General features: G+C 35.6%; 2 protein-coding genes across 2 annotated transcripts; one reads left to right on the plus strand and one right to left on the minus strand.

The window, feature by feature from the left end:
- Positions 1-10,974: 10,974 nt before the first annotated feature.
- On the minus strand, positions 10,975-104,716 carry LOC306884637 (lysosomal cobalamin transport escort protein LMBD1). The gene is made up of 16 exons (XM_079440693.1): positions 104,617-104,716; positions 102,846-103,022; positions 95,449-95,512; positions 70,677-70,774; positions 69,046-69,113; positions 63,014-63,102; positions 56,608-56,681; positions 50,312-50,437; positions 49,152-49,304; positions 42,726-42,790; positions 42,274-42,376; positions 39,701-39,805; positions 39,324-39,473; positions 36,717-36,798; positions 12,053-12,144; positions 10,975-11,937 (listed from the first exon to the last, which is right to left on the minus strand). Exons 1-16 carry the CDS (start codon positions 104,683-104,685, stop codon positions 11,827-11,829), a joined length of 1,626 nt encoding a protein of 541 aa, XP_079296819.1. The 5' UTR covers positions 104,686-104,716; the 3' UTR covers positions 10,975-11,826.
- Positions 80,615-86,386, plus strand: LOC306883820 (uncharacterized protein; the record flags this gene model as incomplete). The annotated part of the gene is made up of 5 exons (XM_079439311.1): positions 80,615-80,731; positions 82,535-82,600; positions 83,003-83,158; positions 85,101-85,193; positions 85,663-86,386. 5 exons carry the CDS (start codon positions 80,615-80,617, stop codon positions 85,987-85,989), a joined length of 759 nt encoding a protein of 252 aa, XP_079295437.1. The 3' UTR covers positions 85,990-86,386.
- Positions 104,717-108,254: the final 3,538 nt, after the last annotated feature.

Raw genomic sequence — 108,254 nt, forward strand, 5'->3', positions numbered from 1 at the left:
ATGGACAAAGAAGTGTAGTAATAGGAGTACTAATTGACAAGATTTTCATAATAATATATAATATTTCATAGAATATTGAAATATAATTTCTTTCCCTATTCATTTGTTATGTCTCCCAAAATGCGTAATAAACATGCTTTTAGTCCCGGTGTCCTCATATGAAGACATGAAATCAACATCCTGTTTCGTAACAGAAAGTTATATTTTGATTTGAAACCTCATAACATTTTGCTGATATATTATATTTATTTTAATTTTTGTATTTATTTTTAATTATTATTATTATCAACAACAATGTTGAAAATATTTGCTGCTTGATATTTTGTGGAAAAGGTGGTACAATACCATTCAAAAGTTTGGGGTAAGAATGACTGAAGACAGAAAAAAGAAAACAAAAAGAAATGAATGCTTTTATTTATCAAGGATGCATTCATTTGATCAAAAGTGGCAGTAAAGAAAGACAATGTTACAAAAAAATATAGAGAATATAAAATATCCGGGGGAAAAAAATGTATCACAGTTTTCACGAAAACATTAGCACTTTGGTTTTTTTTTTCCAAAATTGATAATAGTAATAACCATTATTAATAATTGTACACCGGATAATCAATCAGAATGATTTCTGAAGGATCATGTGACACTGAAAACTGGAGTAATGGCTGCTGAAAATAGTTATTTTAAATTGCAATAATATTTCACAATTTTTCTGGTTTTACTGTATTTTTTTGTTCAAATAAATGCACCCTTTTAAAAACATAAAAAAATCTTAATTTTTCCAAACTTTTAGCCACCAGTGTAAATATGACAAAACAAAAAGACAGAAAACAGAACTTTGCAAAGTTGAGATGACTCACTCAGGAATGTATTTAAAGTAATTAAGAATCAATTTGTCAGTTGTCTGAACACAGTAGATAACGTGAAAAACAACTTGACGTGCTCATGTAAAGCGAATGTTAGTTTAACTTTGGAGACGATTGCAAACTAATGATGGATATTAACAGACAAAGCATTCATTAGTGCACAAATGTTGACCTCCGAGGTCAGCAAACGCAGTAATGAGATGTGGAGGAAGAGGCGGGTAGTACTGACATTGACTGGAGATGTCACCATATTAAAAATAATATAAAAAATAAGTGCATGAGACAAGCCCATTATGACAGCGACCAAACACAATGACACACATGCAACAGATCCCAGGCCCTGTTTCTCATTCTCCGCAGCTCGAATTGAAAATACATTTGTCCTCCTCTGTTCTTCAATGTGCAAATCAAAATGTCAAATCCATCACATTACAGGCCGGCGGGAAATCACGGCAAATGAAATTCAGCATGCGCACAGTGAGCGGGCCCTGGTGGGTGCTTGTGAGTCCAGCAGGGGACACATGGAGAGGTGGATCAGACTCATCTCTGACAGACATGCAGGAGAGGGAATTGAAGCGTGTCAACACAGACTCTGTATTCTCACTGGTGCTCCGATTACAACTTCCATTTATGATCAGAGGGGACCGCTGTCAGTGTGAACACGCAAAACTATGTCCAATGGAGCATTTGATGCTATTTTATATCTGTTGTGTTGTCTCACATTCCAGAATCCAGATTATTTTAATGGAAAGCTAGGAAATTAGCTCTTATGCTTAGCCATACTTTAAGACTTCATGTATAATGCATTATAAAGGTATTCATAACGTATGTTGTAATGCATTATATATTGTAACCATTATCCTGCTAATATTGTTTTGTAGTATTGTATTGTAACCCCCCCAGGGGTTTGTTTGTTTGTTTGTTTTTTGTATATGTGCAGATCTCGGGCTCTGTTGTAAAACGATTAATAAAAAATGTTTAATAAATAAAGAATAAATATATATATATATATATATATATATATATATATATATATATATATATATATATATATATATATAAATAATTGTAACCAAGATTAAAAATCATAATATTTGGAGTTTCCTTGTTATAAATGAAATTGGCTGTTTGGCATGCGTTTTATTTTTAAAGGAACACTCCACTTTTTTTGGAAATAGGCTCATTTTACAACAGTTGAGTTTTACCGTTTTTGAATACATCCAGCCGATCTCTAAACTAAAAGTGCTACCGCCAGACCCGGAGATTGGCTTGAATGGATTCAAAAACGGTAAAACTCAACTGTTGTAAAATGAGCCTATTTCCAAAAAAGTGGAGTGTTCCTTTAAAAAAAGTGATAAGAATTTCTTGTAACTGCTTACAATTAATAATTAAATCATACTATGACTTATATGGTGCATTATAAGACATTATCAAAATCTGTTTGTAATGCATTACATATAAAGGCTTCAAATAAAATCTAAATAATATTCGAATCAAAGTCGAAATCATCTGTAATTGTGTCTAAACATAAAGTGTGTGTGCGTATATATACATACACACATGTAATTTATTAAATATATATAGTAAACTTTGTAAAAGGGTTTGAAATTATGAATGAATTCATTCATCTACACTGTGTGTAAAAACTGAACGATGAAAAATGAAAGGATCCAAATTATGTTACTTCCTTATTATTATTGTGACGACAGACATTTGATGCATTTAAACCACACTTTGCTAAATTAATCATATGCAAGATTAAGTTTATCTAAGGAAATTGCACCTTATTCAGGGAAAGTGATGTTAACAAGCATAGTTCAATAAACAGCTCATTTGTTTTAATATATTTAAAAATAGTTTATGTGACCCTGGAGCACAAAACCAGTCTTAAGTCGCTGGGGTATATTTGTAGCAATAGCCAAAAATACATTTTATGGGTCAAAATTATTAATTTTTCTTTTATGCCAAAAATCATTAGGACATTAAGTAAAGATCATGTTCCGTGAAGATATTTTGTAAATTTCCTACTGTAAATATATCAAAACTTCATTTTTGTTTAGTAATATGCATTGCTAAGAACTTCATTTAGACAACTTTAAAGGTGATTTTCTCAATATTTAGATTTTTTTTTTTGCACGCTCAGATTCCAGATTTTCAAATAGTTGTATCTCAGCCAAATATTGTCCGATCCTAACAAACCATACATCAATGGAAAGCTTATTTATTCCGCTTTCATATTTTGTGTAAATCTCAATTTCGAAAAATTGACCCTTATGACTGGTTTTGTATCCAGAGAAATATTTTATTATATATTGTTAAATATTTGTTTTAATATATTAAAAATAGCATAGTTATTTTTTAAGAAAACAATTATAATTTTTAAAAATATTGTATATATGAATATTCTATGTAGTATACATTTTATCTTAGTGTAATATTTGGGTAGCTGTCCTGCTGTAAGGGAATGTGGCTGGGGTTTCAGCACCATGGACAGCAGCCTGTTGGGTACAGATGCATACAAAGTGATCCCAAACATATTTAGACGTGTAATTGTTCAGATGTATTAATGTCATTGCATAGATAAAGTATTTATTTTGAAGAAATTAAGCACAAAATTTAGTCTGACATGAATACATTTTGGGTTACTGTATATGAAAATCAATGGCAAATTGAATAGTGTCATACGTATAAATCTTACATCAAGAATAGCTTGAACACTTGTGCTTTTGCTTTCTCTTTAGGAGTCAAATTCTGTAATGCGTGAAGAACAAACTTTAGCCTGATCAGGAATGAAGAATTACCAGAGCCAATTATCCCATGGAGAATAAACTGCAGTGTCGTCTAGTCTGCAGGCCATGGTATATTCAGCTGATACAACTCAAGCTATTTTTGCTAGTGAAGTTTAAATCTGAGATGCTATTAAAGCATCCTTCTTTCATAAGCCACTGATTCAGGCGTCCTATCAAACAGTCTTGCTATGAGGCCATAAACATTCATTACTCTACTGAAGTACATACTGTAGTTAGGGGACATTCAATTATTTCAATAAACACTGCAAGTCCCAAGACGTTCTCTAATTGCTTTGAAGTAGAGGCTTCTGCTAATGGCTCCCTGTAGGATGAGCTTGTGTTTTACTCAGCTGTACGACTCCCCAGCTGCCAGCAGCTCCTTATGGACACAGTTTAACAGCGCTCATAATGGCACAGGACATCACACAGCAACTACCAGTTTCTATTCTTTGACCTCTGGCTAAGTAATTATCATCCCCACAAGGATGGCCTTTTCTGCTCCAGATGGGCTGCTGCTATTTCAGGAAATGGTCGGTGAATAGCTCAGGATTTCATGAGACTCATGATGACAATGGGGACAATTACACCCTATTAGACTATCTTAGAGTGTATATGTTAATTATTCATACTTCCTGTTAGAACTGCATGATATTAGAAAAAAAGACATATTGCAATAAGAAAAAAATACTGGAATTTTATCAAATCTTTTTTTTTTTTTTAATTACATTATAACTTAAAATAGCTTAAAGATATTTTGAATGAATGAATCATTCTAGAATGATAAAATGAACAAAATTATTTTATGCCTGGGGGGTTAAATGAACAATTTATAGGTATTTTCTTTATAAATCAACTGAAACCTGTTTTTAGTAACTATAAAGCAAAAATAAAAAAATGTCATACAACACATTCCCACTGTTTTTGATCCATCCAGTATGATTTTAAATGATGTATTATTATTATTTTTAATTATTATTATTATTATTATTAATTCTGTTGTGATTGTTATTAAATGAAATAATTAAACAAAAATAAAAATTATAGTGTATGATATTGCACTGTAAAAAATAAAACAATTTAAATATTTTTTTATATTATTCAAAAGTACTTTTAATAAAATATGTAAAAATAATATGAAATATTTTATTAAAATAATTTAAAAAAATTATATAGCACACCTGTAAAATTACAATATAATATTTAAGCTTTAGCGTCTTTATTTTCAAAGCATCAAGCTTTTATTTTGTCAGATTGTCGGAGAATAAATATATGTGCTGTGGCTTTCTGAGTGAAGCGTGGCACTGTGTTCATTTACACACATGCAGCTCATGATATATTTTTTAGCAATCAGATCAGTTTGCGAGTATCTTTGAGTAAGTTCACAGTAAATAAACCAAGCCACTATGAGATGCTTATATACAGTATCGTGAGCTGCATGTGTGTGAATAAAGTGCCACGTTTCCTCTGGAAACCCACAGCTCACATATTTTAAATAAATTGCAGTTTTAGTCATTTGATAATCATACTAAGCCATATCACAATATCAATTTTTCAGTGACGTCTCCAAAAGCAGTTGTCACTGATACACTTTGAAACGAAAGAAACTTGTGTGGTTTTGGAATAGCATTAGGCTAAGTGCAGATAACTTTACCCTCTTCTAAATAAACATATATTTCTCTTGATTTCAACCTCGTACTGATTGAAATTGTGTCTGGGCTTGAGCCTAATACAGCATACAAGTGCCTTCTATGTTCCAAATTATATTTATTTCCTCATCCATCAAGTCTATTATTTAAAAAGCTGGTGGAGGAGTGCATCTCTCTCTTTAACATTTCAGAGCAGGTCTATCATTCAGAGTTTTTTTTGAGTTGGAAGTTTACCAGCACTAGAGTGCAGATATGACAGTGGATTTTTGTCATTTATGGACCAGAGGGTGTATACAGCCTATCACACACTTGATACAAACAAATATTTAACCGTAAAGTCTGAGCCTTCCTATGAGACTTCCAGCATCCATAAAAGAGAAAGAGCAGAGCAGAGATGTTAGAGGGAAGTCCCTTTGTAACTATCAGTTAGTGCTGAAACAGATCATGTTAACAGCTCGACCAGACAGACCCAAATGTTTTTCAATGGGAGCGTTTGTGGAGACTCCCATTGGAAAAAGGGCAAGAGGTTAACATGCTGAGAGAGCCAAGAGCAGAGCACAAGAACAAACAAGCACTAACACACACACAGGCATATTACTGCAGCGCTGACTGCCTACTTCCAGACTCCTTGAGGACTGGTCTCCATTAAACCACATGTCTAAACAAGCTCTTATGATACACTATTTCCTCTGTGCAGTAACATCTACGCGAACTGTGTAAAACAACACCTAGAATCAGTCATTTAAGGACTACACTGATATTGCTATCTTTGTGTAAGTAGGTTATATTCACTACCTTTCAAAAGTGTGGGGTCAGTAAAAAAATTTTTAACATCATTGAATATCTCTTATGGTCACTAAGGCTATAATTTGATTTAAAAAATTGTAAAAAAAAAATATAATAAAATGATAAAACATATTTAAAATGTAATTTATTTTTTTGTTGGCAAAGCTGAATTTTCAGCATCATTACTCCAGTCTTCAGTGTCACATGATCCTTCAGAAATCATTCCAATATACTGATTTGGTGCAGATGAAACATTTATTTATTGTTCTTATCAATTTTAATATTTATATTTATGTTTTTTTTCAGGATTTTTTGATTAATAGAAACCTAAAACCAGCATTTATTTTAAATTAATCTCTTTCTATTTATATTTTTATTAATAGACAAACATATGTAAACTAGATGTGTCACGGGGGATGATAAAATCCCTTATTTTTACATATTTTAATTTTGTGCAATATGCATTATTCAAATATTCATTATATTACATTATATTATTTTTTTTTAATTGACACTCTAGCACTAGCACTCTCTATTCTACTGTATTTCTATTCTATCTACTTATAACCTGACCCTTAACAATAGCTATTATATTTAAAAAAAAAAAATTTTTTAGCTTTTATATTAAAATAATAAATAAATAAATGAATTAATGAATAAAAATGAAAATCTTGCTAAAAGTACTGTTAGACTATCTCAAAAGAAAGAGTCGACTCTGAATAAATGAAAGCCGTTTTATGTTGAGGTCAACATGAGATATTAGCATATTGCCCGCCCACTCGCGCGCACAGACTCAGGAAAACTTGATTTTCGCGTTGGTCTGAATGAAAATGCAAATTCATTTTTTGCCACTTTAAAATCTCACAAACACTGCTTTAAATGAAATCGACCAATCACCGCTTCGCAGCCCGTCACAAGGAGGGGTTTGGAAAAAATGAATCGTTGAGCAAATAAGGGAAAACTAAATGCATATTATAAGAAAATGAAAGTGTTTTTTGACCTTGCATGCATGTCAACCTGTTGTTGGGGACTCCCAAAACCAAAATATGAACCTTTCATATCCCATAATAGGGGCACTTTAAATATTTATACAGTCCTCCTAATTACCAGAATGCTTACTATTTACTAGAATACTAAAAATAAACTAAAAAGCAGTACAAATAATATTTCCAAACCATAAACTCTCATCCATCAGGCTTGAAAACTATTGTATAAAGAACTAAAACACATAAAACCAAAAGGTATTTTACAAACTGAACAATTCTCAGTGTAAATGATTGATATTAAAATGAAAAGCCAGAGGGAAATGGTCAAAAGTCTGTCTTTCAGTGTTATGTACATTTCTGTCTGTCTTGCGATGTTCAGCAGGATGAGACTCCTCAGAGCCGCTGACAGTGATGCCTTCTGATGTCTGTTAAAGGAACCATCACCTAATGTGCTTTCAGTGACAAAGGAAATCCTCCTTACTGCCACAAAATGATGGGTGTACAATTTTGGCAGACATTTAAAGAACCCTGTATTTAGAAATGTATATAACTCTTTAAAGCACAGCATTTATTTAAGTTATCTTGACTATATTTATATGCAAAGTGCAAGATGACGAAAAAGTGTGATGTCTCCAGATGAACAAAATGAATGAATTTCATTTTTAATAATGTAATTCGATCTCCTCAAATCAATATAGCTTTATGCAGCCACTTTGTATGAACGCAAGGCAAACAGGCACTCCAGTGGGAGTGTGTGATTGTGAACTTTACCTTCTATCTAACAGCACTCTCTCTGTGAGTCACTGATTTCAACAGTAAATCAGTCAGAGGCTGAATATCTACTTTTAAAGTATTGTTTGGAAAATCCCCTTGACCCAGAAGACTGCCTTATATCTTGGGTCTTAAACACCCCGGTGCATGAGAAAGAGCTTTTTTTTCTGCCTTTGGGAAGAAGAGTATATATTGCATTTAAAGATGAATGAAGAGAATGGATAAGAAAAGATGCCTGTCTTATCGCTTCCTGCATTTTTAAAGTCCACTGTGTGTTTCAAAGAGAATGTGGCTTTAACATCATTTTATAACAGAAAAAGATAATTTCAAGATTTTAAAAGAGAGATTTCTCATGATCTTAAAGCCCCCTCCTCCTCTCTCTCCCTCTAATATTGTAAAAGTGTCAATTAAATGAGTGCTGGCAACTGATCAATTTTGTTGAACAGTATAACCTGTAGAGAATTGTTTACAAGGCAATTAACCAATGTTAATTATCTTAAAATTATATAATTAAGAAACTTGCCATAAACTACTCATAAAAGTACTAAATAAAATAACATACAACTTTTTTTATGATCCATCTTATTTTGTGTTATTATAATTTATAATTAACATCTTGCGTATATACTCTTGGCTGCCAATACTGTATGTATTTTTGAATGCTCACTAGCATTGCATTTATTTGATTAAAATAGTGTATAAACAGTAATATTGTGAAATGTTATCCAATTTAAAAGAAATGTTTCCTAGTTAAAATTGTTATAAATTTTAATAAATTAACATTTAATATTTTGTAATATATATATGTGTGTGTGTGTGAAGAGTTCAGATGCAAAAGCCTCTAAGAAAGCATCTAAGCCTCTGAAATTTTCTTCTATAATGAACATTTTTATCAGGCTCCTATATTTATGTTCAGTTATTTCACTTTAACTGCATAGAAAAACACCTATACATTGCCATTAGAGTAAAATTACTGAACCTACACGTAGCTATTTATGAACAAAAAAATTAAATAAAAATACAAAAATACATTTCTAATATTGCACTGCTAGTTGGCTGCAAACTGTGCTGTCACCAACCCATTTTTTTTGGTCGATCATATAAGCATGCTCAAGAAAATCAGTTGTTTTCTTACCAAAGACTGCGCCATCTGTTAGGAGAGTCTTCGTGGGCCATGAATCATATGAACATCTGGTCCAGATGAGAACATGATAAGCACACAAACACAGTCACAAGTGCAAACTCACTGTCGACTCTGAACAGCACAGTCTGCTTTGCTCTTCGGTTTGCACAATAAAGTCTTATTCCGAACTGTGAGAATGTCAGTGAGGGTAAACACAGCTGATCTACAAACACTTTTACACAGTTGTTTGCATTTTCATCCATTCCAGGAATACTGGAATAAGTAAGTGTTTCTGACCTGAAGTGTGGCATTTTTAGGGGTCTTCAGTGGCAGGTGAATGATGTTGTTTAGGCCGAATTGTACGGGGCACAACTCTCTTTAAATTATTAATTTGGGGTTTGATTATTGACAGCGGCTATTTGCAAACAGCTACAGATTCCATTTACACTGTTAAAATTGCAAGATTGCAAGAAGACAGGGGTGCACATAAGTGGTCTGCAGGTCCGCATGCGCAACCAAAATTAAAAATGCGCATAAGTTCTGACAGCGCATTTGGACATGGATGATAGCTGTTACCATTTTAGATCGACAAACTGTACTGTATAAGATTTCTATTCAAACTGAAAGCATAATCTAGGCTAGCCGCTGCAGTTTTCAAAGCAAAACTGTAACATTTCATTCACTGACGCTCTTCCATCAGCAGCGCTAGACCCGGAAGCCAAAAGAAAAACTTGCTGATTTTACATTTAGAAATGATGAACATATTAGCATTTTATTTTTAAGTTTACTATAAAATAATTGTATTTGTATGTAATACTCCCATTTTATTTTAAAAAATTGTATTATCACACTTGATTATTTAGTTTATTATTATTAAAAAAATGCAATAATATTATCATCACTATTATTATTATTTTTTTATAGTTATATTTTATTGGTCACACTCCATGCCGTGGCCCGTGTGAGGACCAAACCAAATCTCCAGGTACTCATATGAGAACCAGGCTGAAAAACTTATGTGCACCCCTGATTATAGAACAGTACGCAATAATAACGTATTGAGTGTAAATTATAGTTTTAATTCAAATTATTAAATGGATGCCACCTTATTGGGTCAATAAAGCCCTCCCTGCATCTACCAGATACTTTATTTTCAACGTTTTGATTATTTCCTTATTTTTTATTGAAAATAAATACCTTTCCGATGCGATATAAGATTTGAAAAGGGAGATAAAAAGTTTGGCAAAAGGTGGGTTTGAACTCAATCGCATCAAAGAGCACACACTTTACCATCTACTCCACTGAAACTGATATTTAACAGGTCTTTTTTCAGTGGCCCAATCACACGTTAGTGGGCGGAGTTACTGTAAATAGCCTCTGCCAACAAGACGGGCTATTTGCACAGTGTAAATTGACACTCCGTTGATTATTTCATTTCTTCGGTTGGTTTAGAATCGTTGAAGAACCAAAGTTTAGCTAGCGAATTAACTCTTTCTCAAAAAATTGATTTATTTTAGTCATTCAGTTTGTTTGAACCGGACCAAAAATAAACGATTCTGTGTGGTATTCTGAGAATTCGACTCTTGTGAATCCGATTCTAATGAATGATTCGTTTTAATAAAAACATCAGTACATAATAATAAACGAATTTGTGGAGAAATGACAGATTTTACTGTATTTTTTTAACTCTGATTTACGAGCTCGTTGGAGTGGTTTCTTGCAAAGCAGCAGACATCATTAGTTCGCAGCTTATTTCGAATCAAATAATCGTTGATTTGAGAGTCATTCGACTGCTTTAACCTTTTAAGTAGGATGTGGAGAACCGGTTAGAGTTATTAATTATCTGGCATCATTGTGAGCTGCTTGTCTGACTATAAATGCTGATGTTTTTCACTTTTTGTCGCTTAAGCTTCCTCAGTATTGTAAAGGCTATAGGTGCAAAGCTAGATTTAAAAAGCTCACTGCAGAATCAAATCGTTCCTTTGAACCAGTTCTACACAAACTTATTTTTTTGCTCAAAATATATTTAAGCAATATCATACAACCTCTGGAATGACCATTAGGTCAATTCAGTTTGTCAAAACAGTTCTACAAAAAATAATGCCATTATATATAAAAGATTAACATACGTGGAATTACGTAAGCATAAGCAACATAAGCATAATTACATAAGCAACTGTATCCATTTTAAAACCAGAGAAACTGTTGTAGGCTTTATTAATGACTCAAAACTGCATTATAACAGAAGCATCTTGCAAAAGAAATGTTAATTTTGGGAAACAGCAAAACAGGCCAATACTGTATGATAAATACATTTTTACACAATCTTAACCATCATTTAAAGAAATTTCCAAAATCAAAACTTGTGTTGCAGTATGATAGCAATTCAACCTCAGAGATTAAAGTAACACACATCAGAAACACTGGAGCATTACTAGACAAAAAATACAGATATGCACAGCTTAACAAACCAAAAAAAACTTTAATAATAAATAAATCAGCAGAAGGATCTCAATTTATATTCATATTAACAAAAATATTTGAACCTTTTAAACTAATTTCAAACTAAATTTGGTCATGTTTAGAGAAAAAAAGGTTTTTGATTTATTTTAGACAGCAATGCAAAATGACATGCATATACACCCTTCATTAGAAGTAAGGGTCAGTAGTAAAGACAGGTTAGCATATCAGACTACTACTATCAGTTAAACATGATAATGCCTAGTGACACAGAATCTATTTGGCATCATAACACATTCAATCAAATCTTATAGAATGACAATATTTCTCTCTCTGAATGATGAACAGAGTATTTTACTCTGACTAGTAACCAAACCAAGTAAAAACAGGACTTTTAGTACAAAGTTAATGCACATATTCATCATCACTGACATCTGAATCATCTGCATCAACTTCCCCTTCGATCACAGATTTCTTCCCTTTACAGCATGAAATAACCAAACCAATGAGAAAGACCTGCAACACAACAAAAGACTTATTAGGCCTATAGAATAATAATAATTATTACATTTTCATGTGTTCATCCATGCAATTTCCTCTAAAAAAGGAACATTTTAAGAAAATGCATTACCACAAGGAAAGCCCAGTTGCCAAAATAGTAGATGGTGCTGAAGAACCAAAATCTGTGCAGGAACAGGTATGATCTTGTTACTGTGCACTGGTCTGGAAAACAAAATGTGAACAAAATTTGACTTTTAATTTTGTATTCCGTTTTGGAAGTAAAATATTTTAATGTATTTTGAAGAAAATGCGAGTTTTGCCTTCTCATGCATTGTCTATATGGTTGCTCTATGATATTCTGGTCCCTTGATACAGCCCTGCTTTAAAGTAATAGGAATAAGCAAATGTGTTTGTAGAGTCAGAAGGTCAGTAGGTTAGTCTTCACCTCGCACATGCACAACAGTACATGTTCTCATTAAAGAGCATGACACAGTAATTGCCGACACACAGCCTTGTGTAATTGCACCAGCCACGCTTTACAGGTTTGTGCTAACAACACGCTGCCTTTCACTTAAACGCATGAGAGGACTTCTTAGCTAGACTCCGCCTCAAGCTATCCTGCCACGCTCACCAGAAAACTGGCAACGAGCTGATGCCCATGTCACAGAAAATAAAGAGGGATCCAGGGAAAGCAATGACACATTTGGATAAAAATGACAAACAAATATTTAGATGCTTCTTGGCAAACCAAAATAACCCAGATTTGGACAAATGCAGAGAAGAAAAATATTTATTAGTGAAATTACAAATAAATAGGACTGCGTGATTTGGAGAAAAATATTTTTTCCTAATAAAAACTGTAATTGGGATTTAAATGGGATTTTAAAAAACCCAGGTTTGCTGTGCTTGTTTGTAGGGCTTTTGTGATTATACATCAATAGGGCTATAAAACAATGACAATGATAATAATAACAATAATATTTATTATTATTATTACTATTTAGGATTATTATTTGTAATTACTATTATTAATAATAAATAAAAATATACAAATTCCTAAATAAAAATAAAATAAGAGATATTACTATTGTATTCATATTAATAATTGCACTACAAATAAATTACCATTTTTTGTTTTGTCAATTGTTTTTTTCCCAGACATATTAATTACTGTTTGAAGCTTCAGTATATTTGAAGTGAGGTTTATTTATAATACTCTGAACACAGGATCTCGTCTTAAAGCATATTTACCATGTGATGCCTGAATCCTTAATTGAACAACACAAAGAAAACAGTGAATATTAGACATCTAATAGGTTTGATCTGCTTTAAAAATAGCCTGACAGCATCATCAGCCACATTGATGAACAGTCCAGGACTCGTGTTGTTTAGTTTGAGGTTTAGAAGTCTGCTGGTCTGATAGTTGTACTATACAATCAAATGGGTAGCAAACAATTTAATGTACGGAGAAGTTCATCTGGGCTCATGGATCAAACCAGGTGAGTGTCACTACAGCAGGAGGCTTGTAATCAGTTCAATCTGTCGAGCTGCTTGTGAAGATGCGGCCCTACAGAGTGCTGTCCACAGAGGGAAGGGAGGAGAAGCAGAGAGAGAGATCTGATGGTGTTTATTGAGATAATTAGCTGCTCCAGGCGTGCAACAGGAGGACGGCTGAGGCATGAAGACCTGCTTAAAAGAGAAGTGAAGGAAAACCCACATTAAAAAACATGAGCAGCACCAGAGGTCACTGAACTCACCCTGTGTTAGACATCCTATCATCTCATGCACATGTACTCAAAGGCCCCGCTTGCACTCAACATTAACCTCTGTCCAAAGTGACCCCGTCACAAGTGATCAGCCAGAACCAGGATTGCTGTTCAAATCTAGTATTAACATGAGTCCTAAATGTCTACATCCATCGCTTACTACATCAACAGGTGGATATCAGGCAAAGGATGCTTTGTGACGCCCTGTGCATGTATTGACTTTCCTAAATGTTCCATCTGATGAAAGCTTTCTTAAAATAATTATAATAATAAAAAAATAAAATAACAGTGCATATCTGTAATAACAGTTTAGGACCACCAAATGAGGTCTGAGAAATCAGATAATTTATCTGTATTTTTAGGATTAAGCACCATTCGGAATTGCATTGCAGTTTGAATATGAATGCAAGGAAGTAGAATTAAAATGAGTTGATTTCAAGAAAATTCTGCTTATTTTGGTCCCACTTTATATTAGGTGGCCTTAACTACTATGTAATTACATAATAAAAATAAGTACAATGTACTTATTGTGGTCATATTGTATTGAAAAACACTTTTGCTGCTATTGAGGTTGGATACGGGTAAGGTTAGGGACAGGTTTGGTGGTATAGGCAGGTTTAAGGGTGGGTTAAGGTGTAAGGGATGGGTCAACAGTGTAATTATAAATGTAATTACAGAAATTAATTACAGATGTAATTACATATAGGTATTTTTAAAAATGTAAGTACAATGTAAAAACATATGTACACAATAATTGCATTGTACCAAATTATTAATTTAAATGTAAGTACATAGTAGTTAAGGCCACCTAATATAAAGTGGGGCCAGAAAGATGGATGGAAAGAGATAGATAGATGAAAAATCAGATGTTGCTGCATCTTTTAATTAAGTTGTCCTGCTAATACTGACCGATTTAATTGACCAAAATCAATTTAAGTAACTTTAAAGGAACATTTTTTTTTTTGGAAATAGGCTCATTTTACAACTCCCTAAGAGTTAAACAGTTGAGTTTTACCGTTTTTGAATCCATTCAGCCGATCTCCGGGTCTGGCGGTAGCACTTTTAGTTTAGCTTAGCATATATCATTGAATCGGATTAGACCATTAGCATATTTCTATCAGCCTAGAAACTCGCAACTTTTCATTTTCCGTCAGTCTTAGTGCATGATGTTACTACAGAAGAGTTAAGTTTTAAAGAGGAAAATTATTTAAACTCTTTAGTCATTTTTGATAACCAAATGCTAATGTTCTAATCCGATTCAATGATCTATGCTAAACTAAGCTAAAAGTGCTACCGCCAGACCCGGAGATCGTCTGAATGGATTCAAAAACAGTAAAACTCAACTGTTTATCTCTAGGGGAGTTGTAAAATTAAAAGTGGAGTGTTCCTTTAAAGTACAATCAGAAGCAAACAAACATTTTTGAAGTTAATCCAATACTAAAACAGATGGAGTTCCTAGTTTTGGCCAAATCAGAAAGTTCTACACAAGGCATTTTTCTTTCACTTGAAACTTTGTAAGTTTCCAAGACTCCTGCCAGAAACAGGCTAACACAATGCTGTGCATGGCAAGCTTGTGGCATCTCGGTGCACAAAGAATATCTTTAAAGGACAGTTACAACAGGCTCCGCGCAGTAGCACTGGTCCTCTGGTTCTGGCTCAGGAGAAACTGGACTTGTTTGAGAGCAGGCATCGTCCTCCCCTCCTGCACTTTTCCTGCCATCTGCAGCTCAGCAGATGCTCACCTGAATTACAGGGCAGATGGTTCTCAACAGTGCTCTGGCTAAACAAATCATCGTGTACATCACTGACCCGGTTCACCTTCAGATCGCAGTCTCTGCTGATGGAGAATGCCTGCCAGAGACCACAGTTATTCAGACCAGCAGTCTGTCCACTCGCTCTGCTTGTGTGCCATTGTGTTGTTATGGAGGCTTTGGGCACTGACTCTTAAAGGGATAGTTCACCCAAATGTGAAAATTTGCATCTATTCACCTTTAGGTTTTCCAAAGCCGTATGCTGTTCCATTGTCTGTGAAATGCAGAAGTCAACATTTCTGAAGAACCATTACACAGCTAGTGCCAGGAGGAAAGAAAGAAGGAAAAGTAGCCCATATACTACTCATGCATTTTATTCCAAATCTTTAAGCCATATGTACGCATGTACACAAAGTGTTATCCAACTTAAATGGTTTAATAATTGTTAATATTATAAAACTAACAATTTTACAAAAATTAGAGAATAATGTTAAAACACTAATAAGAGTATAATAATAAAAATATTTATTTTAAAAGGAATTCTAAATCTTATAATGCAATAACTGACTGTTATATTTATTAGGTTTACTGTAAGTATATAAATGATATATAAAAATATTTAATGACTTTGGTCATTAAATTTAAAAAAAAGAATACAATCATTTTAAAGGGAATTCTAATAAATCTAATAATGTTAATGTCATATAATGTCATTATAATAATGGGATAATACCATTATAATTATATAATTATAACTAATTATAATGCAATAGAAAACAAAGGATTTGCTTACAGTATATAATGTATATATAAAAATAGTACTATTACTAATATATGGCTCAAAGATAAAAAGGGGGTTTTCAAGCATCAAAACAAAAGTTTAATACAGCTTTAAATGTTGTTTATTTTATATCTTTACCAATCTTTGTCAGCAAGAGGTTTGTAATGATTTAAAATATAATAAAATTTAGTATGGTCACTTTTTCTTTTATATATTTGAATAAGTAGGTTGTTTCCTTTTTATATAAATATATGTTTTGTACTAAATGACGACAAAAAAAAATTTCACCCACATTTTGTGAAACATTCAAGCAGACATTTTTAATATAATTTCTATGTTCTATGTAAAATCACTTTTGAAAATTTATTTTGATGCAGACACCAAAACGGGACGTCTCGTCTTTGACACACATACCCAATATAAAATGATGCTTCACTATTATTAATGTCAAAATGACATTGGTAACGCAACAATTTTGGACACAGATGCATGCTAAACAGGTTCTTTGGGGGAGGGCAAGATTATTTGCGAATAATCATTTCAATTTGTATCTTTTCCTCACATAAAGAGTTTGAATGTAGTGCCATCAGGATCACTTTTATAGTGCTTCTCTTTTTTTTGTAACTTGTCAGCCCTCGGTCACTGTGAACTATATATATATTTTTATTTTATATATATATATATATATATATAATGATGATGATAATGGTAAGAGCTGATAAACAATTCTTCACAGTTTTCACATTTCTGAGAAAAATATAACAGCATTTGGGTTTGGAACAAGATGAGGGTGAGTTTTCATTTCTGAGTAAATTATCCCTTTAACAGAGGGAAGCTCGTGGCGTAGTGTGAGTTCAGTGTGTGGTCAGTGCAGCGGGGCAGCCCTCTCTGAAAACATGCGTTATTAATCATGACTCATTTGTTTCTGGGTATACACCGAATAAGAACAGGATGGAAATAGAGGAAAAGTGCTCTCTCCCTATGAGAAGAATATTCTCTCAACCTCTCCGTTTGATTTGGGGTTTTTGTTTGTCTTGCTCTTTTTTCTACACTGTTTTTCTAAAAGCACTCTGCACATTTCACTATGTACCTGAGTTTTCCAGGCTCGCTGAACCTTGGAGCAGTGCTCTCGATGGGAAGCTGCCTGGCTCTACTCAATCTGAGTGGACCCTCGAGATGGATGTTGGAAACCACCCTACCCTCTTCACCCGCCTGCAAACTTTCTGCCATGGACAAAGACCTCCACCTACAGACTCATGTTGGAGAGCAATTGTACAACTGCCTTGAGGTCTGGATATGATGTCTTTCAGATACCACCTACCAGAAACACAACAGCCTTCTGGTTCCAGATGATAATGAACCCACTGTGAGTTATAAAATCTCCTCATTATGAATGCTGTACTCAATCAAAATCCATCTGAATCTCATCATATATATGCTGATTATTGTAACCTTTACTTAAAAATAATTATCATCAACAAAAACTAAATAAAAACACAATCATTAATTGAAATAAACATAAAAACTGCAACTAACATTCTGTTGAAGCATGTGTGTGTGTGTGTGTGTGTGTGTAAGTTTGAGAGCAGTAAAAAAGAAAAAAAAACTTTTATTCAGCATTGGCTTTTATATTGTTATTGTGTATTTCAAATAATTTCTGTCCTTTTGAACTGTCTATTCATCCAAAAATGAAAAAAAACAAAAAAAAAACAGTTTGGACAAAAATTTCTGAAGGAGTCTGGAGTAATGGCTTCTCAGAAATTCAGCTTTGCCATCACAGCAATAAATTAAATTTTAAAACGTTTTTTAAATTGTAATAATATTTCATATCATCAAATAAACGCCACATTGGGAAGCAAAAGAGACTTCTTTCAAAAACATTTCATAGTATATTGCAAGTATAGAAAATGATGATATCTATCTACAAAATATTTAAATACATACAGCGGGTAAAATAATTATTGAACATGTCACCATTTTTCTCAGTAAATATGTCTTAAGTTGCTGTTGACATGAAATTTTCACCAGATGTTGGTAACAATCCAAGTAATCCATACATACAAAGAAAACAAAACAAATAAGTTCAGAAATTAATTAATATAGACGCCTCCTGTATGAAGAAACTAGTCGCATGCATTGCTCAGGTGTGATTTTGGCCCATTCTTCCACACAGTCTTCAAATATTGAAGGTTCTGTGGGCCTCTTCTATGAACTCTGATCTTTAGTTCTTATTTTCTATTGGATTCAAGTCAGGTGATTGGCTGGGCCATTCTAGCAGCTTTATTTTCTTTCTCTTGAAACCAATTGAGAGTTTTCTTGGCTGTGTTTGGGATCATTGTTCATCCTTGTTTCATCTTCATCATCCTGGTACTGTAGGTGTTGGTCAATTTCCACTGACAAGGGGCAGAATTGCTTTCTAATTACTGACAGATTTCAGCTGGTGTCTTGGCTGTCCATGCCTTTTTGCACCTCCCTTTCTTCATGTGTTCAATACTTTTTCCCTGTGTCATTCAATTTTATTACACATAACTTAATTTCTGAACTTATTTGTTTTGTTTATTTGTATGTATGGATTACTTGGGTTGTTACCGACATCAGGTGAAAATTTCAAGTCAACAGTGTCAGGATGATGGACTGTTTTGTGTGTGTTTTTGTCCCCATGTGTTCCCTGTGACCCAGTTTCTCCCCAGTCTGATTGTGTTAATTTGCTCCAGGTGTGTCTTGTTTTCCCCTGATTTCCCTGTCTTTAAAAGCCCCAGTCCTTTCAGTTAGTGTTTGTCGGGTCTACAAGTGATGTACGTGTGTCTTCCTCCTGTTCCCTGTGGGATATTACCCTCTGTGTTGGTCTGTATTAAATACGATTCCGATTATCCACGGCTCCGTGTTCCTTCTGGCAGCGTAACGTGACAAACAGCACCTTTAGAAATATATTTACTTGAAATATATGTGTTCAATACTTATTTTGCCCACTGTAAAATAACTGCAAAAATTTTGCCTATTGTAAATTCTGAAACTAGAAGTTTAAAAATTAAACTAAACTGACTTAAAAGTATGTTTAAAATTAATACTATAAAACTACAATTAGTTAAAACTGTGAGAAAAATGGTTGCATTTGTCCCAGATAATGCCGCAGGTCATAACTTTTATGAATATCAACAGCATAAGCTGACACGCATGCTTCCTATTAGAATACTGATGGAAAGTCTTCTTTTGAACAGAACTCTATAGTCACACTACCAGATGTTAAAAAAAGCTAATATTTATATGCAAATGTCTCAACTCGAACTTAACTGTAACTGAAGTTTAAAGACCCACTGTACTAATACACAGGCACAAATCATTTATGGTTCAGTCATCCTCAACTATGATACTGCAGTACATACTATTTTAGGGTGTGCCATAAACAAAAAATCTTTTTTTTTTCATTACTAGCATTATTAATGTATATAAAAAAACAAAAAAAACAATGCAGGTCTGTTATATCAATGATTATTTACAGTATGTGCAATGAATGCTATTGTAGCTGTTTGGAGTCTCAGTAAAAGCATGTGTCTGTGAACTATGTGCACTGGGTCTGAATCAGCGTAAATGAGACTGCATTAAGATGCATTAGATTCTCTCTATGTACCATTGGTCCAAATCTACCACTAAAGTAACACCATGGGGTGCACATGGCGGCATGGACCCGCGCCAGGCTGTGCCTGACGTGGCTATTAATTAAAGTGTTCCTTAATTATCTGCTATGTTTTAGTGCTTAGCTGAGTAATTATAGCCAGCTCTCTATGCGCCAGACCGGGGGTGAATTCAGACAGACTAAGAAAGCCACAAAGGGAGGAAAACAAGCGATCGATGGTTTAAAGCAATAGTTCAACCAATAAAAGAGAATTCTGTCATAATTTACTCTCATGTCATTCAAAACCTGAATTACTTTCTTCAGTGGAGAACAAAAGCAGGATTTTGAATTGCACAGGTCACTCTTTTCATTGCATTTGAGAGAATAAATTATACAGCTGATTGTTCTTACCATTTTCTTATTTGCTTTTATTTTTGTGTTGTTTTGGTTGTGACTTTTCAGTAGACTGTTTTGTGATGTTCAGAGTTGAACCAATTTTTTTATTTGTTATACAAAAAATATAATATAATTATATATTTATAATATAAAATAAAATATAATTTTTGTTTATTTGTTATACAATTTTTTTTTTATTTGTTATACAAAAAGTATACAAAAAATTATATTTTTTGTATAATTTTTGATTGTCACCAATTTTGAGATTCATACACTGATTGTTGATGCCTGTGTGTGTTTAAGTTCTGCTGTAGTTCAATACATTTATTTGTGCATATTGTGCTTAGAACCGTTTCACAACATTTGATAGCTGTTGTATCAGCGGTGCAATTTAAGTGTATTAACATATCACATATTTAATAACAGATTAAACATTGGGAAAGATCAGTGAACTAGACTAGACGATGGCTTTGACATCACAAACATCAGTCTCATCTGATCATAGATTATTTTGGCTTTTCTTGCTTTAAAAACTGTACTTAAACACAGTTAAAGCAACCAAATAAAAACTAACTTTAAAAAGTCAAGGTTCAAGAGCCCAAATAAAGCAAACACTGATCGCCAATATGGTGACTTCAAATGAAAGCACAACACCTAAAAGAGTTTTTGTACACATGACAGAAATAAAGTCAAAGTGATTTGTAATATGAAGCTGGTGATGCTGTTTGTGGAGTTATTTAATCACTCTCTTCTGAGATCTTGAGAGATTTAATGTGTTTTATTTCAGTTGATTTAATCTTTGGCTGTAAGTTTTGTTTCTCTGCTCTTGTTTCTCTTTCCTTCGGTGATTCTACTTGTTAACAGCAGGTGTTCACATCACTAAAGCTCAATCCTCATTTAATTAGTCACTTAATTCTCTCATTAACTTCAGTGTTACTTCAACACTCTGTAGTGTGGACATATAAGTGCTCTTTAAAACCGAGCATTTTGCTGTGCTGTGTTAAATGTGTGAGATGAAAAAAATAAATAAATACACAAATGTAATTTTAACAGAAATACACCGTAAATAAAAAAAAAACAGTAGATTACTGGCAACCACAGCTGCCGGTATTTTACCGTAAAATCAAGAAAAAAAAACAGAACAATAGTGTAAAACTTAACAGTCAACTTCCTGTTCTGTTTTGTGGGCCATCATTGTGCTGGAAAGTAGAGCCTGTGCTTAAGTCAAGGACGGACAGAGAAACACTGATATTTTGCTGCATGTTGCTTTGTTTAAAGGCAGTAAATGTGTAGTTACTGATGCAGTGAGAATCTCTTCGTAAATTTTAAATCACACATGTATGTGTGCTGCTGTTATCTGCAAGAGATTTGAGTTGAACTGATGCTTTTAATGACTTTTTAATGAGTAGGTTTTTCTTCATGTACTGAAGCAAAATAATTCTCAATACCCTTAATTATAAACAAATGGCAGTTGAACAATTTAAGTGCAGTCGGTTTCTGCAAATAAAATTAGTTAATTGAAAAGTTTGTATATTAACATTGTATCAGTTAATGAAATACGTTATTTCACTGTTTTAAAATTTAAACAGTTCTGTAAATCCTAAAATGTTGCTACCGTATTTTTCACAGTAAAATTCTGGCAACCACAGCTGCCGGTATTTTACCGTAAATTTAACAGATTTTTTTTACAGTGCAGGTGACAAAAAGCAATAGTAACGCAATAGTAACATAATGGATTACTTTCCATAAAAGTAATGCAATTAGTTACTTTTTATGGAGTAATGCAATATTGCTTTTAAAAGTAACTTTCCCAAACACTGATCTTGACACAATTTTCATTCTTTTCAAAGGTGTATCCTCATTTGTAATAATGTGTTCTATGGGAGAAATAAAATCATATGGGTTTAGGTTTAACATGAAGGTGAGTAAATGACAAAACTTTCATTTTTGGATAAACTATTCATGTAGTGAGGACTATAATCACAAATCATCTGCTATGCCTAAAACGGATAGAAATAGTTTAGATATCAGTCACTATATTGGAAGTAAATGCACTTTTCACTTCTGTTTGTTTTCTTCCCTCTGTCTTTCAATCTGCCTTTTTTTAAGCCAACAGATGCCTAAATTGGGCACCGATTTCTCAAAAGGCTTTAACTGGAGCATTTGCTAATCTTTATCACAAAGCAATAAAAGTGAGAGCCAAAAACAGGCAGCTAGAAGGCAAGGGTTTTTCAGAACGACCTCAAGGGGAAAAGATGATGCAGCAAAAGAGGTGAGTGTAATGCTCACATTGAGGAAACTGCAGAAAGGGAGGGCGTCAGATCAAGTGCGAAATTGTATACAATCAAAGGGTGGCACATTTCACTACAAATAATCCTTTGGGGTTAGAATGAAATCAGATTGAAAAAGGAGTGGAGGAGTGCAGCAGTAGAGCATGAGTGATATCAGAGCTGCTGTCTCACCTGTTACCAATCCTCATATTTATAGCAGCAATATAACAGACAGACTCACGTGACTCATGATTCACACTAGTCATCCATAGCACCTCTCTGTGTAAATGTGCATGGAGAAAGAAAATAGAACCAGTGCATACTTCACATCTTTAAAATACCTCAAGAAATGGCAGTGGATCTGAATACAGCTCTGGATTTAAACACATAAAACATATTTAAAATTATATATAAAATACTATTCATGTTTGCAGTCAGTAAGGTTAAAAAAAAAACAGTAATTGATACTTTTATTCAGCAAGTATGCATTAAACTGATCAACAGTGAGAGTGAAGACTTTTACATGGTTAAAAACTATTTTAAATAAATGATGTTCTTTTGAACTTTATATTCATAGTAGAATCTGAAAAATCAGCAGCATAATTGTTTTTAACATTAATAATGTTTCTTGAACATTAAATAGGCATATCAGAATAATTTCTGATGGATCATGCGACACTGAAGACTGAAAATTCAGTTTGGGAACATCACAAGAATAAATTACATTTTAAAGTATTAAAAGAGGAAAAAGTTATTTTAAATTGTAATAATATTTAACAATATTACTGTTTTTACTGTATTTCTGATTAACTAAACAGCCTTACTGAGCATAAGAGACTTCTTTCAAAAACATAAAAAAAATCTTTCAAAACCCAAACGTTTGAACAGTAGCATGTATTAATACATTTATAAGTGGAAATGAGTTTAACACATGGAATGAAGAGTTTCCATACGAACAACAAGAAATACATTTATTATTTAATTAATTAGTCTCATAATTTTAATAAGACATGAATTCCTCAATACTGAGGTTCACCAGATAGTTTGGGATTTTGTATATTAAATATCAAACATTGAAATGAAAAAAGCTATCAAATCTCATTCAAATCTAACGTAATTGATGTCAAACCTTTACATTTAAAATTCACTTTGTTCCTCACTAAAAAAAGACAATCACACGGTTTCATAAGACTCAGAATTCAGTGCATGAGTCATATGGACTGCTTTTCTGCTGCTTTTTATACATTTTCCGAGCTTGACTGCTCCGGACCCCATTTATTCTATTCTATATATGGAAGGACATAATAGCAAGTAAATGATGAACAATTTTCTCTTTAAAAGTTAGAAAGTGTATTGTTGGTCATTAAGTTTATTCCATGTTAGATGACACTGTTTTGAACATTGTTAATATTTCCAGGTAAATGTTCTTCAGAAGATACTCCTCTATAATATACTATGCTATAAACATATTTCAGTGAAACGACTGTGGCCTTCGCCTATTCTGAAAAACACATTTCCTGTATTGCATTCAACAAGCACCCTTGATAGAACTCTATCATAAAACAACTTATTTCTGTTCTGTCCTTCAAAAAATTCATCAATCACTGACATTTGTATAATATCTTCCTGTCTCTTCATTACAGCAGCATCTGAAGCTACAGGAGCACACAATGTGGTGAAGAACCGCAGGTTTAGGAAAAAACAATGACTGGCATCTGCTGACCTCTGTGAGAACAAGGCCGAATTCATCTAGATACTGACTTAACAATGATTTGTGTTTTGAAGAAATTGTATTGTAAAAAATGAGCAGAAGTATCTGCCATATTTGAGCACATCAAACATCGTTCTTTCCTGAACATCCCTGATACTGTTGCTAGGGAACAGTCCTGACAATGAGGTGAACACTTGATTTCTTCAGCATTAAAATGTGTGTCCTGCCTTCCCATGTTAGACTTATGACCCTTATCGAATCACATTTTCTAAGCACCGTTCAACTAAAACAAAGTTTATTAGTGTTTTATTGTCTACGATTACATCATATGGCAATACTATGATATTTAGATATGTGAGTAAATGATTCAAAAACTACCTTGTACTTAAAAAAAAATAAAATAAAGATAAGCTAAAAGGTAAAGCAGGTAGTTCCATGGAACTTGGACAAAAAAAGCAGCACCGTGAATCATTTTGGCGCTTTTTTAATGTGTTATGGACATTCCCTCAAATAAATGTGCTGAAATATGAAAACGTTTGAGATTTAAGTGCCAATTTTGTTCCCTTCAGTCAAACTAAGGCCTGAGCAGATTTTGAATGTACACCAGTGAGACGGTGAAAGAGAATTAAAACAGTGGATTAGAGATTCTCAGAGTTCCTTAAAGTTCTGAGAGGTTTATGAGAAAACAAATGAATGCTGAGAAATGACATTAAAGTTAATCAGGTAAAGCTGATCACAACTATGTGAATAGGATTTCCTTTTAACTCTGTAAATGTTAGAAATTTACAAGTATATGAGATGTGAGGGCAGAAGGGAATATTATCAGTTCACTATGCATTATATATATATATATATATATATAAAAACAAAAAATAAAATAAATAAAAATAAAAAAAACATGTAAATGATGACCATATTTAATTTGAGGGAGAATATCCCTTTAAGAGTGAAGCCAAAACATTTTAAAATTACTTAATCACCCCGAACTGATTATTCTGTCATTATTTATTTACTCACTCACTCATGTCATTCCAAAACCCTAATAGTCATGTTTTTTTCCAAGAAAAAACATTTAGATATTTTAAACTTCTATACTATATTCCAAGCCTCCTGGAGCCTAAAGTCAACTTTAGGCTCTATATATAATGCACACATCATATGGATTAATATTATGGTGCATTCTCAGAGCATGACAGACCTACTAATCAACATATTCAACATTGTTTGAAAAAGGGCAATATTAACATTTAGTTAACATCTCCATTTCTATTCCATGGGGGGGGGGGTCAAACGGTTTGAATTAACACAAGGATGAGTAAATAATGACTTTTTTTGTCATTTTAAAGAGAACTAATCCTGTTCACAGTAAAACTAAATTATTTTAATCTGCTTTTGAGTTTTTGAAAATGCCTAATAATTTAACAGAGGAATAAATATTTAAATCTTTATTATTTATTTTCTTACTCGATTCAACAGCGCTCGGAGCTCTTATGATCAGTGCCGTAAAAATCAACAGGATACATTTTTCCAAACAAACCACATTTGTGCATTTGCTAAGAGCCAGACGAGCATCATGCGTTCATTAGACCATGGTTAGAAATCAATCTGACAGGATGAGGAAATTTATGCCTGGCCGACTGGAGGGGAGAGCAGAACATAAGTTTCATTTTAATTTGTGGCTCCTGAATCTATTGGCACACCAAGTGACTTGGTGGATGGTAGCCATGGCAACAACATTTGATCCTCCAGATACACTGCATATATCTGAACTAAAATGAACAGATATAATATCATTAAATGAATGCAGAGAGCAAGACAGGAGGAGAGACATGCAGGAGCTAAAATAAATCTGAAAAACAAAGGATTGTGAAAATAGGAAAACGATAATGTTGAATGCATAAAAAAAGCACATAAAGACACGAGCGGTGCCTTTTGTCAAATGAACTCCACAGCGGTGCGTTCAGCAGTTCAGATGACTTCAGCAGCGGTTTGAACTCAAATTCTGCATGCATAGCAAGATCCCATGAATCCCAGCTCCTGTTTAATTGACACTAAGGGTGGGTGGTATGACCGAAATCTTTTATCACAACATGACTAATCTTCTATAACTGCATCAGTATGTATGTGTTTTCTGCTGCTCTTATGTAACTTGAGTTAAAAACACAATAAAAAAGCTACATTATTACAAAATAAATGAATAGATATTATTATAAAATAATAACTTAAAATAAAAAGTGATTTATTATCAATATTGGAAACCGTTTTTGCTACTTAATATTTTTTTGGAACCTGTGATACTTTTATCAGGATTTTTGATGAATAAAAAGTAAAAAAGAACAGCATATATAAAAAAAAAAAAAAAAAGAAATCTTTTGTAATAATATATACAACCGTTCAAATGTTTTGGGTCGGTAATTTTATTTTTTTTTGGAAATATTTTTTTTTTTTTCAGCAAGGATGTGTTAAATGAATAAAAAGTGATGGTAAAGACTTATATTGTTAGAAAATATTTCTATTTCGAATAAATACTGTTCTTTTTAACTTTTTATTCATCAAAGAATCCTGAAAAAAAATTACCACGGGTTCCAAAAAAATATTAAGCAGCAAAAACATCTTTAAGCAGCTTTCCAACATTGATAAGTCAGTATACTGTTAATAAATCAGAATGATTTCTGAAGGATCATGTGACACTGAAGACTGGAGAAATGGATGATGAAAATTCAGCTTTGCATCACATAAATAAATTATATTTTACAGTATATTCAAATAGAATTCAGATGTAATAATATTTCACAATATTATTGATTTTTTCCCCCGGTATTTTTAATATTTGAGAAGTCTTTACATAACATTAGAAATCTTACTGATCCCAAACTTTTTAACTTTTGATATATATTAAATTAAATTATTTTAAAATAATATTTTATTATTTTATAATTTATTTATTAAATTATAAAATATCATATATACTGAAAATAAGAACATTATATAGATTTTATATATTTAATTATAAAGTGTGTCAGTTTTATAAAAGTAAAGTGTTTTTTAAGATTTATTTTCAGCATTTTTGCCTTTATTGTAATAGAAAAGTGAGTAGACGGGAAGTAAAGTGGGAGAGAGGGGGATGTGACCAGGAAAGGTCCAAGAGCCAGAACTCAAACTCAGGATGCTTGAAGCTCAACGATGCAATACATTACATAGTTTTAAATGTAAAGTTATATAAATATGCAGAACTGCACATATACAACAAATACAGACATTAAACTCTCATGGAACGCCAAATTCAAAGCCATAAAATAGTCAAAATGCATACATCTGTGATTGCACATTAACTGAAGTCTATATAAATGTGTGAAGATAAAATGTTGCCTGGCAACCATGCACAACTAAACTCTCAACACAACACCCCATAATAACTAGTTCTGCCACATTTTGACTTGTGTAGAATATGTCATGCTCAGTATTTTCACATTTATCCGTATTTCCCTCTCAAGTGAAAATAACGTAAAGCCGTCCTGCACACAACTAGCAACGCAAATATATCTTCCTCCATACAGTACAATCTCATCCAGATGACACATGTCTGCCGTCGCACGGTATATCCCATCTAATTGACACTCTCCATCACTCAAACCCAAAGCACTTCCTCCAGGAGCTTGAAGGACAACCCAACCCTGGCATTATTGCCAATCCAAGCTGTGCTCTGAGAAGCAGGACTCGCCTCTTGCTCTGTGGACTTGAAGTGTGAGAGTGGCGGGGTTCGAGAGCATGGGTCGGGCCCTGCGGGGAGAGATGCCCTCGGTTGGATACCACGCCCTGCCTGTCGCATGTGTTCTCCCTGCTTGACACTTCCTCCCACTCACGCCTGGTTGTGCAACGGCTGTTACGCAAGACAGAGCAGCTTCCAGAGTGATGAGAAAGCTTTGCCGCACAAGAGGGAAAGATCTGGCAGAGTGAGAGGACTGCAGATGAAAAACGGCAACAAAAGGAGAGCGAGAGGGAAAAAGTCGATATTATTCAATTCTTTCATCTACAGGCCAGCTGGCAGGGCGGGATTGTGCTGCAGGTCAACAGGTACGAGAGGACGAGAACATGTTGGGGCCAGGAAACTCAGCTTCTCATCAAAGGTCTCAAAGTGACAGTCAATATGCTGAGAGTAGAGTCTGGAGAGAATTGAGGAAAGGGCTGAATAGGCTGAATACTCATTCAATTACAATAATTAAGCGGCTACTTGAGGCACTCCGTCTTAACATGCCTTTTGTCATTTATTACTCTTTAAAAGAGGAAACGATAATTCATTTCTCTTCAAGACAAAAAAAGAGCTCAACAAGGGACACTTTTGTGTTCATGAGCATCATATTAATCACTACAACCATCAGCATCCAAACCACTGGGGAAAAATGAGCTGAATTTTGTGGCCAGCACACAAAAAGAGCCTGAAACTATTAAAGATGAAATGTGATGCTCAGCCTTTAAGGGCAGTCGTGGCCTAATGGATAGAGAGTTGGACTTGTAACCCGAAGGTCGCAGGTTCGAGTCTCAGGTCCGGCAGGGATTGTAGGTGGGGGGAGTGAATAAGCAACACTCTCTCCACCCTCAATACCACGACTGAGGTGAGACCCTTGAGCAAGGCACCGAACCCCCAACTGCTCCCCGGGCGCAGCAGCATAAATGGCTGCCCACTGCTCCGGGTGTATGCTCACTACAGTGTGTACACTTGGATGGGTTAAATGCAGAGCACAAATTCCGAGTATGGGTCACCATACTTGGCCACACACCACTTCCCTCCCTCCCTCCCCTCCCCTTTAGGCAAAATTACACATTGTAGGTAATGCAATTTCTAGATTACTTTCATATTTTTACATTTGATATAAAAAATGTATTCCATTCTTTGTTTTTAACAACAAAGTGCATTACACATTACATAGCAGCAGGGTTTTGCAAACTGGAACTGTGTGTGTGTGTATGGGGGGGTAAGTTGATAAAGCTAATAATGAAATCTTAAAATGTTAAATAAAGTGAAATTAATACTATAAATATAAAAACTATTTAAAATAAAATACTAAGAAAGATTAAATCTTTTATTTGTTAATGCTCTGCGGCCCCTTTTTTATGAATAACTTGCTGCAATTTTGGGAATATTATGTAATCATGTAATCAATGAAAAAGTAACTATAGTCTGATTATGAATATTTTAAAGTGTAATATCACATTATTAAAAGTATTTAATTTTTGGAATCTGATTATGTAATCTGGACTACATCAAATCAGTTGGATAAGACACATTGAAAGCAAAAATTGTCAACATATATTATAATATCATATCATATCATATCATAATACAATGAAGTCAACTAAATTAAGTAAAACTTAAATATTTCATACATTTGTAAAATTCATGTAGAAGTATATTAAATCTTTTGATTTAAATATTTGTCCCAATAAGTGCCAACCATCTTATGTATATGATAATATGAACTTGATGAACACTTCATATGGTAGCCCAAATATCAAGCGGACTTCATTTGTTAAAGCTTGACTATCTTTCATCTGAGTGGCTGCTGAATGATGGTTATATGAATGACCTCTGTGGGACATTATACAGCCATAAATCATGTCAACAATAACAAGTGTTTACACTGACTTCCTAAACAAATGCTGACCAGCTCTCTTTTTGTAAAATAAACCGTTAGCCTGTTCCTATTATCCAGAACAAAAACAAACTTCACTGCAACGATCTGAGAAATCATTCGGGGTGAAAAACAGCTGCCTCTCAGCTACAGCGACTCCAATCACAGAAATCAAACCCTGATAACGAGGCGAGAGTCACAATATCAGAGGCAACCACAGGAACAGTCAAATATTTGTTGCGATACGCCATCTGGAGAAGGATGAAGACAGATGATTCAGAAATGTAAAAAAAGAAACCTAAATAATAAGCATTTTTGTCGATTAAGTCGTACCACAAACAAACTGCTGAGAGCTTTTAATTCCTCTCAGCATGCCTAATGGATTCAAACCGGAAACTTTGTTAAGATAAAATGAGCTAATATTGAGGAAAATTTCAAATGCTTCCAGATTGATGTAGATTGTCAAAAACCTTTTAATGCACCATTTTTTTTTTTCTGCCCATTTTGACAAAAGCTGTATTATACTGATAGTGAACAGTAATTGTAATAAAAGCAAATGGAAATCACATCTCCCACTGTGAAGCGACGGAGAGTCTCGTGCTAATGGACGGTGTACAGCTTGTCTTGCGCTGTTCTATCTGAAAACAGTAATGAGGCATTTTGCTGATGACGGGTAGGTGGCAGAAACACAATGACTGGGCTCTGCTGACCGACCACAGATGGGAAAAGGCCAAAGCCCACACAAACAGATTGGGAGGCTGTGCTGGTTGGCAAGCAGACGGCTTAAAACTACGCTGGTTCTAAAGTGCGAGTCAACTGGAGATGGATCAATTTCGGGTGACCCGCAGAGCAACTTCTGTTGCACAGATTTATCCTCCATTGTGCGAGACAGCGCCTCATTTTGGCTTTGAGAGACTTAATTGGTTTATGATACAGAGCATTGTTTGAAGGAGGCATATGGGGAAGCTTTCACACAGGCACAGACAAATGCAACGCGACTTTCTACAGTTTTTTTTCTGCTTTTCTGTCATCTTATCATTAAAGGTATTTGTTAAGGAAAACATCACGATTACTGTTGCTCATAGCGAATGTTAGGAATTTGAACAGCGTGTACAACTCACAGCGTTTGTGCTACGAACTTGAATGATACTTCAAATCATGCAGCTTGTTGAGATGTGCTATTAGTGTTCAGCGCAATCTGACTTTTTCTTTACACCTGGCAGGCGATAAAATGACATTTACTTACACTGAAGGGACCCAAGCCATAACAGTTCAGAAACATGCTAAAAAAACAAATGACCTTAGCAGCCGCCTAAAACATCCTAGTAACAGAATAATCATGCCAAAAACCATTCACCTTAACCACCTAGAACACACTAGGTGTAGAAACATTCCAAAAACAATTTAACTTAGCAACCACCTAGAACACCCTAGCAACCGCACAGAAACATGCTAAAAAACAACTGACTTTAGCAGCCACCTAGAACACGCTAACAACAGAATAATCATGGTGAAATCCATTTGCCTTAGTAACCACCTAGAACTCCCTAGCAACAGTGTAGAAACATTCCAAAAGCAATTTAGTTTAGCAACAACCTACAGCACCCTGGCAACAGCACAGAAACATGCCAAAACATTTCACATTAGATACCTCCTAGAATACCCTAGCAAAAGCACCCCTAAACAATTCACCTTAGCAACCACCTAGAAAACCCTAGCAACAGTGTAGAATTATTTCACCTTAGAAACCACTTAACACCCTAGCAACAGCACAGTAACATGCTAAAAACAACTGACCTTAGCAACTGCCTAGAATACCATTGCAACAGAATAAACATGCTAAAATCCATTCACCTTAGTAACTGCTTAGAACACCCAAACAACAGTGTAGAAACATGCCAAAAACATTTCACCTTAGAAACCACCTAGAACATCCTATAACAGCACAGAAACATCCCCAAAACAATTCACTTTAGCAACCACCTAGAAACCCCTTGCAACAGCACAGAATCATTTCACCTTAGCAACAGTCTAGAACACCCTAGCAACAGCATAAAAACATTCCAAAAACAATTCACCTTATCAACCAACTAGAACACCCTAGCAAAAGCGTATAAACATTTCACCTTAGAAACCACCTAGAACACCCTAGCAACAGAATGCCAAAAAAAAAACATTCAAAACCCCTTGGCAATTACCTAGAAAACCCTAGCAACAGCATAGAAACATGCCAAAAACAATTCACCTTAGCAACCACTTTGAACACCCTTGCAACAGCACAGAAACATAAAAACATTTGCAACACCTCAGCAGCTGCATAGCAACAACCCTAGCAGCCACCTATAACACCCTAGCAGCAACCCCAAATAAAATATGCCAAAAAATATTCAGAACATCTTAGCAACCACCTAGTACACCCTAGCAACAGCATAGAAACGTGCCAAAAACAATTCACCTTAGCAACCACTTAGAACACCCTAGCAACAGCACAAAAACATAAAAACATTCGGAACACCTCAGCAGCTGCATAGCAACAACCCTAGCAGCCACCTACAACAACCTAGCAGCAACCACATATAAAATATGCGAAAAAACATTCAGAATACCTTAGCAACCACCTAGAACACCCTAACAACAGCATATAAATATGCTGCCAGCACTGTGAGAGTGAGTTTTGAGCATTTTCTTCAGAAAATGTAAACTATCTAGCTAATACGATCACTTTGCGGCTGAAGTCAGCTCTAACATGACCTGAATTTTTAATAGCAGCTGATAAAAATGGAGAGCAGAAGAATTTCTTAGCCTGTCCATCTGATATTTTGGCACAATCCGGGGACCTGAAGTGAGTGAGAAGCAATTAGCAGGTGGAATCTAGCCCAGCATAGAGAGGTGTATTTTAAGAAAGGTTACAGCTGATGGGGGACACGTCTTAAGGACATTAAGGAAGATTGGCCACTTCTTCTTGGTTCACTGATCCAATTGCATATTAATATCTTTGATTTCATTATTATTCCAATATCCTCCAATGGGATTGGAATGTAATATCGGAGTGCCCTCCTCTGGATGGAAAACAGTATCATGGCTGCACTCTCAGGCTGGATGGCAGTATATCAAACCATAACCAATCCGATCTGAATCCACCATGACATTGAGGAATAACTTATAGCTCCATTTCCCAGGTTTTGAAGTTGATCTCATAAAAAAATGTGTCAAAAATACACTAAGAGACAGACCTGGTATTAAATTAACTAGATGTTAAAGAGCTTAAAGTCACACATCACAATGTAGAGCACGATATCGTGCTGTTAAAACACTAAATCAAAGCTTTTACAGTAAATCCCAGCATCGTTCGGTATTTTAAGCCACCTTTTTCCTCTTCTGCCATGGTGAGAATAAAATCTCTGAGTGCAGTGTCTATAATATGTTGAACTAGATTCTGCCTCGTGTGCTGCACACTCAAAACACAGGGATCCATCTGCAATTAACCACAAATATATGGTGGCAATTAACCTTATAGATCGTAATTAACACTTTTGCTGGTTTAAGCCACCAATTTTACAGCATTTTAATTAATGTAGATCTCGCTGTGACAGACTGTTATTTGCCATCTCACCCTTCCTTAATGAACACAGAGACAAGCTGCAAGGGTCACGTTCTGCAGGCGCGACATCTAACTTTACGTATTTGTATTATCAAGACTATTTACAGTCTTTTCTCATTGGCTGAGCACACAAAACCAAACACTTGGATACATTCAGATACAGCAGTAAAAAAAAGCAATGGTCCGTCACACCTGAAGCAATTTTGTCTCATGCTGGTTTACGATTTCATCTCACATCTAGCGTCATTAATACTACTGCTGCTTCTTCATGCTGTCTTCTGCAAAATCTATTTCGTTCTATTTACTGAGTACTCTGCTCATCTCTTCATAACTGACGTAAATAAATATTTAGGACTGTTTGGACCAGAGAGCGACTGATATGCAGTCAAACTTGTATCTGGATGGCCAACATTGTAATCAAGAAAACAAGCAGTTCAGAAAAGAACAAGTAAATATCAGTTTTTTGCATATATAATAGGTGAAAACAGAGCACTACAGTAGGATTCCAGAAGTAAAAATCTAATCTTTCTCTATAGAGAAACTGATGCTGAACAATAATAACAAATAAACCTTTCAAAACAGACCTACTATGAGCTCTGAGGTTGTTAATGGGTGATATATGCGCCTGTAAGTGTGAGTTCAGTTGAGTTTAATTGCAAAATTCCCAGTGAAGAACTAAACTAGCCATAATTCTGAATACACCAGTTGCTGTTACCATGAATACATGAATCAGGGCAAAAGAGATTCACTCCCATGAAGCACTGAGAATGACTATTTTGCAATAAACCAACCAATAAAATATTGCTTTTATATTTATATATTTTTAGTTTTATCTTGCACCATCAGTTTTGATTCAGTTGCATATTTCAAAATGTTTCATGGGATAAGTAGATAACACAGTACACAGTCATACAGTGTCTATAAAAAAAATATTCATACCCCGTTTTATGTTGCAGCCTTATGTTAAACTGCTTTAAAAAAAAAATCAGTTTACATTCTACAGCAGTCTACATTCCATACACCATAAAGACAAAGCAAAAGCAAAAAAATAAATAATTGTGACAACTTTAAAAGAAAGGTTACAGAAATGTATTATAATTAGAAAACTGAAATAAGTATATTGCATAAGTATTCATACCCTTAACTCAGTACTTAGCTAAAGTACCTTTACAGCCTCAAGTCTTTTTGGGTATGATGCGACAAGATCTGCACATGAGCATTTGGCAATTATCTGCCATTCTTCTCCTCACCTCTTCTCCTCTCAAGCTCTGTCAGCTTGGATGGGCACTGGCAGACATTTTCAGGTTTCTCCAGAAATGTTTGATTGGGTTAAGCCCAGGCTTTGGCTGGGCCACTTGTTACGCCCCCGTCTAGGGGTAAAGGCGCAACATGAAAGATTACAAGGACACAGAGGAGTTTTATGAGAACAATGATTTAAACAGTACAATTGGGGTATTTTAGCCTCAGGAGCCAGCAATGCCAAAATAACAAACAAAAACCAACTAATTTATCCCTCTAAATTGCATAGTTCACAAAAGAAAATGACATTTTCTAACTCCCTTTTCAAAAACAATCAATAAAAAAGGTTCCAACAAAAATGGCGTCAGTCTCCCTACCTCCCCAAAGTTACTATATACAATTATTTACAGTGGTTAGCAAACGAATCCATGCAGGGGCAATCCAGAATCAAGGTCAAAGAACAGGCGGTAATCAGTAATACGAACAAATGCCAAAACGAACTAACAGACAATATGGATAATGGAGGTTGCATGCTTCTGTGAACCTTCAGTGCAGCAGATTTTTTTTTTCTGAACTCTTCCCCAGATCTGTGCATTGACACAATCCTGTTTCTGAGCTCTACAGGCAGGGTTTTTTTTTTTTGGGGGGGGGGGGGGGGGGGTTGCTCTGATATGCATTTTCAGCTGTTAGACCTTTTATTGAGAGGTGTGTGCCTTTCTCAATCATACTCATTTAAATGAATACGCCAGCGGTTAACTCCACTCGAAGTGTAGTAACATCAAGCAATATGAATGCTCTTGAGCTAAATTTCAAGTGTCCCAGAAAAGTGTATGAGTACTTATTCAATGGAATCATTTCAGTTTTTTTATTTCTAATAAATTTGCAAAGTTGTTACAAACCTGTATTTTGCTTTGTCTTTATGGTGTATGGAGATCGATGTGGGGAAAAAGTTATTTAAAGCAGTTTAACAAAAGGCTGTAATATAACAAAACGTGAAAAAAATTAAGGGGTATGAATAGTTTTTATAGGCAGTACTGTTCAAAAGTTTGGGGTCAGTAAGATTTTTTAAAGTCTCTTATGCTATTTATTAAATAAAAAACACATTAAAAACACTAATATTGTGAAATAATTTTGTTTTTTATTATTTTATTTGAATATATTTTAAAGTTTATTTTGAACTCCCATTTTGAAATTTTTAATCAATCTATTTTAATTTATTTTTGTGATGGCAATCTACTCCAGTTTTCAGTGCCATTCTTCAGAAATCATTATAATATGTTAATATTTTTATGAAAACTGATACTTTTTTTCATGATTTTTTTCAACAGGATTTATCTGAAATAGAAATTTTGAAATATAAAGATATATAAGCGTTTACTATCACTTTTGAACAGTTTAATCTGTTCTTGTTAATAAAAGTATTAATTTCTTTCAATAAAGACCACAAACTTTTGAACCTTACTGACCCAAACTTTTGAACAGTAGTATCTTTTGTCCTTTTCAGGTTTGTACTGTGGTGGTCATTCATCTCAGAGTTGGTTGGTTTAGCTCATGGCTTAGAAATCTTTACTGATTTTTTTTTTCTTAAATCACAATGAAGAAAATGAATGGGAACAATATGAACCAAGTGTGAAAAATGTGGGCAGTCACAGTTGTACTCCACAGCCACAGACTCTTTAAATGGCCAATACACTACATTTTTTCCCTGCAGTCCACTTACTGTATAATGTTAGTCAAGATTTCTTGCACACACAACAACAAAAACGCATTTCAGACCCTTAGAATTTAACTAAATGTTTTTGCTACTGTACATTTAACACCTCCATATGTAAATGATCTCTTCTGTTATTACTGGCTTTTTGCAGGAAAAAAAAAAATCTTCAAATAGGCACACACACACAAAAAAACACTTTCCATGATATATTTTCCATGATATAACCTCTTTAAAACTCCACACCAACAATCCCTTATGGTATGGTGAAACATTATCCACAGAAGTCGGTCACTCTGTGGGTGATAAAGAATGACAGTCTTACCTTCAGGAGCGTCTGCGTCACATATCTTAGTGATGGCAGCAGAGTGATTGCTTTGTGATTGGTCTGCTGTGGGCAGTGGGGTCTGGGGATAAAAAACAAACAAACAAACAAACAAAAAATCAGTAAGCCCAATCTGATATATGGAACAGGACTCTAAATGCATGCAAGTTAAACATAAGGAATATGATTTAGCTTTTTATGTAAGCAAGTTCACCTAATAACTAACTTAACAAATTTACAAAGCAGTTTTGTGCATATTATTTCAGTTTAAAAATATTATTCACTAACCATTCACAATCGAGTTTAACCAGCTACTAAACATTAAAATAGCCATGCTGTATTTAAATTGTCGTTGTCATTCTTTTCAGTGCCTGCGTTCCATTTAAATTAGACTCATTATACTGCATATTAACAAAACTCTGCTATGTGCATGAAGAGTTAGCACTAAAAATAAAGCCACAGTAAATGTCATTTTATAAAAAAAAAAAAGAAAAAAAAAGATGTTTACATTGATCATGACAGTTTAGTCATTTTAAAGACTTGTTTCATAATTGAACCTAATTCACGTAATTCCTTCAGTAAACTAGTGCTAAAACAACACAGACTACAGTGAGTATAAACAACACTTACACTTCTAGAACCCTCCTTACAAGAATATTGATAACAAAGAAAAGCAAAAAAAAAAAGCTGACTGACTCATTCTGCATAATTGCATTTGACACATACTAATTATAAGATTAAAACTGACTCATAAGCTTTTTGGGTTATTACATTATGGGAATGTGTTCAGAAATACAATTACAGTTTCAATTACACATCCCATGTGCTTAGAGATAATGCATTGCTGTTTATGCAGGATGATGAAATGAGTAAACCTCATTGGTTAAAAGTAAATATATGAACTATCTGGGTGTAATTATGAGTCAAAAAGTATTTTTATAAATAAAAGTCTACAATATTTCACCATTTAATATCTCAAATTTAAAAGTGACCCTATTAACTTTCTTAATACGCAGTCCTCGTCTTAGTATGCAGGATTATTTATTTAGTATATTAATATACTTATATACGTTTTATTACATTGCAGACGTTTCACCAGTGACTATATTTTTTCTTTAAGGACTCTTATGACAGTAAATTAGACTTTCCCAAGATGTTTTATTTTCTCACAGTTTCTGCCAAAATTGAAATAAAATAAAAATAATAAAAATAAAAATAAAATATTAAAATAATCTAAATAATATGATAAATATTTATTTAAAAAATAAACATTTAATACATAAACATTTATCATCAAATTAAATAATACATATTTAACATTAACTAAAATAATAATTTATTTTTCATCACAAACCTAAATCCAATGCAAACTACTGTTCACATTTTTTGCTACTAAAATGAACTATTAGTTATATGAATTTCTTGGAATTGTGTTTAGGTAAATTACTCTTCTTACCATTCCAATTTAAATTCCAATTCTGTATCCTGTTTGCTACATCAATTCCAATTCAGGAATTTAATTGGAATTTAAAAATCATCCTCAATTCAATTCTGCATGGCATACAACCCTGCAAGACACGTATTTTGTTAGGCTTATTTCAATATTTACATCTGACGCTGCAGAGGGGCAAAGGACGGATGTAATTGGTCAGATTTCAACACATGCTGTAATGTTTACCAAGTAGAACAGGTTCGATCTTGCCGCGAGCTGTTCTTCCTTCTCTGTCCTCGGCAGACGATTTGCCCCATCAGCTTTCTGACAGCTTGTCAGCCTCACAGCAAATTACTCCTCATTTGAGCTTGTATTTACGCAAAGGCAGCATAACTTTTGGAAGTAATCAAATGGGATAACATGCACCACTGGATAGATGCAGAATGACTGCTAGCGTTCCAGGAAGTGAAGAGAAATCCGATTTGATTGATGAAGAGTTTGTCAGTTTCAGCCACTGTCTCCCATGGATCGTTCACAGTCTGTTCTGTGACCACCTGATGCATTGTGCGCATAAAAATGGCAAGTGCTGATTGAAACTGCCATGTCAACCTAGATGTGCTGGGTTTATCTAACTTCCTGACGAGTTTTTTTCCATGATATTCCATTACCGTGGTATAGTTAGTACATAAATAACAAAGAAAGTGTATTCAAAGGCGTCACATCAAGGTCTGAAGGTCTCTTCCTGTTTAAGTGGGTGGTTCTTGGCAAGAATAACCTGACCAGATTTTGCGCCAAAAGTCGATCAGCAGTTGCTAGGCTACATATAGCAAGATGTATAGATTCACAGCAATGAAAACGCGGGCAAGTTTTCACACTTAACATGATCAGGTCAAAGACTTTGGGTAGTTTTTAACCTCATATGAATGTACAGACCTTTGAAGAAGCAAAAATAAATAAATAACAGATGCAGGAAAGCCTTTAATGGCTTTTGAAGAGAGTCGGGAAAGACGGTTTTGAAAGGCTTTCAAACACTTGCTTTGTAAAGGGTTGATTATTACATACTTATGTCACCGGCGTGGGCCCTGTTTGCTCAGAATACGACAGCTGTAATCCTGTAATCCTGATGCCGTGCAGCACAGGGGATTGACTGTTAAACACAAAAACCGACATCTCACCTGCAGCAGGTATTTCTGGCTGCCGTACATGACGTATTGCGGGGCCAGACTGTAGATCATGTAGCTGGTGTGGAGGACGATGAGGAGGAGGATCATGCAGAGGAAGAGGAGGGCCTGCGGTCGGGTTCTCTGAGGCCTGATCTTATACAGCTGCACAAAACGAAACAAAAAACATCATTATATTACTCATATGACCGAGTACTCGAGTGTACAGTGCTCTGAACTGCAGAATTGCACTACACAAATAATGTTACACTAAGAGCAACAAAAACAAGGATAGATACAGCAGAGCTCCAATAATGGATACTTTAAAGGTGTCATGAACTGCCTTTGTTTTACATTAGTGTCATTACATTAATTTTACTGTAGTGTCTTACCCGTATCCAGAAGAACCAAATCCCCATGTTACGGATCCCGGCCATGGAGGTGAAGACAAAGTACATGGTGATGATGGTGATCAGAACATAGTCCAGTGGAAAAACCTGAAGAAAGAAGAGAAAAAAAAAATCAACCAGTTTTGGACAACAACTCTACAAATACAGAAGGCCCTGATCTATTTCAGGCATACACCAGGGCTACAATGTAGTTCTATTCATCTACACACAACACACACTTTTCAAGCCTAAGTGTCAACTAAAAGAACCATTTCCCTGACAATGAAGATGGCTGGAAGACCATGGCAGTGGTGTCAATTTTAACATCTTTTTTCTTTGTGTACCAGAGTGGTTTTCAGAGTAAGTGATGTATGTTTCACAAAGCACACAATGCTGGAGGCACAAAGGATATATATACACTCGCACTCTCAGCGGTGGCCTAAAATACTGTCACTCCTGTGCTAGAGATGTATCGCTCCACAACTCTGAGGTGATCTTTCAGCAACAGGAAGTACATGGCAGAACTGTTTGAAAGTCAAGCTAAAAATGATCCGCCTTTTCCTGGAAGAGCTGTTGGCTCGTAGAAACAGCAATGCCTCTTCCGTTGGCAGCTTGTCCTCCATAACTCCACTGGAGCTGAAATGAGCTAAACACACACTGACCTTACCTGTTGCCCTCATATCGCAGATGGAATATGGTCAGTGACATCATGAAGTGCAAATTAGAAATGTTTCTGGAAGCATGAGCAATAACTCTCTGGCCTGCGTGTCTTATCCTTTTGCAAATTACTTTTCTTTTTCCCTTTTCACATGGCCTAATTGCAGAAATCAATGGTCTGGATTCCTGAACAATTTGGTTTAATCAAGCCATCTTAAGTAGCGAGTGAAACGAGTGATCATATTTTATTCAGGCACATGGAAACTGATCACCGTGTTACTTGAAGATTGAAGGATTTAAAATCACTTCCAAAAGCACCAAATGATGAAAGGCGCACTTATTTCTGATTCATAAATAGCGCTTAATTCAGAGGTCATTACATCTTTTTATGCAGAAAGCAGCCACAGACTACGGACAGGGTTATAAACTGTTCAGGGTCTTTTATTTCATTTCAAAGATTTGGACATTGTCGGACTTGCAGATTGTAGTTCAGTGTCACCACATATCCTGGTTAGTATTTTGAGCAGCTACGATACATAAATGCAAATGAACTTGAAACTACAATTGTCCAGCATTATGAATCTAAGACACACAGCCTTGAGTTTAAAATCTGATTGAGGTGAATGTATTCAGACCCAGTGTAATGCATATCTAAATGCTGCTGATTTCTTTGGGGTAGCACAAAAACTTGGGGGTACGGTCACAATTTGAACCTGTCTCACAACACAAAAAATAAGTGAGTGAAAACAAATATGCTGAAAAATGATGTTGGGCTTTAATGTCCAAATCAATACTAGATTCAGATCTACCCACTACTAATTTATTCTTTGAGAATGTTTTACACTCAAGCAATACTGCGTAGTTAGAGGAAGTTAACCCGCTATTGATGATGAACACTACCTGCCAAAAATGTTTGGACACATTTGAGTAAATTTATGTTTTTCAGGATGGTGAAAACCTTTTGATCTGCCAAAATACAAATTGTCCTGACAAGCACTATCATTCAAAAGATTAATTTTTTTTTAAAGAAACTAATACTTTTCTTCAGCAAGGATGTGTTAAATGAATCAATTTGTAACATTACAAAAGATTTGTTTGTTGTTCTTTTGAACTTTGTATTCGTTAAAGAATGCATCACAGTTTCCACAAAAATATTGATTTTAAACAATGATAAAAATAAATGTTTCTTGAGCATCAAATCAGCACATTAGAATTATTTCTGAAGGATCACGCGACACCGAAACCAAAAAAAGGAGTAATGGCTGCTGTAACTTCAGCTTTGCATCACAGGAATAATTTACACTTCAAAAATATTAAAATAGAAAACAATCATTTTAAATTGTAATAATGTTTCACTTATTAGTATAGTAACAGCTTATCAAAAACATTAAAAATATTATTAAGTCAAAACTTTTGAACAATAGGTTAGGGATGAATTAAAAAAAATATATATATTTTTTGTTGGAAAAATGAGTTATTATTAAATATTACAAAGTTGAAGAAGAAAAGCAGCCAAGAAGGGCACATGAAACTCTCCAATACTGCTTTAAAAGCTTCACATGATGCCCTTCATCAGTTTATTTAACATTTATTGGCCACTACATAAATATCAGACTTTTCATTCAAATATTAAGAAACAAACAAACAAAAAACAAAAAAAAAATATGAAGGAAATAGCAATAAGGAAAGAGTAGGTGTGTCCAAACTTTTGATTGACAGTGTGCACTTGCCAATTACAGAATAATGCTGTTTGTCTTGGCAAAAATTGTCTGCGGTGAGCAGATCGTATTCTTCACATCTCTTGCAACAGGCACAAGCAAGTGCTGTTCTGCTGATAAGTTTCGTAGTAAAACCAAAGCGAACCATGCTTTCCATTTCTGGTAGCTTCTGAGACAAAAGAAAAAGAGAAGGCTGCTCACCGGTTGAAGCGCCAGCAGTAGCTCATTAAGAGGGTTGGTTAGGTTGGTCCCAAAGATGATAAATCCAGTGCTGATACCAGCTGAATGTAAAGCTTTATCCAGACTGCAACAAGACAAACACATTTAACAACATCATCACATAAGAGACTGAATTAAAAAACATCATTAACTACTGTTCTCCGTGGTCTGCTATAGAATGATGGTGCATAATTGTAAGTGTGAGCTCATTTAGAGTGCTGCAGGTGTTGATGAATGTGTGTGTACAATAACAACAGATTTATGGTAGCTCCAGTACTGAATCAAATGCACTGCGCTCTGAGGGGACGTCATTCTTCCAGTGGCTTTTCAGTGGGGTGAGTCATTTGTTGGTAACGTGTGAATGTAAGAAAACAGTTTAAATGGGGTAGAGTCTGCTATCAGAGTGACATTTCGTACAGGTTAATGGAACTTACTTGGAAATAAACAAGGTCACGAAAAACAAAAGGGCCACCAGGATGAAGAAGACCCCGAGCAAGATCTGACAAGACCAAAAAGAGACAGTTACAAATGTGTTGGACAATTTACTTTAAAAGTTTAGTAACTTTATTTTAGAAACTATCCTTAAAAATATAATTGAAATATCACAAAATCACAAAACACAACCACAGAAAATACACAAAAATACATGACAGAGTAAAAAACAAAATGTGCTGCTTAGTATTTTTGTGGAAACCTTGATACATTTTTTCAGGATTTTTTTTAAATAAATAGAAAGAACAAAATAAAAAAAGTTTATTAAATATTTTGTAACAATGTAAAAGTCTTTAATGTTACTTCTGATTAATCGAATGTGTTCTTGATTAATAAAAGTATACATTTCTTCCAAAAAAGAAAATACCTTAGAAATATGCAAAGATTAAAAAATAAAAGTTTCATTATAAAACTAACATTTTTCCTATTATTTATTTAAAACAGCAGACATCAACTTTTATCAAGGGTCATTAATCAAATAAATTATTTGAAAATAACATGACAAACAGACATTCATAACTAAACATTCATTATGCTGTAAAATAAGTGAGACAAAAAAAATTACTGATCTATTCTAAACCCATATGACTTTTTTCTTCCACTATGAATAATGAATAATTCACTGGTTGCCCGTTTCTATGCAATTATCCTGAATAGGAAAAGAGCAGAAAAATGGAAAAGCTTCACAAAAGGCATAAAAGTACCATAAAACTAGTCCACGTGACTTATGCACTATATTGCAAGCCTTCTGAAGTCATATGAAGATATAGGATAGTTCTTCACACAACGTATTGTATAGCTTTAGAAGACTTGAAATATAGTGCATGAGTCATATGGATGACTTTTATGATACTTTTATTGTGTTTTTTGTCATTGTGGAGCTTGACAGCCCCAGTCCTTATTTACTCTCATAATACTGAAAGCAGTTGCCTGGATGTTCTTCACAAATTCGGAATAAAAGAAAATCATGTGGGTTCGGTGCAAAATGAGGGTGAGTAAATGATGCCAAAATTTTCGTTTTAGAGGGAACTATCCCTTTTAATGAATTAGTGAATTGATTCTTTTGAAGCGAATCATCTGAAAAAACTGATTCATTACATTTCTACTACTTAGTTACTCCTCAAAGCTAATTTACAAACACGCATATACTAGTATGAAAAAATACACACTTCATCTCCAAAAGTTTGTGCAAAGGACTGAAACTCCCTATTGGTCCATCGTGTCTACCCCAGAGGTCGTGTCATTTTTTACACGTGGCCATATGGTGCGACCCACCTCAGAGTGACACAGTCACCAAGAGTAATATAGACGACATGGTCACAAGCTCTCTAAATAAGGAACAGACTGAACTGTAGAGGAATGAGTAAATGAACAAAGACGGAGACACAAACACTCACAACCCACAAAGCAAAACAAAACCATTATGCCAGATTGAACGGCTGCCTTTGACTGGCCTCCCGGAGCTCACGTCTGCTTGACTTGACTTGAGGGAGTAAACAAAACCCTGACGTGTGCAGTAATCACTCCAGATTTTCACAAAACAAAGGAAAAGAGGTGGCAAAAAGGAAAAAGAAGAAGAAACTAATTTCGAACAAGCAGAAAATACTTTATAGAGAGAGACATAAAAGTTGGGCATATCTATCTATCTGTCTGTCCGCCTGTCTCTAATTTTGAGAGAAGCTCCTCTGTAATAATACAGAATATATATTTCACGTTTATGCTAACATTGTTTTATGTAATAATTACATTACAGGGAATGGTTAGACCAAACAATGCTAATACCAATTCTGACTCCTAACGAATATTCGCAAAAGCAAGTGATATTTGCATTGAACACACATTTCCCTCAAGAACAATATGACAGATTGTGAACTGTAGCGAGAACATAGATTTGTGAATGAGTGTGAATCCGCCTTCAAGTCATAATCTATAACTAATTCAAACGAATGACTGAAAGTTATTAGTGATGCTAGAATTACGCTTTGTGGTTAAAAACACAGCTGGAGCTATTCTAAGCGTATATTAGGAATTTATGTCTCAAGCTGTTGCCGTAATATCAATAATAAACACTTGCAGTTATAGCTGTAATAACCGTGACAGCCAGCGCTTTAACTTTACAGAAAGGAGTACATTAATAATAACAAAAGTTACAGCATCAGGCAATTCATTCTTCATGCCTTCAGCTACACAACAAAACAGCAGCTTTCAATATAGAGCATAAACACAGCTACCTAAACTCACGTTTGACTGTTTTAAGTCCCTTTAGGAAGGTACCTACATGAGGTTACATATCAACATGATTGAAATGATTTCCTGTGTTATTGTTCCCCTTAGAAAAGACATTTCCACAAGCTTCTACTCAAACATCATGCCCATAAAAACAGAAAAAAGAAATAAAGAGGCCATTTTTGGAGGCAAAATTATGCCAAATTTGTCGGCGTTGATAGCCTCGTAGGCAGAGCGCCGACTTGTATCGCTGTTGTGCTTCAGGCGTCCCAAGTTCAAGTCCTAGCTCATGGACTTTTCCCGATTCCCGATGAATAAAGCCGCTAGCTGTCACATGCGCAAGCCGTTTCGGGCAGATGATGTAGGATGTATGCGTAGCACATGCGCTGATGAGAATATGTTAGTCTTGTGAGAACCAACCTTTGCTTACAGAAGCAAAGTTTCCATACTTTAGCAAAGGGAAACCAGTCTCCTCTTGGCTTAAATCCTCTGATATTTTTCTTTAAAAATTCTCGTTTTGTACTTCTAATTCATGACTTTTTTTTTTTGCTATAAGCATGCGCTACGCATAAGTCTTACGTCATCTGTCGGAAAGGTACTTTTTCGTGAATGCGTGCACGTCAGTTAGCGGAAAGATATTTTTTAATATAACTCGGATTGAATTTATGACGGTGAGTAAATCATGTGCTTATTTTGATTTTTGGTTGAACTAACCCTTTAAATTAATTTACACAGCAATTACAACTGTATACATTAATACTAGGGGCTGAGGTGGGTCTGAGCAAGCATAATTTAGTCTTTGATAAAGCATTGGGTCTTCACACTGACTTTTGAGCGGGCACAGAGCAACCTTAAACTGGCTGTGTAAAGGGGCCTTTAAGTGCAAAAAGAGTAAAATAGAACATAATGTTCCACAAAATAGAACACAACCTCCAAAATACCAATGAACTATACAACCTTGAGGAAGGCACATAAACAGTTAAGTTTCTCATTGCTTTGTTTATTTCACATTGTGCACACATTCAAGCTCTGTTTGTTATCTATATCAATTTTACATCTGCAGCGGCTTGTTTCCCCATGTTTGGCCATAACGGACCGCTCGAGGCCCCTGGCAGCCAGATGCCCCTGGTCACATTGGCCCAGTCCATAATCGTCCTTGCTCCAAGCTCTGCCAAGGGCTGCGTTATCAGTGCACTGTCTGAAAGTGCATTACAAGAGAGGTTTTTTTAATATCCTTTGAATGATAATGAAAGCCTCTATAGGTATCACACTCGCACAGGCTTCATAAACAGGTTTATTTCATTTTATAATTGGACTTGCGACCACCTGCCACTGCCGTCATTCCGAGGGCCTGCTGGGTTCTAATGTGCGAACCTCTTGACACACGTGCACTTCTACTACAGCTCTACGGTTAGAAGCAAACCACCATGGCGACTATACGTATAGCGTGCTCGTTACTTGTCGCAAGGGGAGGAAATATGTGCAATTTGAATGGTAAGTGTTGCGTTTCATCTTCTCAGGGCTCATTAAAATACCTAAGTACCTCCAATACACCACTTTCAATTTTCCGAACTAATTTCCGCCGCAGATGAAACGGTAAACACGATAATTAAAATCAATCAAACTTAATCAATCAAACTGATACAGAATTTAGGTCAATTAACCTGCTCTCTTAATGGAATCAATCACATCTGCTGGGTCCACATTAAAGGGTAATAGAAGTGTGCGCTCATGTGTTCATCTACCTCGTGATCTATTAGTCTGTGCTGACAGCTGAATTTATCTAAACTCATCAGCAGGGACTCACACGTATCAAATCGCCCCATTGGACCACCCATGCAACAGTTAACAAACCACCCACTGGGCCTCACTTTCTACAGCCACGTAACTATTACGTAAGGCCATTGGCTCTCACAGCAAAGCGCATGTTGTGTTAGCGACAACAAAGTACATGTGAGACTTCGCAGCAGGGAGCGCGAATCAAGCCTGAAAATGGCCCTTGGAGAATATGAAGAGGAGATGCTGACCTTTGCACTAAATCGTTAAATTTGCACTGTAAATCAAAGACATACGCTAAGCTAAAACAAGCGCATCATGGCGACGTAAACAAGGCGCAGTGGCTTATGGAGAGATCTGTTTGGCAGACAGATTCCTCTCAGTATGCATTTCCCCTGAAGCTCTTATGAGAAAATTGGTAAATCTCAAGCCTAGTTTAGGTATAAATAGAGGCTGGAGTCTATCATTAGAGTGCCATGTTCATGTCTGCTGCTAGTGTGCCGCTTAAGATGGAAATGAGGAACCCCTCTGGTGCAGAGAATGCTGGGAGAAGAAACGATGCAAAGAATAACAGCAAGTGAATGAACGACGGCAAACATCTTAAAGATAGGCTACAGGAGTGCAGAAGGTTTGTGACAATCACAGCGATTTTGTGCATCACTACATGTATATTTAAAGGGACAGTTCTCTGAAAATAGAAATTCTGTCATCATTTACTCAACCACATTTAGCTATTTTCAAGCTTAATAGCCTCAGTTTATGTGAATCGTCAGGATATTATTTAAACATTACTTTTTGTGTCCCACAGGAGAAAGTAAGTCATACAGCCAAGGTCATTCCCAGTGAGCACACGTATCGAAAAAGAGCTGCCAAATAAATAAATAGAGATATTATATATTCAATAAAAAATGGCTTCATTAGCTGGACAAAAGCACAGTAATAAGGTGAAATAATGCATCTAGCAAAGTGGTTGCTCAGTTTGGCCAATCTGTGCCAAGGTGATAAAACCCAAAGGTTTTTTGATATTCTTGGGAAAATGTGTTGGCATTCAAATTAAGTCGTAATGTATGTGTTACATCAACGTCACAAGGAAAATGCATTTCCTTCACACCTCCCCCTTGATAGACTGTGCAAGATAGTGACATAATGGAACAATTAATTAGGAACAAGATGACAAAAATGCTTGAAAAAAACATCAAAAGGGAAAAAAGAATATAAATGATAAGTGTTATAGTATATATAAGTCTAAGCTTATATAAAACATGTAAATCATACTTTATGCAACTGATCTGATGATATTATTGCAAAATCAATTGAATTTTTTAAGAAAACCTGAAATGGCATCTGCAACATATTTTACTTCCATAACGTCATGGATTCACAAGTGAAACAGAAAATTCAAACAGTCCTGAATGAGAGTTTGCAGATGGCATTTAAATTTATTTACTATTATTGCAGTAACTTTCATTAAATTAATTGTAATAGCTATTTGTCTATTAGTTAACCTTAACCAAAAAAAAAACCAAAACAAAAAAAACACACTGACAGAATAAAGAAAGAACAGTTATTTCAGATGCAGAAAAACATTCTGATAAAGACCAGGAAGAAAATAGGGATAATTTTGACTTCATGACTTTTGTGAAAATACAACCTATTTGAATGACTTCTGATAAAATGTGGTGCAACAGGGTGAGGATTGCAGTTCACAAAGAGCTGAACTCGATCTGGCATCATTTGACTCGTTAAAATCTCTTACGAATGCCACTTTTATTCCATCAGAGAGAACTGTCACCTCTGGATATTCAGTTGTGTCAGTGTGTGGGAAGACAGCCGTTTATGATTTGAAGTATTTACTGTTTGATCCAAAGTATGAGTTAAAGAAATTATATTCTTTCAAAACTGATACTGAACAACTGCAAAGTCTATTCAAGTTTATTTGAAGTCATCAGCTTTTTATTTTTTGAAGAGATTTTGTCATAATTTAGGCTGACCATAAGAATTAAAATAATTTTGTGCCACCTTGTTAAAATAAATGTGGCTGCTCATATGATTTCAGTTGTAAGACAGTTGTACACATTCAGAACCAAGCCATTTTTTTCATCTTAGTTTCAATAGATGGTTTCTTTGAGTTTTTTTTAAATCTTGTTTTGAGAGTACACGGACCGAAAAAAAAAAAAAAAAAAGTAATTTCAAAAAGATCATAAAAAATTGGAATTCTTTTTGCATGACCTCTGTGATTCAAAGCCAAACATGCAACACTTGTTACAAACAGAACCACTTCAATGTGAGCAATCATGAGTAGTTGAAACTGCAAAAAGCACATGTACAAAGTCAATAAAATTTATCTGAGGTTAAACTCAACATACCTTCATGGGACGGAGAGCAGAGCCCACTTTATTGCAGCAGTTCCTCTCTGCGATCTCCAGGTGATGGCCTCGCCGATGCAGCAACTGTAGCTTGGCTTCAAGATCCTGGAGGTTCCTCCGGTCTCTCATAGAGAGAGGACGCCCATCAGCACACTGAAGAGAAAGGTACAAAATTGCTTATTGTATAAAAAATACATCATACTGGTATTTATATTGTATTTGATTTCAAATTTAAAAAAAATATGTTTCATTTTCTCAGCAGCCAATTAGTTACCACAAAAAGTTGAAGTTGGTATAAACCATTACTTATCCATGTTTACATTTATGCATTTGTCGATTCCATTAAATGATCTACTGCTACAGCTACAGTTTTGTTTGTAAACCGATATTTACTGTTGTCTAGGTCATATTTTCCTTTAGTTTTTGCTATTCTGTTCATGGTTTATACAGACAAGGGATGTCATACTAACCATGTTGGTCTCTACCTAATTTGTGTAGTTTCAACCAAATCACAGATTATTTATTGCCAAAACACTGTACAACCTTTGACACCAACATAGAGAAAGATATGGGAAGTGTTTCTTCTTCTTTTTAAGCTTTTTTATTTTACTTAAATACACTTCCGTCCAAATGTTTGGTTGTCAGTAAGATGTTTTTGAAAGAAGACTCTTACACTCACCCAGGCTGCAATTATTAGATCAAAAATAGAGTATGATTCATAACATTGTAAAAAATACTGTTATAATTCAAAATAACTATTTTCTACTTAAACATTCTTCTATTTTAACATATATAGTGTTTATTCGTGTAATGGCAAAGCTGAATTTTCTGCAGCCATTACTCTAGTCTTCAGTCACACGATCCTTCAGAAATTATTCTAATGCTGATTTGCTGCTCAAAAACATTATCTTCATCAATGTAATTTTTTATCAGTTTAATGCAGCTTTGCTGAATATTAGTGTTAAAACTATCCCAAACTTTTGAACTGTAGTATTCAAATTGCATTCATTATTTGCATCTGTTGACAGCCCTCAGACCAATTTTGGGTCGAGACCCACCAGTTGAGACTCACTGACCTCAAGGACAGCAACAGACAAGCAGTTCATCCTAAATAAAGTGAGCAGAGCTCTGATCAGAATTCAGTTCACACACACAGAGACCTTGGATTTGAGCTTGTCTATCTGGTGCTCCACCTCCTCCATGTCTTCAGTGTTCTCCAGCCGCTCGTACAGGATGCTGCGCGTGCCCTTAATCAGGTTCAGCGGCAAGACGGACATCCCGTATGCCTGACATGGAGAAAGAATGAGCATTAATGACCAATTACACACCATTCACAGTCATCAGGCAGAGTGCCACACCAATTTCACGAAGAGTCCCGCTGAACGCCTCGAAGTACCACTACGCAGGGGAACTAAATCCATACAATACGGTACTTGATAATAAAAGAGCACTTTCTAAATGGTGTTATTCAGAAGCCCACTGAATCCATGTATGTGTTTTCTGTGCAACGAGGGTGAAGAGGATGAGATGAAAAGAGTGTGAGAGTGTGTGTTTGCATGCAGCGACCATTTTGAGATGTACGGCTTGATTTCCAGCAATGCACAGCCTAACAGTGCCCCCATGTGACGGCACGAAGTGCACTTTCACACACACAAAGTGCATAAGAGAAGAAATATCTGAGCTCATGTAGGGAAATATGATAAAACCCTGCAGTTTCTGGGGGCTGTAAATCAGAGGTTATTTCAACGCCCTGAGCTCATCGATGTTTTTTTCCCCCATCTTGGCATTAGGAAGCGCAGGTCTTATGCAGTGAGGCTTGGGTCAGAAGCCTGCTAGCCTTCTCAATATGGGCTTTGTGAACTTTAATTAAAAATAAAGACCATCTTCAATACTCTCCTGGTGGCAAATCAATACAGGCAGAGAATAAAAGAGACAAGGTTGTGCGTACACACACCTCAAGAAGAAAAACCCTCATGCACCCACATTCGTGCTGTTCTGCCATTTTCAAAAGCTTTCATATCAAAATCCTGACAAAAGTCAGCGGCACAATTAGATCTTCAGAAGGCAGCTAAAACACTGGTGACCTTTTTATCTTCTCTGCCAAAGATGCTTTTAAAGCAGGAAAAGTGATGTGCTCTGTAAAACTCGTCATCGCAAGAGTCAGGCCATGTGCGTCCGTCCGTCGCCACAGGCCGTGACACCCTCTGCTATGAGTCACGAGGGCTCTAAAGGCCGGACCATGTCCCGAATACCAAGCGGTCCTCATAAAAGAGGAATCTGTCCTGCAACCCCAGTGAGACGTCTCCTCCTCCTTCGCCTCCTCCTTCCCATTCTTTCCTGCCCTCCTTGCCCCTGCAGTCCGTCAAGCGTGAGAAAAATAAAAGAGACACTCCAAACAAAAACAGGTGTGTTCTGTGCTGATTGGAAAAGGAGACCTGAGGCAAGAGACAGACAGAGAGTATGATATTTTGACGAAGAGAGAGAGAACGAGAGAGAAAGAGGAGAGGTGGAGAGATGGAAGATGAAGGGGTTGCGGTTGTCAGCTGGGAGATCGGAGAAGAGAGGGATGAAAGTGGGGATCGGAGAGAGAGAGAGTGAGGAAAAAGTGGAGGCGTACACCCCCTTACACAAGGATGCTTTTGTTCAACAGCCTGCATGGGAAAAGTGTGCGCTGCCACAAAACTATGAATTTCTTCTGACTTTCTTTACATTTTCAATGTGGCAGATTTTGCAGAAAAATACAATAATGTGCATACAATAATTCTTCCAAGCATATACCTACCATATACCTCAAGACTCTTTAGCAGGGTTTCCTCACTTTTTGACCAATAAATGTAGGGCTTTTTTTGTTTGTACCAATAGCCTCGTGGGCAGCATGCCGACATGTAGTGCCGTCGCACTTCAGGTGTCCCGAGTTCAAGCCCCAACTTGCGGACCTTTTCCGATCCCGTCCCCCCTCTCTCTCTTTTCCGATCCCGTCCCCCTCTCTCTCTCTTGCTATGAAAAAAAAAATCTGGATTTTCCACGACCAAGAAGCTGTTTGATTATTTTGAGTAATCAATTCTTTAAACTCTTTAACTTTGTGTTTGAGGTCATTTAAATTAACATCCAAATCATGTTTTCAGTGTCAATGGAGCATACTGTAATTATGCAAATAATTTCACAAAAGTATCTTTACTGATGGAGGAGGAAACGGATGTAAAATAATGCCAATCTGTTTTCAACAACAATAAAACAACAATAATCAGTACATCCACTAAAATTACATGCAACATTAAACCATCAAAAGGCCATCTCGTGTTACTATACTAAAACCCTCTCTACCTTGTTCATGCCATAATGAAGACACAGAGAGTGAATAAAACTGTCAAAAAAACAAACAGATGTATAGAGAGTTCAGCATGCAACAAGTAATGGTCTTCTGCCAGATGGTGTTTCAGTGTTTCTTCTGTCCCTTTTGTAGTCTGTAAATTAAATACAAACGTGTTACACTGCTGGAAATGAGAGGCTAATTCGATTTGATGTTGCTTTGTAAATATAACACTGTCAATTTACACTGTCCATGCAGGTGTGGAGTACATTGTGAGAGAAACACATCTGTGTCACTTGTCATGGTGAAAACTAAATTAATATGATATCTAAAATGTTTTATAAAACGCATACTGCAGCTCTGGTTCTGGGTGCTGATTGGCCAATACAGTGTTTCAGCTAAAATGTTAAAACACAGTATAGTTAGTGTGCAACTATTCCCTACCACTGTCAGCCGTCAACAAGCAACTTCCTTAAAGAAAGAAAGAAAGAAAGAAAGAAAGTTGAAGCAGCCACAGTATAATCATATTCCTAAAACTAACCAACCATCGAATAACAACAAGCAAACTAAATAATTTACCTAATTAAAAAGACAGATGGAAAAAAAAAAAAACATTTTCTGTCTCAAGAATCCAATGAATAGGTCTGAAATATGGAAAAAGAAACTCTGCATATAAGCGGAGACCTGAGAAAATTAAAATTGTGGCATTTGTTGTTGAAGTGGCTCCTCAGATGCACCCGAGACGGTGAGGAGGAGGAAGAGGCTCTCTTGCCAGTCGCAGGTCATTTTTGCAGCACTATGATTAAATCAGTGGAAATTAATGCGGTCACCCACTCGTTGGGAATCAGCATCTTTGGGCTGCAGATTTAAGAGGGAGAGGAACCCTCCAGGGCTGAACGTCAGCACACCAGCCAGACTTTTAAATCACCACTCTGTGTCACGCAGCACAGGGACTGAGACGGCCCACGGTCAAGCGGACAGATCAAAGAGCCGTGATATACGCTCATATGCATATGCAAATATTACATGCACATTAAAAAGTCATCGGGTCAATAATTTTCAATGTAACGTCACACCAGCAGTAAAATGAGCTTGATAGAAGACCTCAGCATCTATATTACCCAATGAAGGACGTTAAATGGGTTCAAATTGATAATGCAAGCAGCGTTTTTGAAGCACAGCAACCGGTTTAGACTTTGTGATGTCAGGAACTGCTTTGAGCAGAACTGGGCTCAATCAAGCATAAAACACACTTTTGCACCTCATAACATTGAGGGTGATAAAGGCTTCTTGAAACGGCATCTTGGACAAAGGAGGGTCTACGAGTACATAAAGGTGTCAAAAAAGGAGAGCACGGATAAACACGGATGAGGTGACGATGAGTTCAAGGTGATTGGTGATCACTAATGGGAAAAGTTTAGAATAAAGTGGCAAGAACTGACACATACTGTACACAACAGTGACTGCCATTTTAAACCTGTCGGTAGAAGGTTTAAGAGACGTGTGCAAATGCTTGAATTCACTCTTCTGAGGATTAAAACAAAATATGAGCCATCGTGCAGGAAGTAAAAAAAGGCGTTTCAAGTGCAAAACAGCAAACCCCAAACAGCCTGAAATAACCAAACTTTTGCAACTTCATGCTGTTTCAGTTAAAAAGCACGATTCAAACTCCCAGCATGATTGTTTTCAAGAGCTGGCCATCCAAGCATTGGATAGGTAAGTTAGCTTCACCCGCCCTGACCATATGGCACTTCAGAGGGTTATTAACAAGCCGAGGCTCCTGTTTGTATGTGCTTAGGTTGAATATTAATTTCCCAGTAGCTCAGCAAAGTGTGATGCTGGCCAAAAACAGCAAGTGCTGAAGGTTTGAAATGCTTGCTTTAGTGTTTAGTTGAAACGCAGCCGGCCGTGGTGTTGTCATTACGGCTTTACATCTCGGCCAGTGGTTTGAATTAAGAGCAAGTGGCCACCTTGGCTCAAAGTGCAGTGATAAATTAACCTGCACACCCTGGACAACACTGCGGCTGCATACGGCGCCCATCACTTAGATTCCATTAGGTTAATCATGCATAATAATAACACATAGGCCGGTATGATAAATCACCCACCGCTTTGGAAACTTGGATTAGGGAGGGTGATTCGAGTTCTTTGGTGTAGAAAGGGAGGAGGAGGGCTGAGAAAAGCAACAACAGGAAAGACAAAATGCAATAAGAACAGCCCGAGTGAGTGAACCCTGGTTTTTGACAAGGAATCTTTGATTGGTTCTGAATTTCTGTACCACAGCCGAGAAGATCAAAAACAACCGCGCACTAGGAGTATTTCTTTCTCCATAAGCCACTCTCTGAGATTCTGACAACAGGAGGTCAGAAAGGAGAACATTACCATCCTCAGAGCTTTCTGAAAATTGTCAAAACTTTAATAAACACCTGTATTCAATAGCTTGAACGTCTCTGTTATGTACAATTACATGAAAAGCAGCAACATAAAAGTGACTTAATAGACTTAATAGCAGCAGTAACTCAATTAACTTCTTACTGAAATTTTAGAATTGATATGCAAAACTAAATGTGTGAATTTTAATGTGTTGTTAAAGATTGGGATCAGGAAGATTATATATATATATATATATATATATATATATATATATATATATATATATATATATATATAAGCTGTCAAACTGTCAAATTATTTAATTATCAAAGTAAAAGTTTTTGTGTGCATAATATGCTGTATGTGTGTGTACTGTGTATATACACATTCATTCAGTATATATTTTGAAAATATTTCCATGTATTTCCATGTATATATTTATATTTACATAATTTATATTATATATACATATAATTAATATACAAATATATATAATTTACTTATTTATTGAACTATAAAAACTCTTTTATAAGAATACAAGTCATTACTATTATTTTTTTATGAATGTAATATCCTTGGTAAATAAAATGATTAATTTCTTAAAAAAAAGAAAAGATTTGACCACAAACTTTTGAACAATAGTGTATACAGTTACATTTCTATTTTGAATAAATGCATTTTTTTCAACATTTTATTCATCATAGAATCCTGAAAAAAATATTAAAATATTATACATATATTATTATACACACAAATACCAGTTCACAATTCATGATACCAATTTCTTTATCACTGCAAAAATGATTATGGTACTAAATATGCTTCTTCATTTAAAATTAAATATGTAATTATTTAAAAATAGTGTGCCACAGTGAAACATATTCCTCCTCATTCTCTTCAATCCCTGGTAAAGCAGAGATTCTCATAGCCTAGTTACTCATGATGTTGGCGATGAAAAATGGATGACATTAACAAGTGTTACAGTACAATCAATTTATCTTATCCGAACAGAACAGCTACAGTATGCTGAAGGAATCAGAATACGAGCATTTATTAATGGCCTTCAGGCTCAGATATATAAATAGGAGAGAGATAACAGGGCATATACATCACGCCGGCATCTCAGGCACACGTCCACACACATCGGTGAGAAATGACAGTGTGTCATTTTGAGCGATTGTAGGCCAAAACGCAAGAATCACAAAACATTTCTACCGTTGAGGGGCTGCTTCATCATTCAGGATGACTACAATCAAAGACTGTTTCCATACAGGCGGCTTTTGTGGCATATGAGAAACCTACGCATGAAGATGACCAATCGGGACTCTACAATCAAAGTTAGGTCAACAACCGCTTCAGGAAAATGATTCTCTTACACATCTATGAATCACAATAATCCTTTCAGTTGTTGTCATTACATAGTCAAAACATTGCAGTTTGTTTGAGCTTCCAAACCAACCTGACACTGGTTCAACCAATGGCATGAGTTTAAGGCGGAGAAATCTGGGGGGGGGGGGGGGGGGGGGGGGTTTCAACCAATGGCAAATGAGGCAGTGTTTTTGATACTAGCAGTACAGAAATCACACACTTCAGCCTATAAAAGGATAGGCAAGCATACTTAAATTGTGGACAGAAACATGCATATTATGTCTAAAAATTGCTTCCCCATGACAGTGCTGAGCGGTCTCTTCGCACACAACCCTCGTAAACGCATGCAAATCGATGGGGCACAAGTAACCACCCACCATTACCAATTCTCTGTTGGCCACTCACCGTGTATGTGATCACTGCCAGCATGCCAATCAAGGTGAGCGAGCTGATGGAGAACGACAGGGCAGCCAGGCCATCTGCAAGACAGAGGGGAAATTTATTTATGACATGGGCCAAATGCAGAGCTCTGTTAAGTTTTGGTCATACGCCAGATATTCAGAGCAGTTCCTGTCCCCCAGGGAAATTTCTCAATGCACCTCATCTTCTTTCCTCTCTCACAACCATTTCTCTCAACCTCCTCTTACTCTGACATAGTTACTGAAAGGTCAGCAAAGTTTTTGCCCTCTAAATTTTAATAGTCACAATGACATGTTGAAAATATAAAGGATGTTCAGGAAAGTTCCTCAATAAAAATACGGCTTTATTTAAACGTCAATATCAGTACCAGTAAAATTTCACAATTCTTGATACCACAGCAAAAGCTAACATGCTACTAAACATTTTGCTTTATTTAAATACTTTGAATATTTAATTAAAAGTTTTAATATTTTTAATATATTAGATTAAATTAGATGGTTATATTTAGATTATTTTTATTATATTATATTTACTGTTGATGATTAATAATAATACATATTAATATATAAACATATTAAATATTATGGAGTAAAAAGTGCTTTAAAAGTATTTAAACTTAAAATGAAGTAAAATGTAAGCATTGATCATTACATTTATCAAATAAATGTTCAAGTAAATAATCTGTAACAATGAGAGAAATAGAACAAATTAAAAATGTAAACAGTATAAACAGCTGTTGATAAATAATAATAATAAATATTAATACAATATAAAAATAACAAATATTTATAAAAAGGAATGCAAAAATACTTTAAAAGCACTTTTATAATTAGATTAAACAAAATGTATGTTATTGTTCAAATTAATCAAGTAATTATTCAAGTATATAATCAGTGATAAAATAAATAAATAAACAACTTACAAAAATACAGTAAATTATTAAATTTCATTGTTAAAATATATTGTTTTATCACTATATATAATAAATATTAATATTTTATTAATAAATATTATTAAAACTACTTTAATTATATTATGAATACCTGTTGTTACTTAAACTCTTTTTCATGTTTCATGAATATATACTGAATATATGCTGAATACATACAATGTGTGCAGTAAAAAAAATGCTGACTTTTGTTTACCGTATAAAAACTAGCCTATAATACTCGCCAGAAAATCAATGGACAAAAAAATCAGACAGAGCCATCTTTCTGCTCTTCCATAATTTAACAGGCACACACCTGTATTTTTGCTGTGAATGGCTTGACTGCTCACATTAAAAAGAATTTGCTGTTTTTTTTTTAGTACAGACTTGGTAAAGTACATTTGACATTTTGTGAATCCCTAGTCCTCAAGATACAAGATGGAACATGGAACCGAGAGAAAGGGGAAAAAACAGGGGGAAATGAGTGAAAAGAGGAGAGGGCATGATGCCAGCTGTCAGATCTGAGGCCAGCTGAGGCAGATTTATGGGAAGTGATCGCCACCGCACTCCCTGTTAGGATCCCACCTGTCATAGGGAGCGAGAGAGTTGAACACACACAAACTCACACGATTCCCCTTTCCTCTGGTTCTGAGCTATGGCCCAGCGGAGCAAAACACAGCATCCTGGCAGCCCTGAGCCCAGAAAGCCCCCTTCTGCCTGCAGCATACCTCAATTGAATGCAACCTACTGTTCTCTGTTTATTTTCCTCAGGAACTGCTTTACATCACTCACAAAATGACTTCTTTCCATTTTGTTGAACCACATGAAGTCTGAGAAGTGTTTGCTGGGCCACCCACCACGTTCCATACACAAAAAGCCCCGAGACACAAAAGCTGAAGAGAAGAAATGAAGATGATTACACTCCTGCTTCCTAATGTAGCAAACGGAAGAATATAAAAAGAAGAGAAGCTTTGATGTCTGATGGCTGAAATGAGCATTTACATCTGAATAGGTGTTTCCCTTTGTGATGTCCCCGCTTTTGTTAAGCGGGGCGAAGGAGCGATGCCGGAGACAATGGCATTCGTGTTTGCAACGGAAAGCCGCTCCGTTTATGAACTCCTCACAATGAAGGGGGACCTGCGTTTTCCGGAAGACTTTCTGAGGGATTGGACAGAGAATATATTGTTTATTATCTGCGGCGGCTCCACAGCTGCTCTAGCGGCTGATTCCTCGGCACTCGGAGAGAGTGGAGGCCCTTATCTCGACATGCACGGAGCACCTCGGGCTTATGTGCGCCGTGGAGACCGCTGCCACTGAGAAGTGTATATTAAAGAGCTCTTAGCTGCGGTATTCACAACATGAGCTTGCTATGATAACCTCATGGAGATGGAAAGCAGCTTGCTAAAGCCAACTCACTCACTGGATTCTGGATTACAGGAAAAGAGAAAACGTGCTGCTTCCAAACAATTATCGACAAAAATATTATCGAACAAAAGTGGTGCAAACCTCTATGCACTACAGGAGAGGTTCTCACTATTTTGACTAGGAGCGATTTATAAAAAAAAAAAAATAATAATATATATATATATATATATATATAAATAATTACTTTCATATTGAGATTTGCTAAAGATATACTAAACAAATTTATTAAATTACTAGTGTTTTAAAAGATTAATTTAACATTAAATAAATGATTGTTAATCCAAATGTAAAATAATTATATTCATGCTGTAGCCAAAAAAACAAAAAACAAAGTCTATCTAAAATCAATCATTTAAATGCTGTAAGTGAATTTAGGCATCGCAGCATTATAATGTACAGAATGAAAATCGCTGTTCATTTTGAGATTTGCTAAAGATTATATGTTTAACAATATTATTAATCTACTAGTGTTTTTAAGGAATAAAATAATGCAAAATAAACGTTACATGACTGCAAAGGTAATCTAAATGTAAAATAATTATATTTATGTTATAGCTAATAAAGAATAAAAGATAAATATTAAAATTATATACAATATGTATAAGTAAGAAAAAAATAAATAAATTAAAAACACTAATACAAATGCTACAAGTAAATTCAGGCAAAATGAGAAATGGAAAAAATATAAATAAAATGGATATTTATTTTGAGATTTACTAAAGATTATATGTAACAATAATATTAAATGTTTTTAAAGATTCCTTTATGGTCAAATAAGAGTTATATGACTTCAAAAGAAATCTAAAATTAAAGTTTTTATATTCATGTTACAGCCAATAAAGAATAAACAGTCAATATTAAAATGTATTTAGCATTAGAAAAAAAATTATTATAAAAAATGATATCATTCAAATGCTACAAGTGAATTACAACGTGGCATCACAACGTTTAATGTACAGCATTAAAAAAATGGATATTCATTTTGAGATTTCCTCAAAAAATCTGTCATTTTCCACACACCTAAAACAGAACACTTTGCAACCACCTTATGATGCTAATTTTGTTTCCTTCACTATTCTGGCTCATTACAGACTAGCGCTATGAATGCCAAATTATGTCATCAAATCCAAAATAGATTCATCGCAGCTGATGCCTGATGCCTCCTCGTCACACTACGTCACTCTAACTCCAATTTGAAATGTGACTCTCGCTGAAACACATTCAGCTCAGCGGGAAGGTAAATCAGAGAACAAGAGCTGTCTGAGTGGATTCTGGGTCCGGGCCTCCACTGCATAATTAAGTGGAGACTTTTTTCGAGCCTATGTCTGTGATAAGATCAGATCTCCAGCTGTCTATCCTTCTGCACGCTCCCTCACCCTCTCGCCTCTGTCTTACCCGCTAATGGGGAATCGGGTATTGCATTCAGTTTACGTTTTATATCTGTTTCACATGGGGGAACGGGCAACTGAACCGATGCATATCTGTGGAATTGGTAATGGACAACCATGGCTTCGCAATGACACTGGGTGGGATTCGTCAGCTTGTCTTGCCGCTTGGGTCAAGGTGCTCCTTCAGCAGCCAAGACTTCTCAGGGACATGATAACCCTGCTTGCATAGCACACAGGGTCTGGTTACTAATTTAACACACAGAGTGGAGATGAGGTGCAGGGTACCACGACCGTCAACATCAAGTTCTGCTGCAGATTTTGACAAACAAGCCTGTTTCAAAAGAGCCCTTGTTCTGATGTTCCTTCCACCTAGACGTTTTGCTTGATTTCCATTCATTAGGCCAGGGCTGCTGGGAAGGGGCAATGACAGCTCTATGACCCCCTCACAGGAATCAGGCACTGTCTCAAAGAGTCACAGACTTACTCCAGGCTATTACTGGATTAGGTTGGGTTCTTTAGTGGCTCCATTCCTGCCAACTTGATGGTCATCAAGGGAGAGTGAAGAAAGTGTCACGACCCAACCTAACAAGGAACACCATGGTGTTGGCAAATCACACTTGCTTTCTTGGAGCAAAACAAACCATGGCACAAAAAATGACTTGTACTGGAAGTAAAAAAGACATGTGACTTGGAATGTGACCTTCAAATGAGCCTTCAGAATTTGATAAGAAAGGCTCTGGAGAACACTGACACAAAAATACGCAAACATGGACATTGTACCATAGGAGCTTCCTGTCCACAGACTCCTTTTCTTTTGCTCAACCAGTCCCTTAAATATAGAGAAAAAAGATACTAAAAAAATATGCTGATCCTTTGTCCTCAACAGTATGAACACCTCAATGTTTGGTGCACTTTTTTCTTGCAAAATTTAAATATTTATTATTTTGTTTTCATATATATTCTGTTTTAATTTTAATTAAAGTTTTAGTCATTCTTGTTATTACATTTTTTTATTGTTTTTCTTAATTTTTAGGGTTATTTTAGCACTTTAAGTTAATAATTAAGAAAGTTTTTTTTATATTACATCAAATTTCAGTTAACGTTTATTTAAAAATAACAAAAACAAATGTTGGTAATGCTTTAGAATAGGGACCAATTCTCACTACTAACTAGTTGCTTATTATCATGCCTATTATTAACAAATTGGCTGTTTATTCGTAAAGCACATATTCTGTATGACCATATTCTACATCCCTAATCCTACCCAATACCTAAACGTAACAACTACTTGACTTTCTATAGACCCTTTTTCTGTTAGTAAACATTGTGACGTTTTTCTGTGGGTGGAGCTTAGGTGGAGGCAGAAAGATTCCACTAACCGCTTCACTAACACTAGCTATGAAGTCTATTTAGCTTGTTTTTAATAAGAACTGGAGAATTTTACCTGCATATGTAAGGTATAGCTGCACCGTCCAGGACCGCGATTGTTATTTGAAAAGTTTAACTTTAACGGAGGAAACCAGATTGGCCAACCCGCACACACTTTTACTCAAAGAATGGACGATCTGACAGGATTCCCTTCGGTTGAGTGACTCACATCTAACGTTAACGTGTATAGTTAAGACAAACTCACAGTGTCTATCTAGTCATGAAGTTGTATTTCAATTTCAGCAGGCAACTATTTTTACAGCTACATTATTATTCCAAGCCACAATTAATCACAACAATGTATATACAATTATATACATTAAGCATATAAATCGTCAGATTGTTGTTTTACACACACCCAGACATTACCTATTTCATACACGACATAGTGAGATGCATAAGAAATCTTTAGACGCGCCCATAACAACAAAAGACAATACTTTATTTAACCTTTTCTGATAAGAAATGTGCGCTGCAAATGCGAGCATTTTTTGATGATCGTTTCTGTCCAATCCGCTCGTTTTATCTCGTTTAACCACAGCTGTCGTCGGTTTTTTATCTGGCAGTGGCATCAGGTATGCCTTAAAATTTCAAATTGGAGCCTACAACATCGATTCGGGCACCCAACATCACAAGAAGATGATATTTTTAGCTCCTTATGTAGCCAAATCTGTGCTGGTTTGAATTTGCTACCTCCAGTTTTGCTTTGTTTTGCCTCCAGCTAGTGCTGTGACGTAATTGTGACATCAGCCCTACAAGGGTCTATTAATCAGCAGTGAATTAGGAGTTTATTTCAGAATCCTGGACTGCTGTCTGCATTAATGGAGACTGAGAAATACAGGTGGATGTTCAAGGCCACACTGAATCACACATATATAAATGCAGGTGCAAACATGGGCCCTGCCACTCCTGCTTCAAATGGAAGACCTGATTGACATGTCAAAAGTAGCCAGGTCTTTTCTTTTTTTTTTCTTTTCAAGACAGCAAATTTAGGTAGCACAATGAGGTCTGTTGACATTGACGAGGCTAAATGTCAGGGCTGCCAAACTCACACATCACCTCTGCTCGTGGCTCGGCAGCATCCATCGCTTTCTAAAAAGCACCTGTCGTTTTGGTGTTGTGGCCCCGGAAGGCTTCAACAAAGCTCTTTTTGCTGCTTTCTTTGCAAGTGTCAGTAAAACTGAGCTGCAATTTCACTTAAAGAGGCCTTTATGGTACTTACGGCTGCTGCCCAGCTCCTCGAACAGATACTGCACCTTCTCCCACTGAGTGGAGTTCTTATTTGGCGGAGACTCCAACGGAACAAATGTCCTGCAACAGAAGTTCAAATTTCTCAATTATAACGTCATGATTTATATACTACTGTTTAAAAGTTTGGGATTGTAAGAATTCAAATTGTGGGGGGATATTTTTTATATGCTTACCTAAGCTGCATTTATTTGATCAAATACAGTAACACAATTTTATCGTAAAATATCATTACAATTTAAAACAACTGTTCCCTATTTTAATCTATTTTAAAATGTCATTTATTCCTGTAAAGGCTTCAGTGTCACACGATCTTTCAGAAATCATTCTAATATCTTTCTAATAAATCGCTGACACTCAGTAGATACACGCTGCAACATAATATGGTTGTTAGTGTTACTCCAAAAAAAAAAAAAAAGACATTTATGGTCACAAAGCAAACCCAATCTCTTCAATCAAATACACAAACAAGTGATCAAATTACAACAACATAATATGCAATTTTATAAAGCAAATATGAACACGTGAATATACAGATTCAAATATATTTTGGTTCCTACACCATCTGCTCGTATTGATCAGATTAAGAGTTGTGGTGCCACATCCAATAAAAGTTACATTTTAAAATATCAATAAAATACATAATTTATTATGAAAGCAAAACATCAAGATAATTCATTTCAAAATTCTGCTATACAATGTATTATATAAATTAAACTGAAATATATTTAATGTGTAGAGTTAAAAAGAATATTTACTTGTTTTATAAAATTTAAAAGGGATATCATTATTATTTTTTTTTATGTATCTGGAGTAACATTCAGATTAACATTGGGGGGGGGGGCACTTTAACGTCGAATACATCTTTTTCTAGGCCACTGAAAAAGTAGTAATCTTTATCTTATGCGAGTAAACTTCATTTATGCAAGTATACATTATTTCTTCCAAATGTATTATACAACTTTGAGTGGGGCACCTTTACCCAAAAGGTAAATTGTTATCTTGTGTGTATATATGTATGTCTGTGGCTGACGGCACGAGTGTGTTTACTGTGAACTATCATGTAGAGATCCTTGTATACAGCTCATGCAATGTATCGCCGCAAGCTTTAGAAGCAACTGAGGATACAGTATGCTCACATTCTGAGTAAATATCTGCAACACGAAGAAAGCCAGTCATCTCCAATGAGGACAACATCACTCACAAGGTGAGGTTGCATAAGCAAATACCTACAGCTGGTCTGGGAAAAAAAAATCCCATGTTTTAACCATAAGGTTCAGTCTTAGTCTGTATCAACTCTATAATTTATATGTCCAGCAATTATAACTGATATATAGTATCGGGGGCAACACATTACAAGTAATGAGAGTTCTATAATCAAATTATTTTTTTTCAAATAATCTAGTAAAGCAATGCCTTACTTTTAAATTTACAAGAAAATATCTGAGTTACATTTTCAAATAAGTAATGCAAGTTACCCCTCCTATCCCCATTTTGAGAGAAGTTGAGAGTGAGAAGCAAAGGCAGAGGCACTTCATTCAGCCTGAGGCTTATTAATTTCACTTTTAGTATGGAACGGCCTTTACAGTTGCCAAAAAATTAATAAGCAGGAAATTAATAAGCAAGTCCAGCACAGGTGACAAAAAGTAATGCAAAAGTAGCGTAATGCATTACTTTCCATAGTAATTAACTAAGCAACACAATTAGTTACTTTTTTAATGGTGTGATGCAACATTATAATTCATTACTGTTAAAAATAACATTCCCCAACTCTGCTTATATGACTCTTTCTGACCACTGCCTATCCAAAAAAAAAAAAAATCAATAAATACAAAATAATAATAAAAATAATGGTACAAATTAAAAAAAAAATTGAATGACTATTAAGTGAAGTGAAGTGAAGTGACATACTGACCCATACTCGGAATTTGTGCTCTGCATTTAACCCATCCAACGTGCACACACACAGCAGTGAACACACACACACCGTGAACACACACCCGGAGCAGTGGGCAGCCATTTATGCTGCGGCGCCTGGGGAGCAGTTGGGGGTTCGGTGCCTTGCTCAAGGGCACCTCAGTCGTGGTATTGAGGGTGGGGAGAGCGCTGTACATTCACTCCCCCCACCTACAATCCCTGCCGGCCCGAGACTCGAACCTGCAACCTTTGGATCACGAGTCCAACTCTCTAACCATTAGGCCACGACTGCCCCACAAAGGGGTCATATGATGAGATTTCAAGTTTTCCTTTCTCTTTGGAGGGTTACAAGCTGTTTGTGCATAGATAAGATCCCCGGAGTTGCAAAGACTAAAGTCTCAAAACCAAAGAGATATTCTTTATCAACATTAAGACTCTGCCATGCCCCCCTAAAACGGCTCGTTCAAACACGCCCCCACATCTTGACGTCAAGATGTGGAAATATTTGCATAATGCAGCCCAAATGTTCACGCAAAGAAAGAAGGCATGGTTTCAGTAACCACAGTAGTGTTGATGCAGCCATGACAGACACACACTGTGTGTTTCTAGGTGAAAGCAAAAGCACTTAATTTGGCCTTAGATGCATTTAGGAATCATTAAGATTACTTACAACAGAACAGCAATGCATTTTATGGACCGTTTCGTGAACCTAGGAGAGGAGGTAATTCTGACTTTGCTATGACAATCTGTGCTTCTGAATCAGTGACTGTATGTTTTATTATTCGTTTAAGTATTTACTATTGACTGGTTAAATGCTGAATTTTGTACATTGTGTGTGTGTGCGTGCATGTGTGTGTGTGTGAGAGAGGGAGAAACGGTCACACAATCGCGGCTTGTGTGCAAACACATATGAGCTTCATGACTGTGTCTGTCACGCGACTCTGTTCCCCTCTCGGGCTTGAACTGATGGTAAATCTAAGGACATTATTTACTGTCTTTCTTTACTATAATTTTGAAAGCTAAAACTGGTGATTATGGAAAGGGGCGTTACATTTCCAACGGTGTTCGGCCAATCACAATGCACTGTGCCAGTTGGCCAAACAGAGCAGACTGCACTTGTTGGAAGGAGGGAAGCATTTGAGAGAGGCGGGGCATAGAGGACTTACAATAATGTACAATATTTGAAAAATAATGTGTTTTTTGAACAATAAAACATGTCAACATATTCTGTTACACCAAATACACAAATGATCTTTAAAAAAGCATCATATGACCCCTTTAAATGCCTGACACTACTGAATAAAAAAGAAAACTCATTAGAGCTGCACAACTAATCCAAATAATAAAAAATGTATAATATAATAAAGAGTGCACATGCTGTTTATTATTAGCATTGAGATTCTTATAAGACATTTTAGTATTAATAATAATAATAAACTGCATTTTCACCCTTATATTTATATTATAAAATAAATACCCTTGATTCATCCTGTTTGTTTTCCTAAACATCTAAGCAACCATTTTGGATGTTAAATGTCAAAATATATGACAAAATAATCATGCAGCCCTAAAGGACACACATAATACCCGCTATTCACATCCAATCAGCAACTTCAGAAGCCAAAAGGGCCACATTCAAATCGCAACAGATGCAAATGGCCACAAAATAGGGTCACTTTGATTTTAAATGCAGCCACATCATTCAGCATCACTGGCATAATCTGAGCGAGTTCAATTGACGGGTCACTTCAGAAAAGCTGCGTCGTGCATGAAAATGTCATCTTTTAGGGGTGTCAGTAAATTACGTTGTAAAATGTACGCACAGCAGGACGCGCCTTCATAAATTGACCAAGGACTCCATGAGGGTTTATGCAAAGGTACACAAGCTCAAAAGACTTAACACGTATCTGACCTTTGTATCAAATTCCCTGTCATTTGCAATCATCAATTAAAATCCAAAATCCTCTGTCGGCTAAACTCATTGTATGTAGTTAACTTTCACTCTGCCATTTGAATGATATCACATTAGACACTAAATTAAAAGCACACAGCTAAATTTATAAGCAACGATTGGTGGCTAATTGCAGGCTAATAGCTCAAATACGATCTGGATCTGTCTCGGATGTCCTCATGAGCACCCTTTTGAAACCTACAATGACAAATGGGACACTTTGCGGTCTCGTGGACTTCACAGACACGCACTAGAGAAAGGCCACGTGAATGCAAGTCCACATGAAGATTTCCATTTGGGACAGGGCCCATGTATCTGGAGCTTAGACCAAGTATGGCATTGATAGAGTGCACTTAGAGCTCTTGAGACATTTCGACGGGTATGAGAGATTGAATGGCACTACAGAGGCTGGGAAGGGTCAGCTCTCCATTTATAAGTCCCATCCTTAGCGCAGACCAATCAAAACAGGCAAACAAAAAGAAGTCACTCTCCAAATGAACAATCACAAACACAGGGACTCTGCGGCTCACCCTGAGAAAAAAAGACGATGGGAAAAAGCCATCATGTCCTCCCACATCAGGAACCCTGAGACACAATACTCTTGGTAAAACACTGCACTGGTTCAAAAGGTAAAATGAACACTAAATTGCTTCTGTCCGAAGTGCCATCCCACTTTTAAATTTGGTCCACGGCATGTCCCTCTTCCCATTCTGCGATCAAAGTAACCCATTCCACTGGGTCTATATGACATGAAGGTGTGATGAAGGTATCCTGTCCCACAGGAACACTATTTAATGGTTGAGAGCACATTAAATTATATGACCTGGTGAGCAGACGTGTTATTCTTGCAGCGGCAAAGAAAATCCATTATGTTTATGCTGCACGAGCACTGCTGAGAACAAAAAGTATAAACTTGAGGTTAAACGGGACAAAGCCATGCCATGTATCTGTACACATTTAAACTGCATGTTCGTTTTTAGTTCGGTTAACAATTGTTACACGGCTTGACAAAAATACCTTTCAAGGTCTTGAAAATTGCCAGGTTTAGAGATGCCAGATAATTTGACTTTGCCTTCGGAGCCTGTTATTTACAGCACCACCTTTGGTTCATGTGTTGAGCAAAAACGATACCAAAGACATGGTATTCAAAGTGATACCAACTATAGTCTTTATTCCAATGTTTCAGCAATAAAAATAAAAGTATTGCTTATTAACTACAAATAATTACTTTTGTCTGCATAAAACTTCTATTTTATGTCTGTAATCTGACAAATTACAGGATATCCAATGAGAAAAAACATCAAGGTATCTATCAAGAATTGACTGAATCATAAAAATGGGGGTGGTTTTGGGTCGATAAGATTGATTTTTTTATGTTTTTGAAGGTCTCTTATGCTCACCTAAGATGCATTTATTTGATCAAAATACAAAAAAAATAAAAATAATAATATTGTGAAATATGATTTAAATTTAAAAAGAGCTGCATCCTGTGATGGCAAAGCAGGTAGGTATATTTGGAATAACCTGCACTCAGTAATCATGCACAATAACATCAGGAACAAATATAAATAGGCTCAATTTTGAGTTTATGTTTACATTAATGTCATGTTCTGCAGTAGATTTTGAGCTCTCTGGCTGTCCAGAAATAAACTCTGTATATCTTATTTATTTTCATAATGGAATATATTGATTTGAGTCTGTTAGCAGAACCTACTGATTCACAAATTGTTCAAATTACTGGTTCCGATCTGAGTTTACCGAAAATCATTCATGATTTGGCTAGAGCCCTTTGTATTCCAAATTATGCAGAAATCCCCCAGAAATGTCATACTATCAGCATTTGATGTGCCCCCAGTAGAGATATCACTCTCTACTAAACTAATAATGGCTACTCAGATTATAGCTCCAGTATGTTCTCAAATTCCACAAAGATAATCTTAGTACAAAATCATCAAATACCGGTTATTATCAGCATTCTGTCCAACAATTTCCCAGCATTCTCACACCTGCTGTACCTCCGATGGAGGTTAAAGATGATGAGTGAATGATATAATAAAGCTCACATTGACCTCTCCACACACACACGGACACACACACACACACAGAGAAAATACTATAATCCCACAAATTGTACTTACCCAATCAAAAGCAGCGCTGAACACACAATCACAAATCCTATTGTATACTTCAGTGCATTTTTCACTTGCTGTAATGAGAGAATAAAAAAAACAGGTTTATCAAACTGTATTCATCAAGCCATCAATCCATGATAAATTACGCTTCATGTAGAGAGGGACTTTGGGCTGGAGTATAATTACATATTTGCAGCACTTAACAGTCAGGAACACAGTGTCCTTAGTTCATTCTCTGATGTAGACATTGTGGCTCTGTTCCAAAACTTGAGCTAATGCAGTGTTCTAACTGAAATGGAACTTTACAAGTGACCGATTTGGAACATTCTACGTTAAATGAGCAACTTTGCACAGTTACAAACAGCAGTGATAACATGAAGTGTATGAGAGAGTCAACTAGAAATTGAGTTCATTAGTTTGGCTTTAGCTTGTTGCAAAACTAACAATGTAATTAACATAGTATTATTAGACTTTACTTTTGAAATACAAAATTAATTGCATAATACATTACTATTAATATAATATAATATAATATAATATAATATAATATGTCATGTATAAAGATAAACAGTAGGGATCAAATTACTAATAGGCACATATTAAATACATTTTTCATTTAAAAACCTTATTTTTCCATTGACCATGTCAAAGGCAAGCAAATGGAATTACAAAATTAAAGTGGGATTCAATTAACAAGAATCAATTCAAGCAAATATTATAGATTGCTTCATACCAGTTCTATAAATGTAAAAGAAAAAAAAATTGTATAGTACACACTGGTACAATTATACATGACATGTAAAAATGAAGTGAAAAATACACAGGAATGAAAATAAAAGGAATGAACACAAATAAAAAAAAGTTAAAAACCATAAAATAAAATAGCTTCAATCATTATCTTGGATGGATTTTTTTCCCCAAAGCATGTCACAATGCATTATAGTATTGCATTATCAATGAAGGATATATGCAATCCTGGTAAAAAAAAAAAAAAATGGGCCAAAAAAGATGGCAGCATAATAATCCAGTCTCCATTTTAGGACAGTATCTATGATGCTTTGAAAATGCTGCCTATGCATGAGGCTCAATAGTTCTGGAATGAAGCCACTTCTAAGTGTTTGAAAGGAGAAGAAGGAGTGGAAAGTTTGGAAAGAGATCTAAATAACTTCTACAAGATGGAGGAAGCTCCTCTCAGCATGCAATTCTGCACATCACTGTGGCGTCCTTTGAGAGAAATATTTGACATTTGAAGTAAGCAGCGATATAGTGAGTAGGATGTGTTTTCGTCACTTTATTACCTCAATGCAGTCAAATCTCTTGCAGATGGAGTCTAGGTGAACTCACTGGGTTATTATAAATGAACTGCCATAACTGTAATCAGGCAAATATCACTTAGCAATACCTCAAGGGCATTTCTGTTGATATGATTAATGCTAACTTTTCTAACCGCAGACAGTAAGCCTTGCTTTACATACTAGTATAGTACACACTATTTATTGAGTACAAATAGCTTAACGTAGCTCTTTTCCCACCTAGTTTTTCACTGTGTGTGTAAATTATCCCTGTAAGGCTGAAAAGGCAATCTGTTTCAGAACACATGGGTGTACTGGAAAAACAGGAAGGAGTGTGAGATTTACCAAGCACTTGTTGCTGTTGTCTTCATCTTTCTCCTCGTAGTAGAAATACACAAAGGGGATCCAGAGGAAGACGCAGAACAGAATGATGGAATACAGAGCTGTGAAAGAGAAAAGATGGGCAGTTACACACCTAGAGCACTCTCAACAACCAGGATCCACATTAAATACAGCACATTACACATGATGTATTTAGATGTCAAAGGGTCAATGACGTGGCACTCATTTTGTGTCCAGATGTATTAAAAAAACATAAAAAATTAAGTTTGTACACATGATGACCTATGCCTCCCCTATTATGATTTTTTTTGTAATTATGAATAAATTTGGCGTGTCAAAAAGTAAAAAATGTCAAGGTTGCATGAGATTGTAAAAAAAGTAAAAAAGGTCTAATTATAGGTTAAAATTCTCTAAAAAATATATTATTATTATTATTATAATTTTTGAAAGGAACAAGAAGCAGTTTGGTAAATACTAATATTTCACATAAAAAATATAAAGTATACATTACGAATATATTATATAAATTTAAAAATTACATATTTCGTATAGAACACACATAAATGTTAGTATTTTTTATATTAGAATATTAGTGCATGTATGTATATGCATATGTATATATACACAAAAACGTGTGTGTATATATATAATTTTTTTTTAAATTATTTATTTATTTTTATTTTTTTTAATCCAACAATATATTTAACAGTAAAGATCGAATTTGTAATTGGTTACATTACATAGACTTTATAAATTATTCATTATTCATTAGAATTCTTATATTTTCCAGTGAGCATGTCAAAGCAACCAAACAGAATCACAAAAGTAAAGCCGGATTCAATTATAGCAAACATCAATTCAATCACATATTAGTTGGATTGTTCACAGCAGTTCTATAAACTGGCTTCATAAATGATCAAATACAAATTTATATTACAAATGTATATTACACGTTGTTACAAGTACATGACATGAAGTGAAAAATATACAAACTAAAGGGTACGAACACAAATCAAGAGTGAAATCAACGTCTTTACACGTAAAGATTCCTAGAAACCAATAAAACTCCCACTTGATGAGTCCTAAGCCCCAAAGCACAGACAAGCAGAAATAATCAAGTTAAAGGAGCAAAGATCACTGATATTGCAAGAGTTTACGTAACAGACTGTGACAGGCAGAGAAAGTGATTTTGTTGATTCCTCTCTTTCCCTGTCATGCAATGAATTAAAATTGTCAGCTTGGCCTATTTCAGTCCTGAAGCAGATCACACACTTTTGTGACCCTGTAAATTGTCATCTTCACTTCTCATGTAGGTTACCCAGTTGATAGAGGCGATATGAATAATACATCCTTCTTTGGTTCCAAAAATGTGACATCATTAAACCCTGTAGATATGTTTGTATACATAAAGGGAGTGGATTAAGAAACTGCAACAGGAGAAAAAATCTAGAGTACACCATATCACACAAAACTCTGAACATCTTTCTCCAAATAGAAACAGGTCTGTAATCATATAGACTGTCTCCAATACTGGCAACACACCAGAACGGCTTGCAATGACCTTCCATGAGCGCAAAAAATGATCCATCATTCTGTCTGCGATCAAGTAGGACAAAAAGCTAATTTCCGTGAACATGCAAACATGCTCTGCGCACATCAGTCAATTGTGTACATGTGTGTTCATTTGATAAATGCTTCGATTTTATAAGATGGATGTGTGAAGAGGATGGCAGAGTGTGTTTCTGTCGGGTAAAACACAAATGTTTTTTAACAGCAGGCGAGGAGGAAAACAGAGCAGCAGCAACATTTCAAAATAAAAACATAATGGGATGAAAACGGTTATTGTTATTGTTTCATGAGACCCGCGGCTGATTTTGCCAGCTGTTCGTGTGCTTTTCAAAACTTAATTTTTTGATTGCTGCACTTTTTCTGGATTACTGTGAGGGATTCGGTCATATGGCTCTTACCCATGGGTTCAGTGGATCAAAGCTGCTCATAAAGATAAACTCTGCGCTCTCACACGATCTCACTACAATTTACCATCTCTCAGTTTTGTTATATTTCAGCACAGTTTTGCGTGATTAAAGAATTTCTCATGGTTTTGAGTATTTGTGTAAAGCTTTCAGAGGTTCAACCCATCCTGTATCCTGAGAAAAATTCCACACAGTTTGTGTTCTCAAGGCAAACCGCATGCATCAAACTCTGGACCAATCCAAGGCACCCGGAATCAATTTGCTGCAATTAGAAATACAATAACAGTTTAAATTGTATCTGTCACGAGTGTCTGTTTGGCTAATTAGCAGTGTTTGCTAAGGCAAGCATCCCTGTTTCTGTATCATATACTTGGGTTTTGAGTCAGTTTATGCTACGGACATGAGTGATACCTCAAATCATGCGGCTTGCCAATACTGCTAGACGAAATCAATACTTAATCAATATTTTTACTGGTATTCATAGTTTTCCACTTAATCAGTTATTGGTTTCAGCCATTTGGATTGCAACAAAATGCATACATGTAATAGAATAAATAAATTAATTAATTAATAAAATGTATAGATATTGGTTCTTTACCACTTTTTTATTTTTTGACAAACTCAAAAAAAAAAAAACCTTAAAGATAAATAATATTAATAATCAAGTAATTACAATGGATGTACAGATGGGTGGAACAACAGAATAACAGATGACAGAGAGAAAGATAGATAGATAGTCAGATAGAGCAACAGAACAATCAATAGACCATTAACCCTAGAATTAACACTAAAACAATAAAATGTTATAATGATAGAATGATGCACTATATTGCCAAAAGTATTGGGTCACCCCCTTCTAATGAACAGGTTTGACTACTTTAGTCATTTCTATGAGTACAAATCTTAATGTTTAAGCATATAATGATATTCTAGGGAATTGTGTGCTTCTAATTTTATAGCAACAGTTTGGACAGGACCCTTTTCTATTCTAACATGACAGTGGCTCTGTGTATAAGACACGGTTCAAAAAGACATGATTGACACTATAAGGACAAAAGTGTTGGGACACCCCCTTCTTTAGAACAGAAAAAGGCACTAACAAAACTATGGCAACAAAGATGGAAACATAATTCATGTATTTAAAAATTGTATTTCCATTTCTGTTGCAACAGTTTTGGATGTGTCTAAGATGACAGTACCCTTATGTACAAGTAATTGGTGTTTGGTGATGAGTTTTTGGCTCAAAGTCTGTATTTAAAGTCACACCAGAGGTGTTCAGCTGGGATTAGGACTTGGCTTTCTGCAGACCAGTCAAGTTCTTCCACACTGACTGAATCAATCGAAAAGGGTCCTGTCCAAACTGTTGCTATAAAATTAGAAGTCAAATAGTCAAACATGTTCATTAGAAGGGGGTGACCCAATACTTTCGGCAATATAGTGTAGATTGACAGACATAATGACAGGGTCAACTCAAGAGGACCCCGGCTCAATTTTTTTGATTTTGCTAATATTTTTTATGAAGAAAGATATATATGTATAGTAATGAAAGCCAAAATATTAAATGTTGTGTATGAATATTTACTGAGTAATCCACTATTTTGTAGAGGGGAGTCAAAATGGCAATTTTCACCTGAGATTCAAAGCCAAATTACAAGGGTGTAAAAATGACTTCAGAAAAATTGCAACATCATATTCATAATGTTATTTTTACACAGATATTATAGGTCTAGTTAGTAAAACCTGTTGACTTTAGTTATCTTTGTTGCATTATATGCCAATGGTGACCATTGAAAAATGGGGAAACGGCACTTTAAGTTTTTTTTTTCTCCAAAGTTTGCATGTCTAAAACTCAAGAAGTTAATCTTAATGCCCTTTTTAGATATTGGGTCTTAAACTTTCCTTTTGGCATCTTCATTATTAAGGCCCTATATGGTTCGGTTCCAGAGATATTAGGATCTCAATATGGCTCCAGCAGTAAATCGTTAAAATATACACATTTTCAGTGGTCAAAAACCCAATGTGGTTCACTGTGCAAAAATACAATACTTATTTTATTTTAAAGTAGAAGGTCTGAAGAACAAATTATTTTGAGGTCCCACATTTGGTTTTTGACCACTGAAAATGTGGTCAACAGACAGTGAAGTGACATCCAGCCAAGTATGGTGACCCATACTCGGAATTCGTGCTCTGCATTTAACCCATCCAACGTGCACACACACAGCAGTGAACACACACACACCGTGAACACACACCCGGAGCAGTGGGCAGCCATTTATGCTGCGGAGCCTGGGGAGCAGTTGGGGGTTCGGTGCCTTGCTCAAGGGCACCTCAGTCGTGGTATTGAGGGTGGAGAGAGCGCTGGACATTCACTCCCCCCACCTACAATCCCTGCCGGCCGGAGACTCGAACCCGCAACCTTCGGATTACAAGTCCGACTCTAACCATTAGGCCACGACTTCCCCCGACAGACAGACAGATAGATGCAGTCCTCTTAATTTCTCCACTTTCCCCCCTGTACTGATGATAAATGCCTCCATATTGTATTTGTTTGGCAGACTGTGAGCAAGTGAAGCACCTCTAATATGCGGTAGGATAACACCGCTAGGCATTATGAATTCATGAGAAGGAGGTGAGGAGCAGACACTTACAGGGGCTACAAAGCTATTTTAGGCTGGAGGGGGATATCTACAGCTAATGGATGTCTCTGAAGACAGGCCCAGTAAACCCAAAATAACTCCTGACCAAGACTCGCATGGCTGAATGCTTTCTTGAGGTGATAACATGATTCATTAGCATGATTCAGAACATAAACCCCCCGCCCCCCCAAAGAAAATCAGACAATCATGACCACGGCAGACACTTCGGTATATAGGTTACTCACAGCATAGTTCTGTCTTTTACACGCTAAACTCCTCCAAATAATCCTAAAGAGTTTTAATTAATACAAATAAAGCAGACAAAAGAAAAGAAATCCAATTTGTCCCTCCTCACAAACCACATTGTGCATCTTCGTTAATTCCGGGCACCTGTAGTGCACTAAAGTACCGAGAGCATACTGGTTAAATACACAACATGCTGTGGAAACAAGGGCCAGTAAATGTGAAAGTGAAATGTCAACGTTTCAGTGACAGCAATTACAGCTCCCAGTGAGATTATGGCTGCTTTGGTTCGTTGTATTGTTTTAAAAAGGCTACATGAAACATTCATATTCATATCTCTGAGAAGGTTTCACCATGCAAACTGTCTAACAGATAAAGATCAATACACTGTCAGCATGCTAATTAAAGCACAGCTGAAAAATATCAATAAAAATAACACATTATAAAAGAACTAACTAATCATGTATTTGTTGTTGGATGAAAAGTACTATCATTCAAAAGTTTGGGATTGGTAAAACTGTTTAATATTTTTGAAAAAAGCCTTATTTATTTGATCGAAAATACAATTCTGTATTCTGTAATATTATTACAGTTTAAAATAACTATTTTAATATATATTAAAATGCAATTTATTCCTGTGATGGCAAAGCGGAATTTTCAGCATCATTACTCCAGTCTTCAGTGCCACATGAGCCTTTAAAAATCATTCTAATATGCTGATTTTGATGCTCAAGAAACATTTCATATTATTATCAATGTTGAAAACAGTTGTGCTGCTTAATAATTGTGTAGTAATAATTTTTGTATTACATTTTTTAGGATTATTTGATGAACAGAAATGTCAAAAGAACAGAATTTATTTGAAACAAACATTATACATGTGTTTACAGTAACATCTTAGAACAAGAGTAATCATTTCTTTTGAAAATTATATTTAAATTATCTATCAAAAATACTTAAAAATTCAACTCATGTCTTAACTAAAGAGACTAACTTTCATATCAACAATTCTTAGTTTATCCATATTTCATAATGAGCAGTATTATGTTGTAATGCCTAAATAAATTCACTTAAGCATCACAACATTAATTTGACATTGGCATTATAAATTATTGATTTAAATTTTTAGTGGTAGATTTTTTTCATGCATCTATAGTGCAGTTCATCTCCATTTGCTTTTAAATAAAGTCATTACTGCACATCAAATATGGATAACATGGGCATAAGACAAAGCAGGACTGCATTCATTTCAACAGGTCATCGTTCTGGCTAAAACAATGAACTGTTTGCCTACAGGCACCGAAGCAGCACCATCCAATGCTAGTGGCACACATTGCAGCACTGCTCTCTGCCCCTAGTCTGTGAGCTCGTGGCACCCAACCAGTGGGTAATATTAATCATAACAACATGAATATTAACACGGTGAGGGAATAGGCCGCACTGCATTACTGCAGATCATCCATTTCAATCTAACCAGATATAATGGGAAAGCACCTGACTGGGGAGAAAAGTTTAGCATATTAATCCCCCTGACAAAGAGAAGAGGGAGCTAAATAATTGAACGACCAACCTCGGTCCTCTGCTAAGTTCTGGCTCCCTTTATAGCACTGCAGCGATTCCCCCTCAGGTGTGGAGACGAGAGTGTCGACGAATCCACTGCGAGACACCCAGACACCGGACTCGTAAAAACACACTTGAGACTTCAGACTCATCTCCTGGGTTTGCTTATTTTGATGGTTATTGTTTAAGAGGGTTCTGAGTTACGCATCCCTTCAAGCTAAACTAACATACGTGTTATTTGAAAACTAAATCTGCAAGTGCGTCTTCAGGGGAGATTCGGTTTATTTCATTTGTTCTCTCCTTTACAACTTTAATCAGATCTAAACAACTCAATAGGCACTGACAACGTACCTTTGCTAAATTAAAGCTTATTTGTTTGTGATTTTCTTGCCAATAGCAATACTTTGAATATCACATGATCTTAAAGGGACAGTTCACCCAAATTCTGTCATTGTTTAGTCACTCTCACTTCTTTTCAAAACCCATTTGATTTTCTTTCTTCCATTGAACAAAAAAAAAGTAAGAATTATTCCTTTGAGGTGTTTTTTTTTTTTTCATTTATTCCCTGGTTGTTTTGATTAATAACTTAGACAATAACTTTATACGCGGTGCACTTTCAGATTTAAAACTTTGCAGGATGTTTTCATTCACTTAGAGCACTTTAAAAACCATAATTCACCAAAACTATGAATTGTCAAAAGGCTGACAAAAATATCAAAGCATCACTTTGCAGCTATGCTGTCCATGGATTCTCTGTACATAAATGATATCACATTTCAGACAATAGTTCAATGCTTTAATATGAATGGTTAAGGATACTACAGGAAAAAAATAATAAAAAAATAAATCAATTTTGAGATGTTGGGCTATTATGCTTGTTTTAGACTAGTGGAATGAAAACATCCAAATGTCATATTAATATGTGAAGAGTTCATTTGCAAAAAATAGATAACTCTGCTTTCCACAATTCTCGGAAATCATTTTTTCATTGTGCATTCCAATTAATCAATCAAACTGCAGTTGGGTTATTTTGATTAGGTTAAAAAATAACTCAAATACAGCTAACTAACACAATAAAAACATGATTTTTGAAAACGGAAAAAAAAATGCAAATAAACTCTTCATAGAATGTTATTTTGTTTCTCAAGATGTGCTTTTTTTCCCTGCACTGAGCCAAAAATCTCCACTTCAGTAGCACTTACACTTTACAGTGTATTCCCTTTTTTACAGGTTTTTTTTATGCCATTTACCTGATTTTATGCAACCTTTTATATGTATGTATATATGTACGTGTGTGTGTGTGTGTGTGTGTGTGTGTGTGTGTGTGTGCATGTTTATGTGGTTTATGAGGACACAAATTTGTATAATGACATGGGTATGACAGAGGTATTACAATATGAAGGTGGTGTATGAGGACACTGCCTATGTCCCCGTAATTCAAAAGGCTTAAAAAACATACTAAATGGTGTTTTTTTGAAAATCTAAAAATGCACAAAGTCTCCTGTGAGGGCTAAGTTTAGGTGTAGGGTTGGTGTAGGGCAATAGCACACACAGTTTGTTCAGTATAAAAACCATTACGCCTATGGAGAGTCCCCATAAACCACAAAAACTCTGGTTGTTGACAGTATTTTCTTACTTATGGAGTGATAAAAAGAAATCCCATTCATTAAAACCTTTGATTCTAATATGTCAACCAAATGAAACAAGAATTTTGAATGTGGCCTTATTCAATGTTCAGATTTCTGGAAATGTTATTTAACTGGATAACTGCCACATTTGCATATTTAAACATAACATTTCATGAAATGTAATGCAAAACATGTTTGCAATGCTTAATGCAATCAACAGGGGAAGTATGTGAAAGGGGTTAAACAAGAGAGAAGTTTTACAGGCCTCACAGACAAAGGTCGAGGAATCATTATACGAGATAACACACAAACCACAAGAAGTCATGTCAAATCGGACAGGACACTCAAGGTAAGGACTGATAGACACTCGTTTTTTGTTTGTTTTTTGCTACAGGAAGAAGTCTGTCACAAGGGCATCATCCTCCAAACTCTAGTGCACAAACACGTTACAATGATGTGAAAATGAGATGTCAGGAAAGGCCTAGGGGGGAAAACTGACAAAGGATTTGGAAGATACGAGGAAATTTCAGTATCGCTGTAACATGGTGCACATGTGATGGCATGTTTTACCTTTTCATTTCCTGTAAAACTGTCAGCAGCACATGGACCCACACACTATAGGGCAGATGGCAACGGGACATTAATGTCATGGAAAAAAAAAAAACAAGTGCTCGATGCCTGGTTAAATCTCACCTCTCTATACAGTGAGACAATATAACCTTTAAGTGTGCAGCTTGACAGGATTTTCTTTTCTTTTTCATTTTACTTTGAGTCCATTGTAATCCTTTTTTAAACTGGATATAAAAGTCTTCAATTTCTCCATCCATATTTAGCAAATATAAAATAATATTTAGGTAATGTACAACACTAAGCTACAAGTATTAAAGAAATATATTTAGATTGCACCATCAGTTTAGAAAAATAATAGAAAACATGTAGATTAATGGAAATCTATCCCATAAATAAATGTACACTACAAAAAAATTGTATTCAATATTGATAATATAATAAATGTTATCACTTGTCCCATTGTAAGTGCATTACTCTATGGGCCAATTTTACTAAACAGGGCAAATTAGCATGAGAGCGCAATTCCAAAAGAGCACCGATGGGCGTGGAAATTTCTGCGGGTGATTTACTAACAACGCTCAAATTAAAGAACACAAACACAACATCTCATTTACATATTGACCAACGCACATATATACCAAGCACAGCACAAATTATAGCAGTCGCAAATAAAGAAATATAGAAGCCATAGTTTGTTGAAAAGAACCAAAAAATGCTAGAAGTTGCAAGAAGTTTTGATAGACCTGGTATTGCGTGACTCCTAGTTGAGGGTTCTAAGTGGCCTTTTATTTCCTGAAGCAAAGTAAAAATAACATGGCTTGGCAAACGATATTTTCGTGTTCCTCTTGAATTCCAAATACATTACGTGTGGAAAAAATCCTCTCCCTTCTACCACACACTATCTCATCTCTGCGGTGCCTCGTCCTAGCAACAAATTGCAGCCATTTCCAAGCGCAAAATAGTTTAAGACATGCTTTTTTGGGGCGTTAAATAATGCCGCAAACACCAGTAATTTGACAAGTGCAAATGTTTTTAGTTAAACCTGACAGTATTATTTTAATGCCAAAAGACGGTTTGCGCTGACGCAAGCTGTTAGTAAAACTGGCCCTATATCTTTTGTTTTTAGAACCTGTAAGAAAAATCTAAATAATCTGAGTTGTAGTTAACCCAGAATAATCTTTTAACAGTTGAAAGCAGTGGATTCTCATCACAAGAAGTCTTTTATATGGGCAGGTGGCCAAACACTGAACACTAAACAAGGTCAAGCAGGTTCGTTCAAAAATTTCCTCTATCCATTTGGAGGTACGCACTTAAACTCCAAACATGCCCAGATGTCACAGGTGGTTTATGTGAAGGAAGCGGCTACTCATTCACCAGAGAACCTGGAACTGATTGTCACCAGTTTGAAAATTAGCAGTCTGCGAAGCCTCTTGGCCTACGTGGGGCCTGTCGGATTACAAATCAGCACAGGCAATAATTTTCAATTGTATTGGGCTGTTAGAAGCACTGACCTCTCGGGGCCAAACATTCTCTGACAGGAGCACTGCAAGAATACTGATGGTAATACAGTGCTGCATCTGGAGAGACTGGTGTTCAGTGATCTTCACAGGAAGAGACTGTGACAGAGCACATATTACTATCAAACCAATGCAAACAGAATGCAAAAATAATGTTCTGCTTCTTCAATCGAGCAGAGATGTAACCTTCAAGTAGGATAATAATAGCTTTAACAAATGACATGGACTCACAGAAAGACATGACACCACATCTTGCAAGTAAGGGTATAAAACATTGTTGTACGCTATTCAGAACTGAATTGTGAGCATCTTTCAACCTCCAATTGATTTCCTGAATTTGAACTGATTTGATATTATGGTAGCAGAAAGAAGGTAGAATTGCACAAATTTAAATGTAAGAAATTAGAATTAATTTCAATTCAAAGTAAAGGACCTTGCACACTGAGTCCGAAATTGTTGTATGCGTTTTTTTTATTTTTTCATATTCGTCATCCTTTCCTATCAAAATGCTTGTTACGGATGTGAAAAAGCAGAAAAACGAACCTGATCCCACACTGAAAAAAGTAAATCTGAGTGGATGTAAATGTTAAGTAATTAAAATGCGTGATATCAACAATAAAATGTTATGTTTGTATCTTTACATTAATATATCTAGTTTTGAATTAATCTGCATTTGTTCAAAACACAAAACAATGTGTATTTTTTTCCTTCACAAAATTAATCTAAGTAATCCCAGCCAAGCTTTTTAGGTACACACGCACAACAAACAATACCTTGTTGTATTTACTCGGTACAAAAAAAACTCCCCCTTCCTGTTTCGTTGCATTCAAACGAAGACGAAGACGCGGACTGAACTTAAGGTAAGAATAAAGTTAGCAAATTAACAGTTAATGTTACTTGGGTTGGTACATTCTTTACAGTTCTTGAATTGTTGTACAAAAACGAGGCTTTAAATGTAATTGAAGATTGTTGTACGTGGATTTTCTAATTAGCATTAGGCCTACCATGTGGCTACCCTGGTAGGTGGCTATAGTTGCTTTACATGTAACGGTAGGCCTAATTGAAACTTTGCAAGTGGAGATAAAATAGTTTGTTGTAGTGTTATTTGAAGCTTACATTAGAATGCAGCAATAAAATAAGGCATGCAAGTTAACGTAGTGTAAGCACGTGGAGTTTTAGAACATCCATGAATAATGTAGTGTAACGTCGTTTTTTTTTTTTTTTTATCTGGGTCTTATTTTATTCTTTAAAAAATATATGTTTTTGTGTTTAAGTGACTGATGGGAACAACAATCTTTTAAATCGGCCCTAGGCTATCCAAACGTGCGCGCATTTGTAGAAATATCGATTTAGTTTTCAAACTATTTGGTCATACAGAATGCATAAGTTACTCCATTTACCACCGATCTGAAGAGCTGAAAGAGCGCGCTCTGTCTGTTTCTCTTCGTGGTTTGCGTTAGTTAGGACGGTAGTTTGTACGGTCTATGGTTAGATCGCTCATTAGAGGTTTACAGCTGCCTTCTGCATGACGCGGTTCCCTGTACACTTTCTCACCTGAGCTCCGAGGAAAAACAAACACAAAGAAACCTTTCATATGAAACTGAAGACAATTAGCTGTCTGATCGGCAGGTCAACTACCTGCAGTGTTTGTGGAGAGAAGAAAATGTGAAACTATTTTTAATTATAGTTATAGTTAAATGATTTGCTATGATTTGGGTTTCATGCATTGGTCAGTTACTAACCATAACACTGTGTCCTTACCAGGTGACTCTCCTGACAAGTAGGCTACACTGGATAAAGGTAAGTAACTTTCAATAAATTATATTTAAATTATATAATACATTTATTGTAGTGAGGAAACTGGGGGTAAAGTTATAACTCAGTTGGCAAAGGTCCAGTTGTCCTGTTTTTTTAATTTTTTTATTTGCTTTTCACAGAGTAAATTTATAGTCCTGTAAAAAAGTGACTTAGGAGTAGTGTGGAATTTGCTGAAACTAAGCTGCTAACTTAACTAAACTGAAACCATGCACTTAAATTAGCTCTCATCCGGTGTAGCATCCCAGACATCAGGCCACCTAAATGTCGTTCTTAGTGTATTTCTAGGGTTACTTTTTCTAGTTGGTATTCTGTTTCTCTGTGTCTCTAATTCTTTTCTTTCAGTATCTCATGATGTCTCTCCATCTTTCTTGGTCTCTTTCTCAGATCGAGGAGGAATTCCAGAGGATCACACTGAAGCCACTACAGTCCACATTCTTTGGGAAGTTGGACGAATACACGCCTAAATTGTTGAGACTCTACAGGAGGAAGGGAGGAGCTGTTGGGAAGAAACTTGATGAGACTCTTGAAATCATGAATGAGGCATGTACTTTTAAAATTGTAGCTGTTACTTTAATGTTGTAGCATTCCGATATCTGTACTTAAAGGGTCACACAAAAATTTAATTTCTGTCATTAATTTCTTACCCTCATTTCGTTCCAAAACCGTAAGACCTTCTTTCATCTTCGGTACACAAATTAAGATATTTTTGATAAAATCTGAGAACTTTCTGACCCTCCATAGACCGCAACGTCATTGCAACTTTTAAGGTCCAGAAAGGCGGTCAAAACATCGTTAAAATAGTCCATGTGACTCCAGTGGCTCAACCTTAATGCCATGAAGCAGCGAGAATACTTTTTGTGCACACAAAAATAATGACATTATTCAACTATTTCATCTCTTCCATGTCAGTCTCCTATTCTGTTCACGTAGTAAACACAGCGTTGCCTTTCCGTGTTCTACTTCAAAACGCCAGCTCAGTATTGGCCTCTGGTTGGCCAGCTCCTGCGTCAGCATCACATGCATGCATCATTGTGCTTGCGTGAACCGTGTCGGCCAGTAGTAAGCCAGTGTTGAAGCACAACTCTGTGTTTACTACATAACCCGTGTAGGAGACTGACACAGTAGAGACGAAATTGTTAAAGTTGTTCTTTTTGTGTTTTTTTGCACACAAAAACAAATACTTCAAATTCAAATTCAAATTCAAATTCAAATTCAAATTTTATTTGTCACATACATATACATACGTAGTACGACATGTAGTGAAATGTATTGTACGACTGTCCAACAAATTGTCCAACAAAATTAGAAAAACCACTTGTCGCTTCATCACATTAAGGTTGAGCCACTGTAGTCACATGAACTATTTTAACGATACTTCCTTTCTGGGCCTTGAAAGTGGTTATGACGTTGCTGTCTATGAAGGGGTGAGACAGCTCTCAGATTTCATCAGAAATATCTTAATTTGTGTAATCTTACAGGTTTAGAACAATATGAGGATGAGTAATTGACAGAATTTTAACTTAAAGGGTCAGTTCACCCGGAAATGAAAATTATGTCAGCAATTACTCGCCCTCATGTCGTTCCATACATGTAAGACATTCGTTCATCTTCAGAACACAAATGAAGATATTTTTGAAATCTGAGAGCTGTCTCACTCCTCCATAGGCTGATTGGTAATTGCATCTATCAAGGCCAGAAAGTTAGTAAAGACATCGTTAAAATAGTCCAAGTGACTACAGTGGCTCAACCTTAACTTTATGAAGCGACGAGAATACTTTTTGTGTGAAAAAACCCCACAAAAATAACAACTTTATTCAACTATTTATTTTCTTCCGTGTGGGACTCTGACGTGAGTTCATGAGAGCCCCACGACGCATGCGCGAGAACGCAGATGACGTCCTGACATAGCCGGAAGCGCTTCACTGTTTGTTTACAATCAGGGGACATACTGTGTATGTAAGCTATTTGAATTCCACATTGATTATGCTTTAGGTCACGATGTAGTGTTTAAAATGGTTCTAAATTGTTCAAAATCTGCGGACATATTTACAAAGACAGTTTTATTTACAGTGCGCATCTTCCTCTGCTTGTTAACAGACAGTGAAACGCTTCTGGCTATGAGGTCGTCATCTTCAGCATCTTCTCAGTTCTCGCCCATGCGTCGTGACGCTCTCATGAACTCACGTCAGAGGCCCACACGGAAGAAAATAAATAGCTGAATAAGGTCGTTATTTTTGGTTTTTTTGCGCACAAGTATTCTCGTCGCTTCATAAAGTTAAGGTTGAGCTACTGTAGTCACTTGGACTATTTTAACAATGTCTTTACTTCCTTTCTGGGCCTTGAAAGTGGTCATGATGAGCTCTCACATTTCATAAAAAATATCTTAATTTGTGTTCCTAAGATGAACGAAAGAATTTTCGAGAATTTTCATTTTTGGGTGAACTAACCCTTTAATATAATCCCATATTTCATATATTTGTAGGACAACAGCATTGAGTCCAGAAGAGAAACTGTGATCAGAGGCCTCATTCTCTACCTTGGTGAAAAGACAGAGGAATTAATCAAGGACTACTGGGTAAAGAAATTATATTTCTGCATAGGTATACTGAAAGATTTTCAAATGTATTTCTTGATTTATATAGAAAGTTTTACACTGCACTTATATACATATTGCATATATGTATATAATATACACACTCATATATACACATGACTCTCTCCACATAAATATTTTTCAGTTCACACAAGATTGTTATTGTATATAAATGTAGACAAATGCATGTGAGAAAAAAATTGTCTTAAATCACAACACCGCTCAAAACTACCACAGCAACCACGTAATCCCGCCCAAATCCCAACAACACGCAGCACATTCTTCGAGTGACTTTCGGGCACAAATTGTACATAAGTGTATAGATCAAAACTACCACAGCAACCACGTAATCCCACCCAGATTTCTGTTCAGAGGGAGCGCAAAGAGCTAAATGCATTCTTCACATTAGCAAACAAAAAGTAGGTTAAATTCTCTCTGGTATATTTCACAGGTTTGTGTTGACGACGATGCTGCACCCATCCAAGAGGCCATCACTTCATTTGTACTCAACATCTTTGTGGTCAGCAAAGCCAGGGATGGAGGTCTCGAGAAGCAAGCTGGAATAGCCATCGAGGGAGCAGAGGTCCTTTTTTGCATTCCCAGTGTAGCACATGCTTGCACCTACCTTATGGGCCTTATTTATGCCTTGGAGCTAAGCTATTCAAAGAAACTTAAATACACCTTTGAGGTATTTCAGAAGATCTTCCTGGAGCTGGAGGATGTTAACAAAAACATGTCCTCCAAAATTCACGATCTCAAGATCAGCTTACTGGCCTAAAAGCGATACAGACATTGTTGACAAGTTTTACGGTTCAATTTCTCAGGTTCTCCTAATGCACTCTCAATAGTAACTACTATTGCATTTTCATATAGGGACCATGTTTTGTCTGTTAATGAGCATTTGAAGGAAACATGACTGTGAAGAAGCGAGAAACGCATGACTCATGGAAAATATTTTGCACAACGTGAATTTGTAAGCTAAGCTACCCAAAGAAACTGAAATGTAGGTTTCTTAGAAGATCTCCATTTTCATACGTGATCATACATGTGTAAGTGTGTTGTTTTAAAGTCTTAGAGTATGTTACTGTACAGGACTGAAAAACGCAATTTTATAGAAAATATTCTGTAAAGGTCTTTTTTTTTTTTTCTGAAGACAATAAAGCCTGTCAACTTTCACTTAATGAGCTTTCTTCTAGCACCACCATGAAGCACAATTTTCTATTGTAAACAATGTCTCATCCTGTGACGTGGATATATTTTATTATACTTTGTTTTATACTGACCTTGTCAGTTTTTACTATCAAATGGCCAAAATGTCAGCTTTATGTAATGTAATGTAATAACTAGATTTCCATATTTGATGAGTACATTCTACTGGCATTCTGTACCAGTGTTGAACTTTTACTATAGTAGTAAAACATTACTATTTGCATTTATAATACTCAGTTGCTAATTAGAAAATTTGAGTACATGTAACTTTAAAATACACTAACAAATTTTGAAAACAGTAGATCCCACTTGAAATTTGTAATATTGAAATGTAAAAATTAAGTTGGATTCAATCAAAAATACACATTTAGAACTCTTAAAGTTATGTAGATCACACACACACAAAAATGACTAGAGCAATGCTAAAATTAAGTTAACTTTATGTACAAATTTTATTTCAACAAACAGAAAAATTAAGTAGTTTGTACAAAGACTAGTCTTGTTGGATCTACATAATAAAATTATGCAAAAGAATTCATCATATTTTTTAAGTAAATCAAGCAGAGAATTTTTATCAGTGCAATTTTTTGATGACGGATTTGGCAGCAGTTTGTAAACGTTATTGACACAACGTGAGGTCGTATTGATTTTTTAACGTGCAAACAAATTTGGACGAGAATTTCAGACTCAGTCTGCAATGAACTTAATTCATGTAATACCAATATGTTTAACAAAAAATATTTAAAAATGGAGGTTAAGTCCAAAATAAATAAATTAATATATTTGCAATTTAAGTGCTTAAAAGCAAGGAAAGAAAAAAATTAAGAGAAAGAAATGTCAGCATTTGAATATCTGTACTTTGCAGCAGAGAATGGTTGACATCTGATTGAAAAGAAACCACTGTACCCTTAGTAGGGTGCATAGACTCGATGGAATTCCTTTGCTGTCTTTACAGAAGGGAAAACGGCATCGATTGGCATAATACAAGTCACGAATAGTGAATTAATGTGAAAATAGCACAAAAGGAAGGTAAGATCATCTTCATGCAACACGTTACAGAATAAGGCATAGACCCTGAAGACTGGCACTCCACACAGTTTCCTGAATTGATTTCACAGTTTATTCCCTGCACAACCCATGCCTTTAAATATGCATTCAAAGGCCGCATTAAGGAGCATTTGCCGAATATTCCCTTTATATAGTGCAGGGCTCGCAAAATCGCTAGCCCGACGTCCCGGGGCTATTGTGTTTTCCAGTCGGGCTACCAAAATGTATCACTGCCCTGCCCGACGGGCTACCTTAAATACAGGGCTCCCACGCAGTGTTCCCTCTAAGCTGAGCGCGCTCTTCTTCCACCGCGGACTCACAGAAGAAATAATGTGCCTCGCGCACACAAAAATGAGTTGGGAAGCAATTTGATTAAATGCCGCCAGTAAAAGGGAAAGAATAGCAATGCTCGGGCAAACCGCTATAGAGCTGATGTCACGACCGGTGAATGCGGTTTACAGGTTTCATAGAAAGAGAACGGTATGCACCAAACGAGTCGCTGTAGAAACTGAATACTTCAATGGTTGAAGTGCGCTCAACACGAGAGACAATGCAAACGCAATGACATGTGAAATAAAACATCCTCATGTATTAAAGAAGAGTGGCTTGATTAAGTGCTGGAAATAGCGGAGGATGGGTAACAAAACTCTGAAACATTAACAGTCACACACAAGAGTATTGTACAAACTGTACTTCATAACGATGTTTAGACAGCTATAGAAGAATTCATATGTTCACTTTTTTTATATTTAACTTGCAGATCTCAGCTTAATTTTTGCTTCAGTTTCTATTCTATTCTATCAGTTTAACTAGTTTGTTTTGATAATATATTATGTTAGGCCTATATTGTAAACCTGATAAACAATTGACCTTGTTTTTGAGTCTTTGACTGAGTCTCTTGCTCATCAAGGCTGTATTCATTTCAAAAATACAGAAAAAACAGTGATATAGTGAAATATTATTGCAATTTCTAATATTGGTTTCCTATTTTAATACCTATACTTTAAAATAGCATTTATTCCTGTGATCAAAGCTGTATTTTCAGCATCATTACTCCAGTCTTCAGTGTCCCATGATCCTTCAGAAATCATTCTAATACACTGATTTATTATTATTGTGTTGAAACTGTTGTGCTGCATAATATTTTTTTGGAACCTGTGTTACTTTTTTCTTTAATAAAAAGTTTAAAAGAACAGCATTTATTCAAAATAGAAATATTTTCTAACAATAGAAGTCTTTACTATCAATTTTATCCATTTAACACATCCTTTCTGAATAAAGCTTATTTTACTTTCTTTAAACTTTTTATAAAGTATAAAAAAGTATTTGAATAGTTTATATTGTAACAAAATCTCTATTTTGACTAAACACTATTCTTTTTAACTTTTTATTTTTTTTAAATATCACAGGTCCCAAAAAATACTGTATAATAATAAAAAAAAAAAAAAAAAGCAGAACAACTGTTTCCAACATTGATTACAATTCAGCATATTAGAATGACTTCTAAAGGATCTAAAAATTCTGCTTTGCTTCACAGGAATTAATTAAATTTGAAGAGTTTTTAAGGTTTTTAAATACGTTAAATGGTATAAGAAATAATTTTTCAAATTGCCTTAAATTGATTTTTAAGAATTCTGCAGATACCTTGTAAATAGTAAAATAAAACTCTTTCCTTTATTCGTTGATATTTGTGTATTGAAAATGTTTTTGATTGACATTTATGGTCTTTATTTTATTTGGGCTAGTTAAAGTAATTTTCGGGCTACCAAAATCTGAAGAGTACCTGCCCGAAGGGCTACCAGGGATTTAGAAATTTTACGAGCACTGTAGTGAATGACAAAAAAAAAGAAAAAGAAAAAAAACCTGTTGCAATTCTAGAGGATTTATACATCAGTACTGCATGAACATTGAAAATATTCAGGATACAGCCACAAAGCAGCAGAATTTGATTGACGGTCCTATTTTAGAGTGCTAAATATGGTTACATTCATCAGGGTTCTGCACCATTCAGAATTGATCTGAGGAAGCCTTTTCAATTACATTTCAATTCAAGGAATTTGAAGCAGATAAGACTCTGAATTGCATTTCAAACTTGAATGCAGAGAAGTAGAAATACAACAAATTGAAACTGAAAAAAAAAATCATAAATATAACAATAGATATATAACAATAGACAGCTATAATGATAGATTTAAAAACAGATATAACAATATAACGATCGATAGATAGATGGATGAGCTATTAATCTGGCTGCAAAATGAATTCAGTGATGCCATACGATTTGCTGTCCTCCTGATGTGAGGCACATCCACAGTTCAGGAAATGACCTCACTTTTATCTTTTATATTCATTTTAAGTCCAGGAACTCTGCCCAAGGACACACCTGACTGACTCTGGCCTTTACTTATTCGAGAGGACGTGAAAAGAGGCGATGGAGAGCAAGCAAAGAAGCGAACACCTAGTCTAATTTTCCAGAGATGTAGATTTAAATGGGCAGAGGTGGACACTTCACTGACTCCTCACCAGTTGGATCTGATTATCTTTCAGACTCAAAAGCATTTCTGGTATCCTTGTATGAAAGTTCAAAAACCTTCAAGTTAAAATTCAGAGAAGCTTTCAGCTTTTAAACAGTCTTGACATTTCAAACAAACTCGTGGATTGCTAACATACTCCTGGCTGGATGATAGGAAGCCTTTAAGCTCAAGACACCGGATGTATCCAGGGACTTTTAGGGATGCTTTTCCACTTAACCTTGTACTTTGCAGCCAAACCTCAAGGTAGAGGCTGTCCACTCTAAATAACACTACATTAAATAGAAATGCTGCCCAAGGACTTGGCCCCAAGCCATCTGAACAAATATATATTTTCCCTTTAATTACTTAACCTAAGAGGTTAATCTCCAGGGATGTCTTGGATGGGGGCTTCAGCTGCAATCCATCTGGGTTTACCATCCCACTCCTGATCATCAAAATCCCCGCCACGAGGCACAGGCACCATGATGCGCCTCTCAGAAATTGGGCCGAGCGTTAATGGCAGGCAGAGCGGTGCGACGTTTGAATCCTTCCTGTGTAAGCTTTGGCCTGAGCTCTCATCTCAGCAGGTTCAAGGACCTTGCGCCATGCACAGCTGCCCACTTCAATAAATGCACAATCTGTCAGTGTTTGCTGCTGTCGGGCGCCACCAGCGACTTGCACTTTCCATTAGCGATGATGCTGAAACATGCACGAGGAACAGAGAGCAAGCCAAAAAACACATTTATGCTCACACTGGGTCTCATTTACTAATAACTGTGCAGGGTTCTTTCTTAATCGTCCAAAAAAGTTCACGAAATGTGTGAAATTTACACCAGAGCAGGTGTGTACATAAATATAAATATAAAAACATATGTATTGTTGTTTTTATTACTGATGCTATTATTATATTATTATTATCTAGAGCATATTCGTACATAAATATAAAATAAATGTAAACAATAATAAAAAGATTATTTATATAAATATGTATTATTATACTACATGTAATATATATATATGTATGTATGTATGTATATATATAGAGAGAAAGAGTGTGAGAGAGAGAGAGAGAATTTGTATAAACAGTACAATGTCAAAAGAGACTCTAAAAAGATAGAGTCATAAAAGAAAATTTATGACTGTCTGCAAACACTTAGTGGAAATGTGGACCTTTTCTAGGATTTATGAAGTTCATTGTCAGATTTGCTGAACCAAGATGTTTCAGGGTTTGAAAGCTGACACGTGATTACAGTGTAAAGTGTTGTCTTCCACAAAGCACAAACCCATTTTCAGTTTAACACATGACACAGCACTGCAGAGTTTGATTAAAACTGAGCAGCTGTAACAAGCAAAAAGCTCTTGAAGGGGCTGTTAAGCATGTCAGTGGATGTTGAGAGGGCTTCGCGTTGGGATACGAATGACGCCTCTAACAAACACAAAATTTTTGTGCACCTGACATTAAGCGTGTTCATGTTTGACAAAGGGAACGCACCGCACTGCAATAAAATAATTACAACCAGGTCTTGTAGAGCCCAACTGCTTCAGAAGAAAGCAATCTCTTCCTCCTTCAGGACAAGTTTGTGGTGAACGCCACACACTGCGGCGAGATGAAGTTAGGGCTGTAATTATTCCGTTTGCACAGACATGGGCGGACAGGGATCTCAGATTCTGCTTTGTAAAGAAACCTTTGAGGCTTTGACCTGCCAGTCTCCTCAAATGTATTGTATTCGGCTTTGCTGTGATAGATGGAGCTTGATCTCCACCTACTGGCTGCTGGGAAATCTCTTCTGCACATGATGCAGAGATTGGGGGGGGGGGGGGGGGGCACAATCAATGCGACTAATTCAAGAACTGCAGCACAACGAAAATGCCACCATGAGGAAGAAAAAAAAGCAGCAGGATGATTCCGTTTGAAGGCACTGCAGTTATGTCCGTGGAGAAAACAATATCTACATACCTTAATCGCAGTATAACGACCTGTGAGTGAAAGACTGCAGGAGCAGCTTGCAGAATGCAGCTATTGATTGAGGACAATCTATTAATTACTGTTAGATTTCACTGCAGCGGATGATTTTAATGCAAATACCCAATGCTCAGATGGTTGTGTGTTAATGGCGGATGGTGGAAAAGCAGCGTGCAGCATCTTTTGCCGCGAACAAAGGCACTTTTCTTGGATGAGCTCTTGAGAGGTGTTGACACCACACTTTTGCAAAAGATTCAAATTTGTTCCTATTCCTCCTCCTGCTTGGCTTGCGTTTCCCTGGATGAGACAGTTGTTCTTCTATGTGTCCATCCCCACGAGGACAACGGGATGAGCTCGAGAGCAAACGAAAAGAAAGACAAACATTTGTCATCAGGAATACAAAAGCAAACAGTAAATCTCTGCTGAATAAACCCCAGCGCTCTCGAAGACTGTAGCATGTTGAAAACGAAAAGAAGGAAACTGAAAACCGCACATAAGTCACTCCATGCAAGAAATGCCATTTGTGTCCACATTTGACAAAGTGCACAATATCTGCTATTATGTATTTTGCGAGATTTTGATGTATGAATTCAACTTATTCTATTAAAAATATATTATTTTACAAATAGTATGTATTTTAAAAGGCACATATGCCAAAAAAATTAAGATATGTTATGTTTCTTTAATATTTTTTATATATATATATATATATATATATATATATATATATATATATATATATATAATTATTATTATTTTTTTTTTTTTTTACACTTTTTTTTTAAATTTGTCCATGAACGTTGGCTTCCTCATCATACCACATATTTACCTAAAAATAATACTGAACTGTAATTTTAAATAGGATCATTAGGCGGAAATGACATCATGACTTTTCAAATGAGCCATGTTCAAGAGCTGGTATTCAGAAAATGCTATAAGTTGAATTCATCAAGAATTACATATTGATATTTTTTTCAGCATATTAATGTCTGTCTATTAATCAGGGCAAAGCAATTTAGAAGAATTAAAGATATTTTTTGAGAAGCTTTCGATACAAGTATTAAAGAAAACATCTTACAGTAACTTACTTGAAAAGTCACCTGTTTCTTGAATGACTCAGACATATACAGCACCTATTCACAACCATAACTCTGCAGCGCCTTCCACACACATGACATCAAAGCCTACGTATTTGCACCCTATAACCATTTTTCTAGTGAACAGATCGTTCTGCAGCCGAGGCTGTGTTAGTCATAATCACACACGTCATCAGACGGCCGTCTCTTTCCATCCTCAATCTTCTTAAGAAACTCAAAGTCACCGGTATCTCGTTTTTCATCTCTCTATCCCACCTCCACGCATGATGCCTGAACAGAATCACAGCTATCCGTTTCATTTTTTTTTTTTTTTTTATGTTCTTAACATACAGTGTACCACCAGCAGCCAATTGCTTTGTTTTATATAAATAATTTAATTCATCTTCATAAACTATACATTTTATAACCAATACTCAGTAGTGAAAATAATACATCAAAAAGCAGAAAGAAAACTATTTTTTATTCTAAGAGACATGGCTTTTTCCAGCTTCTCTGTGATTAGATCATTTTAAGCACCAAAGTCAAAAGTTTTCAGTCCAAGGCTCCAGTCTTAATGAATGTCCCTGCTCTCATTGTGCTCAATTCATCACTACGCTATGTTCTGAAGGGAACAAACAGTTGTTTTCATAGTCCTAATGACTTTCTTTAAAATGTAAACTTTCTCTGCATCCCGCTTTTCTGTTTTGCTGACATAACCAAGGCCGTGCAGATGAAATGAATTATATCAAAGATACAGTGACTTTCTACGGAAGCGCATTGCATTCACTTGAGGAAAAAAAATCTACTCTGTTTTTCTGAATTAACGAGTTAATTATCTCAGAATTACGAGAATTTTTCATGAAAAAAGTTTTTGCTCTGTTTTTCTGAATTAATGACTTAATTATCTCGTAATTCTAAAATGAAAATCAGTGGTATCAAAAATAACTTTACTGAGAAAAAAAAAAACATTTTTTACAAAATATCTTTTTTGTGTTCTCCACAAGAAAGTCAGTCGCACAGGTTTGGAACAACATGAAGGTGACTAAAAATTACAGAACCATCACATTAAACAACTAGAATTTTCTTAAAAAAAGGAAGCTATTGTGCAGTCACTACAGTGTTCTTGGCACATTAATAGGGTGTTCACGGTGGTTCTGATTGTTTATCGGTCCAAACCTATAAGTCTCAACATATTCTTGCACCTCAGGTTATTCTTTCAATAAAAGTTTAGAAGATTTTATCATCTAAACAAAAAAAACAACACTCCTAAAACACTCCTCAACAAGCCACATGTTGAAATGTGGCACAATATGCATCAAACATCAATGTTTAATACTTATGGTTAGGGCTTTGTTCAACTCATAAGCATGAGCCTTAAGCCTTAACAAAAACCATTCATAATATACTTTTTTATACCATTAATAATTTGTACTTTTCATGATGCAATCAAATCCCAATGGATGTTTCATACTGAATATTCTTTTTCACTTAAATATTACAGTAAAAGCATTGCAAATGCTTCACGTTATCTTCAAAACAGCATATTTTCCCTGCATTATGCACCCCAAAGTTCTCCCGAAAACAAAAGTTTTGTTGTCAAAGTATATCTTATAGACTTATCGAATCAGTTTTGAGCATAAAATCATATATTGTTTTGTTCTTGGAGAACACAGGCCGACAGCTGGACAGGGGATTTGCGGCCCATCTACCTGCACTGTCATTGTTAATCTTCTGATGCTTTTCTGACTATGGAAGTGAGGGTTTTTGATTGGCTGGTTTGTTTTGGCTGACAGCTTGTCTCTAGCGCATTTGGCACTGCTCAACAGACGCCGTGCCGCTCTACTACTGACGGCCTGTTCAGCGCAGCATCTGTTCGCAAACTCTAATGATAATCAAGCAACTGTGCCATAACTCAATTTTATGTTACCTTGTCCCAGCTCCTATCATTCCTAAAAGATATTATTTAAAGTGGAAGCAATGCAGGACTCAATTAAAGCATGCATACATGTCACTGAGACATATTTAATGCTATGAAGTCATAAAGAGAGGATCCAGTTCCAAAAAGACGGTTCAACCATGTTCTTCCGACCTTGTTCACGGAAAAGGTCTCTGACTAATGTGGTTTCTTAGCCTCGCAGACAAGAGATTTATTCAGCTGAAAACTGCATTCACTTTAGCTTAATTTGACCAAGACGGTTCCACACAAATAAAACCATCCAGCGACTTAACTGCCAGCTTTTGTAGGCCGATGTCAGATCATGCGTGCGCCTTCATTTATAACCCGAGTGAATGGACATTAACGATGAGCTGCGGACTGGACTGTGCCGCCTCACACAATGAAACTCAAACAATAAGGGCAGATGATGAAGGTACATAAAAGGTACATTTTCTAAATTTACTGCACCAAAATAGTGTCATTTAGTACTTACTGTAGTAGCCGTACAAAACTGTGTTTTCGATCTGCTGCCGGGTCTCATTGTTTGCCGCCCAATCCTGAATTAAAAGAAAAAAAAACAATGAAACAAAAGTATAAAATACACTGGAATGCATTCAATCAAATCATGATATACACTCAACAGTGCTAAAATGGTGCTATATAGCACTAAAAGTGGTTCTTGGCTCGTAATCATAGGGGAACCACTCTTGGTGCTATATAGCACCGTATCTTTAAAGGTGCTATACAGCACCTTTGTCAAATAGTGCTATGCAGAACCATAAAGTGCCATATTGCATTGTATTTCTTCAACAAAAATGGTGCTAAACAGCACCAACAGTGGTTCTTTGGCTCATAAAAAACCTTTAAAGGGGCTTAACAGGTTCTTTGTACGGCAGTGGTGCTATATAGCACCTTAATCACCCCAAAGAACCACTGAAGAACCATACAGGAGCTTAACAGGTTGTGTATATGGTAGCGGTGCTATATAGCCCCTCAGTCATGCCAAATAACCAGTGAAGAACCGCTGAAGAACCACTGAAGCACCAAGATTTGGTGCTATACATCACCAAAAGCGGTTGCCCTATGATTACGAACCAAAGAACTACTTTTAGTGCTATATAGCACCATTTTTTTAGGACTATCAGTTGATTAAAAAACTTTTAAATCAAATGAATTACATTACTGCTGATTGATTTATCACAATTAATAGAATATAAAATATCTGAGCTCCTTTTAAAATGTTATAATTTTATAGAATTCAAAATAGATTATATTACTGTTGAGACATAAACCTGGCTTTTGTTAATTTGTTATTTTATTTCCATATCATTAAACAGGTGTTTTATGATTATGAGGTGTATAGTACACCTTAGGAGGTGTATATTCTGAATTTACTATATTGCATATAGTAAATGAATAATGCTAAATTATTATGTTAAATTGACTGCTCTATAAGATACACAACCAATAATAATACAGTACAATACAGGTACATCTCAAAAAATTTGAATATAGTGAAAAAGTTTTTTCTTGTAACATTTCAAACAGTGGAACTTTCATATATTTTAGATTCATTACATGTAAAGTAAAACATTTCAAAAGGTTTTTGTTTTAATTTTGATGATTAGAGCTTACATCTGATATAAGTCAAAAATCAGTATCTAAAAATATTAGAATATTTACATTTGAGTTTCATAGATTGAGTATTGAGTGCATAGAAATTAACATACTTTTCAGAAGCCTGACATTTCTGTTTAAAATATCCTTTTTTATTTATCTTATGTAATATTCTAATTTTCTGAGAAAACTGAATTTTGGGTTTTCCTTATCTGTAAGCCATAATTATCAAAATTTCAAGAAATAAAGGCTTGAAATATTTCACTCTATGAGTAATGAATCTATATAATACATGGGTTTCACTTTCTGAAATGAGTGACAAAAAATATTGACCTTTTTCACGATATTCTAATTTTTTGAGACGCACCTGTATATGATGCAGGATATGTATCTCAAAGGATAAAAATATGACCAGCAAATATACTGTTCTATACAGTGAGGTAAAACACGATTTTTATGACAGAACTTCAAATGGTGCCATGGGACAGTGGTGATACAAAGAAGTGGCTCTCCAAGCGCAGTGTGTTTTTTATTCCCAATGTGTCAGAGATTCCATCAAAAACGTGACCTGACACTTTGATGACTCACAGGTTCTCGGAGTAGATCCAAATGCCAGAGAGAATTGCTGTCTGCCTTGCCGCAGTAAATCACTCTCTCTCTCTTTCTCTCTCCCTCTCTCTCTCTCGATGAACTCCATTCATAACTCAACGTTTCATCATGCCAAAAGAGCAAACCCACAATTGCTACACGAGCACTAGAAAAAAATAATTCCATTGTTGGATACTTGCTGTCAGCCTTTCTGAATCTAAACAGGTCGAGACATAATGAGATATTTCACAAATATATGTTGCCCTATGAATTTCAATGAAGTTACCAATTACTTGTGATTATTGGAGAATCATTTCATAAAGATCACAATCACAAAGAGAGATTTCTAGCTGTAATAGCTGACATATTTTAATAGAATGTTCAATTACTTTTAAAGATTTGGTTTATTTTTGAATTTTCCAAGCATGTAAATTAGGGGTATGCGATATGACGATTTTTGATCTTGGACGATAAAAATGTCTCCACGATCTGCTTTTGAAGAAATATCGTAGTATCGCGCTACCGCGCACATTGTCAAATACAGTTCTGGCGCCGCCGTCTCTATATACTGTACAACACGACATACAGCGGTAGAGTTACTCTGACAGGACACTGCACTTATTCGCGATCGCAAAAGTACATTATTTGCATACAAGCCTTGCTGGTTAAATGTTTAATTCGCGCGCTGGTCTGACGTGCGCTTGTTCTGAGCGCATACACCTGAAGCACGCGCACTAAAACGCCTGTCTAACAGCGCCTGATTACTCAACTAAGTTATATATTGCGCTAATACTGTCAAAACACACAAGGTTTACATACAGACTGAGTTGGTTATCTCTAAAATGAAAGTAAATAGTTAAGAGAGAAACAGATGCGTGCCTGTTTATTAGATGTGTGCAGCTCTTAAAGGGACAGGACACTAAACATCCTGTCGACTCTCATTAAAGGGATAGTTCACCCTAAAATTTAATTTCTGTCATTATTTACTCAGTGGAAAACCAAACAGTTGCTGGTCCACATTGACTTTGATAGTAGGAAAGAAAAATCCTATGGAAGTCACTGAGGACCAGCAACTGTTTGGTTTTCCACCTTCTTCAAAATAGCATTTATAAATGTTCAGCACAAGAAAGAAACTCATTCCGGTTTAAAACAACTTTTGAGTAAATGATGATATAAAAATACAACATTATGACAGAATTGACAGACAGATGACAGAATATTTATTTGTGGGGGAACTATTCATTTAACGTTAACAAAACAACAAAACGCAAAAGAGAAAAATCACTCACTATTCTTGACTGAAAATCTTTAATACAGTTGCTTTAGGAATCAGTCTATCTAGTGTTTTATTTTTATATTTGTTCATTCAATTTCATTGAATGCTCTGCTAAATACACCTATTGTACCTGGAAATAAAGCACTGTTTGTTTTATTTGTATATTATGTGTATTTGTAATGTGTATCTTTGTTCTTATTTTTTAATAAGAAAAATAAAATGATGACACAGATTTTTATCTTCGCCCACTTTGGCCTAAATATCTGCCATGCATCTTTGTCTTTCTAGTTTGGCTGTAATGCTCAGACAACTTGTAAAACCAAAATAGTAAAACTAACAAAGAATCGTGATAAAAATCGTGAATCGTGATATTTCTATAAAAAATCGTGATATGATATTTTTCCCATATCGCCCACCCCTAATGTAAATAAACTTCTCTGATATTTCACAACCATGGGCAACCTAAAAATGGAATTATTTCCTCATCATGGTATTTCTGTTAATATCTAAAACAAATAAACACATACATTAATGTAAGTTGGTGTATATGTTTATTTCTGTTTTTTTTATATATTTCTGAAAATAAGTTTTTGAAAGAAGTCTCTTACACACACCAAGGCTGCATTTATTTGATCAAAAATGCAGTAAAAACATTTTGTGATATTATTATAATACGAAATAACAGTTTTCTATTTCAATATATTTAAAATGTACTTTATTCTTGTGATGGTAAAGCTGAATTTTCATCATCATTACTCCAGTCTTCAGTGTCCCACGATCTTTCAGAAATCCTTCTAATATGCTGATTTGGTGCTCATGTAACATTTCTTTAGAATGTTTAAATGTTTAAAATAATTAACAACGCTGAAGACAATTGTGCTTCTTACTGTTATTGTGGAAATGAACACTTTTTTTCAGGATTCTGTTCAGGAATGTTTTATAACATTATAAATACCATTATTGTCACTTTTGATCAATTTAATGCATCTATGCTGAAGAAATAAATTAATATATATATATTTTATCTTTCTGACCCAAAATTTTTGAATGGTAGTGAAGATCTCTTAAGTCACTCAAAATTATCTAATTATGAGCTAATACAGTAACACTAAGTTTGAAAATTAAATGTATTTATTTATTTACAATAAAGCCTTTTAAAAATGCCAAGTCCAATATGCTTTCTTTTTTGAGGCATATTGGCTATTTAAAAAAAAGGGGACAGGATCTCAAACAAATACTTCTTGAGGCCTCTGTAGGTGCCACAAATCTGTCTTCTAGTTTAAGCAGATCAGCTTTGTGGGTTTCTAGAGAACACCCACAGAATAACAAAGATGTGTAGAATAAAACAAGCCTGATTTAACAACAATTTATCAAGAAAACTCTAGCACTGCGACAAGTTTAGCGTTTGAGAGTGCATCCTCATTAGCCAAACCCAGGCCTGTCAATCATTGCCGTAATCTCTTTAGGGCAGAGAAACAGAAATAAACCTACAGAGTCCTACGTGCACAGGCTGCATTAAGAAGATGTTTAGTCGGGAAGGTTCCTCTGCCCATTAAGCCAGCTTACTCGACTGGAGGAAGAGATACATTTGATCGTCACATCAGAAAAACGGATTACCGGAAGGCCAGAACCAAGGAGATCGCTGCCATAATCTTACGTGTTTATCCAAGACTTGATGGCTCCTTCCATCTCAACCACCTACAACAAAAAGCACCTGTCTGCCTGATTTATTATGCGACGTGAATCACAGCGAGCTTCAGAGCGATTATCAAACGACATTTTCCCACCCATTCGGGTGAGCGTATTTCATCAGAATCTGCTGTAATCTTCCTAGAACAGTTAGAATAAATACTGTTCTGCACTATATAACAAGGGCAAACTAAGCTTATACAAGTCGATAGCAAAACTTTGCATTTCTGGGATATTCTTGGCCTGTATAGCTTGGGTAAGGGTAAGAATTGTCGCAAGTTTCCAGATGAATCGATTTGTGTAAATGTAAGGAGATTCACAAATAGTTACAAAAATTCACAAATAAATAGAATGAGATCCACAAATATATAGAAGTTTCACAAAAGTTAATTCAGGCAAAGCTGTGCTTGTGACATAAAAATATATTTGTGGATTTTTTTTTATATCTTATTTTATGTATTATTTTATCATTTCAATATATTAAATATTTGTGATTCTCTTATTTGTGGCTCAAAATCAATTGAATTATCTGGAAATATGTAACAATTTGAACCCCACATTAGGGCTTACTTACATAAATAAACACACAACTGTACTCACAAGTTGCACAATTTGAGAAATTATTTATATTAATTTCACAAATGTTTAATACATGTAAAAATCTACATGAGCAAAAGTTTACCTTAGTAAACCCTACTTATAAACCTAATAATGATATATTTAAACTGCTATATAGGGCTTTTAAAACTTAAAATAATTAACCCTAGGCATTTTTTATGCCTGGATTATCTTGATTTATATTTCACACTACTCATAACAATTAACAACAATTAATTAATTCTGAGTATTCTGACGTTTCTTACTGTACATTCCTAAAATTACTTGCATATTCGCGCTGTCATTGATTGTATGAATGAAACACATGATCTGTTTACAAAACGGCTCTAGTATTGCACATTTTGGTATTATCAAGTTTTTTCTGAATGGACTTTTCAGACTATAAAGTTAAGAATAAAACAGTCTCTGCTTCACTCCAATTCACATAACCTCTGTGTATAGTGCTGATCTATTCACTAGATTACACTACAGTGCTCTAAAACTCAAGATATGAATTTTGAAGTGTTTTAAGGAAGGGTGATACAGAAAGATCAGCAGCTTCATCAGAGATCCAATTAACCCGACAGAGTCACTGAGAATCTCTTTAGGTTAACCTCCTCCGCCTAGTCAGATGATCTCTGATATGATCAAGCAAGTCTGTCTTCTTCAGAACACTTCAAAACCCTCAACTTCCAATTAACCAAATGAAACCAGTAATGAATCTCGTCTAATTCTGATAAAGTTATATCTAGTCTTGACCTCTACAAGGCCTTTTTAACAATCCTAGGGCTGCTCATTATCTCAAATGAAAACCAGGCCAGCACTATCTGCAGATCTCAATTTAATCTGGACAACACACACTTGAGTACTTGATTTACTGTGCCTGGTGAATATACTGCCGGTGTGTTCTGTGATATTTCTAATGTATTTAGATGAACTGTTTCTGCGGACAACTGTTGATAGTCAAAACATGTTTGACTATTAAACAATGGAAAAAACTTCATATCTTGCCCAAATCTATACAACAATCCATGTGTTCTGGAAAGACATCCGTAAATTAATGGTGCTGTAATGTAATGTAATCGAATACAAATACCAGAATTAAAAGTCTCAGGCCTTGCTCTCCAATTAAAGGGACAGTTATCGCAAATATGCAAATACTGTATTCATTTCCTCAACCTCAAGTTGTTGTAAACCCCTATGATTTTCATTTTAGAGAAGATATTATGCAGAGGTGCTTTTCCTATTCAAAAAGTGAATGAAAGGCAGACATTGCTGCGATCCAGATTGAAAAAGGCATCTTAAGACATCTATATGGAACCATACTATAGAATTGTTTAAGTTTCGTCATAACTAGAATATCTCATTTGTGCACATTTTCAAATATTCCATTTGTTCTAATATATTGCAAACAAGTTTGAATATGTGGAAGTTCAAATTAGATTTGAGAGCTACAGAAAAGCACAAAATTAACAGGGAATAACATCTTAAATTTCAGTCTGCCATTTGACTTCAGAAGACCTCCAAAAGTTGTCTAAATTACTTTTGGTAAGGGTACTTTTTCCATTTCACAAATTGACAGGCTTGGGTCATAATATGCTTTCAGTGTATGCAGGAACCAAGTTACACGGAAGTTCTAAGTGAAGCACTCATTAAAGATCTCATGTCAGAGGAGGTAATTCTATGCTTAATTATTCATTATCCGTAGGGAAGAATGGTGGGCCCGTGGTTTCATTAATTATGCCATTCAGTTGCCATAGTTACCACTGTCTCATTAGACCATTTGAGTCTCAATGTAAAAGACAGATGTGTTCAATTCAGTCTGTGAACTCAAACCTGAAGTATTGATCTCTCGTCTTATTGCATTTGATTGAATAATGGGATGTTTTAGGAAAGAAATGCCATTGTTTTCACAAGTGGTGAGAGTAAACTAATAGCATTCATGCCAGACATCCAAATAACTTATTGTGAAGAGCTCTCAGTCTCTTTTGATTACTTTGCTTATGAACAATTAAAAAAATGAACAATGGATCAAGAACATGGATAATGGAGCTTCAGGGTTGAATAAAGCACAGATCTGAGTTCAAACAACAAACAACCTTTCGGTACAAGAACATGGTTACCTTGTAAGTGCCATTGGGGTACTTCATGAAGGACACTAGGAAGATATCAACAGGAAGAAGGGCCGATGTGATGAGCGCAATGGCCAGAGCGCATATCGCAGTGATGGTGGAGATAACCTCACTCTCCTGCCGGCTCTGATATTTCCGAATATAAACCCAGCAGAAGGCCAAGATGACCTGAAGATACAGGGGACACTATGAGATTTGCATCTAAATAATCCAATTAAATTAGTTTCATGATTTCTGGCTTTGGATTAAATGTTTAAAATTAGTTTTGTAGATAAATATTAATTCTGTCTATGTACAAATCTCTTGTACAAAAACTACTTATTTTATTTGTACGAGTTGGACCAGAGGGCAGGTAAGAATATTAGAGATATCAGCTAGTCATAAATTCATCATTCACATGTATATCACTTTAAAAAACACATTTTATTATTTTTACCGTACTTTTTAATCATACTAAATTCCACAAAAAGTAACCAAAATAAAATTAAAAAGTAAATCACTACCAACCCATATGTCAAGCCCTGTTCATAATCACAAATATACAAAAACAAAAGCTGGCTCTTTAACGTGTTAGTGAGAAAATGTACAAGAGGCCTGATATTTGTGATCATTTGTAATAATTGTGTTACAGTAGCGTGACACTATTTTAACAGGCCTAAATCTCTCTGGTGTCAAACCAATGTGTGTTATACTTATATCATACAGCTGGCCTTTTCATAACATGCTTTAAAGGCCATACAAGTGCTATTTCGATAACTCAAAATGTGATTCTGTATTGCACTTCTGATCTAGCAGCCGATAGTTCCTCAGTTAGAAAAAAAGAGGAAAGACTTGCCTACAGATTTAGAAGCCTTATGCATTATGCTGTATCTCATTAAAAACAAAACAAAAACTAATAGAATCCAACTTTAAAGCGGGAACTTGTTTCAGAGTGAAAGGTCGTATTCCAAACACGATCCTCTAGAAGCTCTCAGGACGCAGCTAAAATGAGCTTGTGATTACGGGATGCTGTTTTCAGACAGGATCAATTAAGAGCCCTATGCGTATTAGATTCTGCCTGAATTGCTGGTCAGATAATGACCCAACGCTCTGCATTTAAATCAGGATGCGCCGAACCAATTATATAACAGGAAATACGGCTCGCTTTGCACCTGTTAAACTTGAGGAGGATGCACTTTAATTAGGAAATTAAGACTCTGACTCTCACTTCAATTAAACACCTCGACAAGGTAGAATAAAAACAAATTACACATTTAAAAGTGAGGTGTACCTGTACCAATAAATGGAACAGGAAAAATAATAATTCCTGAACACCTCCCCTCTTGATCCATTGGGGGGGTCAACCTACAATTACTTATCAATGTATATTAATATCTTCATATCTGCAATACTATGAACCATAAAAACAATCACTTGTGGCTTAGATATTTGTGACCCATATAATTATGGTAATAAAATTAAATAATACACTCATTTACATGTACTTGAATCTGAACTGCACTATGTTATTGAAATTTGAGGGTCTATTTCTTCGAACTGTAGTAAAACAGTTCAGTAAAAGTCTATAAATATACCCTAACAGTAAACATAAACAGGTGTATGGTATGACGCATATAACTAAAATAGTTAGACAGGTCTATTTTGTGCTATATGTTACTAATACAAAGCAGGATAAAACGAGACAGAATATACGCGGGAATACCGCGTCTAACAACGTAATACTAGTAAATACAAGTCATAACGTATAATTCATGTATCTCACCAGTAAAACAATAGTGAAAATAGACCATCCGAGCACAGATTCAGAGAGTAACGCTACAGGAGTCGCCATGACTGCTTCACTTCCTGCAACACAGCTGACACTCAACACGTGACCGGCGACGTCACACAACGCACGCGAGAGTCTCTCTCAAATACAAAACAAACTGACCTTTTTCACATTTTTTATATTTTATATACATTAATGATAACTAGCTTTGACACAATATGCATTGTATATAAATAATGGTGACTTGACTAGATTCGATTATTTCATGTTAGAAACGGAACGCTTCAGAACATCTTATAAATGCCAATGTAATATTAGACACAGATTAAGACATTTCTGGATTTCATGAGTCGCATCGAATTGTTTGTTTGTGTGGAGAAGGGGTATTGTCTTTTTCTTTTATTTTCGTTTATTTTACTGTTTTTGATTCTGTGAGCTTAATGCACATTTGTTCAATTGTAATTAAATGTGTAGCCTATTTTTGCACTGGTTAAAGTTTTGCTATGAAAATTAGTTTGAATAAATGATTTTGGTGGACAAAATTTTAAATTATGCATTATGAGGTTGAAGATTCTCTTATGAAATACATTATTTTGTGATATATTAATGGATTAGACTCTCAAGTAAAGAAAATATTGGCTTTCAAATAGAAACAGCAGGTTTCATGTGTTTTCCAAGATGACTCTGGTATTAATGTAAAGCATTATTTTATTTTATTTACCTTCTAGAGACCACTTTCTTGACATCATTCTGTTTAGTGAACTCTGGTCAAGACTGAGATGAATAAGTCCAAAAATAAATATCTAAAGCAAAAATACAAATAAATGATTGAGTTTGAAAATAACAATAATAATAATAATTATTATTATTATTATTACTATTATTGTTATTACATGTTTATCAAGCACATTTCATACACAATGTTAATTCAATGTGCTTAAAATAAAAAATAATTATGCCATCAATAAGAAATAAAATCAACAATAAAAATAAAATAATAGAATATAATTAAAACAAATAAAAAGTCAAAGGGAATAATAAATAGATGATGCAGTGAGTGATTATTTGAGCTGACAGACATTTAAGAAATAAAAACATGCAAGAAAAAAAGCAGAATGTGAATTTCCAAAAACAAAATGACCATCTGTCTTGATTCTTGCCTCATGAGAAAGACATCGCTTTCCAAATTTAAAGTTTAATCTCTTAAAATCCCTTATCCCTTCTGCTGGGACACAGAATGTTTTGACTGGAACTATTCATCCACACTCTTCTCATATTTAATCTAGCCCAAGTGTCTCTGAAATAATTTATGATACTTGCTAAATTTTAATTTCCCTTTCTTTATTTGAGATCCACCATGTATGAATTCATAATCCAGTTGTCCTTGGTGATAACCAGTGAGCAAAACTGTAAGTGGCGGATCTTCTTCAAGTGCACCTGCTTGCCAACTTTTGACTGAGTGACACATTGGGAGCCATTAAGCCTTTAATGTAATCAAGACTATTTCCATCCCTTACACCTCAGAACCAATTACCTAATATTACCGACCTCCATTTGGTGCCAGCTTTTTGAACCTCTGAGTTCAATTAACACACAGATGATTGGCAGAGAGTCAGTGCTGTTCCAGAGATGGAGATCTCACTCTGGAGGTCATCCGCAGGTGAGCAGTGATTTGAAGCAGGACTCCACTGTATGTTTTTAAAGTACAACAAAGGAGTCAAGAAATACATAGTCATTGTCATACATCTGGATTTTAAACAGACCACACAAACACAATGTATGTCTAAACATACACACGGTGATCTATGATAGAAAGATTTTCCTATAATCAGTTTAAGGGTAAAACCATTTCACATTCTGTGAACAATGACAGCCATCATCAATTATCCACACACGCACAAACAGCATTCTAACACCGGATGATAAGCCCATAACCAGAAATCTAAGATTTTCCTTTTGGCTGTGCTAACAGAAAATGTCTAGCTCAGCTTTTCTTTTCATTGAGATTCATCAAACATAATCTGCTTTCTGTCGCTATTTCTGATTAATTTTTTATCTCCACAAATGGCTTGGCTGTACATCAGGAGAATGAATCCGGTTCGATTTAATGAGGATAATTACCAGTGTAAAAGGTGTAAATGAATAACCTTCTCCTCAGTGATAATCAACACCAAGAGCTGTCCTCCACAAAAAAAAAAAAAAACTGACAGGGCAAGACCGCAGGAAAGGTGGGATTTTAGGCCTACTGAAATTAACAGGAGATTTGCTAAAGACTGCTTTAAATTTAATGTCATCCATGCAAAATGTATAACGCAAGTGGAATACTTGTCCTTGTTTTATGTACATCAGACTTAAGGCACTTTTAACAATTTCGTTCCGTTTTTTATTTATTTTTTTTTTTTAAGGCAAAGTGAGTAATTTCTGTGCCACTAGTGACACCAAGTGGATTGAGGGTTCGAACAGGTGTTCCCAAACACTTCCAACGTCTTTGATTGGTGAGACAAAATAAACAGCACTGCCCCCAAACTCACGCCATTGGTTAAGGCAGTGGTACTGTGTTGGGCTAAATTGTCACGCAAATGGCACTGTTGAAGCAGTGTTAACTCGCCAAAAACTACAAGCACAAGCACAGTGTTACACTTCGGCAAAAATTGTGGTTGTCTCTGCATTTAAGCTGGGATAAGAGAAAGTATTTTATTCAATCATGGGAGAAGGGAGACTGTTTGAATATTTGAATCAATTGAACTCATTAGGTGTGTTCGACTTGAAGCGGCGCTGCACAGAATGATCAGTAATTCATAATTAATAATAATTGATTGCATTTATATAGCGCTTTTCTGTGTACTCAAAGCACTTTACATAGAAGGGGGGAATCTCCTCAACCACCACCAATGTGCAGCATCTACCTGGATGATGCGACAGCAGCCATATTGCACCAGAAAGCCCACCACACACCAGCTACAGGTGGAGAGGAGACAGAGTGATGAAGCCAATCAGTGTATGGGGATGATTAGGAGGCCATGATGGTCAGAGGCCAATGGGGAAATTTGGCCAGGAAGCCAGGGTTACACCCCTACTCTTTTTCGAAGGACATCCTGGGATTTTTAATGACCACAGAGAGTCAGGACCTCGCTTTAACGTCTCATCCGAAGGACGGTGCTTTTTACAGTATAGTGTCCCCGTCACTATACTGGGACGTTAGGACCCACACAGACTGCAGGGTGAGCAACCTAGTTTTCCCAGGAGGTCTCCTATCCAGGTACTGACCAGGCTCAACCCTGCTTAGCTTCAGTGGGCAACCAGTCTTGGGCTACAGGGTGATATGGCTGCAGTGTATAACATCAAAGTACCACAAGAGTGATAAGAGAGCAGATGGATCCTTATGCTTTCGAATCGCTCTCGCAGCACTTTGATGTCATAAACTGATTTTTTTTTTTTTCTGAACAGTACGTTAACCTTTATTCACACTGTACTTTTGTTTACCTTAATCACAGAAGTGCAGTGATACCTAAGCTGCAGGCATATATAATATAAAATGAGAACGACGATGTTTATTCATCACACCTAGATGTAGGCCACGGAAGTAAAATAAGGCTGATCATTCTGCGCAGCTTCAAGTTGAACACACCTTC

The sequence above is a fragment of the Barbus barbus genome (genome assembly GCF_936440315.1).
Source record: "Barbus barbus genome assembly, chromosome: 18".
Taxonomy (NCBI): Eukaryota; Metazoa; Chordata; class Actinopteri; order Cypriniformes; family Cyprinidae; genus Barbus; species Barbus barbus.

Bases quoted from the DNA above. Each gene is read 5' to 3' on its own strand.
- LOC306884637 (XM_079440693.1), bottom strand. From the start codon at position 104,685: ATGGCGACTCCTGTAGCGTTACTCTCTGAATCTGTGCTCGGATGGTCT. The intron at 39,474-39,700 runs GTAAGACACTAC...CGTTTTGTGCAG, and splicing joins TTTGGTTCTTCTGGATACGG to CTGTATAAGATCAGGCCTCA. The intron at 11,938-12,052 runs GTAATGCATTTT...GTTGTGTTGCAG, and splicing joins GCAACTGGGCTTTCCTTGTG to GTCTTTCTCATTGGTTTGGT.